This window comes from Rattus norvegicus, chromosome 1 (assembly GCF_021556685.1).
Source record: "Rattus norvegicus strain SHRSP/BbbUtx chromosome 1, alternate assembly SHRSP_T2T, whole genome shotgun sequence".
NCBI classification, from domain to species: Eukaryota; Metazoa; Chordata; class Mammalia; order Rodentia; family Muridae; genus Rattus; species Rattus norvegicus.
The window spans coordinates 82,523,320-82,667,498 of record NC_141534.1 but is presented as its reverse complement, the minus strand read 5'-3'; the positions used below and the strand labels follow the sequence as shown (position 1 = coordinate 82,667,498).

Below are 144,179 nucleotides of genomic sequence, written 5' to 3'. Positions count from 1 at the left end.
GGTATGTTGTACTTTCATTTTCAACAAATTCTAAAAAGTCTGTAATTTCTTCATTTATTTATTCCTTGACCAGGTTATCATTGAGTAGAGCATCGTTCAATTTTCACGTATATGTGGGCATTCTTCCTTTATTTTTATTGAAGGCCAGCTTTAGGCCGTGGTGGTCTGATAGCACACATGGGATTATTTCTATCTTTCTGTACCTGTTGAGGCCCGTTTTTTGATAAATTATATGGTCAATTTTGGAGAAAGTACCATGAGGAGCTGAGAAGAAGTTATATCCCTTTGCTTTAGGATAGAATGTTCTATAAACATCTCTTAAGTCCATTTGGCTCATGACTTCTCTTAATCTGTCTGCGTCTCTATTTAATTTCTGTTTCCATGATCTGTCCATTGATGAGAGTGGGGTGTTGAAATCTCCTACTATTATTGTGTGAGGTGCAATGTGTGTTTTGAGCTTTAGTAAGGTTTCTTTTACGTATGTAGGTGCCCTTGTATTTGGGGCATAGCTATTTAGGATTGAGAGTTCGTCTTGGTGGATTTTTCTTTTGATGAATATGAAGTGTCCTTCCTTATCTTTTTTGATGACTTTTGGTTGAAAATTGATTTTATATGATATTAGAATGACTACTCCAGCTTGCTTCTTCCGACCATTCGCTTGGAATTTGTTTTCCAGCCTTTCACTCTGAGGTAGGTCTGTCTTTGTCTCTGAGGTGTGTTTCCTGTAGGCAGCAGAATGCAGGGTCCTCGTTGTGTATCTAGTTTGTTAATCTATGTCTTTTTATTGGGGAGTTTAGGCCATTAATGTTGAGAGATATTAAGGAATACTGATTATTGCTTCCTGTTATATTCATATTTGGATATGAGGTTATGTTTGTGTGCTTTTCTTCTCTTTGTTTTATTGCCTAGATAATTAGTTTCTTGCTTCTTCTAGGGTATAGCTTGCCTCCTTATGTTGGTCTTTACCATATATTATCCTTTATAGTGCTGGATTTGTAGACAGATATTGTGTAAATTTGGTTTTGTCATGGAGTATCTTGGCTTCTCCATCTATGTTAATTGAGAGTTTTGCAGGATACAGCAACCTGGGCTGGCATTTGTGTTCTCTTAAGTTCTGTATGGCATCAATTCAGGATTTTCTGGCTTTCATAGTTTCTGGCGAAAAGTCTGGTGTGATTCTGATAGGTCTGCCTCTATATGTTACTTGATCTTTTGCCCTTACTGCTTTTCATATTCTATCTTTATTTTGTGCATTTGGTGTTTTGACTATTATGTGATGGGAGGTGTTTCTTTTCTGGTCCAATCATTTTGGAGTTCTGTAGGCTTCTTGTATGGCTATGTGTATCTCTTTTTTTAGGTTAGGGAAGTTTTCTTCTATGATTTTGTTGAAGATATTTACTGGTCCTTTGAGCTGAGAGTCTTCACTCTCTTCTATACCTATTATCCTTAGGTTTGATCTCCTCATTGAGTCCTGGAATTCCTGTATGTTTTGGACCATTAGCTTTTTCTGCTTTACAGTATCTTTGACAGTTGAGTCAATGATTTCCATGGAATCTTCTGCTCCTGAGATTCTCTCTTCTATCTCTTGTATTCTGTTGGTGAAGCTCGTATCTACAGCTCCTTGTCTCTTCTTTTGGTTTTCTATATCCAGGGTTGTTTCCATGTGTTCTTTCTTGATTGCTTCTATTTCCATTTTTAATTCCTTCAACTGTTTGATTGTGTTTTCCTGGAATTCTTTCAGGGATTTTTGCGATTCCTCTCTGTAGGCTTCTACTTGTTTATTTATATTTTCCTGTCTTTCTCTAAGGGAGTTCTTCATGTCTTTCTTGAAGTCCTCCAGCATCATGATCAAATATGATTTTGAAACTAGATTTTGCTTTTCTGGTGTGTTTGGATATTCCGTGTTTGCTTTGGTGGGAGACTTGGGCTCTGATGATGCCATGTAGTCTTGGTTTCTGTTGCTTGGGTTTCTGCGCATGCCTCTCGCCATCAGATTATCTCTAGTGTTACTTTGTTCTGCTATTTCTGACAGTGGCTAGACTGTCCTATAAGCCTGTGTGTCAGGAGAACTGTAGACCTGTTTTCCTCTTGTCTTTCAGCCAGTTATGGGGACAGAGTGTTCTGCTTTCGGGCGTGTAGTTTTTACTATCTACAGGTCTTTAGCTGTTCCTGTGGGCCTGTGTCTGGAGTTCACTAGGCAGGTCACTTGCAGCAGAAAAGTTGGTCTTACCCGTGGTCCTGTGGCTCAAGTTTGCTTGTGGGGTGTTACTTATGAGCTCTCCAAGGCGGCAGCAACCAGGAAGATCTGTGCCGCCCATTCTGGGAGCTTCCGTGCACCAGGGTTTCAGATGGCGATTGCTGTTTTCCTCTGGTGTCAGAGATGTGTGCAGAGTGCAGTCTCTTCTGGTTTCCCAGGCGTGTCTGCCTCTCTGATGGTTTAGCTCTCCCTCCCATGGGATTTGTGTGCAGAGAACTGTTTATCCGGTAGGTCCCTTCAGGTTCTGGAGGTGTCTCAGGCACAGTGGACCTGTTGCTTCTGGGCCCTCCTCTATGGGAACCCAGAGGCCGTATCGTTCTCTTTATTTCTATCTGATTGATTTATCCCTGAGTTTGACTATTTCCTGCCTTCAAATCCTCTTTGGTGAGTTTGCTTCTTTTTGGTCTAACTCTTACATTGCTAAGCATAACATCTCTCCAATTTCATTGCTAGAGCTCTTAGTGGTATGAATATTCCTCTTAGCAATGCTTTCATTGTGTCCCATCAACTGTGAAATCATGTGTCAATATTTCTATTCAATTCAAGGCAGTCTTTCATTTCTTTCTTTATTTCTTCCCTGTCCACGTTATCATTGAGTAGAACATTGTTGAACTTACATGTATATATTGGCTTTCTGTCATTTTTGTTGTTATTGAAGACAAGCCTTCGTTTCGTGGTGATCTAATAGGATGCATGGGAATATTTCAATATATTGTATGTATTGAGACCGGCTTTGTGACTGATTATATGGTCAATTTTGCAGTAGGTACCAGGAGGTTCTGCGAAGAAGATACTTTTTTTAAGGCAGAAATGTTCTGTAGATATCTGTTAAATCCATTTGTTTCACTATGTCTCTGTTTAGTTATTTTTTCCAATGACCTGTCCTTTGGTCAGAGTGGGGTGTTTATGTCTCTCACTATTATCAATGTGTGTTTTGAGCTTCTGTAAAGTTTCTTGGAATGTGGTTGTTTTTCCATTTTGGGAGTAGAGGTTCAGAATTGAGCCTTTCTCTCTGTGGGTTTTTCTTTGATGAATATGAAGTGTCCTTCTCCATCATGCTTGATACCTTTTGGTTGAAAGTCTATTTTATTGGACTTTAGGATTGCAACTACAGCCTTTGTCTTGCCAACATTTGCTTTTGGTTCCTGTTATATTTGTTTTTGTAGGTAGCTGTATTTGCTTATGGTACAACCCTTCTGTATTCTTTTTAAGATGATTAATATCTTGCCTTTTCTTTACAGTATGTATCTTCCTTTTTCTGGATCCTTCTAGGATCCTCTGTAGGGTTAGATTGGTAGATACATACTGTTTGATTTGGTTTTGTACCAGCATATTTTGATTCTCCATCAGTGTTAGTTGAAAGTTTTGCTGGTTATAGTAGCCTAGGTTGACATTTGTGTTCTTCTAGAGTCTGCATGTCCTCTGCCCATTTTGTTCTTTCTTTTTTAGTCTCTGTAGAGAATTCTTACGTAATTCTAATGCGTTTACACTTTTATGTAACCTGGTCCTTTTCTCTTGCTGCTTTTAATATTCTCTCTTTGTTTTGTCTGTTTATTGTATTGATTATTATATAACAAGAGAATTTTCTTTTCTGGTTCCATTTGTTAGGTGTTCTATAGGCTTCTTGTAACTTTTGGCCATCACTTTTTTAGGTTGGTTTTTATCTAAGATTTTGTTGAAGATGTTCTCAGGTGCTGTGAGCTAGGGATCTTCCTTCTCTACTATTTCAATTTTTCTTAGATTAGGGCATTTCATTGTATACTGAATTTTCTGGATATTTTGGGTTAGAAGATTTTAATGTTTTGAAATTTCTTTGACTGTTGTTACAATTTCTTCCAAGGTATTTTCTACACCTGAGACTCGCTCATCTAGTTTGTATTCTGTGGGTGATACATCTGTAATTCCTGACCTCTTTCCTAGACTTTCCATTTCCTAGTTTGTCACCATGGTATTTTTCATTGTTTCTACTTTCATATTTAAGTCTTATACCACTCTATGCTATTCCTTCACCTGTGTTATTATGTTTTACTATATTTCTTTAAGGGATATATTGTTTCTTCTTTAAGAGCTTCCACCTGTCTACCTGTGTTTTCATATGTTTCTTTCAGTGAGATATTTATATCCTCCTTAGAGGACTCTAATATTTTCATGACATAGGATTTTAGGTCAGCTTACTAATTTTCAGGTGCAACATTGTATTCAGGGTTTGCTATGGTGGTAGAGTTGGGTTCTCATGAAGATCAAATATATTGGCTTCTATTGCTTATGGCCTTGTGCTTGCCTCTTGCCATCTGGTTATACCTGATGTTTACTGATTTGTATAACTTTGTCTGGAATCTGCATCTTTGGTCCCTTGATTGATACAGGTATCCTGGTAGGGGTGCTACACTGGCTGTAGCAGATTTTCTGTTGTGCCTTCCAACTTGAGGGTTTTCAGAGGGCAAAGAGGAGGCTGATTTGTTGCCCTGGCGGCAGTAGTTCTCCATGGAGGCCTACAGACTGTTAGCTTTTCAGAGGAACAATCAAACTGTTGTCCTATGTGAAACTATACTCCAGGAGGGGCTATGGACTGTGGTTTCTCTTTCCCTGTTTGAAGCAGAACTCCAGTGATGCCTTCTAATCTGTCGGTCCAAACCATCCAATGGAAAAAAGCTAACATTTTCAACAGATGGTGCTCTTTCAACTGAAATTCAGCCTAAAGAAGAATGCTAATTGATCAATTCTTATCGCTCTATAGAAAGTGTAAGTCCAAGTGAATCAAAGACCTCCACATAAAGGCAGATACACTCAAATTATTAGAAGATCAAGTAGGGAAGAGCCTTAAATTCATGGGCACTGGAGAAAATTTCCTCATTAAAATACCTAATGGCTTATGCTCTAAGACCAATTATTGACAAATGGGACCTCATAAAACTTCAAAACTTCTGTAAGGCAAAGGACACTGTCATTAGGACAAAACAGCAACCAACAGCTGGGAAATGATCTTTAAAGATCCTACATCTGATAGAGGGTTTATATGAAATATATCCAAAAAAAGTGTTAGATTCAAAGGGCCAAGTTATACTATTAAAAATGGGGTACTGAGCTAAACAAAGAATTCTCAGCTGATTATAGCAAATGGCTGAGAAGTACATTAAGAAATGTTCAACATCCTTAGTCATGAGGGAAATGCAAATCAAAACAACCCTGAGGTTTAACCTCCTACCAGTCACAATGGCTAAGATAAAAATTTCAGGTGATACCAGATGCTGCAAGGCTATGGAGAAAGACCAATACTCCTCCATGGTTGTTGGGATTACAAGCTGGTAAAACCTCTCTGGAAATCAATATGGAGTTTCCTCAGGATATTGTACATTGTACAATTTGATGACTCAGCTATAACACTTCTGGGCATATACCCAAATGATTCTCTAAGATACAACCAAGAATCGTGCACCACTATGTTTGTAATAGACTTCTTTATAATAGCAAGAAGCTGGAAAAATTCCAGATGCCTTTCAAGAGGGGAATGTATCCAGAAAATGTGGTACATCTACACAATGGAACACTACTCAGCTATCAAAAACAATGACTTCCTAACATTTATAGGCAAATGGATGTAACAAGAAAATATAACAAAATAACACATATGGTTTGCACTAACTGATAAGTGGATTAGTCCCAAAGCTCTAATTACTCAAGATAAAATCAACAGACCACATATCATCCCCTTTTTCTATAAGAGTGTTTCCCTCCCCAAACACTCCCTTCCTGCCTCCCCACCCTGACATTCCCCTACAATAGAGAGTACAGCCTTGTTAAGACCAAGGGCTTCTCCTCCCATCAGTGTCCAACAAGGCTATCCTCTGATACATATGTAGCTGGAGCCCTGGGTCTGTCCATGTAGAGTCTTTGGGTTTAGACTCTGGGAGCTATGGTTGTTTGGTATTGTTGTTCTTATGGGTTTGCAAGTCCCTCAGCTACTTCAATCTTTCCTTCGATTCCTCCAATGGGGACTTTGTTCTCAGTGCAAAGATTTGCTGCAAGCATTCCGCTGATATTTGTTTTGCTCTGACTGAGCTTCTCAGCAGACAACTATATCAGGGTTGCATTGGTATGTATTTCTTGGCTTCATTAATATTGTCTAGTTTAGATGGATATATGTGTGTGTGTGTGTGTGTGTGTGTGTGTGCATGTGTGTGTGTGTGTGTGTGTGTGTGTTTGTGGTGTGTATGTGTGGTGTGTGTATGTATGTATATAGACTGGATCCCCAGGTCAAACAGGCTTTGAGTAACAATTCCTTCAGTTTCTCCTCCAAACTCTGTCTCCATATCCCCTCTTATGAATATTTTTGTCCCCCTTTTAAGAGAGACTGAACCATCCACACTTTGGTTATCCTTCCTGAGCTGCATGGGGTCTATGGACTGTATCTTGGGTAATTGAAGCTTTTGGGCTAATATCTACTTATCAAGAATTGCATACCATAGCAGTTATTTTTGTGATTAAGTTAACTCACAGAGGATGACATTTTCTAGTTCCATCCATTTGGCTATAAATTTCATGATTTCATTTATTTTTATACCTGAGCAGTAATCCACTGTTTAGGTATACCACATTTTCTGTACCAATTATTTATTGAAGGGCATCTGGGTTTTCTCCAGCTTCTGGCTATTATACACATGGCTGCTATGAACATAGTGGTTCATGTGTCTTTGTTGTATCTTAGAGCATCATTTGGCTATATATCAGGTAGTGTTATAGCTAGGTCTTCAGGTAGCATAATGTCCAATATTCTGGGAAATTTCCATATGGATTTCCAGAGTAGTTGTATCACTTTGTAATCCCACCAAAAATGGAGAAATGCTCCTCTTTCAATACATCATTGCCTGCATCTGTTGTCATCTGAATTTTTGATATTAGCCATTCTTACTGGTATGAGGGGAAATATGAGGAATGATTTGATTTGCATTTGTCTGATGATTAAGGATGCTGAACATTTCTTTAGGTACTTCTCAGACATTTGATATTCTTCAGGTAAGAATTCTTTGTTTAGCTCTGTACTCCATTTTCAATAGGGTTATTTGGCTCTGTGGAATCTAACTTCTTGATTTTTTTTGTATATATTTTATATTAGCCCTCTATCAAAAGTAGGATTGGTAAAAATCTTTTTTCCAATCTGTCATTTATAGTTTTCTCCTAATTACTGTGTCCTTTACCTTACTGAAGCTTTCCAATTTGATGAGGTCCTATTTGTTGATTCTTATTCTTAGAGCATAAACCACTGGCATTCTCTTCAGGAAACTTTTCCCAGTGCTCATGTGTTCAAGGCTCTTCCCCACTTTTTCTTCTATTAGTTTGAGTGCGTCTGGGTTTATGGGCAGTTCTTTGATACCCTTGAACTTCAGCTCTATACAGTGTGATTAAAATGGATTGATTTGCATTCTTCTACATTCTGACATGCAGTTGAACCAGCACCATTTGTTGAAAATTCCATCTTTTTTCCAGTGGGTGGTTTTTGCTCTTTTGTCAAAGATCAAGTAACCAAAGGTGTGTGAACTCATTTCTGCATCTTAAATTCTATTCCATCGGTCTACCTGCCCGTCTCTGTATCAATAACGTATAGGTTTTATCGCTATTGCTCTTTAATACTGCTTGAGGTCAGGGATGGTGATTCCCCAAGTTCTTTTACTGTTCTGGATGATTTTCACTCTCTTGGGTTTTTTGTTATTCCAAATGAATTTTCATATTGCTCTTTCTATCTCTATGAAGAATTGATTTGGAATTCTAATGTGGATTACATTGAATTTTTGAATCTGTAGGTTTCTATTTGCAAAATGTCCATGTTTTTGTATATTAATCTTTCTAATCCATGAGCATTGGAGGTCTTTCCATTTTCTAAGATCTTCAATTTCTTTCTTTAGAGCCTTGAAGTTTTGTCATATACTTCTTTAACTTGCTTGGTATGAGTCACACTAAGTTATTTTATATTATCTGTGACTGTTGTGAAGGGTGTTATTTCCTTATTTTTTTTTCAGAGCTGGGGACCAAACCCAGGGCCTTGCGCTCTACCCTGGGCTCTACCACTGAGCTAAATCCCCAACCCCACTTATTTTCTTTTTATCTATCGCTCATTATACTTAAAGTAGAGGAGGGCTACTGGTTTGCTTGAGTTAATTTTATACACATCCAGTTTACTCAATGTGTTAATCTTATAGCGATCTACCGCTGAATATTGTAGAATGAAAACTGACCATTGGGGAATTGACTGAAGATGGTACACTCATGAACCTCATTCAGTTGATTTGAACTGAAAGAAAGCAAAACTTATGTAAGCAGGTGGTGGGAGTGAGTGATGATATGCCCTATTTTGCATTTGAATGACACCACCAAGTTTACTTACTTATTTATTTATTTATTTATTTATTTACTTATTTATTTTGCACTGGAGCTTGATGTATATTTGAAGGCAATGTTTTCACATCTATGACTTCTGGTTCTCTGATAAGCTGTGAGAGAGTGCTGAGACCTTTATCTGGAGATATGTGAATGGAGAAGTCTTTTATAAGAATGCAGTGGAAAGTTGTCTGATCAGAGTTCAAATGAAGTATCTAATAGTCCAGATTTAGTAAACTAAGTTTTTGTAGTTAATTTTTATTCCTTGTTACATACTATACATTACCGTGGGTTTCATTATGACATAATCACACAAATGTAGCATCCTCTTTGCTGGTATCTTCCTCTAAATCACACATATCTATCGCCTATCTCACTACTGACTCATATCTCTTTTAAATCAAACTATTTCTCCCTTTTTTATTCTGGGTGCATGCTCAGTTTCCAATTGAAGAATGATATTTTCATCTATATTTTCTTACTTCTGACTTTACATGATAAAGAACTAATAATTCCTTCATGCCTTTTTTATTTTTAAAATAAGGCCTCTCCTACTTTTTTTGTGCAAAGATGTGCAAACCCACACACATGCACCCACCCACCCACCCACACACACACACACACAAAGACACACACACAGACACACACACAGACACACACACTAAGACACACACACACACACAAAGACACACACACAATTATTCATAAAATAATACACACTCAGAATTTCCTGAGTTAGTCTTTAGTTAAAAGTAATGACCTCCTGTTCTAGCCACAGTTTTTGTTAATAACATCTTATAGTTCTTGCAGGTTTTTAGAAAACTTTCATATATGTAGGTCAACCCTTCCTGACCTTCATCTAAGTTGCAAAGTGTCAGAGAATAGTAGACCCAGATGTTGTATTTATTTATTTTTATTTATTTGTTTCAATTATTTCTGTACTACATAATGTCTATATACTTAAACATTTATAAGACTGGTTTGTGAGTTTTATTCTTAATGTTCATATTTACACCTGAAAATTCATTGAATAAAATGTGATAATTCTAAGAATGCAGTGTAAATAGGAATAGAGAATATCCATATTTTGGCATACGAAATAAAATTTTATGTTATATGCTTTGTTTGTTTACATGTTTGCTGAAGTGCATAAAGATTCATACCTTTTTCCATAATGTAATTAATCATAAAACAAAAAAAAGTTTGACAGGAAATTTATGTGGTGTGCTCACTCATATTTACCTCCTGAAATATCGACCACAGATGTGGAAAAATGTCATCATGTCCCTGCATGTAATGTTTCTCACACTATAACCTTTTATGAGTGTTCACAAAAGTTTTACATGCTCAATATATAATTTTGTCCTTTTTATCTAGCCATTCTAAATGTGAGGTTAGATTCACATCCTATCTCTACTGTGATTGCATTTTTTATACCTAATGCATCAGTTATGTAATCTTTCATAATTGAAGTAAAAATTGAGGTCTATTTACTTGCTGTAAACTATAATTTTTATTTTTATGTAATGTAAAGATATCAATAATGGCACCCATCAACTTTTATGAAGGGGTTTTGAATATTGCCATATGTTTTTCCTCATCTCATCCATACTTATGGTGTATACAAGTATTGCATCTCAATATAAAGCAAAGTGTAAATAAAAGACTGAAAAAAATGGCAAAAAAGAACGTAAGCAGCAACCTTGTGGAGCCAAAATAGACTTAAATGAAACAAAAGAGATAAATAAGGATGGTACATATTCATCATGTTTTTTAATTTTTGTTTTTTGTGCCACAAAAATAAGGATACCCACATTTGAAAAGAAACAAAAGTAAAGCTTAAATCACACATTGACCATCACACATATTGATAATGGGAGACTTCAATACATTTCTCTAAGCAATAAAATGGTCATTCGCACAAAAAAAAAAAGAAAGGAAGGAAGAAAGAAAGAAAGAAAGAAAGAAAGAAAAAGAATGTAAATGGAAAAAAAAAACCTGCCAGTAGCAGATATTTTCAAATGAGGTGTCTGAATAAATATCTAAAGAAAATGACAAATAATTGTGAAATAATATAATTTCTTCTTGCCATGCATGGATTACTCTCTCAAATTGCAGTATACTTAGTCATGTAACCAGTCTCAATAACTACAGGAAGTTTGAAAAATTATTTTTTAGTCGGGTGTGCCTAAATATAGAATATCAACAATAATAGATTTTACAATACCCTTTATAGAACTTGTAAGCTAAACAATTTTTTTGGATAAAGACAAAAATACACAAAGAAATTAAATATTTCCTGTATTTCATTGAAAATGATGTAAAACAGAACCAAACATGTGGGACAAAATGTAAGCTGTGGTAAGAGGAAAATTCTATATACTATGCACCTACAACAATAATTGGATTTATGTTATATCAACAACTTAACACCACACCTGAAAGTGTTAGGAGAAAAGGACTCAAGAAATATAAAATGAGTAAATTATATGAATTATTCCTCACTAGGGGAAAACAAGTATAATAGAAAAAAAGAAAACAAAGAAACAAAGAATGAAAGAAAAAATTGACTTTAAATAAATTTAACACAGTCAAACACTAAGACATTATAAATAAATGGGCATGGGGCATTCAAGTGGAAGGTCCCCTGCGGTCCAGACACCACACAGATCTAAAGGGACCAAATCAAAAGCTCCCTGCACACAAATCCTGTGAGAGGGAGAGCTAAACCTTGAGAAGGGCAGACATGCCAGGGAAGCCAGAAAAGACTACACTCTGCCCACATTTCTGACTCCAGAGGAAAACACCTAACACCTTTCCTGGTGCACAGGGGTCCTAGGAAAATGTGGCACAGGCCCTCATGTTTGCCAGCCTCACAGAGTGCTCAAAAGCAGCCCCCCAGGAGTAACTTCAGCTGTGGGACCACAGGAAAGACCAACTTTTCTGCTCCAAGCTCCCTGCCTAGTGGACTCAGGACACAGGCCCACAGGAACAGCTGAAGACCAGTAGACAGGAAAGACTACACACCCGAAAGCAGAACACTCTCTTCCCATAACTGGCTGAGAGAAAACAGGAAAACAGGTCTACAGCACTCCTGACACACAGGCCTGTAGGACGGTCCAGCCACTGTCTGAAATAGCAGAACAAGGTAACACCAGAGACAACCTGATGGCGACAGGCAAGCGCAGGAACATAAGCAAGAGAAACCAAGACTACATGGCATCATCAGAGCACAATTCTCCCACCAAAGCAAACACTGAATATCCAAACACACCAGAAAAGCAAGATCTAGATTTAAAATCACATTTGAACATGATAATGGAGGACTTCAAGAAGGGATGAAGAATTCCATTAGAGAAATTCAGGACAACATAAATAAACAAGTAGAAGCCTATAGGAAGGAATAAAAAAAATCCCTGAAAGAATTCCTGGAAAACACAATTAAACAGGTGAAGGAATTCAAAATGGAAATAGAAGCAATAAAGAATGCACAAAGGGAGACAACCCCGGATATAGAAAACCAAAGGAAGAGACAAGGAGCCATAGATACAAGCATCACCAACAGAATACAAGAGATGGAAGAGAGTATCTCAGGAGCAGAAGATTCCACAGAAATCATCAACACATCTGTCAAAGATAATATAAAACGGAAAAAGGTACTGGTCCAAAACGTACAGGAAATCCATGTCTAAATGAGAAGATCAAAACTAAGGATAATAGGTGTAGAAGAGAGTGAAGACTCCCAGCTCAAAGCACCAGTAAGTATCTTCAACAAAATCATAGAAGAAAATTTGCCTAACCTAAAGAAAGAGAGGCCCATAAACATACAAGAAGCCTACAGAACTCCAAATAGATTGAACAAGAAAAGAAACTCCTCCCATCACATAATACTCAAAACACTAAATGCATAAAACAAAGAAAGAATTAAAAGCAGTAAGGGAAAAATGTCAAGTAACATATAAAGGTAGACCTATCAGAATCACACCAGATTTCTCACCAGAGACTATGAATGCCTGAAGATCTTGGACAGATGTCAAACAGATCCTAAGAGAACACAAATGCCAGCACAGGTTACTGTATCCAGCAAAACTGTCAATTTACATAGATGGAGAAGCCAAGATATCCCATGACAAAACCAAATTTACCCAATATCTTTCTACAAACCCAGCACTACAAAGGATAATAAATGGTAAAGCCCAACAAAAGGAGGCGAGCTACACCCTAGAAAAAGCAAGAAACTAATCGTCTTGGCAAAAAAACAAAGACAAGAAAAGCACAAAAACATAATATCACATCCAAATATGAATATAAAAGGAAGCAATAATCACTATTCCTTAATATCTCTCAATATCTATCGTCTCAACTCTCCAATAAAAAGACATAGATTAACAAACTGGATACAGAGTGAGGACCCTGCATTCTGCTGCCTACAGGAAACACTCAGAGACAAAGACAAACACTACCTCAGAGTGAAACGCTGGAAAACAACTTTCCAAGCAAATGGTCAGAAGAAGCAATATGGAGTACCCACTATAATATATAATAAAGTCGATTTTCAACTAAAATTCAACAAAAAAGATAAGGAAGGACACTTCATATTCATCCAAGGAAAAATCCACCAAAAATAACGCTCAATCCTAAGTATCTATGCTCCAAATACAAGGGCACCTACATACATAAAAGAAACCTTACTAAAGCTCAAAGCACACATTGTACCTCACACAATTATAGTAGGAGATTTCAACACCACACTCTCATCAATGGACAGATCATGGAAACAGAAATTAAACAGAGACATAGACAGACTAAGAGAAATCATGAACCAAGTGGACTTATCAGATATTTATAAAACATTCTAGCCGAAATCAAAAGGATATACCTTCTTCTCACCACTTCATGGTACTTTCTCCAAAATTGACTGAATATTTGGTCATAAAACATGCCTCAATAGATACAGAAAGATAGAAATAATCCCATGCATCCTATCAGACCACCATGCACTAAAGCTGGTCTTCAACAACAATAAGGGAAGAACACCCACATATAAATGGAAGTTGAACAATGCTCTCCTCAAAGATAACCTAGTCAAGTAAGAAAGAAAGAAATTAAAGAATTCTTAGAATTTAATGAAAATGAAGGTGCAACATACCCAAAATTATGGGACACAATGAAAGATGTGCTAAGAGGAAAACTCATAGTTCTGAATGCCTGCAGAAATAAACAGGGGAGGGCATATATCTACAGCATGACAGCACACCTAAAAGCTCTAGAAAAAAAACAAAGCAAAACACCCAGGAGGAGTAGAAGGCAGGAAATATTCAAACTCAGAGGAAAAATCAACCAAGTAGAAACAAAAAGGACCATACAAAATGAAAAGTTGGTTCTTTGAGAAAAATCAACATGATAGATAAACCCTTAGCCAGACTAACAAGAGGACACAGAGAATGTCTAAATTAATACAAATCAGAAATGAAAGAGGAGACATAACTACAGAATCAGAGGAAATACAAATAATCATCACTATGATCCTACTATGAAAGCCTATATTCAACAAAACTTGAAAATCTGCAGGAAATGGACAATTTCCTAGACAGATACCAGGTACTAAAGTTAAATCAGGAAAAGATAAAAGATTTAAAAAACCCCATAACTACTAAAGAAATGGAAGCAGTCATTAATTGTCTTCCAGCCAAAAGAGCCCAGGTTCAGATGGTTTCAGTGCAGAATTATATCAGACCTTTATAGAGGACCTCATACCAATAGTGTTTGAAATATTCCACAAAATTGAAACAGATAGAGCACTAATAAATTCCTTCAATGAAGCCACAATTACTCTTATCCCTAAACCACACAAAGACTCAACAAAGAAAGAGAACTTCAGACCAATTTCCCTAATGAATATCGACACAGAAATACTCAATAAAATTCTGGCAAACCGAATCCAGGAACACATCAAAACAATCATCCACCATGATCAAGTAGGCATCATCCCAGGCATGCAGGGATGGTTTAATATATGGAAAACCATTAACGTGATCCATTATATAAACAAACTGAAAGATAAAAACCACATGATCATTTCATTAGATGCTGAGAAAGCATTTGAAAAAATTCAACACCCCTTCATGATAAAAGTCCTGGGAAGAGTAGGAATTCAAGACCCATACCTAAATATAGTAAAAGTCATTTACAGCAAAGCAGTTGCTAACATTAAACTAAATGGAGAGATTCTTGAAGCAATCCCACTGAAATCAGGGACTAAACAAGGCTGCCCAGTTTCTCCCTTCTTATTCAATATAGTTCTTGAAGTTCTAGCCAGAGCAATAAGACAACAAAAGGAGATCAAAGGATACAAATTGAAATAGAAGTCAAAATATCACTATTTGCAACGATATGATAGTATATTTAAGTGACCCCAAAAGTCCCACTATAGAACTACTAAACCTGATAAACACCTTCAGCAAGTAGCTGGGAATAAAATTAACTCAAACAAATCAGTTTCATTCCTCTACACAAAAGAGAAACAAGCTGAGAAAGAAATTAGGGAAACAACACCTTTCATAATAGTCCCAAATAATATAAAATACCTCAGTGTGACTTTAACCAAGCAAGTGAAAGATCTGTACGATAGAAACTTTAAGCCTCTGAAGAAAGAAATTGAAGAAGATCTCAGAAGATGAAAAGATCATCCATGCTCACGGATTGGCAGGAATTATATAGTAAAAATGGCCATTTTACTCAGCTATCAAAAACAATGACTTAATGAATTTCATAGGCAAATGATGGAACTGGAAAATTTCATCCTTAGTGAGGTAACCCAATCACAGAAAAACACACATGGTATGCAGTCATTGATAAGTGGATATTAGCCCAAATGCTAGAATTACCCTGAACGCACAGAACACATGAAACTCAAGAAGGATGCACAAAATGTGAATGCTTCACTCCCTCTTTAAACGGGGAACAAGAATACCCTTGGAAGTGAATAGGGAGGCAATGTTTAGAACAGAGGAAGAAGGAACACCCATTCAGAGCCTGCCCCATATGTGGCCCATACATATACAGCCATCTTCATGAAACTTAACTTTGTTCCAGGTAGTATTTGTAAGGAAGGACTTCGAATACATGTATATTCAAATGTATATAACAAAATGTGCTGGATATTTATTTTGTTTTGATTTTAAGAGAAACTTGGATGAACAAAATTAATTCAGAAAGTTTTCTAAATTTTGGAGAAAAATCAAAGCCTATTGGAAACCCAGTAATTTCTTCAGAACTAGGGAGGTCATGGATCTTAAAGGAGAATTTTCTACTGCCACTTTATTAAACCAGCATAATTCCTAACTACATTCTAAATATTTATGCTTATATTCAAATAAAACCATAGGACTCATATCTCTTAGGAAAAATAAGCCTTGAAGAAGATGGGTAGCATTACTCTGTACCAAACAGAACAAAATTAAAGGAATAAGAGACCATGTGGTGCCTACCACCAATCTGATTCATCTACTGCAAACCACTGCACACAAAGCTTGTGGATGAAAGTTGAGGGCAGGTTGAAAATGTGGTAAAATAAAGAGGAGCAGGAAGATTACTCTGAGAATACTCTCCTACAAATGCGAGAGAGATGGCATTCATGATATCGCATAAATGAGGCTATCTGAAAAATATATGGAAAATGTAATAGTGGTAGACAAACAAACATGAAAGTGTTGAACTTCAGGAAAATTCAATCATATGCAGAGAACTGCAGACAACCATGGAATGCTGAAATTGGGAGAGTTAATCAATCCATCGGAAGATATTTCCAGTAGGTAATTAAAAGGCAAGAGTTCAGCTATGAAATATTATAAACACAAGTTGTGTTCAATGGACTAAGTCAGTTCTAATGATATTTTCAAATATTCATAAATGAACACTATGAATATGAGTGTTTGTGTTGTGTGCATGTGAAGGACTGAAGGGTCAAATGAAAAGGTGAAATGATGTAATTATATTTAAATCTTAAAAGTAAAAATATATATTTTAATTACAAAAATTACAAAAGGAAATATTTTCACAGAATATTTTTTATTATTATAAAAATATATTTATTAGATTATACCAAGTGTCCTAGTGATCGCCATTGCTTCATAAAATAGCAAGTTTTCCTTTTACTGCTAATGGAGTAGACTGTAGTTGGGGATCCTGGTGGTTTAATTAGGAAAAGACTGCAAGAAGTTGAGGAGGAGGGTGGCCACATAGGAAAACCAGCAGCCTCAACTAACCAGGACCCTAGAGATACCTCATTCCCTAAGTCACCATCCAGGCAACATACACTAGCTGTTATGTGACCACAGACACATATACAGCACAGGACTGCCTGGTTTTGTCACAGTGAGAGAAGTTATGCCTATCCCTTGAGACTTGAGACTACAAGAACTGGAGAGGCCTAGTGGAGACATGAAGAGTGGAGTTTATAGGGGAAAATGAGGAATGAAGCGAGGTTATATTAAGTGGTGTGGGGTGTGTGGGTGGAATAAGATGCATTAGACAGGATGGTGGGAACCTACTCTTGGACACAGGTGGGAGGAGAAATGTGTTGAGAAACTGATGGAGGGTGGACAAAGTGGTAAATAATGACTGGACTATAAGAAATGCTTACAGAAAAATATTTAAAACAAAAAACCTCTTTGGATATTTTATTTTCCTATGTAGACCAACACAACTGAATAACCATTAAGGAAATTTGTGTGTGTTCATGTATTCATTTTTATGTGTGTATGTATAAATTTTATTACGTCTGATATATACATATATGTGCATGCACTAACTTTGAAGACAGAAGTTGTCAGATACCCAGCGAGAGCAATACAATAGGAAATAAGGTCTTCTGTGTATGGAAACAGTAGGCAGTTCTTTGAGAAGAATACCCAATATTGTTAACCACTAAGCTATGTACTCAGAATGTTACTATATATGTATATATATATATATATATATATATATATATATATATATGTGAATAATGTTGTGAAATTTTATTAAAACCTAGGTAAAGATGTGGTTAAAATTCTGTAAATGATAGAAATCAGTGACAAAATGAAAATGTATCTACACTGTTTCCAATTGCCCTTAGACAATAGGTGTCAGAAAATGAGGCATATGTGGATTACATACACATAGTGGATTTGTATCCATATATGAATAAGGTATCTATATAAGAACAGGTGATATGCACATTGGAAATAAAAATGGAAGATGGCTCCTTGAAAAAAGGTGTCTACTCAGTGACATTTGGACTATAATAAGGAAGGTTACGAATCAATAACCAGCAAAACAGTACTATATGTATATGAAATTGCTATCATGAATCACATTACACAATATTCTACAGAGGAATGACATTATAATTGCATTATACAACTTAAATACTTTATTCCAATCACAATGTAGAGCGATGGAAATCATAACTTCAATCTTTAAATAAGAGTTTTCCTAGCTTTTTATGAATGATTACTCTGGTTACGTCCTATATATCTGTGAATTAGACAAAGAAGTACAATTAATCACACAATCAGTGATCATAAACATATTACATTTTAATTTTTCAATGATCAATAAGAATCAGAGATTAACACCAACCCAGTATCCCTCTTATCACATGTTAAAGAATATTTGTTACTCTCCATACACAAGAAAATGTCCTGGAGTTACCTTAAACTCTATGTAGGTCATCCCAAATAAGGAGAGTGCTATCCCCACACTTATCACTTTAATTTTTCACTGTAAAGACATATTCGAAACTGAATATAAGAGACTAACCACAGAACATTAAAGAAAGACAAGATATGATGTAAAGGGATGGAAATTCTTCACATTTTTGTTCTACCACACCAAATCATATAGGCTCTTTATGTGAAAATTTGCTAGAGCCTTTTGTGACACTTGAACCCAACAAAAATCTCCTCTGAAAACCAGAATTCTTCTACTCCTAACAATCTCCCTTTTTCTTTTCTTTATTTCTGCTCCTTCATATCACATGAAACATATCACATGAAACATCTTTTTACAAAAAGAAAGTGCTAGTGCTGAAGAAATAATGGGATAAATCCAAACTCTCAGATTTTCACCCATGGAAATAGCTGAAATTGACAAGTGGGTGATTTCCCTTAACTTTGTTCCTTTCAAAAGAAATTGAAAAAAAAATACTAATATGACAGGATTCCTTCCCACTAACTTAGAATAATTTCAGAAACCTAGTTTATCTCCACTCCTAAGTGTCACATTCCAATGCTTCAAAACTTAAATATACAGTATTCAAAACTATCAGGCCAATAGAAAATTTCTTATCAGGCATAGTACATTCATAAAGCTCTTCAAAAATCAAGGGGAAGAGCATAAAGAAATATAAAAGAGCATGAAGAAATATAAAACACATTCAACACAGAAGCAAAGAGATATCAGTAACTAGAATGGTAATCTTTGCAGTTCTTTATGTCTAGACACAAGCATTAAAACAAAATAAAAAATAGGAAAAATAAAATGTCCAGAAACAATAACACAATCATCCCCTTATATTCAGACTTAGATAACACTCAAGTAAATGATCTTAAAAGAGCATTGAAGAATAAAATAGATATTTTTAAAAATTAGTTTACATACTTACATTCTCAATATGCCTCCTCTTCCTGAGACTTCAACCCATCACACATACTTGTTTTTGGAAAGGAAGCTCCCCCAACCACCCACACACCTCACTCCCAAAAGTGGCCACCTTTGGTGCAACATCAAGTTTTTTCAGGATTAGGCAAATTCTCTCCTACTGAGCCCAGATGAGTCAGTCCTCTGATTCAAATGTGCCAGGGCCCATAGTTCATCCCAATTATACTCTTTTGTTGGTGGCTTGGTCTTTGTGACTTCCCATGGATACTGGTTAGTTGATACTGTAGGTTTGTCTCTGTGGAGGCAATCTCCTTCAACTCCTTTGGTCCTTCCCATAACTCTTCCATATGTATCCCTGACTGCAGTCTAATGCTAAGCTGTAAGAATCTGCATCTGTTCCAGTGAGATGCTGATATAGCCTCTCAAAGACAGCCTCAGTAGCCTCCTTTAAGCAAGCACCACTTGGAATAAATAACAGTCTCAGGTTTTGCTGGATCCCATGTTGGGCTGGTCACTAAATGATCTTTCCTTCAATGTTTGTTCCATTTTTGTCCCTGAATTCTCTTTAGACTGAACCATTTCTAGGTCAAAAATTTACAACATGATTGAGGAGCCCCATACGTCACCTGTTGGCCATGTCTCTCTACTGGAAATAGTTTCTTCAGATTCCATCTGCACACCATTGTATACTTCAGTTAAGGTCATCCTCACTGAGTCCTGGGGCTCTCTATCTACCAGAGGATCCCCCTACACTCCACCTAGCAGTGCTGCATATTTCCGTTAATTTTCTGTCTTTCTGAGCTTCTTTTCTTTTCAAACTTTATCATGCACCCTCCCCCCTCTCACCCAGGTACTTCCTTCCCTTTCCCTCACATGACTATTTGCTTTCTTATTGTAAGTATTATTGAAATATTCATACTTTAGTCTTCCTACTTGTTAAGCTTCAAAAAGCATAGTGTGGTATCATGCGTGTACTGTTCCTTTTCCTAATACCCACCTCTCAATGAGAAGACACCATGGATGTATATTTTGGCCTGCGTACAATCACTCATGCTGAATTTGCTAGTTCCATATATTTGTCTGAAATATTGATGATGTCATCATTTTTAAATGCTGAATATTGTTCATTTTATCAATGAACAACATTTTTTGTCCATTAATCTATTGAAGGATATTTGTGATGTTTCCAGCTTCTGAATTTTAAAAATAAGGCTGCTATGAACATAGAGGATATATACTTGTGCTATAGCGCAGCAATTTTTGGGAATATGTCCAGGATTGATATAGCCGGGTGTTATGGTAGAACTATTTCCACATTTCTGAAGAAGCAGCAGATTGATTTCCAGAGTACTGATACCATTTTGCTATCCCACAAGCAATGAAACAGTGTTCCCCTTTTTGTAGATCCTGCCCTGCATGTATTGTACCATGTGTTTTTTTGATATTAGCTATTCCTATTAATGAAACTTATAATCTTATGTCATTATTTTTATTTGTCTTTCCCAGATGAATAATGATTTGAACAATTTATTTGTATTGGATATTTTATTTATTTACATTTCAAATGGTATCCTTTTTCCCAGTTTCTCTTCTGGACACAATGTATATTATCCTTCCCCCTACTTTTATGAGGGTGTTCCCTTATGAACCTACACTCTCCCACCTCCATGATCTGCCATTCCCATACACTGGGATATCAAACTTTCACAGGACCAAGGGTCCCTCTTCTCATTGATTTCCAACAAGGCCATGCTGTGCTCCATATGCAGTAGAGCCACGGGTTTTCCATGTGTACTTTCTGGTTGGTGTTTTAGATTGTGGGAGTGCTGAGGAGTCTGGTTGTTTGATTGTTGTTCTTCCTATGCAGTGGCAAACCCCTTCAGCTCCCTCAGTCTTCTCTCTAAATGTTCTACTGGGGACCTCGTGCTCAGTCTAATGATTGGCTGAGAGAATCTGTCTCTGTACTTGGCATCCACTGTAGTCAACTTCTTCTAGGGCCTCAGAAGACCATCTATTGGAAATTATCTATTTTTAAATTGGATTATTTGATTGTTTGCAGTCTAACCTTTTGAGTTCTTTTCATATTTTGGACATTAAGCCTGTATCTCTGGGATAGAAAAGATCATTTTCCAATCTGAATGTTGCCATTCTGTCCTACTGTCAGTTTCTCTGCTTTATCAAAGATTTTCAGTTTCATGTTGTCCTTAAAGTCTCAGCCACTGGTGTTCTCTTCAGGAAAATTTCCCATATGTCCATGTGCTGAAGGTTCTTTCTCATATTCTCTTCTATTTGTTTCTATATAACTGGTTTCATCTTAAGGTCCATAATCTACTCCTTCTTTATGTTTCTACAAGGTGATAAACTTGTATTTATTTTCATCCTTTTACATGGATGTTACCAGTTAGAATGGCATCATATGGTGAAGTGGTTGTCTTCATTCCACTGTATAATTTTGAATTGTTTTTAAAAAATAAAATGTTCATAGATATGTATTTTTGTGTCCTGGTACTCAGTTTTTTTCATTGATTGACTTGTCTCTCTCTTAAAATACAAAGTTGTCTTATCTACAAAATATCTTAGAACAATGGTGGTAAAATATTTGCGGGAGAAATAAAATGATGTAAGTTTTGTCTCAATTACATTTCATCAACGAAAGTTTTGTTTGATTCTTCTTGAATGAATAGTAACCAGAAACTTGATAGACCAGAGACCTTGGATAAAAACAAATATTTCTGGACTTTAGCAAATATTCTGATGGTATAAATTAATCCTTATGACATTCTACTAAACTTATATGTCAGTGACTTATTCGACGATGATCAGTTAAGCTTCTCCTTCATTAGATAGGAACAGGTTCAGAAAGCAGACATTACAAAGAGACTTAGATCTTGAAACACACAACTCTAAATGTGAGGGTCTCAATTACTTTCCTTACCTGAGACCTGAATGTTCCTAACAGCACATGAAAGAGAAAAAAGGGTATGTGTCAGAGTGGAAGGAGGACATAAAGAAAACAAGAGCCTGTAAATCATCTTAGGAAATCTTAAGTGAAATCACAGAATCAGAAGAAGAAATCATAGTGCATAGTGCAGCATGGATGTTATGCATGTCAGGCTAATGCTATCACATTTATACTTGTGAATAGAACACACTGAGAATCTGCATGAGCTCTTTCTTGCGTACTTTCATTCACAGTCATAACTTCACTTCTAACAGTGGATATTCTGATACACTACTCACATAATTTCTAAAAGCTTTTACAAACCCACAGTTGTTGATTCTGACCTGGTAACAAATTGCCCAATGAAGCCTTCTTCCTAGGGGCCTCAATTTATAGGTTCATAAATGATGTCAAAGAAATAAAACTTATTTACGTTTCTTAAGATCTATTTTCCAAACTCCAAATTTTTACCTCTACCTTGGACTTTGAAGGCAGTTCACAAATATAGAAAATACCAGGCTTTCCTACAGAAAATATAGAAAAATGTAAAGAAAACCATAATATCACTCAAGTGAACTTCCTAATTCTAATGGGAGGCATAGTTAAAACAATTGTATATACAACTTTTTCCATTTTATATATTGATCTCCATGCACAATATATTCTCTAAGGATTTGGTTTTTGAACGCATGTGTAGAAGGCCACCATAATTTTTTAATCTTTCTCCTGAACATCCTGAACTTCAAGCTGAATTTCAACAAGAGATATTTTGGAGAAAGAAGCAAATTGAAGACTGGAAAAGATACATAGTGAAATGTGTGCCTTACAGCTCTTCAAAACGTATTTAAATCTATTGTAGACATGTCATAAGTACATTAGTAATTTCTTTGTTAATTTGATTGTGAAAAATGAACACAGTGACTGAAATGAGCAGCGAATGCTGAATGTTTTTCATGTTCCTTGTACCGCATGACCAAGAACCATACCAATGTATGTTTCATTTTAATGTTAACATTTATTCTACCTTCAAACTCTTCAGATAATTTTTTCCAATTTCTATACTTTTAAAAATATATTCATTTTTTCTTTAATATCATTATTTATCATTTTATTCTTACTTTAATCTTACAAGGAAGAAAGCTGAATGCCAAGAGCAATCTATACTTTGATTCACCATATATGAGTCTTCCCATCACATGTGTCATTTTGATTTCTAATGTCCTATAATGTAGGAAATCATATTACTATATTAGAGAGAATAGAGATGAGGGACATGTACAATTTTCTTCCAGGCATTCTGATGTTGCTTATATCATTATGCAACTTCTAGTTTATGGTTGAGTGAGAGAAATTTGTGAGAGGTGTATTCATTTGGCTATTTAGTTATGCTTTCAGTTATTCTACATGTTATTATTCCATACCCCTGAAGTCTCAATGAATTAGACATATAAATCTATCTTGTGTGAGCTATCATGGTCCAGTGTGTCTCTTCTTCTGAAGCATAGCCATATCACAGAAATCCTATAAATAACTTTTACTTAAATTCTAGACCATAGTTTACTTTTTAATTTGAAGAATTTTATTCCAAATATGTAAAAGCATGTTTTGCCAGGGTTATCCTGGGTTTGGTCATTTTCTTCAGTATCTCTCGGGAAACATGTATGGTGATATTTTTATTCATATTTTCTTAGATTTTGTAGTGTAATTTGTACTAATATTAATTTTGAGAATGTTTTGTTAGTACAAAGAATGACATTAAGTTTCTGTTTGAGTTAACACTTAGTCTCCATATTAATATCTTTAAAATAGCAAATTTCATCATTTTGTTCTTCAAAATATACCCACAGCATAGACTTGGGGGAATTTTTCTGACGAGAACACAAATTGCTTATACTTTATGATAAAAAAATTGACAAATGGAACATTATAAAACTGCAAATCTTCTGTAAGGCAAAGGACACTGTCAATAGAATAAAATAGCAACCAATAAATTGGGAAAAGATCCTCCATTGATAGAGGGCTAATATCTAACACAAATAAAGAACTCAAGATATTAGATAGCATAGAAACAAATAATCTGATTAAAAATTAGTTAAAAATCTTAAGAAATAACTCTCAACTGAGCAATATTGTAAGACTGAGAAGCACCTGAAGCAATGTTCAGCATCCATAGTCACCAGAGAAATGCAAAAAAAAAAAACAAAAACAAACAAAAAACCCTGAGATACCACCTCACACCAGTCAGAATATCTAAGATCAAAACCTCATGTGACAGTAGATACTGACAAGGAAGTGGAGAAACAATAAAACTCCTCCATTGTTGGGATGGCAACTGGTACAACACCTCTGGAGGTCAGTCTTTTTGTTCCTCAGAAAATTTGACATAGACCTACCTTAGTACTCAGTTATACCACTCCTGGGCATATACCCAAAGGATGCTCCAATATATAACAAGGAAACATGCTCCACTGTGTTCACAGCAGCCTTATTTATTAAAACCAGAAATTGGAAAGAACCCAGATGTCCTTAAATAGAGGAATGAATACAGAAAATTTGGTACTTTTATACAATGGAGTACTAATCAGCTATTAAAAACAATTACTTCGAGCTGCATAGCTTCCTGGTTGCTGCCGCCACAGAGAGCTCATAAGGAACACCATACAAGCAAACTTGAGCCTCAGGACCGCAGGAAAGACCAACTTTTCTGCTGCAAGCATTCTGACTGGTGGCCTTGGGACACACAGAGGCAAAATTCCTCTAGGACCGGACACTTCCGGGTTTTTAGCAGGAGTCCCAAACCCTCAGATCCCAGCCCACAGCAGCTCTCTGCTCCCAAACCCCGTGGGAGAGAGACCTCACTGCCTAGACAGGTGGGCACTCCTCAGATTGCAGAGCGGAAGAGACCACCAACCCTGCCCAACCCTGCCCACATCCCTGGCACAAGAGGAAACTGTATACGGCCTCTGGGTTCCCTTGGATAAGGGCACAGGAGCAGGAAATCCACTGCGTCTGAGACACCACCAGAACCTGAAGGGACCAACCTGATAAACAATTCTCTGCACCCAAATCCCGTGGGAGGGAGAGCTAAACATTCAGAGAGGCAGAAACGCCTGGAAAACCAGAAGAGACTACACTCTGCCCACATCACTGACTCCAGAGGAAAACACCAAATGCCATCTGGAACCCTGGTGAACGGAAGCTCCAGGAAAGGGCAGCACAGATATTCCTGGTTGCTGTCCCCACAGAAAACTCATAAGCAACACCTGATGAGCAAACTTGAGCTTTGGTACCACAGGTCAGACAAACCTTCCAGCTCCAAGCGATCTGCCTGGTGAACTCAAGACACAAGCCCACAAGAACAGCTGAAGACCTGTAGATAGTAAAAACTACACGCCCGAAAGCAGAACACTCTGTCAACATAACTGGCTGAAAGAAAACAGGAAAACAGGTCTACAGCACTCCTGACACACAGGCTTATAGGAAAGTCTAGCCACTGTCAGAAATAGCAGAACAAAGTAACACTAGAGATAATCTGATGGCAAGAGGCAAGCACAGGAACCGAAGCAACAGAAACCAAGACTACATGGCATCATCGGAGCCCAATTCTCCAACCAAAGCAAACATGGAATATCCAAACACACCAGAAAAGCAAGATCTAGTTTCAAAATCATATTTGATCATGATGCTGGAGGACTTCAAGAATGACATGAAGAACTCCCTTAGAGAAACACAGGAAAACATAAATAAACAAGTAGAAGCCTACAGAGAGGAATCACAAAAATCCCTGAAAGAATGCCAGGAAAACATAAATAAACAAGTAGAAGCCTATAGAGAGGAGTCACAAAAATCCCTGAAAGAATTCCAGGAAAACACAATCAAACAGTTGAAGGAATTAAAAATGGAAAAAGAAGCAATCAAGAAGAACACATGGAAACAACCCTGGATATAGAAAACCAAAGGAAGAGACAAGGAGCCATAGATACAAGCATCACCAACAGAATACAAGAGATAGAAGAGAGAATCTCAGGAGCAGAAGATTCCATAGAAATCATCGAATCAACAGTCAAAGATAATGTGAAGCAGAAAAAGCTACTGGTCCAAAACATACAGAAAATCCAGGACTCAATGAGAAGATCAAACCTAAGGATAATAGGTATAGAAGAGAGTGAAGACTCCCAGCTCAACAGACCAGTAAATATCTTCAACAAAATCATAGAAGAAAACTTCCCTAACCTAAAAAAAGAGATACCCATAGCCATACAAGAAGCCTATAGAACTCCAAATACATTGGACCAGAAAAGAAACACCTCCCAACACATAATTGTCAAAACACCAAATGCACAAAATAAAGAAAGAATATTAAAAGCAGTAAGGGAAAAAAGTCAAGTAACATATAAAGGCAGACCTATCAGAATCACACCAGACTTCTCGCCAGAGAATATGAAAGTCAGAAGATCCTGGCCATATGTCAGACAGACACTCAGTGAACACAAATGCCAGCCCAGATTACTGTATCCTGCAAAACTCTCAATTAACATAGATGTAGAAACCAAGATATTCCATGACAAAACCAAATTTACACAATATCTTTCTACAAATCCAGCACTACAAAGGATAATAAATGGTAAAGCCCAACATAAGGAGGTGAGCTACACCCTAGAAAGAGCAAGAAAGTAATCGTCTAGGCAATAAAACAAAGGGAAGAAAAGCACACAAATATAACCTCACATTCAAATATGAATATAACAGGAAGCAATAATCACTATTCCTTAATATCTCTCAACATCAAATTTCTCAACTCCCCAATAAAAAGACATAGATTAACAAACTGGATACGTAATGAGGACCCTGCACTCTGCTGCCCACAGGAAACACAACTTAGAGACAAAGACAGACACTACCTCAGAGTGAAAGGTTGGAAATCACCTTTCCAAGCAAATGGTCAGAAGAAGCAAGCTGGAATGCCATTCTAATATCAAATAAAATGAATTTTCAACTAAAATTCATTAAAAAAGTTAAGGAAGGACACTAGATATTCATCAAAGGAAAAAATCCACCAAGAAGAACTCTCAATCATAAATATCTATGCCCCAAATCCAAGGGCACCTACATACATAAAAGAAACCTTACTAAACCCCAAAACACACATTGCACCTCACACAAAAATAGTAGGAGATTTCAACACCCCACTCTCATCAATGGCAGATCATGGAAACAGAAATTAAACAGAGACGTAGACAGACTAAGAGAAGTCATGAACTAAATGGACTTAACAGATATTTATAGAACATTCTATCCTAAAGCAAAAGGATATACATTCTTCTCAGCTCCTCATGGTACTTTCTCCAAAATTGACCATATAATTGGTCAAAAAATGGGTCTCAACAGGTGTAGAGAAAGATAGAAATAATGCCATGCGTGCTATCAGACCACCACGGCCTAAAGCTGGTCTTCAATAACAATAAGGGAAGAATGCCCACGTATACGTGGAAGTAGAACAATGCTCTACTCAACGATAACCTGGTCAAAGAAGAAATAAAGAAAGAAAATAAGGACTTCTTAGAATTTAATGAAAATGAAGGTACAACATACCCAAACTTACAGGACACGGTGAAAGCTGTGCTAAGAGGAAAACTCATAGCTCTGAGTGCCTGCAGAAACAAACAGGAGAGAGCATATGTCACCAGCTTGACAGCACACCTAAAAGCTCTAGAACAAAAAGAAGCAAATAGACCCAGGAGGAGTAGAAGACAGGAAATGATCAAACTCAGAGCTGAAATCAACCAGATAGAAACAAAAAGGACCATAGAAAGAATCAACAGAACCAAAAGTTGGTTCTTTGAGAAAATCAACAAGATAGATAAACCCTTAGCCAGACTAACGAGAGGACACAGTGAGTGTGTCCAAATTAACTAAATCAGAAATGAAAAAGGAGACAACTACAGATTCAGAGGAAATTCAAAAAATCATCAGATCTTACTATAAAAGCCTACATTCAACAAAACTTGAAAATCTGCAGGAAATGGGCAATTTCCTAGACAGATACCAGGTAACGAAGTTAAATCAGGAACAGATAAACCAGTTAAACAACCCCAAAACTCCTAAGGAAATAGAAGCAGTCATAAAAGGTCTCCCAACCAAAAAGAGCCCAGATCCAGACGGGTGTAGTGCAGAATTCTATCAGACCTTCATAGAAGACCTCATACCAATACTATCCAAACTATTCCACAAAATTGAAACAGATGGAGCACTACCGAATTCCTTCTATGAAGCCACAATTACTCTTATACCTAAACCACACAAAGACCCAACAAAGAAAGAGAACTTCAGTCCAATTTCCTTATGAATATCGATGCAAAAATACTCAATAAAATTCTGGCAAACCAAATCCAAGAGCACAACAAAATAATCATCCACCATGATCAAGTAGGCTTCATCCCAGGCATGCAGGGATGGTTTAATATATGGAAAACCATCAACGTTATCCATTATATAAACAATTAGAAAGAACAAAACCACATGATCATTTCATTAGATGCTGAGAAAACATTTGACAAAATTCAACACCCCTTCATGATAAAAGTCCTGGAAAAAAAGGAATTCAAGGCCCATACCTAAAAATAGTAAAAGCCATATAGAGCATACAAGTTGGTAACATTAAACTAAATGGAGAGAAACTTGAAGCAATCCCACTATAATCAGGGACTAAACAAGGCTGCCCACTTTCTCCCTACTTATTCAATATAGTTCTTGAAGTTCTAGCCAGAGCAATCAGACAACAAAAGGAGGTCAATTGGATACAGATGAGAAAAGAAGAAGTCAAAATATCACTATTTGCAGATGACATGATAGTATGTTTAAGTGATCCCAAAAGTTCCACCAGAGAACTACTAAAGCTGATAAACAACTTCAGCAAAGTGGCTGGGTATAAAATTAACTCAAATAAATCAGTAGCCTTCCTCTACACAAAAGAGAAACAAGCCGAGAAAGAAATTAGGGAAACGACACCCTTCATAATAGACCCAAATAATATAACGTACCTCGGTGTGACTTTAACCAAGCAAGTAAAAGATTTGTACAATAAGAACTTCAATACTCTGAAGAAAGAAATTGAAGAAGTCCTCAGAAGATGGAAAGATCTCCCATGCTCATGGATTGGCAGGATTAATATAGTAAAAATGGCCATTTTACCAAAAGCCATCTACAGATTCAGTGCAATCCCCATCAAAATACCAATCCAATTCTTCAAAGAGTTAGACAGAACAATTTGCAAATTCATCTGGAATAACAAAAAACCCAGGATAGCTAATACTATCCTCAACAATAAAAGGACTTCAGGGGGAATCACTATCCCTGAACTCAAGAAGTATTACAGAGCAATAGTAATAAAAACTGCATGGTATTGGTACAGAGACAGAGAGATAAACCAATGGAACAGAATTGAAGACCCAGAAATGAACCCACACATGTATGGGCACTTGATTTTTGACAAAGGAGCCAAAACCATCAAATGGAAAAAAGATAGCATTTTCAGCAAATGGTGCTCGCTCCACTGGAGGTCAACACGTAGAAGAATGCAGATCGATCCATGCTTATCACCCTGTACAAAGCTTAAGTCCATGTGGATCAAGGACCTCCACATCAAACCAGATACACTCAACCAATAGAAGAAAAACTAGGGCAGCATCTCGAACACATGGGCACTGAAAAAAATTCCTGAACAAAACACCAATGGCTTATGCTCTAAGATCAAGAATCGACAAATGGGATCTCATAAAACTGCAAAGCTTCTGTAAGGTAAAGGACACTGTAGTTAGGACAAAACAGCAACCAACATATTGGGAAAAGATCTTTACCAATCCTACAACAGATAGAGGCCTTACATCCAAAATACACAAAGAACTCAAGAAGTTAGACCACAGGGAGACAAATAACCCTATTAAAAATGGGGTTCAGAGCTAAACAAAGAATTCACAGCTGAGGAATGCTGAATGTCTGAGAAACACCTAAAGAAATGTTCAACATCTTTAGTCATAAGGGAAATGCAAATCAAAACAACCCTGTGATTTCACCTCACACCAGTGGGAATGGCTGAGATCAAAAACTCAGTTGACAGCAGATGCTGGCGAGGATGTGGAGAAAGAGGAACACTCCTCCATTGTTGGTGTGATTGCAGACTGGTACAACCATTCTGGAAATCAGTCTGGAGGTTCCTCAGAAAATTGGACATTGAACTGCCTGAGGATCCATCTATACCTCTCTTGGGCATATACCCACAAGGTGCCCCAACATATTAAAAAGACATGTGCTCTACTATGATCATAGCAGCCTTATTTATACTAGCCAGAAGCTGGAAAGAAGCCAGATGCCCTTCAAGAAAGGAATGGATACAGAAAACGTGGTACATCTACACAATGGAATATTACTCAGCTATCAAATACCATGCCTTAATGAAATTCATAGACAAATGACTGTAACTGGGAAATATCATCCTGAATGAGGTAACCGAATCACAGAAAAACACACATGGTATACACTCATTGATAAGTGGCTATTAGCCCAAATGCTTGAATTACCCTAAATGCATAGAACACATGAAACTCAAGGTGGATGATCAAAATGTGAATGCTTCACTCCTTCTTTAAAAGGGGGAACAAGAATACCCTTGGCAGGGAATAGAGAGGCAAAGATTAAAACAGAGACAGAAGGAACACCCATTCAAAGCCTGCCCTCATGTGGCCCATACATATACAGCCACCCAATTAGACAAGATGGATGAAACAAAGAAGTGCAGGCCGACAGGAGCGGGATGTAGATTGCTCCTGAGAGACACAGCCAGAATACAGCAAATACAGAGGCGAATGCCAGCAGCAAACCACTGAACTGAGAATAGGAACCCCGTTGAAGGAATCAGAGAAAGAAATGGAAGAGCTTGAAGGGGCTCGAGACCCCTTAAGAACAACAATGCCAAGCAACTAGAGCTTCCAGGGACTACGCCACTACCTAAGGACTATACATGGACTGACCCTGGACTCTGTCTTCAAAGGTAGCAATGAATATCCTAGTAAGATCACCAGTGGAAGGGGAAGTCCTTGGTCTTGGTAAGACTGAACCCCCAGTCAACGTGATTGTTGGGGGGAGGGCGGCAATGTGGGGAGGATGGGGAAGGGAACACCCATAAAGAAGATGAGGGGGAGGGATTAGGGGGGTGTTTGCCCGCAAACCGGGAAAGGGAATAACATTCGAAATGTAAATAAGAAATACTCAAGTTAATAAAAAAATAGCTAATAAAGAAAACAAAAACAAACAAAAAAAACAATGACTTTATTAAACTATTAGGCAAAAGGATTAGACTAGAAAATTTCATCCTGAGTGCATTAATCCTCTCACAAAATAACATACATGGTATGCAATCACTAATAAGTGGCTATTGTCCCAAAAACTCGGACTGCCCAAGAAACAATTGACCAGCCATATTAGTCTTGGGAAGAAGGAAAACCAAAATGTGGATGCTACAGACCTTCTTTAAAAGGGTAACAAAATAATCATTGGAGGAAATACAGTAACACAGAGGGAGGCACACACTGAAAGATAGGACACTCAGTGACTTCCCCTCCTGGGAATCCATCCCATATGCTGCCACTACACCCAGTCACTATTGCTGATGCCAAAAAGTGCATACTGAGAGGAGCCTGATGTAGCTGTCTCCAGATAGGCTCATCCAGAGCCTGACAAATGCAGATGTGGATGCTCAAACCCAACCTTTAGACTGTGCATGGGGGTTCCAATGCAAGAGTTAGAGAGAAAACTGAATGAGCTGAAGGGTTTGGCAAACTGATAGGAAGAACAACAATATCAACTATCCATACAACCAGAGCTCTCAGGGACTAAACCACAAACTAAAGAAAACACATTGAAGGACCCATGGCTTCAGGCACATATGTAGTGGAGGATGACCCTGTATGGCCTCAATAAAAGAAGAAGTTTTTGGTCCTGTGATTGCAAATTTCTCTATTATAGGGGAAAGCCAGGGCGTTTATATGGGATTAGGTAAATGGTAGTGTGAGAATCTTCATAAAAGAACAGAGAAGGGACATGGAAGAGGAGGGTAATGAGGATAACATTTGAAATGTAAATACATAAAATATCTAATAAATATATTTAAAAATTCCAAACTCCCCACTTATTTAAATAATGTAAGCAGAAGTTCAAATATATTTTGGATGCATTGGGTTTTCCATTTTATAGTCCTTTATGTATTTTTACTGAGTCATAAATAATTGTATAGCATAACAGAGAATAAAATGAATGTACATCGAGTTGAGTTGATTTAATACTAGAACTTAGGAAAGATTTATTGAGAACTGAGAAGTTATGATGTCAGTGTGTTATATACCCTTTGAAACTGGGAAACCTGCTAGATTTTGAGCTGGTGCATTGACAGAATATTCATAATATTATAGTGTCTCGTATAAGAAGCTACTATGCTCCTTAACAAAAATCATGATTAAAATGGTATTTTGCTTACAAGGTAGTTAAGGCCTTTGTGGCACAAATTTTATAGGCCAGAGAAACAAACATATCTAATTTATGTGAGCAAACACTACATGGCACTAAACCCACAAGGCAGTATTTTGAATACCATGAGTCACAAATTAGATAGTGCCTGTACCTATAGAAGTAAATGCTGCTATTGTAAATATATATTATATATATATATATATATATATATATATATATATATAAAATACAGCAATACAATGACTTGTGGTATTCTTGTGTCATACTAATAAATCTATGTCTTCTTCAGTCATCACCAAAGAATGTTCCTTAATTAGCAGACAGAAGTAATTCTGAGAACAACAAACAGACTATATGTTCTGAGTCAGAATTTGAGATCTAAAGTGGATGTCAAATCCAAATATACCTCTCTTCAAACTAAAGGAAACACCATAGAAGAAGATATAGAAAAACTGTGAGAGCTAGAGATGATTGAGGACACGAAGAAAGCATGGTTTCTAAATAAATGGAAATATAACACACACACACACACACACACACACACACACACACACACACACACACACACGTGCGCGCGCGCGCAGAGATCAAGGCAACAGAAGTTTTTTACACTGGGTCCCAAGATCTGAGAGTAGAAGTAGACAGTTGGCCCATCCTTAATAGAGTGACAATTTCTTTGTTCTTAAATTTTCATTGTTTAACTTATTTACTTTAAATTCTACTAATTGCCCCCGCTTCTAAGCTATTGCCCCAAAGATCTAACCTGAACATTTCTGAAGAAAAATAAAATACCTTCAATCTATTTTTAACCTAAAGTTCTTTGAATATATATTGTTTCTTACAAGTTAAATTTTGTAATGATATTTGTAAGTGTTTGAACACATGAATCTCTGGATTTCATGGCTTCTTTTGGGCTCTGTACCTTATTATGTCTAATACCTATGTGTTAGTATTTGTTTAACCTTAGTCTAATTTACATTAACATACATTATTCAAAATATATCCCATGAAAGATAGCTTTCTAATGGGAGATAGGATTATACTCTTGAGGAGGGATGTGTTAAGGAGCTGGGAAATGAAGAGGTAGGAATAAAGTCTAATTAGCTTTTGGAATAAAAAAAACTCTTTTAACTGAAAAGAATATACAAAAAGAGAGGAAAAGAAAGAAATGAAAATCAGTTTTCTTTTCTGTGTCCTCATAAAACTCAATGGAAATATTTCTTTTAATTTCTTATATGTGTAATATTGATTTTAGAGTTTTGTACTATGTGCAATAATGAAGCAATCTCTTCATGAAGGCTAATATTGGCAATCTAATTTCACAATGCTTTTGTTGAAGGTGGGTGTGACAAAAATTGCCTTGGATATATTCTTTTAACTTTTCTTTTAAGATGCTTTTTCAGGTCTCAGTGGGAGAACAGGACCCTAGAATTTCAGAGACTTGAAGTGTTAGGGTAGGGAGATAGCCAATCACTAAAATAAGTATCAGGGAGGAAAAGCAGAAAGGATTGAGGGAGCAGCTAACAGGGAGAAGGTCAGTGAACAGGATTTAAATATATAAGCAAAACAAAATAAAAATAAATTTCTGTGACATTCATTAATGACACCTAAAAAAGAAATGTAACAGGAACTAACAAATATGTCTTTAATGTCTCACATATAAGAAGATATAAGCTAGACTAGATATCCAAATAGATTTAAACATTTTGATGCATACAAAAAACACCTAAATAATAGAGAGAGTCAGTATATCAGAGGAAAAGCCTGGATAAAGATCTTCCTAGGAAATGGTCCCAAGAAGCAACCTGGAAATGGCATCCTAATGTCCAATAAAATAGACTTTTTACCAAAAGTTATCAAGTGAAATGAGAAAGGACACTTCATCTTCACAAAAATTAAATAAATAAATAAATAAATAAATAAATAAATAAATCTACAAACAGAACAACTCAGTTCTGAACAGTTATGTCCCGAATGCAAAGGAACCCACATTCATAAAGCAACTTTACTAAAGCTCAAAACACAAATTGAATCCCAAATAAGAATGGTGGTAAACTTAAACACCCCATTCTCACTAATGGAATGGACGTTGAAAAAGAAACTAAACAGAGACAGGGTAAAACAAATAGAGGTTATGAACCGAATGTATTTAACAGATGTCTACAAAACAGAAGAGTATATATTCTTCTCACCAACTCATGGTACCATCTCTAAAATTGACCATATAATGTGCCACATGACAAGCTTCAATAAATAAAAGAAGATAGAAATAACTACACACACCCTAACAAATCAGCATGGCTGAAGGCTGGTCTTCAATAAGAACAAAAACAAGAGAAAGCTTACATACATTTGGAAAATAAAACATTCTCTACTAAATGATAAGTTAGTCAGAGAAGAAATACAAAAAAAAAAATTAAAGCCTTATGGGACTTCAAGGAAAATGATTGCAAAACATGTCCGATGGGGCACAGCGAAATCAGTGCTAAGAGAAAAAAAAATTCACAGCAGTGAGTTCTTTGATAAAGGATTGGAGGGATCTACCACTAGGAATTTAACAGCACACCTGAGAGCTTTAGAACAAAAAGAAGCAAACTCACCCTAAAGGAGTAAAACTTAGAGTCAAAAATCAACTAAATAGAAACAAAGAAAAAGATACACAAAATCAGTCACACCCAAAATTTGTTTTTGAGAAATAAAGAAAATAGATAAATAAACCCCTAGCCAAACTAAGGCCTAGAGACACTATCCAAATTAGAAAACATACAAACAAATAAATAAACAAAAACAAAATGAAACAAAACAAAAAAACAGAAGTGAAAAAGGAGACTAAAAAAAAAAGAAACAGAGGAAATTAAAAATATGAAATCATCACATCCTACTGCAAAAGCCTATACCAAAAAAATATAAATAAGTAAACAAAGCAAAACAAAACAAAACAAAAACCACCAAAAAACAAAAAACTGGAAAACCTATATGAAATGGATGGTTTTCTACCAGGAAACCTGTGATCATGCCATATTGCTTAAGGAAATAGAAGAAATCATTAAATCCTCACAGCCTCCCCCACCCCCAGAAAAAAAACAACCCTCAGGGTCAGATGGCTATAATGCAGAATTATATCAGACCTTCAAAGAAGATCTAACAGCAATATTCTTCAAATTTTTCCATAAAATATCAGCAGGATGAACAGTACCTAATTAATTATCTGAAGCTGTAGTATCCATGCAAAAATACTCAACATCCTTTCAAATTGAACCCAAGAACACATGAAAACCATCATCACCACTTTCAAGTAGGCTTCATCCAAAGGATGCAAAGTTGGTTCAATATACAAAAATCCATGAAATAAACCACTATATAATTAAACTCAAAAAATCACTTAATATTCTTCTTAGATACAGAAAATGCATTTGACAAAACACAGTACTCCTTCATGATAAAATAATTTAAGGCCAACAGTTAAATATGATAAAAGCATTTTACTGCAAATGGACAGCAAATATCAAATCAACTGAAGAGATTCTTGAAAAAAATACCACAAAACGCATTGACAGGACAAAAATGGCCACTCCCTTCATATCTATTTAATTCCCCCCCCCAAAAAAAAATCAAGGAGCTCTCTTAAGATCAAGTAAAGGTATCACTATTTGCAGATGATATGATAGTACACATAAACAACCGTAAATTCTCCCAGAGAACTTCTGCTGCTGATAAACATCTTCAGGAAGTAGCTGGATACAAAATTAACTCAAATAAATCAACAGTTTTCCTTTATTCAAATAAAAAAGAGAGGTTTAGAAAAAATAGGGCAACAACTCCCTTTAAAATAGCCACAAATAATATAAAGTATCTTGAGTAACTCTAAACAAACAAATGAAAGATCTGTAGGACATGTTCAAGATTCTCACCAAAAAATTGAGGAAGATCTCAGAAAATGGAGAGATCTCCCATGCTCATGCTTCACCTGAATTAACAGTAAAAATTGCCATCCTACCAAAAGCAATCTACAGATCATTGCAATATCCAATAAAATTCAAGCACAGTTCTTCAAGACATGGAAAAGAAATTCTCAAATTAATCTGGAAATGGAAAAATCCTAGAACAGTGAAAATTAATTTTTACAATAGAAGAACTGGTGGTGAAGTCACCATCCTTGGCCTCAAGCTATAATACAGAGCCATAATTATAAAAATTTCATAGTATTGGTAGAGAAATGAACAGAGAGAAATGTACAGATTGATCAATGGAATAGAATTGAAGATCCAGTCATGAAACTACATACTTAAAGGCAATAGACATTTGAATAAGAGGAAAAAATGGAAAAAAGAAAGCATCTTAAATAAATCATGTTGTCTAACTGGCAGTCACCATGTAGCTAAATGAAAATCGATCCATATTTGTAGCTTTGCATAAACCTCAATTCCAAGTGAATCAAGGACCTCAACATAAAACCACATAAACTGAAACTATTAGAAGAAAAAGTGGCAAAGTTCTTTGAACTTATTGGCTCAATGGGAAACTTCCTAAATGTCTTAAACAGAAATCCAATATATCAGGCTCCAACATCAAGAATTGCTAAACAGAACATCATGAAACCGGAAAAATCTCTAAGATAAAGGACATAATCAATAAAGCAAATCTTCAACCTACAGACTGGAAAAAAATCTTCAGTATCCCCAAATCAAATAGAGAGTTTATATACAAAATATGTATATGTGTATATGTATATGTGTGTGTGTGTGTGTGTGTGTGTGTGTGTGTGCTAAGAAGCTAACCACCAACAAATCAAACACCCAATCAAAAAATGTGGTATAGAACTAAACAAAGAATTCACATCAGAGCAATTGAGAATAGCTGAGAATCACTTGAAGAAATGTTCAAAGTACTAAGTGATCAGGGAAATGCAAATCAAAATGACCCTGAGATTCCACCTCACACAAATCAGAATGGTTAATATCAAATGGTTTTATGGGCCTGAGCATTTGGGTCAACTGTGCAGAGAATGTAAAGTCCATGGTGAATATCTGATTTCTTTTCCTATACCCATGTAACATTTTTCAGAGCTGTCTCTCTGTCAGAATCACTGTATGCCTTTCAGTTGGACCTGTTCTTGTATACACATGCAAGCACTTTGGTATGTACTCCATACACACCCATATAAGTAAAATAATAAAAAATAATTTTTGTGAATATTTATTCTATTTATTTTTCTAAATAATGTCGATTATTTGTATTATTAGAAATAATTTTATATCATTTTATGTAATAATTTTGAGTATGTATTTATTATGTAAGAATATATGGATTTCAGAATACACCTAGTAGAATTAGGCTTTCTCAATTTACTCAATAGACAAATATGGATGTTATTGCAAAATGTGTTTCTTATGGGGACATTGCTAATGATCATACATCTATGAAGGCTAACTTAGGGAAGTGATATTTTTGTTAATGTTGATGCATTTGACACCCATACCTTATCCCAATGTGGGAGGAGAATTGAACAATATGAAGATTTAGTGGATCTGCAAGCACTCAATTGTCTTTTTGGAAAATTTATTTTCTAGGAAGCAGCATAATCAAAGCATCTGTCTCCCAATCCATTCTTCCAGAATTTTGTGAGTTCAGGACCTCAATCAGAACTGCACACCAAGGGAAGTCTCAGAAAAATTAGGTACATATGAATATCAGAAGTTTTAACTATCCCTTCCATAACTACAGTATAATAGCATTTTAATATATTTGCAAACCTATTTAATTTTGTTTTAGTTTTCATGGTTTAATATTTTGACAGAATATTCATTATTCTTTTCCCAATTGGCTCCCAGATTCATCCTCATCCCATATCTCCTCCCCCAAGTCCAAGAGGATATCCCCACCTCTCTGACCACAACACCTTCCCAATACATTTTAGCCTTATGTCTTTCAGGGGTTAGGTGAGTTTTCTCTCAGTAAGGTCAGACCAGGAAGTCCTATGTTGCATATCTGCTGGGGGCCTCATATCAGCTCATGGTTTATTCTCCGAGAATACTCTTTCTGTTCTATCTTATGTTCTTTTGGTGTGTGTTTTAGTCAAGAATAACTCCATACATTCCCATCATATATTTTGTTATCTAATTTCATTTTCCCTCTCATTACACATTTAATATCTTCCTCCAAATTTATAAAGAAAAGTTCTCCTCTTGTATGTGAATGATTCTCCAGTTCTTCGGAAGGCACCAAGGAATACATATAAAATATAAAAATATAAAAATATAAAAAAGCTTTCTTGTTATTGATTACATTTAGATAGTATTACCAAAAATATTCAGCCATCGTTGAAGATTATTTTTTAATTTTGTTTCATTGTTGTTATTGCCCTATTTGATGTGTTTTCAGAGCCATTTCTTTGTCTGTAGAACTTGTCCTGTCTATATGTTCCTTTGAAATTTTGTACAACGTACTTAAAATATCAAGGTGCTCTTCAAGTTTCTTAAAAGTGATGTTAGTGTAAATATGAATTTCTGCAATTGCATTCATTAATGAGCTTTGTAAATGCCCTATTATATGGGAAAAGAATTTCTGAGTATAATAATAAATGTTAGCAATTATGGAAATTAATATTTCATAACTGTAACATTAGTATCACTTGAACCAACTTGGATTGCACAGGTTTAAGATAAGGAAGGAGATTACTGTGTAACAATAAAAAAGATATGAAAAGTATATTGTTAAATTTAAAGGAAAGAATATAAAATGGTGGTGAAGAACAGTTTTATATTCATTACATTTCAGATAATGGTTCTCATAGAAAAATGGTATATTTTATTCATCCATGAAATCTTTCAGTGAATTAGTAAATATATATTAAAAATGAACAAAAAACTAATACAGTAACCTAGAAATTGGTTCCTGATGTGACAAAATATTTCTTTTCAATATGTCGCAGTGTTTACTGCTGTGTTTAATAAGTTGATAAGTTATTACATATCCACATTTCTAATTCCTGTGGCCAACTCAATCATGTCTCTATATACATAAAATGTTCCACCATGTGGAAAATATAGGTTGAACTTTCCTATTTACATTTTAATCCCAAGGCATTGTAAGAAATTCTGAATATGAAAAAAGGCGGGGGTTGGGGATTTAGCTCAGTGGTAGAGTGCTTGCCTAGGAAGCGCAAGGCCCTGGGTTCGGTCCCCAGCTCCGAAAAAAAAGAACAAAAAAAAAAAAAAGGCAAGGTCTTCCTGTTCTCTCTCTCTCTCTCTCTCTCTCTCTCTCTCTCTCTCTCTCTCTCTCTCTCTTTTGATAATCATTCTGTCCCCAAGAGGTTTAGTCAAGTGGGTCTTTCTGAGAAACGAGTTTAGCTAAAAGATGAGCATTGTACAACAATATGCATACCATTCCTTCAAGTCATAAAATGTATTATAATTTCATAGTAAAGGAAACATCATTTAAAGAATGAAAGTGAGAAATACAAAAAAAGCAATTGGAGATATGAAATTATCAGGTTCTATGTGGAGGTCCTTTATCCACTTGGACTTGAGGTTTGTATATGGCAATAAGAAAAGATCATGTTCCATTCTTCTACAGGCTGACCTTCAGTTGAACCAGCACCATTTGTTGAAAATGCTGCCCTTCTTCCCCTGGAGAGGTTCAGTTCCTTGTCAAAGTTCAAGTGACCATAGGTGTGTGGGTTGATTTTTGGGTCCTCAATTCTATTCCATTGATCTAACTACCTGACTCTCTACTAATGCCTTGCAAATTGTACCACTATCTCCCTGTAATACAGCTGGAAGTTAGGGATGGTGATTCCCAGAAGTTTTTTAGTTGTTGAGAATAGTTTTCATTATGCTGGTTTTTCTTTTTTTCTTTTTTTTGTTATTTCTAAAGAACTTGCAATTTTCTACTTATAGCCCTGTGAAAAAATTGACTTTGTATTTTGATTTTTATTGCATTCAATCTGTATATAGCTTTCAGAAAGATGTCCATTTTTAATATTTTAATCTTGCCAGTCCATGACCATGAGAGATCTTTACACATTCTGATTTCTTCTTCAATTTATTTTCTCAGACACTGGAATTTCTTGTCATACAGATATTTCACTTGCTCAGTTAAAGTCTACCATGGTATATCATATTAACCGTGACTATCGCGAATGGTGTCATTTCCCTAATTTCTTTCTCAGCCTGTTTATTCTTTGAGAAGAGGAATGGTGCTGATTTGTTTGGGTTAACTTTATATCCATTCACTTTCCTGAAATTCTTTATTAATTGTAGGGGTTCTTTGGTTGAATTTTTGATGTCACTTATGTATACTGTCATATCATCTGCAAAGACTGATATTTTGACTTCTTTTTGTTGTCTAACTGCTCTGGCTAGGCTTTCAAGTACTACATTAAATTGATAGGGAGAGTGGGTCAAGCGGATCAAGAACCTCCACATGAAACCAGATGCAATGAAACTAAGAGAAAAGAAAGTGGGGAAGAGCCTCAAACACATTGGCAAAGGGGAAATTTTCCTGAAAAGAATACCAATGACTTATGATCAAGGATGAACAAATCGAACCTCATAAAATTGCAAAGTTTCTTTAGGGAAAAGGACACTGTCAATAGAACAAAACAGCAACTAACCAATTGGGAAAAGATCTTTACCAATCCTACATTCAACAGAGGGTTAATATCCAATATATAGAAAGAACTGAAGAAGTAAAGCTCTAGAGAATCAATTATCCACTTATAAAACAGTGGGCTACACAGTTAAACGAAGAATTCTCAACTGAGGAATATTGAGTAGCTGAAAAGCACCTAAAGAAATGATCAAAATCCTTAATCATCAGGTAAATGCAAAGCAAAACAACTCTGTGATTCTATATCACAGAGTAAAGAAGATCAAAATTTCAGGTGATAGCAGATATTGACGGGAATGTGCAGAAAGAGGAACACTCCTCCATTGTTGGTGGGATTGCCAACTGATACAACCACTCTGGAAATCACTCTGGTGGTTCCTCAGAAAACTGGACAAATTATTAACTGAGGATTCAGCTCTATCACTCCTGGACATATACCTAAACTGTGTTCCAACATATAAAAAGGATGCATGCTCCACTATGTTCAAAGCAGCCTCATTTATAATAATCAGAAGTAGGAAACAACCCGGATGTCTTTCAACAGAGGAGAGGATAAAGAAAATGTTGTACATTTACACAATTGAGTAATACTCAGCTATTAAAACCAATGTCTTCATGAAATACTTAGGTTAATGCATGGAACTAGAAAACATCCTGAGTGAGGTACTCAATAGCAAAAGAATATGCATGGCATGCACTCACTGATAAGTGGCTATTCGCTCAAAAGCTTGCTATATCCAAGGTGCAATTCACAGATGATTTGAAGCTCAAATAGGAGAAAGACCAAAATGTGGATGCTTTACACCTTCTTAGATGGAGGAACAAACATGCTCACAGGAGGAAATACTGTGACAAATTGAGTATCAGAGACCAAAGGAAGGCTAAACTACCATCCCAAGAGTGCACACGGATGGACCTATGGTTCCAGCTGCAAATGTAGCAGAGGATGGATTTGTCAGGCATAAAGGGAGGAGAGGCACTGACTCCTGTCAAGACGTGATGCCTCAGTGTAGGAGAATGTCAGAGTAGGTAGCTAGAAGGGAGTGGATATTTGGGTGAGAAAGAACCATCATAGTAGATGGGAGAGGTTGGATGGGATAGTAGGTTTCTGGAGGGAAAAAAAAGAATGGGGATAACACTTAAAATGTAAATTAAAAATATCCAATTGAAAATAAAATGTTTAAAACATGAAATTATCATAAAATTCCAAGAATTTCAGTTCTCTTAAACAAGACTACCCAACACAAACTGACAAAATTTCAGAACCTAACACAGATATGCAACACAAACACACATAGACACAAACACACATTAGCACATAGAGAGTCTCAATCTTTTCTGAATCACACATATAATACAGCTATATACTTATGTACACACTAATATACATACATGTTCACACACACACACACACACATATATATATAAATTCAGGCACAAAAATGACATACATATGCACAAATGTGAAATTACACAAAATATGTACATTGGCACACATACAAACACACACACACACACACACACAGGTTTCTGTACACTCACAAAGACAGACAGACTGACAGCAACACACAGGGAGAAACATGAATTATAAGCACCATTCCAGAATGATATTGACACACATAGAAATTCATATTCACACATAATGACAAAAAGGCAGGTAAAGGCTAATACATTCATAAAGGAATAGGCAGAAAACTACAGAGTAAAGTGGATCTAAATATGGATCGGCACATAGAAACACTCTCAGAATGCATACAATGGTACACAAGACACATACTCTGACTAACACTCAAAGAAATATACACACATATACAAACACACTTATAGAACAAAATCCATACATAGAAAAATGTTGCTCCCATCGACAGTCATACAAAGAGATACACATGTATGTACAAAACAAAAGAAATATAAACACAGGTACACAGAAAGCATAAAAATATACATATGCACAGTGAGAAAGATGCATTCAGACCTATAAACTTATTTTTATTGATGGAACTAAATAACAACACTTTTTCTTGTTTAATTGCTCTTAGAAACCAAATAAGTTACCCAGAGTCAACATGGCAGCCAGAATCTTTGGAGGACTCTAATAAAAACCATTCCTTAAAGTGATTTCCATATAATTGATGAATATAAATAAAAGCTCTTCTTCTCATCATATAGAAAATTCATGAAGAAGTTCTGTTTATAGTGAATATTGAAAGGGGTATGCTCATGCATATCCATGTGCTCTGTATGAAAAATGAATTATCAGAAGCCAATAATGTCTCTTTCTTAGAAAACTTCACTAATGAAATCCCACTCTTGTATTTTATGAGGAAGAAAAAAATGAAAAACAAGATAAGACATAGCAACACATTCCACAAAGATATGACTTAATCATCTTATTAAAGATAGTGATATATAATAACAATAGCAGTATGTTGATGAAATTTTTGACAGAGATTCTAATGACAATTGGTACTCTGACACTTAATGGTGGGTCAAACACTCACGGGTAGTAAAATGGTTAACTCCACAGACTGGATTTTACGTTTTATCCTTTCTAGTATCATTGAAATATCATGTACTGCCAGGCTAAAAGTGGATTGTCACCATGCCTTTGCAAATATGCTCCAGATAATTAAATGTTGAGTGATAGAGAAAATGTTTGCAAAATATAATTCTGTTCCATGACAGTTTACCACTGACAACTAAACTTGTAACATCACCATGATGGTAAATGATAAATCTGCCATTTAAATTTTAACAATGACAATGTAAACTTACGACCCAGATGAAGATAATACATATCAGGGAACAAAAATAATATTTTCCACATTTTGGAACATCATGAATCAATCTCTACTTCCTGAGATTTGTATCAGTAAACACTCTTACTGCCAGTCATTCAATACTGCAAGTTCTCTCTGTCAACATGCCAGAATCAATTCTTCATGACCTCCCCTATTCTTCCTTCCTGGAATCTGTCAATTGCTGGAGGTCACACATAGTAGAAGACCTATCATGTCTCTGATTGGTAAGTACTGTGGAACTACATAGATTGACATAAGTGTTAGTACAATCTCCTCCATTAATTTTCTTAATATCTTTTAAAGTCTCCCAAAGAGAAATGTTGTTACAAATTCTTTGCCTAGGATAACTCACACATGGAAATAAGATGTCTAAGCAAGTAAAAAAAAATATAAAGATGAAGGACACTTCATATTCATCAAAGGAAAAATCCACCAAGATGAACTCTCAATCCTAAATATCTATGCCCCAAATACAAAGGCACCTACATACGTAAAAGAAACCTTACTAAAGCTCAAAACACACATTGCACCTCACACAATAATAGTAGAAATAAAAAAAGAGAAACAACATTGCAATTGCACTGAATCTTGGAAGATTTGGAGAGAGTGATGATGTGCTTCCAGGGTTTTATTTATGTTTATCTGTAGCAATACATTTACAGAAATTAATTATTAGTCAATGTTTTTTTTGGGCCTGAGCATTTGTGTCAACTGTGAAGAGAATATACTGCCCATGCTGAATATCTGATTTCTTTTTTAAAAATAAATTTAGTTTATTTCACTACCATCATGATCCCAATATCACACTAAACTGTCTTCTCAAAGATTTCCAGCCAAGTTAAAATTGAAGTTGATCATCTCAACCTCCTTCTGCCTTACCAGCGTTCACCACAAGAGAATTCATTCCCTCCCATTCTCTTTGCCTTTCTCTATAGGTCTCTGCCACAACCATAATGAGATTTGGATATGCAATCTTTTGAATAATGATTGTTCTGTAGATGACAACAAAATATGAATAACTGTGGCTAACTGTGAAATAACATTTTCAAGCAATGCTTTGCAGCAAAATAAGCTGAGTGTGTATAAAATATTGAATATAACATATCTCACATTCTAAACATCATGGATCAAAAAGTATCCACAAATCAGTAGTTATCAAAACATGTGAATTTTCAAAATGGGGACATCTAGTTCATGAATAAACTCTCCAGGTTCTTCCTTAGCAGTTTTTTTAATTTACAATTATCATTTATTCTCTTCATTATTCTAACTGAGGTCTTGAATATTGATTTCCAGCATCCAACAGGTACAGGCAGATTCTCCTTTGTCATTTTCTCTTTTTCACTGACTCTTGCATTTACATGGTGACCAGATAATATATAGGGAAACATACTAAAAGCTCAAAAAGAATAAGTAAATAATATTAAAATTTAAGATGGGAATATAATATAAATGTAATTTTAGGGGAGATTAGTTATTATAATCAATTTGTGTAGAATTCCCTTATAACACAGTTTAAATATCAAATATTTCTTTGAAAAATCATATCTTCCATGAATTTTAAATGAGAAATTGTGGATGGCATTGCAGAATGTGTTCTTTATGGGGACATTGTTAATGATCATATGTCTATGAAGACTAACTTAGGGATGTGATATTTTGTTAATGCTGATACATTTGAGACCCAGTCAGTATCCCATTGTGGGAGGAGAATTGAAAACTAAGAAGATTTAGTGTAGCTGCAAGCACTCAATCTAGTTTTTGGAAAATTTATTTTCTAGGAAGCAGCGTAATCAAAGCATCTGCCTCCATATCCATAGTACTAGAATTTTGTGAGTCCAGGAATTCAATCACAACTGAATACAAAGGGCAAGCTCTAAGAAAAATTAGGTACAAACCACCATCAGGAGTTTTACCTATCCCTTCCAGAACTATAATATAATAGCATGTTAATATATTCACAAACCTATTTAATTAATTTTTTAGTATTTTATTCTTTAATACTTTTTACAGTGTACTCATTATCCCCTTCCCAATTTAATCTTTGACTACTTCCCCACCTCCAAGAGGAAATCCCCACTTCCCCAATCCACACACCTTCTGTCTTAGTTTGGGTCTTATTGCTATGTACAGACACTGTGATCAATGGAAGTTTTATAAAGGACAACATTTAATTGGAGCCAGCTTACATGTTCAGAGGTTCAGTCCATTATCATCAAGGTGGGAGCATGGCAGCATCACAGCATCCAGGTAGGCTTGGTTAAGGAGGATCTGAGTTCTATATCTTCACCTGAATGAAGCCAGAAACAGACTGAGCTACCCCAGGCAGCTATGAGGAGGATCTCCAAGCCCACCCCTACAGTGACACACTTCCTCCATCAAGTCAACACCTTCTAATAGTGCCACTTTCTGAGCCATGCATATGCAAACCATCACACCTTCCCAATCCCTTGTGACTCCTGTCTCTTGGGGTTTAAATGTGTCTTTTTCCACTGAGGCGAGACCAGGCAGCCCTATGTTGCATCTGTGCTGGGAGCCTCATATCAGCTTATGTATGCTGCCTGGTCAGCGGCTCAAATTCGTGGTTGTCCAGGTTAGTTGAGAATGCTGGTATTCTTATGGGTCACCCTCTTTTTCATGATATTCCAACTATCTCCAAATTTGAACAGGGTGCTCAATGGATTCTGTCCATTGTTGGATACAATATTTTTGTGTTTGTGACAAAAAAACTTCTACCTTAGACTGCTGACCAATACAATAGCTTGAAGAGGAACTATAAAAACAGACAGTATTCTGTCACATATGTGCTTCTACTGGAAATCAGATAATGTATTCTGATGTTATCTTTGTTGATTCTTTGTTTTTTAGTCTGATTGATTGTTTGATTCGATAGACGGTTTCTATGTGTTATCCTGTCTGTCCTGGATCTTACTGTATAAAAGATTATAGATTCAAATGCCTTATCAAATGTACTTGAAGTTATAAGGGAGAAAATGTCAATTAAAGCAAAATGTTTAGAAAAATTTTAATACTACATTGGGAATTATATTTCTCACAGAGTAGAATAAACAAGTGAGTGAGTGCAAGATTTTATGGATAATGTATGTAAGATTGGTAGATACAATATTTCTAGATATCATTAGAGGAACTAGTGAGAGTTCTAAAACTAGATTTATGCACTGTAACCAAATATTTGGTGGGTATATAACAACTGTACATTTGACAGAATTTCTAAAATATCTGTTCAGAAACGTGAATCTCCCTGATCTTTTGGATAGAATTTCTCTCTGGTTTCATTAAAATGATGTAAATTTTGGGTGCAAAGATGCATCCAAGCATCCCTGCACTGGATGTCAAAATGGAGAAAATTTCAACAGCAACCATGACTCTGCCCTTGGTGCTATGGTAGACAGGAAGGAACGTGATCCAGACACTGCAGAACACTAGCATGCTGAAGGTCAAGAACTTGGCTTCATTGAATGTGTCAGGCAGATTCTTTGCCAAGAAAGCCATCGTGAAACTTCCAAGGGCCAGGAAGGCCAAATATCCCAGGACACAGTAGAATGCCATAACAGATCCCTTGTTGCACACAATTATGATGTGACCATGCTCAGAATGTTCATCGATATCAACAAATGGTGGAGAAACTGCTAGCCAAATTGCACACAGAGTGCATTGCAACAGGGAACATATGGGAATAATGTAGTTGGGTGTCCCCGATACCAGGAAGTTTCTTAACTTTCTTCCTGTGTCTGTGACTTGAAAAGCCAGAAGCACAGTGATTGTTTTGGCCAGAACTGTGGAAACAGCCACAGTGAATACAATTCCAAATGTGATTTGCTGTAAGATACAGGTACCTCTGTTAGGATGGCCAATGAAGAAAAAGGAGCACAGAAAGCAGAACATGAGTGACATGATTAATATGTAGCTGAGGATTCTGTTATTGGCCTTCACAATAGGAGTGTCATGGTGCTTCACAAAGACCCAAAGTACCACAGCTGTGAATGAAGACAAACAGAAGGCTATTAAGGCAAGAGCCATCCCCAAGGGATCTTCATAGCTTAGAAAAATCATGTCTTTATGAATGCATCTGTTCTTTTCTGTGTTGGCATACTGGTATTCTGGACAATTCATACACAGATCCATATCTGATGTCCAAAGAAAAGTTTAGTTATTATTGATGAAGTTTTTCAAGTAAGGGTGTAGAAAGAAGCATGGCAGTGCTACTTTTGATGCTGACAATGTAATTTCAAGTACATTGCAGCATAGCATTACTTTCAGTTCATTATGTTCATAAATATGTAAGGGAAAAAATCAAGTAATTATTCCTTTGTCTATTTAACTTTGTTGATTATACCATTTTAATGTTATCAGAAGGCAAAGACTTCCAAAACCATTTTCTGTTCTATGTTGCTATCAATTTGATTATTGAACTGAGAGAATATTCCTTCAAAAACCACAATGTTGTTGTGTATATTCTATAAATAAAAACCCTATACTCACTGTTTCCTGAGATCATTAACTATTTTATGAATTCATTCCCTGTGACACATTATGACTCATTCTTTACTGTAACAATACTTATGATAGGTACTTGAGAATTCACTATCTCAAAGTATTGACATAAATATAACCTTAAATTGAAAAGATAGGCTGGGTATATTTGTACATATTTATTTGTATGTGTTCATGTAAAGTAAAATATGCATTATTGAATTAAGGTTATTCCTCTCATAAGTCATAAGAAGATGGTGAAGAATAATAGGAGATATAATATTAATGTTTGAAAAGTAGAAAGCATTAAAGGAATGACCTTCAGATGTACCTTCATATGGCAATAAGTAACCAAAAGTTGTGGTTATTTTTACTGAGATACATGAATATTAGCACTGAAGAAAAAAACAAGGAAAACAAACAAATAAAAATCTCTGTAGATACTTCCTACTAAGAAATATTTCACGTTGATCCCCTTCTTATTTTGAATGCTGAGCATTTTTATCGTTGTCTCATCTCCATTCCTATGTGTCTCAGTGTCTATGAATGTACTCAAGGGTGAAACCAGTATTGACAAAAAAAAAAAATCGACGTTATAATGGAGGAATCCTTGAGCAAGAGTTGCACCCTAGGTGGTTTATCTTAAGCAATAGGATCCAATTCCTAAGTTGTAATATCCATCATATCTACAATATGAACTGTGATTATAATTGAAATGAATTTTATGTCATTTCAGAGAATGTTGATGTGCTTCTTTGGTTTTCAGAATTCTTATCTTGAAAAATGCATTTGCAGAGAGCTTTTATTTGTTAAGTTGCCTAACAAAGAAATTGGTTTAACTATAGATAGAATATTTTGGTCTAGCAGAGAACCTGAGTTCAGATCCCAGCACCAATGTCAGGTGTCTCACAAGTGAACATAAATATAACTCTATGCGTATTGTTTCCTCTTATGTGTACCTGTAAATGCACTATCTATCCCACATACATAACTGTGAGGAGCTGTCCGAGGAGCTGTCCTCACAGAGATGTGAGGAGCTGTCCGAGGAGCTGTCCTCACATATGTGAGGAGCTGTCCTCACAAACTCCATTACAAGATGGCACTGGCATCCGGCAGAACGCACCTAGTAAAAAGGGCAATACGCAGGCGCCTGGTAATGTCCCTACTCAAAGGGACACGTATGTTTTGGTACGTCATCTGGCATAATTGGCAGCGACCAGTCAGAGAGTGACACGTCCTAGGCGAGGATAGTTTCCTATATAAGGGACGGTTATTCCTCACTCTCCGTCTCCGCATTGTAAGCTTATGCTCTCCCTCTCAAGACGCATTAAAGCTTTTCTGTAGTAGGATCCTGTGTGTGCCGCGTCGTTCCTGCTGGCGAGACGAAGCGCGGGACATCTGGTGCCGAAAACCCGGGAAAGACCTCACCATCGTCAGCACCTTTGGAGATCCCTTGGCGACAAGGAGGATTCAGAACTGCAGGTAGATACGTTCGGAGAGGCAGCCCTCTCTTCGACTTTGGTCTGGGGTTGTCGCCTTGGGAAGGATTTGTTGAGGCTATAGTATTTGTCCTGGGAGCCACACTATTCTTTATGTTCTGTTTTCACCGTTTTCGCTGTTAAAAGGACGATCACAGCAGCTGAAGGCGCGTCTCAGTCTCTCGTATATAAGTGAGCTTCGCGCAGCTCCCTTTTACCTTCGATTTTAACTGTTGAGGAACAAGGACGCGATAAGGCCGACGTAGATAAGCGGCACCGTCCGGGGAGTCGCGTGTAAGACTCCCGTACATAAGAGAGCAGCGTGTCCGTCTCTACCCTTTCACCTCACGCCTTGTCAGACGGACGTAGATAAGCCGCCGGCATTCCTGGCCCATCATGGGATCCTCACAGTCTGTGGTCACGGCCTTGGAAACGATTGCCTCATGGAACAAACTTGGAAAAGACCTTGACAGAAAATTGGTGGAAGATGATCTGCGCCTAGGGACCAAAGCTATATGGAAGCTGGTTAAGAATTGTTTAAAGGATGAAACGTGTAAGGCAGCAGTAGTAGAAGGACAGGCCACTCTCGAGGTAGTCCGGGAAAGTCTGTCAGATACCGAACGTAGTGAGAGGTTGGGCACGCGCAAGAAAAAAGACGTCCTAAGAAAGAAAAGGTGCCCTCCCGGTAAGTCCAAAGACAAGGGAGCGTTGAAATTTTCAGATTCCAGCACTTCCTCCTCTACACATAAACCAGGAGGGGGAGCCAGCCTATACCCTGTGAAAGAGCTAGAAGCGCTGAACCTCGACAGTTCTGAAAGCTCTGAAAATAAAACCTTAGACTCAGAGGAGGAGGCTGAGCTAGTGCTGTTAGTATAGCTGTGGCCCTGGCCTCTCCTTTAGAGGCCGCTAAAGCATTTCATGGCAATTTCCATGTCACCTCAGAAACTTTATGCCACCGCTTCTCTATAACTAGAAAAGAGGCACGTGATATAGTCACCCAATGCCAACAGTGCTGCCAGTTCCTCCCAGTTCCTCACATCGGGGTCAACCCGAGAGGAATACAGCCATTGCAAATCTGGCAAATGGATGTTACTCATAATTCTACTTTTGGAAAATTTCAGTATGTGCATGTATCTATAGACACATGTTCTGGCATTCTACATGCCACCCCACTTACAGGAGAAAAAACAACACATGTCATTCAGCACTGCCTTGAAGCATGGAGTGCTTGGGGAAAGCCAAGATGTGTAAAAACTGACAATGGCCCTGCCTATACATCTCAAAAATTCCGTCAGTTTTGTGCTCAGATGCAAGTTACCCATCTGACGGGCCTGCCCTACAACCCTCAAGGACAGGGAATCATAGAGCGTGCTCATCGGACGCTCAAATCATATTTAATAAAACAAAGAAGGGGAATTATGATAGAACTCCCCCCAACACCCCGAGTGGACACTGCTCTGGCCCTTTTTACCTTAAATTTTTTAAATCTTGATGAAGCTGGACAAACAGCGGCTGAGCGACATTGCTCAGAGCCCAAGAGGACAAAAGAATTAGTCAAATGGAAGGATGTATTAACAAATGAATGGAAAGGCCCGGATCCTGTTTTAATAAGATCCAGGGGAGCTGTCTGTGTTTTTCCACAGGACAATGAAAATCCCATATGGATCCCAGGATGACTTACTAGGAGCATCACAGCAAGTGATCAAGAAGGGACTGGGACTCCTGCACCTCCTCACTCTTCTTCCATGGATGTCAGCAACGGTGCAGGGCGAGCTACGATGGGGAATAATGTCAACCTTTCCACTCCCGATGCCGGTGATGTACCACTAACAGGGATTTAGGGTTGGCCTATTTACCTAAGGATCCACAGGTTGAACGACTAAAAGAAAATAGGACTATTCCCCTTAAGGGCAGCCTTTGTTTTGGCATATTCAACAAAACATCTTTTGATCTCCCTTGCATTATGTTATATAATCAATCTTCTGCTTGGTTAAGGGAGGCCACATGGGGAACTGGTGAGGAGGACATTGTGGCTAACGCCACAGTTCTCTATGGTGGTGGCCTTACATTGGGTTAATGGTAGCTGCACTGATCTTACGCCCATGGCGATGCTACTTGGAGGAAAGGGCGAAAAGGGACGGTTGTCATTTTCCTGGACGGGGAACATCAAACCTGCTGCCTCTGTCTGGACAGCTACTCATATAAAATATCGCAGTAGTTACCCGCATGCCTCGCTTTATCCCGATCCCTGTTGATGCCCCGGGGACCATGACCTTATTTAGAGGAAAAAGAGATTTTGGTACTTCTGCAATTATTGCTGGCATTATTGCTACGACAGCAGTCGCTCCCTCGGTTACTGCCTCTGCATTGGCCTTGTCAAATTCAGTACAGACAACCCAAACTATCAACGATTTATCGGCCACCATCTCTGTGGCTCGGGACAGACAGGTCTCAGCCAATACTCAGACATAGGGAGGCCTTATGCTTGTCAACCAACGTATAGATCTGGTCTGAGAGCAATTAGACATTCTATGGCAACTGGCCCAGCTTGGCTGTGAGCAAAAACTCCCATGCCTTTGTGTCACCTCCATATAATATGACAAATTTACCTGAGCTGCTAATCTGTCTAAGAGTCTTTCACAGCATCTGTTACAGAATTGGACCTCGGAGTTTGAACAGACACTTCTGGAGCTGAGAGCGACCATCATTCAAGTAAATTCTACCCGACTGGACCTGTCTTTGACGGAGGGATTGTCGTCCTGGATCACCTCAGCAGTCTCTTATTTCAAGGAATGGGTGGGAGTGGGACTTTTTGGAGTGATCCTCTGCTGTGGATTAGTGTTACTCCTCTGGTTGCTTTGCAAATTGAGATCTCAAACAAGAAAGGACAAAGTAGTGATCGCCCAGGTGCTTGTAGCCCTTGAACAAGGAGCGTCAGCCGATATCTGGTTGACCATGCTCAAGCAACAGGTCGCCGGCTGGACAGCTCTTGCACTCCTAGAACCTCGGTTCATTGCACAGGATTAGAGTGTCCGGCTTGAGCAGCCCATGAGGGGTGACGAGCTTAGCATCGCACAGGGAAGTTCTACCAAATATGCTCCCTGGAAGGCATGTCATATTACATGAGGGTTTCTGCCCCAGTTTTCCCTCCCTCGAAAAATGGCAGTGCGACGGGTCGGGAGTGCCCTGGGTCCCAACAACAGCCTAAGGGTATCTCTCTTGTACAGGTTCGCCAACTTCGTACGAGGATATGACCTCTGTCTTCACCCTCCTATATCTGGGTGTCCTGTTTGCTTAAAAAAAAAAAAAAAAAAACAGAAAGGGGGGAGATGTGAGGAGCTGTCCGAGGAGCTGTCCTCACATATGTGAGGAGCTGTCCTCACAAACTCCATTACAAGATGGCACCGGCATCCGGCAGAACGCACCTAGTAAAAAGGGCAATACGCAGGCGCCTGGTAACGTCCCTACTCAAAGGGACACGTACGTTTTGGTACGTCATCTGGCATAATTGGCAGCGACCAGTCAGAGAGTGACACGTCCTAGGCGAGGATAGTTTCCTATATAAGGGATGGTTATTCCTCACTCTCCGTCTCCGCATTGTAAGCTTATGCTCTCCCTCTCAAGACGCATTAAAGCTTTTCTGTAGTAGGATCCTGTGTGTGCCGCGTCGTTCCTGCTGGCGAGACGAAGCGCGGGACACATAACAATTAATATAATACATTATTTTATGTACTTTTTGCAGAATTCATTGAAATATATATTAATTCTTTTTTTCATCTATCACAATTTTAGTATACTTATTAAAATTATTTTGAAGCAATATGTAATGTTGGAATGTGTGACTTCAAAAGACAACTTCTGAGTAGGTGGCTTTAATAGACTTCAGGCATTAAAGAAATAAACTCAGATTGTTAGGCTTAGTAACAAATTATTTCACTGTTGAACCAATTCACAGGCATTATATGTGTTTTACAGACTTTAATTCGTTATATAAATTTAAGGACAAAGTAATAGAAAAGCTAACCATAAATCTTTTGCATTTTGCCAGCCATAAATAATTACTTTAATAATGGGTATGGTTTGTAATATACTGAATATGAGTCTCGTCATATATTCCACATCATAGGTTAAGTGTTTTGTCTTTTTTATTAGATGTTTTATTTATATACATTTCAAGTATTACCCCCTTTTCGAGTTTCCCACCCATAAATCCTCTATCCCTTCTTTGCTCCCACTTCTATGAAGGTGTTTCCCCACTCATTCATCAATTCCTTTCTGCCTCGCCAACCTGACATTCCCTAACACTGGGGTGTCAATCCTTGGCAGACCAAGGGCTTCTCCTGCCCTTGGTGCTCAGCAAGGCCATCCTATGTTACATATGTAGCTGGAGCCATGGGCCTGTCCATGTGTATTCTTTAGTTAGTGGTTTAGTATATGAGAGCTACGGTTAGGTTGTATCGCTGGTCTTACATGGTCACAAGCACTTTCAGCTTCTTGAATCCTTTCTCTAACTCCTCCATTGGGGACCCCATTCTCAGTTCAATGGTTGGCTGTGAGAATCCACTTCTGCATTTGTCATGTTTTGGCAGAGCCTCTCAGGACACAGCTATAACAGGCTTGGGTAAGCATGCACCTTTTAGAATATACAATAGTGACAAGGTTTGGTTACTATAGGTATATATGGTCTGGATCCCCAGGTGGTGCCGTACCTGAATGGCCATTCTTTCAATCTTTGTTCCAAATTTTCTCTCTACGTCTTCTCCTGTGAATATTTTTGTTGCCCCTTCTAAGAAGGATGGAAGCATCCACTCTTTGGCCATCCTTCTTCTTGAGCTTTATGTCTAATCAAATATATTATAAACCACCTTTATATAGATTCTCTCTTTGCACAGAGGTTCTTATATCATGATACCAAGGCATATAGTGATTCTAGACAACAAAGAGCCAAACAACCCTATTAAAAATGGGGTACAGTGCTAAGCAAAACATTCTCAGCTGAGGAATATTGAATAGCTGAAAAGCACCTAAAGAAATGTTCAACATCCTTAGTCATCAGGGAAACGCTAATCAAAACAACCCTGACAGTCCAACTAATACCAGTCAGATTGGCTAAGGTAAAAATCTCAGGTGACAGCAGATGCTGGCAAAGATGTGGAGAAAGAGGAATACTCCTCCATTGTTGGTGGAACTGCAAAGTGGTACAACCACACTGGAAATCACTCTGGAGGTTCCTCAGAAAATTGGATGGTCTATTACCTGAGGAACCAGCTATACCTCTCCTGGACATATACCCAAAAGATGCGCCAACATACAACAAAGACACATGCTCCAGTATGTTCAAAGCAGCCTTATTCATAATAGCCAGAAGGTGGAAAGAACGCAGATGCCCTTCAACAGAGGAATGGATTCAAAAAATGTGATAAATCTACACAGTGGAGTACTACTCAGCTGTAAAAAATAATGATTCCATGAAATTCATAGGCAAATGGATGGAACTAGAAAATATCATCCAGAGTAAAGTAGTGAAATCACAGGAAAAAACACACGTGGTATGCACTCATTGATAATGGATATTTGCCTTAAAGCTCGAATTAACCAAGTTGCAATCCACAGACCACAAGAAGCTCAAAAAGTAGATTCTCCTACTCCTTCTTAAATTGGGGGACAAAAATATCCATAGGAGGGTATTTGGAGGCAAACTTTAGAGCAGAGACTGAAGGAACCACCATTCAGAGCTTGCCCCACACGTGGCCCACATATATACAGCCACCAAGCCTTGATAAGATTGATAAATCAAATAAGGGAATGATGAAAGGGACTGGATATAGATCTGAGAGAGACATCCAGAGCATGTAAAGTACAGAGATTAGCAGCATACCACTGAACTGAGAACAGGACCTCCTTGGTGGGAAATTAGAGGAAGGATTTAAAGAGCTAAAGGGGCTTACAACCCTATAAGAACAACGTCAACCAACCGGTTCTTCCAGTGGCCAAACCACTACCCAAAGAATATACATGGACTGACCCAGGGCTCCAACTGCATATGTAGCAGAGAATAGCATTGTTGGGGAACCAGTGGAAGGGGAAACCTTTGGTCCTGCCAAGGTTGGACCACCAGTTGCAGGGAAGGTAGGGGGTTGTTAGGTGGGTGGATGGGTGGGGAATACCCGTACGTGGGAGCAGGAGGGGATGAGGCCTCATGGAGAGGAACCCTGGAAAGGGGAAAACATTTGAAAAGACATATATCTAATAATAAAAAGTACACTCCTGTACATGCTAAGTGTCTTTAGCTAAGCAGTATGCGTGAGTCAAGATACCACATTATCCCATGTACAAATATGTGCAAATGTATCAACTTGAAAGATAAAGGCTAAAAAACTTATGAAAGAAAATGGGTTAGCTCTTATCCCCTCATTTCGTGATTCATATCATATCTGGTGTTGAACACAGCCCTCAGAATTTTACAAATTTAGCAGTTTCTCATAAATTTTGAAATACTTTTGACTTCTATACTAATCTTACAGGGAATATTGATTTTGTACCTAGCAGACTCATAATCTAGTCCAGTAAATATTATATTACATTTGGTTTTCCATGGGATCCTATATGTCCATGATGTGCATAATCATATATAGGATGGATATAGTGATGAAATATGACTAATTTAATTTCTTTAAAAATTGTGACTAAAATCTAATGTACATGTTGTTTTACAATAAATTAATTATTGGGGAAAATCTTATAGAATATTCCCTCATAATGCTGTTTTATTTCCTAAAGAGGTTTTTTATTTGTTCATTTGTTTGTTTGTTTTTGGTTTTTGTGTTGTTTTTTTTTTAATTTAATCTGCCATGTACTTTCAATGTATCAACATGCGGGTCAATGAACAAGGTATATGTATTTGTGTATTTTTGGCACAGTTTTCTTAATTATTTTTATATCTACAACTAGTAAATTAGAAAACTGATATATTTTATATTTCCATTTGCCTTTTAGTAGACTTCATAAACCAAGTGGGGCAGAAAAGGAATATATATTTGCAGGATTTATCAGAGCAGCAAACACTCACTTGTTTCATTAGAAATTTCATTGTCTGGACAGGGACTGCAAACAAAACAGCAGGCTGCCATTCCCTCCTTCCAGAATCTTCTGTATCCAGGACGACAATCTGCACTACACATAGATGAAGGCATCTGAGAGAAAAAAATTAGACACATACTAATAATGACTTTTAGGTATTTTTATTATGTTTTATATAAGGATACTAAGAGGTCAATGACCTTGTTTTATTTACACAAACAGATTGACATTTCAGTGTCCATTTTTAATGACCAGTTATGAATTTTGGAAATACACTGAAGAAATGTTGGATAAATTCTGAATGTCTATTAATTCAAAAGTAAGAGCTGATGTTGAGCTGCGTATAAAAGTTAGATATTGCAACCTGATGTATTATAGTTATTTATTTAAAATTTTGCACTAATTATTTTTAACAGACAGAGGGAACATTAATTGGGATATTTTTCTCAGCAAAAACTAGCCTGTCCTCATACCTTTCAAGTATTTTCTTATTTTGTAATTGATATACGAGTACCCATCTTACTGTGGGTTCTATAGCCAGAAAATACTGGGCATTGGAGATCTATTTCTTAATCCCAGTCTCCAGATATTCACACTTGTCTTTCTTTGATTATAAGTCATACAGCATGTCATCCCATCCTCCTCACATTCCTACAATTAAAGTTTAATTAAAACAACAAACAAGTTAGTATTTGAAGACATTTGAAAGAGAAACAATATGCCTTTAAAACACTGATAACAAATATGACCTTGAACAAATTACCATTGGTAAAGCATGAGAGATTGTATGTAAGAAAACAGTGGAATATGCAGCACTGGTTTATTATGGTTGGAAATGATAAAATTCTGTGTAGTGATCTGAAATATGGAGTTTTTCATTAAGTCAAAATTCTGGAAAAGGCTGGATAAAACCAGTAACATGCATTCTTATTAAAATGTTCCCTACCATGATGGTCATGGATTGTAACTGTTCAAAACTATATGTCTCAAATAAATTCTTTCTTCTAAAAGAAAACAATTAAGTAGTCTGAAGTGTATTAAAGATTTGAAGACTTATTCCTATGATTTTCATATTGTTGAAACAGGGTCATAACATGAAGTATCCCTAGATTAATACTCACAAAAACGATGAGAGTATATTTTCTCTTTTTCTTCCATCATTTTCTTTAAGTTTATGTTAACCCTTTGTAAGGTTTAAAAGGCACTTTTGATTTAGGAAACGGAAAAGTGCATAGTTTTGTGATTCATGCTAATTTATTTTAAAGTAGTTTCTCTACATCACTCATAGAAGGTTTTGACTCATGGTATAGGGTAGACTGTCAAGAAACAGACAGTGATTTTCAGACCACTATCTCTAAAGTGCTTACATAAAAAATGAACCAACAAAACTACTTGTCATTATTTCTGACTTTCATTAATAATAATTTTCTCTCCTCGTATTATAGTATTGTTGGTATGTTTTTGAAATAAAATTTCATGTCAATATGTGTTCCTTCTGCGCTGTCACTTGTTTTTTTCTTTTTTTTTTTTCTTTAACTCTCAATGAATTTTGGGCTTGATTAACAGCCATTTCTGAATGTTTATGGAAAATAAGGTAATTCTATATTGTGTGGTGTATTACACTCAAAGAATCTGCATGTGTGGAACCAGGGTTGCATCTCTGGATTAAAATCTATCTGTTCTAAGAAAATGATCCTCTTTTTGTGTGTTATGTTCTTTTGGTGGGTGTTTTTGTCAAGAATTATACCATATAAATCCACCAAAGATATTGGTATATAATTTCCTTTTTCCCTCTTACCACACATTTTAATGTTTTCCTCCAATTTTATGAAAAAAGTTCTCATTTTGTATGTATATGTGTGTTCACACCTTCTGAAGGCACCGAAGAATATACTAAAATATAAAAAGCCTACTTGTCCCGCGGATCCCGGCCCGCATCAGCTCTCTGCTCCCAGACCCGGTGAGAGAGAGACCCAACCGCCTGGTCAGGTGGGCACTCCTGAGGCTGCAGAGCAGAAGAGACCACCAACACTGCTCACCCCTGCCCACATCCCTGGCCCAAGAGGAAACTGTATAAGGCCTCTGGGCTCCCGTGGGGGAGGGCCCAGGAGCGGCAGGACCCCTGCCAGAGACACCGCCGGACCCTGAAGGAAACAGACCGGATAAACAGTTCTCTGCACCCAAATCCCGTGGGAGGGAGAGCTAAACCTTCAGAGAGGCGGACAAGCCTGGGAAACCAGAAGAGACTGCTCCCTGCACACACATCTCAGACGCCAGGGGAAAAAGCCAAAGACCATCTGGAACCCTGGTGCACTGAAGCTCCCGGAAGGGGCGGCACAGGTCTTCCTGGTTGCTGCCGCTGCAGAGAGCCCCTGGGCAGCACCCCACGAGCGAACCTGAGCCTCGGGACCACAGGTAAGACCAAATTTTCTGCTGCAAGAAAGCTGCCTGGTGAGCTTGGGACACACGGAAGCAGAATTTCTCTAGGACCGGGCACATTCTGTGTTTACCGGAAGTCCCACACCCGCGGATCCCGGCACGCAGCAGCTCTCTGCTCCCAGACCCGGTGAGAGAGAGACCCAACCGCCTGGTCAGGTGGGCACTCCTGAGGCTGCAGAGCAGAAGAGACCACCAACACTGCTCACCCCTGCCCACATCCCTGGCCCAAGAGGAAACTGTATAAGGCCTCTGGGCTCCCGTGGGGGAGCGGCAGGACCCCTGCCAGAGACACCGCCGGACCCTGAAGGAAACAGACCGGATAAACAGTTCTCTGCACCCAAATCCCGTGGGAGGGAGAGCTAAACCTTCAGAGAGGCGGACAAGCCTGGGAAACCAGAAGAGACTGCTCCCTGCACACACATCTCAGACGCCAGGGGAAAAAGCCAAAGACCATCTGGAACCCTGGTGCACTGAAGCTCCCGGAAGGGGCAGCACAGGTCTTCCTGGTTGCTGCCGCTGCAGAGAGCCCCTGGGCAGCACCCCACGAGCGAACCTGAGCCTCGGGACCACAGGTAAGACCAAATTTTCTGCTGCAAGAAAGCTGCCTGGTGACCTCAAGACACAGGCCCACAGGAACAGCTGAAGACCTGTAGAGAGGAAAAACTACACGCCCGAAAGCAGAACACTCTGTCCCCATAACTGACTGAAAGAGAGGAAAACAGGTCTACAGCACTCCTGACACACAGGCTTATAGGACAGTTTAGCCACTGTCAGAAATAGCAGAACAAAGTAACACTAGAGATAATCTGATGGCGAGAGGCAAGCGCAGGAACCCAAGCAACAGAAACCAAGACTACATGCCATCATCGGAGCCCAATTCTCCCACCAAAACAAACATGGAATATCCAAACACACCAGAAAAGCAAGATCTAGTTTCAAAATCATATTTGATCATGATGCTGGAGGACTTCAAGAAAGACATGAACACACTTAGGGAAGCACAGGAAAACATTAATAAACAAGTGGAAGCCTACAGAGAGGAATCGCAAAAATCCCTGAAAGAATTCCAGGAAAACACAATCAAACAGTTGAAGGAATTAAAAATGGAAATAGAAGCAATCAAGAAAGAACACATGGAAACAACCCTGGATATAGAAAACCAAAAAAAGGGACAAGGAGCTGTAGATACAAGCTTCACCAACAGAATACAAGAGATGGAAGAGAGAATCTCAGGAGCAGAAGATTCCATAGAAATCATTGACTCAACTGTCAAAGATAATGTAAAGCGGAAAAAGCTACTGGTCCAAAACATATAGGAAATCCAGGACTCAATGAGAAGATCAAACCTAAGGATAATAGGTATAGAAGAGAGTGAAGACTCCTAGCTCAAAGGACCAGTAAATATCTTCAACAAAATCATAGAAGAAAACTACCCTAACCTAAAAAAAGAGATACCCATAGACATACAAGAAGCCTACAGAACTCCAAATAGATTGGACCAGAAAAGAAACACCTCCCGTCACATAATTGTCAAAACACCAAACGCACAAAATAAAGAAAGAATATTAAAAGCAGTAAGGGAAAAAGGTCAAGTAACATATAAAGGGAGACCTATCAGAATCACACCAGACTTCTCGCCAGAAACTATGAAGGCCAGAAGATCCTGGACTGATGTCATACAGACCCTAAGAGAACACAAATGCCAGCCCAGGTTACTGTATCCAGCAAAACTCTCAATTAACATTGATGGAGAAACCAAGATATTCCATGACAAAACCAAATTTACACAATATCTTTCTACAAATCCAGCACTACAAAGGATAATAAATGGTAAAGCCCAACATAAGGAGGCAAGCTATACCCTAGAAGAAGCAAGAAACTAATCGTCTTGGCAACAAAACAAAGAGAATGAAAGCACACAAACATAACCTCACATCCAAATATGAATATAACGGGAAGCAATAATCACTATTCCTTAATATCTCTCAATATCAATGGCCTCAACTCCCCAATAAAAAGACATAGATTAACAAACTGGATACGCAACGAGGACCCTGCATTCTGCTGCCTACAGGAAACACACCTCAGAGACAAAGACAGACACTACCTCAGAGTGAAAGGCTGGAAAACAACTTTCCAAGCAAATGGTCAGAAGAAGCAAGCTGGAGTAGCCATTCTAATATCAAATAAAATCAATTTCCAACTAAAAGTCATCAAAAAAGATAAGGAAGGAAACTTCATATTCATCAAAGGAAAAATCAACCAAGATGAACTCTCAATCCTAAATATCTATGCCCCAAATACAAGGGCACCTACATACGTAAAAGAAACCTTACTAAAGCTCAAAACACACATTGCACCTCACACAATAATAGTGGGAGATTTCAACACCCCACTCTCATCAATGGACAGATCATGGAAACAGAAATTAAACAGTGATGTAGACAGACTAAGAGAAGTCATGAGCCAAATGGACTTAACGGATATTTATAGAACATTCTATCCTAAAGCAAAAGGATATACCTTCTTCTCAGCTCCTCATGGTACTTTCTCCAAAATTGACCATATAATTGGTCAAAAAACGGGCCTCAACAGGTACAGAAAGATAGAAATAATCCCATGCGTGCTATCAGACCACCACGGCCTAAAACTGGTCTTCAATAACAATAAGGGAAGAATGCCCACATATACGTGGAAATTGAACAATGCTCAACTCAATGATAACCTGGTCAAGGAAGAAATAAAGAAAGAAATTAAAAACTTTTTAGAATTTAATGAAAATGAAGATACAACATACTCAAACTTATGGGACACAATGAAAGCTGTGCTAAGAGGAAAACTCATAGCGCTGAGTGCCTGAGAAAGAAACAGGAAAGAGCATATGTCAGCAGCTTGAAGCACACCTAAAAGCTCTAGAACAAAAAGAAGCAAATACACCCAGGAGGAGTAGAAGGCAGGAAATAATCAAACTCAGAGCTGAAATCAACCAAGTAGAAACAAAAAGGACCATAGAAAGAATCAACAGAACCAAAAGTTGGTTCCTTGAGAAAATCAACAAGATAGATAAACCCTTAGCCAGACTAACGAGAGGACACAGAGAGTGTGTCCAAATTAACAAAATCAGAAATGAAAAGGGAGACATAACTACAGATTCAGAGGAAATTCAAAAAATCATCAGATCTTACTATAAAAACCTATATTCAACAAAATTTGAAAATCTTCAGGAAATGGACAATTTCCTAGACAGATACCAGGTATCGAAGTTAAATCAGGAACAGATAAACCAGTTAAACAACCCCATAACTCCTAAGGAAATAGAAGCAGTCATTAAAGGTCTCCCAACCAAAAAGAGCCCAGGTCCAGACGGGTTTAGTGCAGAATTCTATCAAACCTTCATAGAAGACCTCATACCAATATTATCCAAACTATTCCACAAAATTGAAACAGATGGAGCCCTACCGAATTCCTTCTACGAAGCCACAATTACTCTTATACCTAAACCACACAAAGACACAACAAAGAAAGAGAACTTCAGACCAATTTCCCTTATGAATATCGACGCAAAAATACTCAATAAAATTCTGGCAAACCGAATTCAAGAGCACATCAAAACAATCATCCACCATGATCAAGTAGGCTTCATCCCAGGCATGCAGGGATGGTTTAATATACGGAAAACCATCAACGTGATCCATTATATAAACAAATTGAAAGAACAGAACCACATGATCATTTCATTAGATGCTGAGAAAGCATTTGACAAAATTCAACACCCCTTCATGATAAAAGTCCTGGAAAGAATAGGAATTCAAGGCCCATACCTAAACATAGTAAAAGCCATATACAGCAAACCAGTTGCTAACATTAAACTAAATGGAGAGAAACTTGAAGCAATCCCACTAACATCAGGGACTAGACAAGGCTGCCCACTCTCTCCCTACTAATTCAATATAGTTCTAGAAGTTCTAGCCAGAGCAATCAGACAACAAAAGGAGATCAAAGGGATACAGATCGGAAAAGAAGAGGTCAAAATATCACTATTTGCAGATGACATGATAGTATATTTAAGTGATCCCAAAAGTTCCACCAGAGAACTACTAAAGCTGATAAACAACTTCAGCAAAGTGGCTGGGTATAAAATTAACTCAAATAAATCAGTTGCCTTCCTCTATACAAAAGAGAAACAAGCCGAGAAAGAAATTAGTGAAACGACACCCTTCATAATAGACCCAAATAATATAAAGTACCTCGGTGTGACTTTAACCAAGCAAGTAAATGATCTGTACAATAAGAACTTCAAGACACTGAGGAAAGAATTTGAAGAAGACCTCAGAAGATGGAAAGATCTCCCATGCTCATGGATTGGCAGGATTAATATAGTAAAAATGGCCATTTTACCAAAAGCAATCTACAGATTCAATGCAATCCCCATCAAAATACCAATCCAATTCTTCAAAGAGTTAGACAGAACAATTTGCAAATTCATCTGGAATAACAAAAAACCCAGGATAACTAAAGCTATCCTCAACAATAAAAGGACTTCAGGGGGAATCACTATCCCTGAACTCAAGCAGTATTACAGAGCAATAGTGATAAAAACTGCATGGTATTGGTACAGAGACAGACAGATAGACCAATGGAATAGAATTGAAGACCCAGAAATGAAACCACACACCTATGGTCACTTGATTTTTGACAAAGGAGCCAAAACCATCCAATGGAAAAAAGATAGCATTTTCAGCAAATGGTGCTGGTTCAACTGGAGGGCAACATGTAGAAGAATGCAGATCGATCCATGCTTATCACCCTGTACAAAGCTTAAGTCCAAGTGGATCAAGGACCTCCACATCAAACCAGACACACTCAAACTAATAGAAGAAAAACTAGGGAAGCATCTGGAACACATGGGCACCGGAAAAAATTTCCTGAACAAAACACCAATGGCTTATGCTCTAAGATCAAGAATCGACAAATGGGATCTCATAAAACTGCAAAGCTTCTGTAAGGCAAAGGACACGGTGGTTAGGACAAAACGGCAACCAACAGATTGGGAAAAGATCTTTACCAATCCTACAACAGATAGAGGCCTTATATCCAAAATATACAAAGAACTCAAGAAGTTAGACCGCAGGGAAACAAATAACCCTATTAAAAAATGGGGTTCAGAGCTAAACAAAGAATTCACAGCTGAGGAATGCCGAATGGCTGAGAAACACCTAAAGAAATGTTCAACATCTTTAGTCATAAGGGAAATGCAAATCAAAACAACCCTGAGATTTCAGCTCACACCAGTGCGATTGGCTACGATCAAAAACTCAGGTGACAGCAGATGCTGGCGAGGATGTGGAGAAAGAGGAACACTCCTCCATTGTTGGTGGGATTGCAGACTGGTACAACCATTCTGGAAATCTGTCCGGAGGTTCCTCAGAAAATTGGACATTGAACTGCCTGAGGATCCAGCTATACCTCTCTTGGGCATATACCCAAAAGATGCCTCAACATATAAAAGAGACACGTGCTCCACTATGTTCATCGCAGCCTTATTTATAATAGCCAGAAAATGGAAAGAACCCAGATGCCCTTCAACAGAGGAATGGATACAGAAAATGTGGTACATCTACACAATGGAATATTACTCAGCTATCAAAAACAACGAGTTTATGAAATTCGTGGGCAAATGGTTGGAACTGGAAAATATCATCCTGAGTGAGCTAACCCAATCACAGAAAGACATACATTGTATGCACTCATTGATAAGTGGCTATTAGCCCAAATGCTTGAATTACCCTAGATCCCTAGAACAAACGAAACTCAAGACGGATGATCAAAATGTGAATGCTTCACTACTCCTTTAAATGAGGAAAAAGAATACCCTTGGCAGGGAAGGGAAAGGCAAAGATTAAAACAGAGACTTAAGGAACACCCATTCAGAGCCTGCCCCACATGTGGCCCATACATATACAGCCACCCAATTAGACAAGATGGATGAAGCAAAGAAGTGCAGACCGACAGGAGCCGGATGTAGATCGCTCCTGAGAGACACAGCCAGAATACAGCAAATATAGAGGCGAATGCCAGCAGCAAACCACTGAACTGAGAATAGGTCCCCTATTGAAGGAATCAGAGAAAGAACTGGAAGAGCTTGAAGGGGCTCGAGACCCCAAAAGTACAACAATGCCAAGCAACCAGAGCTTCCAGGGACTAAGCCACTACCTAAAGTCTATACATGGACTGACCCTGGACTCTGACCCCATAGGTAGCAATGAATATCCTAGTAAGAGCACCAGTGGAAGGGGAAGCCCTGGGTCCTGCTAAGACTGAACCCCCAGTGAACTAGTCTATGGGAAAAGGGCGGCAATGGGGGGAGGGTTGGGAGGGGAACACCCATAAGGAAGGGGAGGGGGGGAGGGGGATGTTTGCCCCGAAACCGGGAAAGGGAATAACACTCGAAATGTATATAAGAAATACTCAAGTTAATAAAAAAAAAAGCCTACTTGTCATTACTTACATTTAGCTAATATTACCAAAAATTTTCAGCTATCATTGAAAATTATTTTTTACTTTTGTCTGGTTGCTGTTATTACCATATTGATGTGCTTTATTAGCCATTTCCTTGTCTGTTTTACTTGTGCTGTCTATACGTTCCTTTGAAATTTTGATTATATTATTTAAAAATGTGAAGGTGTTTTTCAAGTTTATTAAAAGTCATGTTTCTGTGACTACGAATGTTTGTAATTGTATTAATTAATGAGCTTGGTAAATGTCCTATTACAAGGGAAAACATTTTGGAGTATAATGATAAATGTTTGCAACTATGAATCTTAGTATTTCATAACTGTGACATTAGTCTCACTCATATCAACATGGGTTCTAGAGGTTTAAGATAAAGGAGGAAATTACTCTGTAAAAACACAAAGACATGAAAATAATACTGTTAAATATACAGGAAAGAATATCAAATAGTGGTGAAGAACAGTTTTATATTTGTTAAATTTCAGATAATGTTTCTGATATGTAAAATGTATATTTTATGCATGCATGAAATCTGAGAAGAATTCGTAAAACTATGTTAAAAATGAAAAAAAGAAATATAATACAGGAGCCTAGAAATTGGTTCCTGATATGACAAATTTTTCATTTCAGTATGTTGCAGTGTTTACTGTTGTGCAGTATAAATCAATAAGTTAGTATACACCCACCTTTCTACTTCCTGTGGCCAAATCAATCATGTCTTCATATAAGTGAAATTGTCCACCATGTGGAAAATATGGGCTGAACTGCCCTATCTTCAACTTAATCCTAAGGTGTTGTGAGCAGTTCTGCAGGTGAACAATGTCATAGTCTTCCTGCACTCTTACTCTCTCTTTCATAATCACTCTCTCCCCAAAAGGATTGGTGAAGTGGATCTTTCTCAAAAATGAGTGTAACTAAAAGACAAGCATTGCACAACAATGTACATACCATTCCTTAAAGTCATAAAATATATGATAATTTCATAGTAAAGGCAAGAATGAAAGAGAGAAATCACAACAAAACAATTGGAAAAATGAAATTTTCAGGTTTAAGTGAGTGTTCCTGATCCACTTGGATTGGAGCTTTGTACATTGTGATAAGAATAGATCAATTTTTATTCTTCTACATACCGACCTCCAGTTGAACCAGCAACATTTGTTGAAAATGTTTTTTTCCCACTACATAGTTTTAGTTCAACAGTCAAAGATCAAGTGACCGTAGGTGTGTTGATTCATTTTTGGGTCTTCAATTCTATTCCATTGATCTACCTGCATGATTCTGTACTAATACCATGCAGTTTATATCAGTATTTCTCTGTAATAGAGCTTGGGGTAAGAAATGGTGTTTCTCCTGGAAGTGCTTTAATTTATGGGAATAGCTTTTGCTAACCTGGATTTTGTTATTCCTAAAATATTTGCAAATTTCTCTTTATAACTGTGAAAAATTGAGTCTGTATTTTGATGGGTATTGCATTTTATCAGTATATTGCTTTCAGTAAGATGTCAATTTTTACTATATTAATACTGCCAATCTATGAACATGAGAGATCTTTCCACCTTCTTAGGTCTTCTTCAATGTCTTTCTTCAGAAACTTGAATTTCTTGTCATACAGATCTCTTACTCACTTGGTTAGAATCACACCAAGGTATTTCATATTAATTATGACTATTTTGATGGGTGCTGCTTCTCTAATTTCTTTCTCAGTCTGTTTATTCTTTTAGTAGAGGAAGGTTAATGATTTGTTTGAGTTAATTTTATATCCACTCCCTTTGCTGAAGTTGTTTATGAGCTGTAGGAATTTGGGGGATTGCTAAGTATACTATCATATCATCTGCAAATAGTGATGCTTTTACTTCTTTTCCAATTATTATCCCATTCTCCTTTCTTTGTTGTCTAATTGCTCTAGCTAGGATTTCAAGTACTACATTGAATAGATAGGGAGAGAGAGTTGTATAAGTGGATCAAGAACCTCTACATAAAACCAGATACTCAGAAACAAATAGAAAAGAATGTGGGGTGGTGCCTTGAACACATGGGCACAGGGGAAAATTTCCTGAACAGAACATCAAAGACTTACACTCTAAGATTATTAAGGAAAACATTTTACCTTATAAAATTGCAAAGCTTCCGGGAAAGGGAATAACACTCGAAATGTAAATAAGAAATACTCAAGTTAATAAAAAAAATTGCAAAGCTTCTGTATGACAAAGGACATTGTCAATAAAAAAAATCAAGCAACGTATTTGGAAAAGATCTTTATCAATCTTACATCAGATGGAGGGCTAATATTCAATATACACAAAGAACTCAAGAAGTTAGGCAACAGAGAATCAAATAACCCCTGTAAAAATGGGCTGCCGAACTAAAAAAGAATTTTTAGCTGAGGAATATTGAATAGCATAGAAGTATGTATAGAAAAGTTTTACATCCTTAGTCATCTGGTAAAGGAAATGCAAAGCAACACTGAAATTCCTCCTCACACCAGTCAGAATGGAGAAGATCAAAAATTCATGTGATAGTAGATGTTTTCCGGGATGTGGAAAAAAAATCCTCCATTGTTGGTATGATTGCAGGCTGGTACAACCACTTTGAAAATCACTCTTGTTGTTCCTCAGAAAATTCGACATTAGTATTACCTGAAGACCCAGTTATATCACTTCTGGGCATATATTTGACATATAACGTATAACAAGGACACATTCTCCATTATGTTCAAAGCATCCTTATTTATAATAGACAGAAGCTAGAAACAATCCAGATGTCCTTCATCAGAGGAATGGTTACAGAAAAAGTGGTAATTTACACAATGGAATATTACTCAGCTACTAAAAACTATGACTTCATGAAATTCTTAGGTTAATGGATGGATATTAAAAAAAAGTCATCTGGAGTAAGGTAACCCAATCACAAAAGAGCACATTGCATGCACTCACTGATAAGTGGATTTTAGCTCAAAAGCTATGAATACCCAAGATACAATTCACAGACAACCTGAAACTCAAGAAGAATGAAGACCAAAGTATGAATGCTTTAGATCTTCTTAGATGGGGGAACATAAATGTTCACAGGAGAAAATATGGTGACAAACTGTGTAACAAAGACCAAAGGAAATGTTAGGCAGATACTGCCATACCTGGAGATCCATCCCATATACAAACACATAGCCCAGACAATATTGTGGATGCCAGGAAGTACTTGTTGACAGGAGCCTGCTATATCTGTCTCTTGAGAGGCTTTGGAAAAAACTTACATGTATAGAGGCAGGGTGCTCACAGTCAACCATTAAACTGAGAATAGGGTCCCCAGTAGAGGAGTTAGAGAAAGGACTGAAGAAGCTGAAGGAGGTTGCAGCCACATAAGAAGAACAACAATATCAAGAAACAAGGATCCCCAGAACTGCCTGGGTGCCAGGGACTGAATCAAGAGTACACAGGGATGGACCTATGGCTCCAGTGGCAAATGATGCAGAGGATAGTTTTGACAGGCATCAATGGGAGGAGAGGCCTTAGTTCCTGTCATGTCTTGGTGCCCCAGTGTAGGGGAATGTCAGGGCAGGGAGCTGGGAGGGAGTCAGTGTTTGTGTGAAAGAGAGCCCATATAGTAACTGGGGGAGGACAGATGGGATATTGGGTTTCTGGAGAGGAAACTGGGGATGGGAATAATATTTAAAATGTACATTTAAAAATATCCAATAAAAGAAGAATATAAAATATTTTAAAAAATGAAATTATCGTAAAATTCCCAGAATTTCAGTTTTATCAGACAAGACTACAAAATTCAAACTGACAAAAATGCAAAACCAAACACAGATTGCACACACACACACACACACACACACACACACATTAACGCAAAGAAAGGCTCACTTCTTTTCCAAGTCACACATATAATAGAGCTATACATATCTTTATACATATTAAACACAAATATACATACATACATGTTAACAAACATATGTAAATATTTGGGCACAAAATCAGATACATATGCACAGATATGAAATACAGATATGAAAATACACAAAATATATTCACTGGCACACATACAAACACAGTCACTCAAACACACACATAGGCTTGCGCGCACACACACACACACACACACACACATACAGTAAAGGAAAATGGTCAAGTAACATACAAAGGCAGACCTATGAAAATTGTATCAGACTTCTCAACAGAGAGATGAAAGCTAGAAGATCCTAGCCAGATGCCATAGAGACCCTTAGAGCACAGAAATACCAGCACATGATATTTTGCCCATCAAAAATATCAATTAACAAAGATGGAGAAACAAAGATATTCCATAACAAGACCAAATGTACACAGTATCTTTTCACAAATCCAGGCCTACAAAGAAAATAAATGGAAAACACCAAAACAATTTGGGAAAACACACCCTAGGAAAAGCAAAAAGTAATCTTTCAACAAGCTCAAAATAAACCAGCCACTCAAACATAATTCCACTTCTAACAACAAAAATTACTGGAAATAGCAACCATTGTACCTTAATATCTCTTAACTTCAATGTACCTAATTCCCCCCAAAAGACATAGATTAATAGAGTGGGTACATGAACATGATTCAACATTGCGCTTCATACAACAAACACACTCCAGTAACAAAGAAAAACAGCACCTCAGAGCGAAAGTCTGGAAAAAAATTCAAAGCAAATGCTCCCAAAAAACAAGCTGGAGCAGTCATTCTAATACTGAATAATATCTCCTTTCAAACCAAAGTTAACAAAAAAGTTATGTCAGTATATTTTGTATGTATCAAAGGAAAAAATCTACCAAAATGAACTCTCAATTCTGAACATATATGCTCCAAATGCAAGGGAACTTACAATTATGAAAGAAATTTACTAGTGAGCAAATAATGCATTGTATTACACACAGTAATAGTTGGAGACTTTAACACCTCACTCTCATCAATGGACAGATGATGGAAACAGAAACTAAACAGAGACACATTAAAACTAACTGAAGTTATGAACGAAATGGAATAAACAGTTATCTGTAAAACATTTCATCCTAAAACAAAACAGTGCACCTTCTTTTCAGTTTTTTTGAAAGAATGAAATCTCATCAATTACCATCATGTTCACAAATGCAAAGCATATTTCCTTGTTTTGGCTCTCATTTTTCAACTCTGAGAGAAATTGATTGCCTTCATCATTATCTGAGATGAAAAGTCCAACTCAGTTCCAGTTGAAGTTTATAAAAGAGACCATTGCCAATACTAGTCATGTATTCTTTGGAGTCATCAGATAGATATAGGGAAATTGTTCCAAAACTGGCCATATAATCATTCAACAAATAGGCCTCATCAGATATAAGAAGATGGAAATATTCACATGCATCATATCAGATCACCATGGATGGAGCATGCATACACTAGCAAGTTAACAACACACTTGCAAGCTCTAGAACAAAAGAAGAAAATGCACTCAAGAGGAGTAGACAGAAGGAACTAATCAAACTCATGGCTGAAATCAACAAAGCAGAAACAATGAATAAAGAAAACGAGGAGCTAGTTTTTTGAGAAAATCAAGATATGTCTAAACCCTTAACCAGACTAACTAGCAAGCACAGAGATAGTATCCACATTAACAAAATCAGAAGTGAAAACCAAGACTTAACAGAAACTGAAGAAATTAAGAAATCATCAGCTCCTACTATAAAAGCCTATACTCAACAAAACTAGAAATTCTGGATGAGATGGAAAATGTAGCACAATGACAGGGTGTTGTTGCTAGAGTCGGTAGTGATGAGTGAGAGCATTTTCATAGAAGTAGGGGGTGGGGTTGGAGGTGAAGGAAAGGGTATAACATTTGCAATGATAATATATAAAATATACAAAATAAATGGAAAAAAGCTTTAATAATCTACCTTCAAGCAGTGAGTACTTGCTCCTTTGCCATAGCTGATTTCCTGATTATCAATTTGTTTCAGATTCTTTTCATGGAGAGCATGGGCCATGGCATACACAGCATTGTATATACTATGACTATTGTCATTAAAGGCTATGTCAAACTTCTGTTCCATTAGCCATTCCAATGAGACATTGGATGAATTACTCATCAGTATTTTACAGTAAGATGCTGAGGTTTCATATTCAAAGAAACTCCACTCTGGCTTTAATAAATATAAATCCATGCTTTTGAGATGGTACCATGTCTGTACAAAATTTTTAAATCCAGAAATCACATCATGGTGTTGTTGAAATGCTAGAGTTCCATAGAATGTTCCATGACTTAAGTCTCTCTTACTTGTTGGGAAATACAACTCTGATTTGGTAACCCATATCCTCTGTATGACTGGAGATGTCCATGTTCTGAAACACAGTTCAATAATACTGGGTCGTTCCCCATAAATGATAATAACATTTGCGGTTGACATCACAATTTGGTTGTAGTACATGTCAGTTTTTTCATGGAATGAATTCTCATTGATTGCCATCATGTTCACAAAGACAAAGCATATTTCCGTGTTGTGGGTCTCTTTTTTCAACTCTGTGAGAAATTGATTGCCTTCATCATTATCTGAGATGACAAGACCAACCCAGTTCCAGTTGAAGTAAAGTATGAAAGAGACCATTGCAAATGCTAGTGATGTATATTTGGGGTCATCTGATAGATATAAGGAAATTGTTCATTATCACTGAAAATGGAATGGAAAGGTCCGAAGGAAATCTGAAGGAACTACAATACAAAGAACAGCAAGAGTTGAAGTCAATTTAAAAAAAAACTTATAATTATACTTACTTACAACAAGTGATTACCTACAACTTTTCCTCTCATTCCTGATTTAAATGGTCAATGTTAGAACTCCTGTACCTCCCCTTCTAATGGGAGCAGCCCGCATAGCTCTTTGACAAAAATAATAATTTCCATTCTGTCATTCAGTTTCTGTCTTAATATCTGTGTTTCCAATGTTTAGAGAGATTTTAATATGTTTACAACTTTGGGATATTTGGCTATTATTTTTTTTTTAAAAAATATGCCTTAATCCAGAAATACTTCCACTATTTAAGAGGGAAGTCTGATGCATAATACTGCTTTAGTTTGTAGGAACAAATATTCTTATCTTTCCCTACTTGAAGTTATTTTGTGTATACTAGAGTTTGTGACTCACATAAAAATGCTAGAGATCTCCATTTCAGGACAAGGCTCAAAAATACTCTGTGAATGTCTGCCTATCTCCTCCTTAGGAAACGGATAAATAGAACAAAGTAAATTCAAAAATATAAACACAATCTGGCTGCGTAAAAGTGTTAGCAGCAAATCATATTCAAAGACTCATCCTACTAAATACACAAACAATTTTTCTGCGAAATGTATCAGATGCAATCCAAATACCACCTGAAGATTAAGAAGGATGACAAAAGTGCAGATGTTTCACTCCTTCTCAAAAGTGGGAACAAAAAATATTCAAAGGAGGCGATATGGAGGCAAAGTTTGGATCAGAGACTGAAGGACTGAAGGACGGGTCATTCAGAGCCTGTCCCACATTATATATATATATATATCTCCACCAAAACTAGATAAGATTGATGAAACTAAGAATTGCATGCTGGAAGTGAAGCCTGACAGGAGCTGGATGTAGATGTCTCCTGAGAGACACAACCAGAATAAGGCAAATACATAGGCAAATGCCAGCAACACACCACTGAACTGAGAGCAGGACCCCTGTAGTAGGAACCAGAGAAAGGGCTGAAAGAGCTGAAGAGGCTTGAGACCCCATAGGAACAACAATGCCAAACAACCAGAGCTTCTAGGGACTAAGCCACGACCCAAAGACTATACATGTACTGGGCTCCAAATCAGACGTAGCACTGAATAGCCTAGTAGAGGCAACAGTGGAAGGGGAAGTCCTTGGTCCTGCCAAGCCTGGATCTCCAGTGAATGGGATTTTTGGGGAGAGGGCAGTAGTGGGGGGTGGATGTAAAGGGGAACACCTATATAGAAGGAGAGTGGGAGGGGCGAAGGGGCTGTTGGCCAAGAAACTGGGAAAGGGAATGACATTTGAAACGTAAATAAGAAATACCCAATTTAATAAAGATGGAAAAGTAAATATATATATATATATACATATATAATTTTAATATGTATACATTAACAAAAGAGCACTGACTGCTATTTTAAGGATGCTGAGTGTTTCCAACAACCACATGGTGGCTCACACCCATCTGTATTGGTATTCAATGCCCTCTTTTCTTGTGTCTGAAGAGAGCAACAGTGTATTCACATACATAAAATAGGTAAGTAAATATTTCTTTAAAAAAAACAAAACAAAACAAAGAAAAAAAACAAAAAGAGAAGTGCATGTTGATGAGAGTCAGATATAGATGTCTCCTGAGAGACACAACCAGAGTGTCTCTAATACAGAGGCAAATGCTTGCAACAAAACACTGAACTGAGAACAGCACCCCTTTTGGAGGAATTGAAGAAAGGACTAAAAGAACTGAAGGTGCTTGAAACACCATAAGAAGAACAATGCCAACCAATCAGAACTCCCATGAACTGAACCACTACCCAAAGATTATACATGGACTGACCCATGACTCCAGCTGCATATGTTAGCAGAGGATGGCATTACCGAGCTCAAAAGGAAAGAGAAGCCCTTGTCAAGTTTGGAAGCCTGGTGTAAGGGAATGTCGAGAGGAGGAAGGGGATTTGTGGGGAGGGGAACACACTTATAGAAAAAAGGAAGGGAGTGGGTATAGGGTGCTAATGGACAAGAAACTGAGAAAGGGACTAACATTTAAAATGTAAATAAAAATATGTAATAAAAAAGATATTACGAGACATGTCTGAGAAGCCAGAGGAGACTATTCTCTGTCCACATTTCTGACTCTAGAGGAAAACGACTAGCACCATCTGGGTTCCCTGTGCACAGGTTACCGAGCGAAGGTGGGGCAGCCCTTCTGGTTGCTGCGCTCACAGAGAGCTGAAACCTGGCTCTGACAAGTGACTCCAGACTCCAAGAATAAAGTGACCTGCCTGGTGGACTCAGGATACACTCCCACAGGAACACTAAAGATCAGGAAACAGGAACAACTACACGCCTGAAAGCAGAACACTCTGTTCCCATAACTGGCTGAAAGAGAACAGGAAAACAGGTCTATAGCACTCCTGACACACAAGCCTATAGGACGATCTAACCACTGTCAGAAATAGCAAAACATGGTTAACACCAGAGACAACTTGATGGCAAGAGCAAGCACAGGAACCCAGTAACAGAAACCAAAACTACATGGCATCACTATAACCCAAATCTGCCATCAAAGCAAACACTGAATATCCAAACACACCAAAAAAGCAAGATCTAGATTTTAAATCTCATTTAATCATGATGATGGAGGATTTCAAGAAAGAAATATAGAACTCCCTTAGAGAAATGCAGGAAAACACTAATAAACAAGCAGAACTGTATAGAGAGGAAATGCAAAAATCCCTGAAAGAATAACAAGAAATCACAATCAAACAGGTGAAGGAATTAAAAATGTAAATAAAAGCAGTAAAAAACCACAAAGAGAGACAACCCTGGATATAGAAAACCAAAGGAAGAGACAAGGAGCCATAGATACAAGCATCACCAACAAAATGCAAGAGATAGAACAGAGAATCTCAGGGGCAGAAGGTTCCAAGGAAATCATTGACACAACTGTCAAAGATAATGGAAAAATGGAAAAAGCTACAGGCTCAAAACATACAGGAAATCCAGGACACAATAAGAAGATCAAACCAAAGGATAATAGGTAGAAAAGAGAGAGGAGACTCCCAACTCAAAGGACCAGTAAATATATTCAACAAAATCATAGATGAAAACTTCCCTAACCGAAAGTGATGCCCATAAACATACAAGAAATCTACAGAACTCCAAATAGATTGGAGCAGAAAAGAAACTCCTCCCATCACATAATAGTCAAAACACCAAGTGCATAAAACAAAGAAAGAATATTAAAAGCAGTAAGGGAAAATAGTCAAGTAACATATAAAGGCGGACCGAACAGAATTACACCAGACTTCAAAAAAGAGGCTATGAAAGCCAGAAGTTCCTGGACAGATGTCATACAGATCCTAAGAGAACAAATGTGCCGGCACAAGTTACTGTATCCAACAAAACTCTCAATTAACAAAGATGGAGAAACCAAGATATTCCATGACAAAACCAACTTTACACAATATATTTCTACAAATCCAGCCCTACAATCTATAATAAAGGGTAAAGCCCAACACAAAGAGGCAAGCTACACCCTAGAAAAAGCAAGAAACTAATTGTTTTGCAACAAAACAGAGAGATGACCAGAACAAACAGAATCTCACATCCAAATAAGAATATAACAGGAAGCAAAAGCCACTATTCCTTAACAATTCTCAAAATCAATGGACTCAATTTCCCAATAAAAAACCACAGATTCATAAATTGGATATGCAATGAAGACCCAACATTTTGCTGCCTACAGACAACACACCTCAGAGAAAGACAGACACAACCTCAAAGTAAAAGGCTGGAAAACAATTTTCCAAGGAAATGGTCTAAAGAGGAAGCTGGAGTAGTCATTCTAATATCGAATAAAATCAATTTTCAACCCAAAGCCATCAAAAAAGTTAAGGAAGGGCATGTCATATTCATCAAGGAAAAATCCACCAAAATGAACTCTATCCTGAAAATCTATGCTCCAAATAAAAGTGCAACTACATACATGAAAGAAACCTTACTAAAGTTCAAAGCACACATTGCACCTCACAAAATAATAGTGGGAGATTTCAACAGCCCACTCTCATCAATGGACAGATCATGGAAGCAGAAATTAAACAGAGACATAGACAGACTAAGAAAAGTAATGAACCAAATGGATTTAACAGATATTTATAGAACATTCTATCCTAAAACAAAAGGAAATAACTTCTTCTCACCACCTCATAGGACTTTCTCCAAAAATTGACCATGTAGTCGATCATAAAACAGGCCTCAACAGATATAGAAAGATACAAATAATCCCACGCATCCTATCAGACCACCACGGGCTATAGCTGGTCTTCAGTAACAATAAGGAAAAATGCCCACATATACATGGAAGTTGAATAATGCTCTACTCAATGATAACCTGGTCAAGAAAGAAAAAAGAAAGAAATTAAAGACTTCTTAGAATTTAATGAAAAGGAAGGTGCAACATACCCAAACTTATGGGACACAATGAAAGCTGTGTTCAGAGGAAAACTCACAGCTCTGAATGCCTAAAAAAAGAAACAGGAGAGATCATATATCAGGAGCTTGACAGCACACCTGAAACCTCTAGAACAAAATGAAGTAAACACATGCAGGAGGAGTAGAAGGCAGGAAATAATTAAACTCAGAACTGAAACCAACCAAGTAGAAACAAAAAGTATTATACAAAGAACGAACAGAACCAAGGCTGGTTCTTTGAGAAAATCAACAAGATAGATAAACACTTAGCCAGACTAACCAGAAGAAACAAAGAGTGTGTCCAAATTTAAAAAAAATAAGAAATGAAAGCAGAGACATAACACAGAGCCATAGGAAATTCAAAAAATCATCAGGTCCTACTACAAAAGCCTATATTAAACAAAACTTGAAAATCTGGAGGAAACACATACTTTCCTAGACAGATACCAGGGACCGAAGTTAAATCAGGGACAAATAAACCTTTTGAACAACCCCATATCTCCTAAAGAAATAGGAGTAGTCATGAAATTCTCCCAGTGAAAAGAACTCATGTGTGGATGGATTCAGTGCAGAATTCTATCATACCTTCATAGAAGACCCATAACAATACTGTCCAAACTACTCCACAAAATTCAAACAGAGAGAGCGCTAATGAATTCCTTCTATGAAGCCACAATTACTCATAGACCTAAACCACACAAAGGCCCAAGAAAGAGAACTTCAAACCAGTTTCTTTTATGAATATTGACGCAAAAATATTCAATAAAATTCTTGCAAACTGAATCCAAGAACACATGAATACAATGATCCATTATGAGCAAGTAGGCTTCATCCCAGGTATGTAGGCATGGTTTAATATATGGAAATCCTTCAAAGTAATCCACTATATAAACACTGAAAGATAAAAACCACATGATCTTTTCATTAGATGCTGAGAAGCATTTGACAAATTTCTACACCCCTTCACGATAAAAGTCCTGGAAAGAACTGGAATTTAAGGCCCATATCTAAACATATTTAAAGACATATACAGCAAACCAGTAGCTAATATTAAACTAAATGGAGAGAAACTTGAACCAATCCCAATAAAATCAGGGACTAGACAAGACTGCCCACTCTCTCCCTACTTATTCAATACAGTTCTTGAAATACTAGCCAGAGCAAACAGACAACAAAAGGAGATCAAAGGGATACAGACTGGAAAGGAAGAAGTCAAAATATCACTATTCGCAGACAATATGATTGTATACTTAAGTGACCCCAATAGTTCCACCAAAGAACTACTAAACCTGAAAAACACCTTTCGTAAAGTGGCTGGGCATAAAATTAACTCAAATAAATCAGTAGCCTTTCTCTACACAAAATACAAACTTGGCGAGAACGAAATTAGGGAAATGACACAATTCAGAATACTCCCAAATGATGTAAAATAACTTGGTGTGACTCTAACCAAGCAAGTGAAAGATCTGTATGATAAGAACTTCAAGCCTCTGAAGAACGAAGATCTTCTATGCTCATGGATTGGCAGGATTAATATAGTAAAAATGGCCATTTTACCAAAAGCAATCCACAGATTCAAAGCAATCCCCGTCAAAATATCAATCCAACTCTTCAGAGAGTTAGACAGAACAATTTGCAAATTCATTTGAAATAACACAGAACCCAAGATAGCTAAAACTATCCTCAACAATAAAAGGACTTCTGGGGGAATCACTATCCCTGAACTCAAGTAGTATTAAAGAGCAATAGTGATAAAAACTGCAAGGTATTGGTACAGAGACAGACAGATAGACTGATGGAATAGAGCTACCAGTCTAAGAATGGTTTGTTATCATGCCGTTCAAAAAAAAAATACTTCAGATGATATGATCCAATTACAGGGAAATTTTGTAAAATGTAATTCTGTTCCAACACAGTTTAATCACTCATAAGTAAACTTACAATATCACCATGATGGTAAATGATAGTTTTACTATTTGAAATTTTAAGAATGATAATCTGAATTTTGATCAATATAAAGATAACTTATATCTGGAGACAGAAATAATATTCCCTATGTTTTGGAACAACATGAATCAAGCTCTGCCGATAGAGATTTGTATAAATAAAGAAACACTCTGACTGGTAATCAGTCAAGGCTGCAAGTTTCTCTCTGCCATCATGCCAGACTCAATTCGTCATGGTTTCCTAACTTCTTCCTTTCTGGAAACTGTCAATATCTGGAACTCACTCCTGGTAGAAAATCTGTCATGTGTCTGATGAGTAAGTACTGTAGACCTACATAGGATGATATAAGTATAAATCCAATCTCATCCATTAATTTTCTTAATATCTTTAAAAAATCTCCCAAAGAGAAATGACATTAAAAATGCCTGGCCTATGATAACTCACATGAGGAAATAAGATGTTCAAGTGAATGAAAAAATCTACAGATGGCCACAATTTCGGTCCCATAAGCATAAATGAACACACAGTCTCTTCATTACAGACATAATTAGGAAAAGGCATATAAAATATTTGATTACGTAAGCGGAGTGGGATATTTCCATCACAATGGCCCAATGTATGTTTTATAATCAAAGACATGTTTGGTAAAAGATGAGGATTCCTGTTTATTTCATCCATTGTAAAGACTAATGCCAATGCATATCTGTTGTATTTGGTTGTTTTTCTGTAAAAAGAGCACAGTTTTATTATGAACAGATGAATATACATGATCAATTGTACTCAACAGAAGCACTATTCTGTACTGTAAGCTTTTGCATCTGATCTCTAAACATGGAAACAGCTGTCTTTTGTTCTGAGATTGGGTTGATATGATAACCTAGAAAATAGCAAACACTTTAAAAGTTCATGTCACTTTGTCTCCTATAAAAAAGATATGTTATTGACCTCTTTTACAGAGAGGATTTCCATCTCTGTTTTTGAATGCTTGGTCAGAAAGTAAATAGAAAGTCACAGATATAAACAAAACAATAATTTTGACCATGTCTTGATTTTGAAATTAATAATCAATATAAACATGTGTGCTATGAGAATCATTGAGTTCATGATATTTTCTTGTGAAGTTAATTGAATTGGTTAAGGAAGTGAAAACATGATTTATTTTTCAATGCATAATAATCTTTCTGCAACAACTTTGGTTCCTGTACTTACAATCACTTACAATGAGTCGCCAATATTCTTAAAATGTCCCATCATATCTACCTGCCTCTTGATAATTTTTCTTTCAATTATCTGTGGAAAGAAAACCTTTTCTAAATATATTAATTCAAATATCAAACATGCATTTGGTAAATCATACATATTTATGCATATATTTGTGTGTATTGAGCAAGGATTATTTAAGTCATAAGAGGAAATATTTCCCAGTATTTGATAAAATACTTTGCTGCAGATTATCCTCGCTTCAAATGTGCAGGTATACACTTGTGCTAGGTACTTAGTGCAGAAATTATGAGCTTACCCCACCACCCAAGTATTACTCACCTACTTACTATTTACAAAGGAATGTGGTATATTCACTATGGGTATTTCTCATCTTTATAACTTAATTTCTAGGAAACATCTTTCATGACATTTCCAATTAAAATAAAATAATGCTGGCATCCTACTGAAAACTAGGAAAATAAATAAATTGCAGTGATATTTGTATTTGCCAGTATTATATGTTTAAAATATAGAAGAAATTTTGATGTACTATGTTCATTTTCTTTGTAATAAATGTGGGCCACAAGACAGTGGGGATGAAATAATACCATATTGTGTTTATGTTTATGTAAAGACTAATATTTCAAGGCTCATCCTTGTTATTTAATAAAATCTAAACAATAAATACTAAGCATTACCTATATATCTAATGATTCAATTTATGTAAAAACAATGAGTTTCTAACCAAAAAATTGTGTCCATTTGTGCTTTCAATCTATACACTATAAAACTGGCGATTTTAGGATATTCTCTATTACCACACACAAAATGTTCAATTAAAAACTTACTTATATACGAAAGTAATTGGAGAATAAACCTTGTGCATTGCTCGAAATACTTCCTTAAGTGAAACGTTAGGAAACATCTGTTACTTAAGCTGTCTGTGTAACCTAGGAGTATGAAGGACTGTGTTTTAAAACAACTATCAACAACTCACTAAAATAAGTATTGTTACCTCATTTATCATGTGCACCTATATTTTCTAAATTACTGCAAAACGTCTCATAAGATATCAATATCATAACGGGTTCAGAGATTAACAAACTTAGACATGAAAAGAGTAGCCACGTTTCTAAAACAATGACAAACATCTAATAGAAAATTGCTGTATCTCAGTATGCAAATGTGGTCCAACTGTCCCGCACCAGAACTGTAACCTATGCCTGTGACAAGGGACTAAAGGAGGCAACACTGTTATTGATAGCCTCACTATTCTAAGAATGTAAACATGCCATTTATTTCCATATTTTTCAAATATATTTTATTCTAAAGAGAGAGTGCCAAACTGAACTTTATAAAAGACAAAAGCCAGTGATTGTACATGAACAGTGTGAAGCACACAGTCACAGGTCTTTTGGATTTTATCTTTTAAAACATGTGGATGTCTTGCCTGCTAATGACCTAAATATTCCTTGTTCATTACATACAAACATATACATCCAGACAGTCATACAAAATATAAATTTCAGAGCATAAAAGTCTTTCCTTTTCATACTTGTGGAAACACTTGAAGGCAAGAAGTGACCATGTGCAATGAATTTGAGAGGGTGTTTGCAAGTATGTAACATTTTTTGATAAATATAAGAACCATGGATATTAATAGAACTAGCATAGGCTATAGGAGCAACACATTGATGAAAGAATTGTCAGCAGAGTTTATGAAAGTTATTTGTAAGTGCTTAGGATAAAACTCAATAAAATATTATGAGATCAAATTCAAAAGTCACCATTGTCTAGTTTGCAACATAAATATTTATTAGGAGGGGTTTATGTGAAAGATCAATGTAGATATTCCTTTCTTCTTCAGCTTCAAGGCTTTAAGTCTTTGACCTAAAAGAAAAACAAAACCTTCACTGGATTAATTAAAGGGAGAAAATAGGATACAATCTGTAAATAATTAAGCTTGTTTAATGGGATTCAGATTTAGCAATATGACAGAAGACTCAAGGATTTGCCTAATCTTCAACCTCAGAGCACTCAATAAATATGGAAGATGTCATTTACATGAATAGTACAAATGCACTTACAGGACATTCAGAGTCTTGTTGAAATAATATTTCTCCATAGGCAACTGAACTGCCTCAAGGATGAAGTAACAACTTGTGTCCAAATCTATATCCTTGACTTCATTCAAATTTATTTTCCAAAAGCACCTGGATCAATGGAATTTGCCATGAGAAGTGGAATGTTGAGGAGAAAGAATACTATCATTAAAATGAACATATTTTTTCCAGCCTTAAACCTGGGCAGTGTGGCTTGTGATGTGCCATGCATATCAGCACATCAAATTTCTACCATATTTTATTACTCTGGGTAAAGAAGTAGTTGCATATACATGATTCTTTTTTTTCCAAATTGCTTCTGAGCCCTGGAGGAATCTTAAACACTTTCTCTCCTGGGGCTCTGCAACTGGTGTCCACTGCTCATGAAATCATAAACACTGATTGATAAATACTTTGGAGGGTAATTAATTCTCAGTATCCATGATATCACTCGTGTTTGTTAATGCCTGGAAGGAAGCCTTTTGTTCTCATTTGGTCTTAGAAGACTTTAAAAAGTTTATTATATTGACACAAATAGAAATGATGTCAGTGGATTGTATCAGATATTCACAGTGAGAAATGCAGAAATGGTACAATCAGAACTACTAGAGACACAAAGGACATAGTATCAGAGCGAGGCACGCTCATGATTATAGTCACTGAGTTCCACAAAACATGTACAGTATTGACAAACTCACACTGGTGGCATGAACAGAATATATGAACAATGTCTCTGCTTCCATTTTCTTTAGACTCAATAAACAGACCAAGCCATTAATATATTTATTATAGCTCTATCAAAAATCATACACTTTTCACTGATGCACAGTTAATTTACATGATAAAGATTGAATATTAAAGGTTCAAGAGGATGAACAAAGAATTCATTCTCTGTGCTTTCTTTCTTTTTATTTTCCTTGTCTAGGTCATTACAATTATTTATATTTCAAATTTTATATCAGTATCCAATTTCTCCTCTACCAATTTTCTATTCCCTCTGCCTTCCCTTCCTCTATCAGGGTACTTACCTATTTACCCTGTCCAATCATGACTCACCTCCTTAGCATTCCCCTCCTCTTTTATCATGGAGCCTCCATAGGATCAAGGGATAGCCCCTCTACTGATGCTAGATAAAGCACTCCTCTACTAAAATACCATCTGGAACCATGGGACTACCATTTGTCCATTTTGAATGGTGGTTTAGTCCCTGCAACTCTACCTTTTATACATTGAATACTAGTGAAAAATCAGTGTAATCTTAATATTTGAATTCAAAATCATGATCTCCCTCCATGATTTCATGTTTTGTTTTTCAATTTAATAACGTGTGCTGGCCAATCTATTCTATATTACCTTTGCTTTTATACATTGTTTTTGCCCATTTTACATTGCAGTAGTGACTGTGAGGAAGGGTTCTTTCATAATATCTTCTTAGTACCTTCGAAACAGCTAGTGACTATGAAGCAAGACTGTCTTCTAATGTGTAAACTTTTCTCATAAAATCTTTCTACCCATCTATTCTTACTTGAAATCTAATATCAACAATGGCAATCATGAGTTTACTAAAAATTGTACACTCATTAACCTTTTTCAGTCGGTTTGGATTGAAAGAAACCAGAGCACATGTAGTCAACTCACTGGTTTGTGTGATGATAAGTCCTGTTTTGTGTTTTAATGACACAAGAAATACAGTGTTTTGCACTGGATATTGCTGTACACTTAAAAGTCAATGTTTTTTGTACATATGGATTCTGCTTCTGTTATAACCTGTCCAAGGGTACTGAGACTTGTATCTAGAGGAATGTGAATGGAGAAGTATTCATAAGAATACAGAGGAAAATTTCAAGAGTGAGGGTAGGGGCCAAATACTCTTCTCAAAAATTTTGATTCAGAATTATTATTTTTTAAAGGAAATACAGATAAAATGAGTGAAGTAGAGACTGAAGAAAATGTCATCTAAAGTCTTCTCATTGTGGGAAATTATCTCATATGCACCAATCAAAACCAGACAGTATTGCTGATTCCAAGAAGTCCTTGCAGAGAGGAGCCTACTATAGCTGTCCTCTGAATGGCTCTGCTACAGCTTGACCAATGCAGATTGGAATTCTTGTAGGAATTCATCAACCTGACTATGCAGACTCTAGTGGAGGAGGTAGAGGAAGTGCCAAAAGAACTTAAAGGGTTGGGAACTCCATAGGAAGAACAACAGTATCAACCAACCAGACACCATAGTGTTCACATGGACTAAACCACCAACCAAAAAAATACACATAGGGCCAATGTATCCAACTGCATATATAATAGAGTATTGTTTAATCTGTCATCAGTGGGAGGGTAGTTCCTTTGACCTGTGAAGCTGCATAAAGGACTGCTAGTGCAGAGAGGCAGGAATGAGTAAGTGGTTGTGGAAGCACCCTCATACAGTCAGGGATCAGTTTGCATGGCCTAGAAGTTTGGTAAGGAGTATCTGGGAAGGGAGATAACCTTTGAAAAGTAAGTAAATAGAATAATCAAAAAGAAAAAAGAAAAAAAGAGTTCAAATGGGTTTTGCTGTAGTCCAGGTTTACTCTTCCTGTTTTTGTGTTTGATATCGAAAACTATACTCAAAATAAAAGAACTTCTGGGGTAATCAACATCCTTGACCTCATGCAGTATTACAGAACGATAGCGATAAAAATTGTACAACATTGATACAGAGATAGGAAGATAGATCAGTGGGATAGAATTGAAGACCCCGAAATGAATCCACACACCAGTGGTCACTTGATCTTTGACAAAGGAAACAATAAAAATATTATTATTGAAAATATCATGATTTATATTGGTTTTCATTATGTCATACTGACAAAAACGTAGCATATATTTTGCTAGTATGTGCACTTCCATCAAAAATAGCAGTTGCTCATGTTGATTCTGAATCATTCCTCAGTTCAGTCAACCTCTTTCTCCATTCATGACACTGTGTGCATGCTTAATTTTCCATCCAAGAATGATATTTTCATTGACATTTTCTTACAACCAGCTTCACATGACACACTCATCTCAAAATCCTTCATGCCTATTCATTTTTCAAAAAAATATTTTAAAACTTTCTCTGTGCACAGTTGTCAAAACGTGCATGTGCACGTTTGCATGTGTACACACACATATTCAGATCCAGAAAACTCTGAATTTACTCAGTCAGAATTAAGTTTAAAATAATATCCTGTTATATCCTTAATTCTTTTTAACCAGGTGACATAATTCTTGAAGGTTTAAGAAAAATTTTGTATTTGTATGTAAACCCTTCTTGTCTGTCATCTAAATTGTGATATGACTACAAGAACAGTGGACACAGAAATCTTAAAGCTTAACTTCATCAATTTATTTCAATCATTTCTGTATTAAATAAATTATATTTTCTTAAACATGGGTTTGTGAGTTTTTGTCTAAAAAGTTATATTTAAGAATCGATATCCATTGAAATGCACTGTTAAAATTCTAACAATGGAGCTTAGAGCCCTTAGACAGGGACATCTTCTTGTGCAATGGCATCCTAGCCCTGTAGACAAGATGACAAAGTTGCAGTGAACAGATTTGACCATATTGGGTTCCTGGTTACCAGGTCTGCTTTTTTTGCATCAGCCAAAATGATGATTGTTGACATCAACAGCCCCTTTATTGACCTCTACTTCATGATCTGCATGTTCCAGTATGACTAAACCCATAGTAAATATAATGGTGCAGACAAGGCTGAGAATGGGAAGCTTGTCATCAACAGGAAGCCCGACACCATCTTCAAGGTGTGAGATTCTGATATCAACAAATAGGGTGATGCTGGTGCTAAGTATGTCATGGAGTCTACTGGCACCTTTACCACCATGGAGAAGGCCTGGGTCCACATGAAGGGTGGGGTCAAAACATAATCTCTCCACCTTTTCAGCTGAGGCCACCATGTTTGTAATGGCTGTGAACCATGGCAATTATGACAACTCACTTAAGATGGTCAGCAATCTATCCTGGACCACAAACTGAGTAGCCCCTCTGGCCAACATCATTCATGCCAACTTTGGCATGGTGGAAGTGCTCAGGACCACAGTCCATACTATCACTGCCACTCAGAAGACAATGGATGGCCCCTTTGGAAAGCTGTTGTGTGATGGCCATGGGGTAACCCAGAATATCATCACTGGTACTGCCATGGCTGTGGGCAAGGTCACCAGGATGAACTTTTATATTCATACCCCAATAAATCCCTTCTGGATCTGAAATGCCATCTAGTGAAACCTGCTAAGTATGATGATATCAAGAAGGTGGTAAAACAAACATCTGAGAGACCACTAAAGGGCATTATGGGCTTCTCTGAGGTTAAGTTTTCTGCTGTGGCTTCAACAGCAACTCTCACTCTGTTGTGACTGGCATTGCACTTGAAGACAACTTAGTAAAGCTCATTACCTGGTATGACAATGAATATGGCTACATCAGCAAGTGGTTGACCTCATGGATTACATGCCCTCCAAGGAGTAAGAAACACTGAACCACCCACCCCACCCTAGCCAAAATGAAGAGAGCAAGAGAGTGGCCCAGAGGTGCTGAGGAGCCGCTGTCACAAGTTTGTCCCCAAAATGGTGCATCTCCCTCAAAATTTCCATCCCATGCCCGCCTATTAACAAGGGAGTCAACAGAGCCTTTTCTACTCTCTTGTATATCATCAATAAAATTTTCTGCACCTACAAAAATGTGGTATATATCACAATAATAAATATCCATTTTTTGAACGTAAAACAACTGTCTTATAAGATAGGTTTTCTCTATTTACTCATTTGTTGAAATCATCAATACTCATGCAATCTTGCATATTATGAACAGTCACAAAACAAAACAAAAAATTGACAGGAAATTATTTATTTGGTATGCTCACTCATGTTTGCTTTCAGAAAAATTCACCAGAGCTGTGGAGAAACTACAACATATTGCTCCATGTACTGCCGTACATACTGCAATCTTTTGTGAGTTTTTGCACAAAAAATGTCTTGTTCAATAAATTGTTTGGTCCCTGTATACCAAATCTTTCCCAAAGTCAGGTTAGATTCACATCCTATCACAATTATCATTTTATTTCTCATCCTAAATGCACAAGTCATACTCATGTAATTCTCCACATTTGAAAATTTGATGTAAAATTAAGTGCCATTTTAAAGTATGTCAATATTATTATTGTTGGCTATGTATGTGTTGTAAACTAAAATCATCATGTTTGGGTAATTCACAGATATCTATAAAGGCTGCTATCATTTTATTATGAAGTATTGTTGGATATTATCAAGTGCTTTCCTTCATCTAATTATCTTCTGCTGCATACAAATAATATACCTAAACTTAAATGAAATACATTATCTCAGAATAAAAAGTAGGAAAAATTTGCACAAATGGACATAAGGAGAAATCTTCTGGAGCCATTCCAGTAGGTAATAAAATAGACTTCAATCCAAAATCATAAGAGATAAAAGATACTACATATTTATCCGATTGCTTCAAATTTAATTTTGTTTGCCACAAACAGGAGACCCACTTTTGAAAAAGAAATTCAGATAAAGCTTTAATCACCCATTGACAATCATTAAGATCTCACAATGTGACTTCAACTTTCCCACAGATCTAGAGTGATGAAAATGCACAGTGTTGGTATAGGATTAGACAAGTTGATGAGTGGATTAAAATTAAAGCCCCAGAAATAATACTGCACAGTTATAGATAATTGCCTTTTACAAAGCAAACAAAATAATTCCAGGAAGAAAGCAATGTATCTTCAACAACTGATGGTGGACTAACTGGATGGGGGCATGTGGAAGAATGGAAATAGACCCATATTTATCACCCTGCAGAAACCTCAAGTTCATGCGGATCAACTTCCTTAATTTTATATTTGAAATACCTCAGCCTAATGCCGCTAGAAAAATGACAAAATCATGTCATGGTGTGTCTGCTGGTAGAGATAAATTATTTCTTGGAAACACTTGTTCACAAAATTAAGCCAGAAAAAATGCTTTAACTGAGCAGTGAGCATCTGTGTGGGATAGGTTAGAAGTGTGATAGTGACACTTCAATCTAGTAATGTTAGGTGCTGACCAATTGCTTGGAAGCGATCAGACAAAACTTATTCTAGAGACTGTATTCTAGAGACTGTATTCTAGAGACTGTCTAGGGACAAGTATGAGGTTACAACTAGACTCTGCACTCCTTCACTCTAGCTTTCCAAATATTTATAGCAATTGTATAGATGCCTTAAAAATGCAGTTGGGGGATTGAATTTACTCTCAGTGGATGAATGTTCGCTATATTATCAGAAAGAACTGAATTGTGACCACCTAACGCTATATGACATGCCGTCAGTACACAATCCAAGAAATGTCAGTACTGGAACACACTCTTATAAACTATGCTGACGTTGTGCACATAATCTGAATCCTTGTCTTCTTAGTTTTCAGGTTAATAATGCATACTACCACTTCAGGCTAGAAACTCCTTTTTTTTTTTTTGGTTCTTTTTTTCGGAGCTGGGGATTGAACCCAGAGCCTTGCGCTTCCTAGGCAAGCGCTCTACCACTGAGCTAAATCCCCAACCCCGAAACTCCTTTTTGCAACACTAGATATAGTTGTTTAATAAAATTCTCTCTTGGTATTCATTTTTCCTTCATGGAAAATAACTTTGTCCTATATAGTATTTTTAAATCATGTCCTAGTATACATGTATGCATTAAATTTTGTTGCTTATTTACTTGTTTGATTTTAGATTCCAAGTGGCTGAACAAAATGATTTAGCAATATTTTCTGCTTTGTTGAGGAAAAGAAAGCTTTGTTGGAAATCTAGGCCACTTTCCAGAAGTAGAGAATTCTTGGATATAAAAAGGGAATCTGTAATTGACATTTTACTAAATTGACATGAATCCTAACAACACTGTAAATATTTATCCTTATATTCACAAAACAGTACAGCTCTAACACCTAAGAGAAATATTGATTTATACAAATGGGAATCATTACCAAGGATCAAACAGAAACATATTCAGAGAGTAAGAGATCTTCTGGTGCTTATCCCTATCTGGTTCATCTACAACACAATTGCAAATAAGGTTAAGGGATCAAAGTGGAAGATAATATTCCAAGTGAAAAGGTTGTAAGAGTGAGTGGTACAGGAAGTTTGCTGTGACAATATTCTCCTACGCATGGCTTCCTAAACAAAAATGGAAAAAGGGTGATAGTGATAGACATACTAACAGAGATGTGTTATATTTAATGAGGACAAAACCATATGCAGAAAACTATAGACAACCAAGGAATAGAAAATTGGGGAAATAATCTACCCAAGGGCAGAGATTTCTATTAAGTAATCTAACACCAAGAGTTCAGCCCTAAAATATTGTATGTACAAGTTATGTTGTATGATACAGTTTTTATTTATATATAATTCATAAATGGACGTTATAAATATGAGAGTTTGGTAGGAGTATATATGGGAAAAAGGGAAGAGTTCAATGAAAAAGGGAAATGATGTATTTATATTCAATTTTTTTCTCCAACTTTATTAAATTGGGTGTTTCTTATTTACATTTCAATTGTCAGTAACTTTTCCGGTTTCCAGGTAAACATACACATAGCCCCTCCTCCTCCCCTTCTATATGGGTGTTACCCTACCCGTCCTCCCCTCATTACCTCCATCCCCCCAAAAATCACGTTTACTGAGGGTTAAGCCTTGGCAGGACCAAGGGCTTCCCCTTCCACTGGTGCCCTTACTAGGCTATTCATAGCTACCTATGCAGATGGAGCCCAGGGTCAGTCCATGTATAGTCTTTGGGTAGTGACTTAGTCCCTGGAAGCTCTGGATGGTTGACATTGTTGTTCATATGGGGTCTCAAGCCCCTTCAAGCTCTTTCAGACCTTTCTCGGATTACTTCAATAGGGGTCCCGTTCTCAGTTCAGTGGTTTGTTGCTGCCATTCGCCGATGGATTTGCCACATTCTGGCTGTATCTCTCAGGAGATATTTACATCCAGTTCCTGTCAGACTGAACTTCGTTGCTTCATCCATCTTATCTGGTTTGGTGCCTGTATATGTATGGACCACATGTGGGGCAGGCTCTGAATGGGCGTTCCCTCAGTCTTTGTTCTAAACTTTGCCTCCCTATTCCTTCCCAAGTCTATTCTTTTCCCCCTTTAAAAAAGAGAGTGAAGCATTTGCATTTTGGTAAGCCTTCTTGAGATTCATGTGTTCTGTGCACCTAGAGTAATTCAAGCATTTGTGCTAATATCCATTTATCAATGTGTGCATACCATGTGTGTTTTTCTGTGGTTGGGTTACCTCAGTCAGGATGATATTTTCCAGTTCCATCCATTTGCCTATGAATTTCATGAAGTCAGTGTTTTTGATAGTAGAGTAGTATTCCATTGTATAGATGTATGACACTTTCTGTATCCATTCGTCTGTTGAAGTGCATCTGGGTTCTTTCCAGCCTCTGTCTATTATAAATAAGGTTGCTATGAACATAGTGGAACATGTGTCTTTGTTGTATGTTGGAGCATCTTTTGAGTATATGCCAACAAGTGGTATAGCTGGGTCCTCAGGTAATTCAATGTCCATTTTCTGAGGAACCTCCAGACTGACTTCCAGAATGGTTGTATCAGTCTGCAATCTCACCAACAATGGAGGAGTGTTCCTCTTTCTCCACATTCTCGATACCATCTGCTGTCGCTGGAATTTTTGATCTTAGCCAATCTGTCTGGTGTGAGGTGGAATCTCAGTGTTGTTTTGATTTGCATTTACCTTATGACTAAAGATGCTCAACATTTCTTTAGGTGCTTCTCAGCCATTCAGCATTCCTTAGGTGTGAATTTTGTTTAGTTCTGAACCACACTTTTTAATAGGGTTATTTTTCTACCTGCAGTCTAACATCATGAGTTCTTTGTATATTTTGAATATGGGCCCTCTATAAGTTGTAGGATTTGTAAGGATCTTTTCTCAATCTGTTGGTTGCTGTTTTGTCCTAACAACAGTGTCCTTTAACTTACAGAAGCTTTGCCGTTTAATGAGATCCCATTGGTTGATTCTTGATCTTAGAGCATAAGCCATTGGAAATTTTCTCCAATGGCCATTTGTTCAAGATTCTTCCCCACTTTTCCTCTATTTGTTTGAGTGTATATGGTTCGATGTGGATGTCCTGGATCAACGTGGACTTTAGCTTTGTACAGGGTAATAAGAATGTATCGCTATGCACTCTTCTACATGCTGATCTCCAGTTGAACCAGCACCATTTGCTGAAAATACTATTTTTTCCATTGGATTGTTTTGGCAACTGTGTCAAAAATTAAGTGCCAATAGGTGGATCATTTTTGTATCTTCAATTCTATTCCACTGGTCTATCTGCCTGTCTCTCTACCAATACCATACAGTTTTTATAACTATTGCTCTGCTCTGTAATACTGTTTGAGTTCAGGGATAGTGATTCCCCCGGAAGTCCTTTTATTTTTGATTATTATTTTAACTATTCTGGGTTTAATGTTATTCCAGTGAATTTCCAAATTGTTTTGTCTCATTCTCTGAAGAATTGGATTGGAATTTTGATGGGCATTCCATTGAATCTGTAGATCGCTTTTGGTAAAATGACCATTTTTACTCTATTAATCCTGCCAATCCATGAGCATGAGGTATCTTTCCAGCTTCTGAGATCTTCAATTTCTTTTATCAGAGGCCTGACGTTCTTATCATACATATCTTTCACTTGCTTGGTTAAAGTCACATCGAGGTATTTTATATTATTTGGGAATATTATGAAGGATGATGTTTCCTTAATTTCTTTCTGGGCTTGTATGTTTTTTGTGTAGAGGAAGGCTCCTGATTTATTTGAGTTAATTTCATACCCAGTCACTTTGCTGACGGTGTGTATCAGGTTTAGAAGTTCTCTGGTGGAAGATTTGGGATCACTTAAAGATACCATCATATCATCTGCAAGTACTGATATTTGGACTTCTTCCTTTCCAATCTGTATCCCTTTGATCTCCTTTTTTTTTGGATTACTCTGGCTAGGATTTTGAGAACTGTTATGAAAAAGTAGGGAGAGAGTAGGCAGCCTTGTCTAGTCCCTGATTTAAGTGGGATTGCTTCAAGTTTCTCTCCACTTAGTATAATATTAGCTACTGGTTTGCTGTATTTGACTTTTACTATGTTAAGGTACCTAATATCTGTATAGGAAATAGTTCATTTCCTCTAGGTTTTCAAGTTTTGTTGAATATAGGCTTTGGAGTAGGATCAAAGATTTTTTTGAATTTCCTTTGTTATGTCTACCTTTCCATTTGTGATATTGTTGTATTGGACACATTCTCTGTGTCCTCTGTTTAGTCTGGCTTAGGGTTTATCTATCTTTTTGATTTTCTGCAAGAACCAGCTTTTGGTTCTGTTGATTCTTTGTATATAACTTTTTGTTTCTGCTTGGATGATTTCAGCTCTGAGTTTGATTATTTCCTCCCTTCTACTCCTCCTGGGTGTGTTTGCTTCTTTTTGTTCTAGAGTTTTGAGGTGTGCTGTCACGCTGCTGATATATGCTCTCTCCTGTTCTTTCTTCAGACACTCAGAGCTATGAGTTTTCCGTTTAGCACATTTTCATTATGTCCCATAAGTTTGGGTATGTTGTACCTTCATTTTCACTAAATTCTAATAAGTCTTTACTTTCTGTTTTTGTTTCTTCCTTGATCATTGAGTAGATCATTGTCCAACTTCCATGTATATCTGGGTGACCTTTCCTTATTGTTATTAAAGTCCACCTTTAGCCCATGCTTGTCTGATAGGAACATGGTATTACTTCTATCTTTTCTATCAGTTGAGGCTTGTTTTATGACCAATTATATGGTCAATTATAGAAAAAGTACCATGAGGTGGTGAGAAGAAGGTATATCCTTTTGTTTTAGGATAGAATGTTCTATGAATATCTGTTAAATCCATTTGGTTCATGATGTCTCTTAGTCTGCCTACTTCTCTGTTTAATTTCTGTTTCCATGATCTGTCCATTAATGAGATTGGGGTGTTGAAATCTCCTACTATTATTGTGTGAGATGCAATGTGTGCTTTGAGCTTTAGTAAGGATTCTTTTATTTATGTAGGTGCCCTTGTATTTGGGACATAGATATTTAGGATTGAAAGTTCATCTTGGTGGATTTTTCCTTTGAATAATATGAGGTGTCCTTCCTTATCCTTTTTGATGACTTTTGGTTGAAAATTGATTTTATTCGATAATAGAATGGTTACTCCTGCTTGCTTCTTCAGACCATTTGCTTGGAAATTGTTTTCCTCCCTTTTACTCTGAGGTAGTGTCTGTCTTTCTCTCTGAGGTTTGTTTCCTGTATGCAGCAAAATGTTGGATCTTCATTGCATATCCAATTTGCTAATCTGTGTCTTTTTATTGGGGAATTGAATCCATTCATGTTGAGAGATATTAAGGAATAATGATTGTTGTTTCCTGTTATATTAGAATTTGGATGTGAGGTTATGTTTGTGTGCTTGTCTTCTCTTTGTTTTGTTGCAAAAAGATTAGTTTCTTGCTTTTTCTAGGGAGTCGCTAGTCTCCTTGTTTTGGGGCATTGACATTTATTATCTTTTTTAGGGCTGGATTTGTAGAAAGATATTGTGTAAATTTGGTTTTGTTATGGAGTATCTTGGCTTCTCCATGTATGTTAATCCAGTTTTTCTGGATACAGTAACCTGGGCTGGCATTTGTGTTCTCTTATGCTCTATATGACATCTGTACAGGATCTTTTGGCTTTCCTAGGAACTGGTAAGAATTCAGGTGTAAATCTCATAGGTCTGCCTTTACATGTTACTTGACCTTTTTTCCTTACTGCTTTTAATATTTTTTTTGTGCATTTGGTTTTTTGACTATAATGTGATGGGAGGAGTTTCTTTTCTAGTCCAATCTATTTGGAGTTCTGTAGTCTTCTTGTATGTTTATGGGCATCTCTTTCCTTAGGTTAGGGAAGTTTTCTTCTATGATTTTGTTGAAGATATTTACTGGTCCTTTGAGCAGTTATTCTTCACTCTCCTCTATTCCTATTATCCTCAGGTTTGATATTCTCATTGTGTCCTGGATTTCCTATATGTTTGGGGCCAGTTTCTTTTTCTGTTTAACATTATCTTTGACAGTTGTTTCAATGATTTCAATGGAATCTTCGGCTCCTGAGATTCTCTCTTCCATCTCTTGTATTCTGTTTGTGATGCTCGTATCTACAGCTCCTTGTCTCTTTCTTTGGTTTTCTACTCCCAGGGTTGTTTCCATGTGTCCTTTCTTTATTGCTTCTATTTACACTTTTAATTCCTTCACATGTTTGATTGTGTTTTCCTGTAATTCTTTCAGGGCTTTTTGTGCCTCTCTATAGGCTTCAACTTGTTTATTTGTGCTTTCCTTCATTTCTCTAAGGGAGCTCTTTATATCTTTCTTGAAGTCCTCCATCATCATGATCAAATGTGATTTAAAATCTAGATCTTGCTTTTCTGGTGTGTTTGGATATTCACTATTTGATTTGGTGGGAGAATTGGGCTCCAATGATGCCATGTAGTCTTGGTTTCTGTTGCTTGGGTTCCTGGGCTTGCCTCTCACCATCAGGTTGTCTCTGGTGTTATCTTATTCTGCTATTTCTGACAGTGGCTAGACTGCCCTATAGGCCTTTGTGTCAGGAGTGCTATAGATCTCTTTTACCTGTTTTATTTTAGCCTGTTATGGGAACAGAGTGTTCTGCTTTCAGTCGTGTAGTCTTTCTTGTCTACTGGTCTTCAGCTGTTCCTGTGAGCATGTGTCCTGAGTCCACCAGGCAGGACAATTGGAGCAGAAATGTTGTTCTTACCTCTGTTCTCAGGCCTGAGTTCGCTCCTTCATGCTGGGTTTCAGCTCTCCGTGAGAGCAGCAGCCAGAAGGGCCTGCCCCACTTTCTCTAGGGTCTCTGTGCACAGGGCATTTTCCTCTCTGGTCTTGGTTCTTAAGTTGCTCCTTGTGTGTGCATTTCAGCTCTCTGTGAGGTCAGCAACCAGAAGGGCCTGCCCTGCTTTTTCTTGAGTCACTGTGCACAGAGATCCCAGATGGCGCTAGGCATTCTCCTGTAGAGTCAGAAATGTCTATATTTAAATTTTTAAGTAAAAATATTTCTTAATATTCAAAAAGTTCCAAAGGGACAATATTTCAGAGAATATCTTCATGTCTTGATTATATAAACTATTTATTAATGTATACTAAATATTCTAATGATTTCCAATACTCCATGTAACAGCAAATTTTTGCTTTAACTCTTAATTCTTTATAAATGTGTGTTGATATTATGTGCTATATTCCTTTGGTGAGTATGCTAAAATGGGTCAAGTTAGATATTTTAAAGTTAAGAAATAAATTGAGGACAACCTAAAATGATGCTTATGACCTGTAATGTTTAGCAGTATTGGTATTCATAAGGTAAGTGCACGTTACTGAAGATACCCAATGTTTGAGTGAAAGAATATGATGAAAGCTAGGTGGGAGCTTCAACTATACTGGATATTTGTATAGTCCTAGTAGCAATCATAAATATTTCCCAATTGTGGCCCCTGAGATATATAATAACATTATGCCTATTGAAACAATGTTATGACCATCATAGGAGTAAATAATGGCTGCATATTTGAATTGAAGGGTCACTTCAAAAGAGAGTACCTATGCCTGGCACCATTATCAGAAAGGATAGTATGTCAATACAGAGTTACATAAAATATGGAGAAGAATCAGCCTAACGGAGTATTGACAATATTTATGTAGCACCTTCTTTTAATATTTCGGATAACTCTATGCCCCAATTAAGGGGATTTTATTTTCAAAATTTATGGTAATTAACTTATGGGTCCACGATCATTCAAAATGGTGAAAGTAATGGTAGTTTGTGTGACCAGCTGAAATTAAATATCTTTATCATCCAGTCTTAGTCAGTGTTTCTATTCCTTCACAAACATCATGGCCAAGTAGCAAATTGGAAAGGAAAGCTCGTTCAGCTTACTTCCACATTGCTGTTTATCACCAAAGGAATTCAGGACGTTAACACAAGCACAACAAAAAGCAGGAGATGATGCAGAGGCCATGGATGCATGTTACTTACAGACTTGCTTCCACTAACTTGCTCAGCTTGCTCTCTTATAGAATCCAAGAGTACCAGCCCATGGATAGCACCACCCACTGTGGGCCCTCCCACTTTGATCAATAGTTGAGAAAATGCCTTACAGCTGGACCCCGTGAAGGCATTTCCAACACTGAGGCTCATTTTTCTGTGACAATTCCAACTTGTGTCAAGTTGACAAACAAAACTAGCCAGAACACCTTTCATTTCAAGAAGAAGGAATCATCCTGAAAAGCAATTCAAAGGGTACATAAAATCAGAGCTAATATATGACTCCAAGTAAGGTTTTGTTCAAACAGAATAGAGTATGTCCCATAATAATTTGTTTTACCAATACTTATAAAACCTTTCCAAAATCAATCTAGAAAAAACTGAGTGTACTGGAGGATATCAGGACATTCCTCAACTATCTGAACATCTACTGGACAAAATGGCCAATTTATGTCTCCACTCGTGTCATATTTCATTTCAGTTCACTAAGCAGCACAAGTGTTTCTTCTTCTTCTTCTTCTTCTTCTTCTTCTTCTTCTTCTTCTTCTTCTTCTTCTTCTTCTTCTTCTTCTTCTTCTTTGTCTTCTTCTTCTTCTCCTCCTCCTCCTCCTCCTCCTCCTCCTCCTTCTTCTTCTTCTTCTTCTTCTTCTTCTTGTTCTCCCCCTCCTCTTCCTCCTCCTCCTTATTCTTCATAAATATGATGTTTGGAGGAAATATTGTTAGGGAATAAGAAAGATTGGAATATTGATAATTATTCTAAATAAAATTCGTATCCAAATATAAAATATTCTAAGAAATATTTAAGTATTAAGTGTTTTTTTAAGTGATTTTTGTTGGAAATAGCCATTAAAACTTGGTACCAGCGAGACACTGAGGCTTCTTTCATTTTCTTACAAATCTGCCTCAAAGATTTTAGCATCTTCAGAGGACACCTGTTCAGCATTAAGAGATAAAAAAGCAAATAATGCCTTCTCAAAACCTCTTGTGTTTCTGTACATATTCACAAAAACTTTCTATGTACTTTCATTATTTATCAACTGGAAAACATTCATAAGTAATCTGGAACCTCAAAACTAACTGTCATTTGGCATTGTGGATGAGATTACAGCTGTATAGTGAAAAACAAATTTGTCATATCTCTGTGTGCTACAAAGAGAGTAACACCCAGATATTTATGCTTACTAAAAATTGCCAGAACATAAAGATGAATTGGGTCCAAAACTCCTAAAAAGTTTCCATAACTTACAATTTTGGTATTCTATAAAAAAAAAGTTTATCTGAATGAGCATTCCAGTTTGTGTGTGCTGTGCAGTCTGTAAGTCTGTATAATTTCTCAGTTGTAAAGCTAGATTATATGTAACAGAGAAAATGTCCTGACATGAAAGATGTAATGCAAAGGAGTGAATGACCTGTTGGTAGAACATCATAATCTCTTACTAAGTTTTAACGTTAAGCCCACAGATAAATGTAGCAAGCCAGCATCCTTCGTCAGAGAAGCTACTCTTCATCAGAAATGGGGAACACCACAGAAACCTCATAACAGTATACAGTGTAGAGATTAAAAAATTTTGCTGAGCCAAACTCCAATCTACATCCAAATTTCTTCATCAATTGTCAGGGAGTATTGCAGAAGTCAAACACAAAAGATTGAAAGTCAGAATAACAGAAAATCTCCCATGAGGATTGCTCTCCCAAAATGACTGAATAAAGAATATCTGATCAACGGAAATATTAATGGGTATGCTAATGTTTAGTTGAAAACTTTTTCTGGGGTCACATTTCTGGACAAAGAACTACAAGCTATTTGATAAATGGAGAGATAGGGACAGTTAGCTCGATCTGCCAAATGGATTGTATAAAAGCAAGTAGTCAGTATGGTAAAATACATTGACAAAAATCACAAAAAGAGACTCAACAGAGTAAATATATATTCTTGTCCATATAAATACAAATTTATTTGCAATTTTGGATCTGTGTTATAGTTCAAAGATTTGAACATTTATTGTCATGGCAGAAAGAATGATGTTGATATATATATATATATATATATATATATATATATATATATATATATGTGTGTGTGTGTGTGTGTGTGTGTGTGTGTGTGTGTGTGTGTGTGTGTGTGTATTCATGAATAAATTCCTAGACCAAAAACTTTTCTTCTTCCCCAACTAGCTCAAAATTTTATCATCCATTTATTGCCATTTAAGTCACGACATATTGATGTTAACCTGTGCCTTAGTGTCATGCTATGCTCATCATCTGTGTTTGGGTTAATTACTTGCACTTGACTATCTCACAGAATCTTCACCCTCTGCCATATATCCAAAGTTCTATTCTTGCTTCAACACATTGATCCTAGGCCTTTTTTATTCATGATTGAAACATCTACACATTGCAAAAGAGATTCCCTTCATATCTTCCTCTTTTAGTCCAGTAAGTCGCATTTTTTCTAAAATGTATAAATTATACACAATAAAAATAATTACAAAACTATGTTTCAATTCAAAAGCACTAGAAAAGTTTATTATCAAAATTGCCAAAATATTTATATAACTTGAAATCTCATTTGATATCAAACTTGTCTTTGTTTTTTGTCTATTGCACAGAAATAATGAGTATCATGAAATTAGAGACAAACTAAGTAGATTTAAGAATTGATACTAATGACATATTTGACATCCATTTGAATAATTACATATGTAACAGAACAAAATTTAAAAAACAAATGATTTATACTTCCATATTGTGTTAGAATAAAATGTAAATAAGGAGGATTAGATGTCCTCTAATTTGTCCCTAAGTTTGTTCTTCCATAAGTCATGCTTTAGATATATTTCAGGAACAGAATATATAGGGAAGGTTGTTCTGCATATAAGTTTTTATGTGAACAATTATACATCATAGGAACTGTACATGTACCATGAAATATTCATTAAAAACTAATGCATTATGAATATTGCAAGCAAATAAATGAATATTGAGGATAACACCCTGAATAATGTGACCCAGTCCCCAAAGAGAATCCATGGTATTTATGCATCTATAATGGCATATTAGCCATAAAATAGAGGATACCTATGCCACACTCCACAGACTCAAGGTGACTGGACATGAAGGAGTGCATAAGTATAAAAAGCTTAAACCTCACTTAAAAAGAGGAATGGAAAATTCCTGGAAAGCAGGTGGATGGGTGGAACTAGGTGGGAGAATATAATGTGTGAAGAGTCAGATATTGTGTGGAGTTTGAAGGTGAATAGTTTGATGTACATTTCAATGAATGGTAATCTGCACCTAATGGGCAGGGGCAGGTATGGAGCATCTCCAGGAATAGATAAAGTCTAAAGATATGTGAGGAACCTAGGAATCAATGGAGACATATGATCTCTGACTAACAGCATCAAAGATTTGAAGCTAGGGTAAACTGCCTCCTGTGGACAGTTAGAAACTTCAGTGGCATTGTAGGAATACCAGACTGTCGACAAAACTTTCTACCCAAAATTACCCTCTCTACAAGAAATGCTGGAGTTGTGGATGGAATATGATGGAGCAGAGATTGAGGAAACTAGACCAACATAAGATGTCTTCCATAGGCAACTACCAATCCCTGACACTATAGTAATGCTTTCTTATGCTTGTAGACAGCAGTTAAAGTGGCTGCCCTCTGAAAAGCTCCAGGGAGCATCAGACAAAATACAACATTCCCAGCCAAACAGTGCATGGAGCTTAGGGATTCTGATGAATACATATGAGGAAAGATTACAGTCCCTAAAAAGATAGGAACTCCACAGAAATATGAACAGAATCAAGTAAGCTGGACTTTTCAGGATCACATATACTGAACCACTAACCAAATAGCATACACTACCTGGACTTAGGCCTCTCTGCATAAGTGTAACAGATGTGCAGATGGGTGCCAAACACTGGAGCAAGGACTGTCCCTAAGAACAGTCTAAGAAGAGGGTTATGTTTTATAGCTGGGCTGCCTTCTAGGACCTAAGTTGGAGAAGCACCTATCTTTGCAGAGATTTGTAATACACAGTTGGGCAGATACACAGGTTGTCCCTACCTGTTAAAAGCTGAAGAAGATTGGTAATGATGGAAGGATAGTGGTTTGGCATTACAACAAGCTGTGCAGTGTGCAGAATGTAAAGTGAATCAGGAAAAAAAAGAAGAACAGAAAGAAAGAAACAAACAAAGAAAAAATAAAGAAGCAAAGGAAGAAGCAAGGAAAGAAGGAAAGAAAAAGATAAAAGAAAGAAAGAATGAAACAAAGGAAAGAAAGGAGAGGAAAGAAAGAGAAAGAAGAAAGGAAGAGGAAAAAGGAAGAGGAGGATGTGGAAGAAGAAGAAAAGAATCTAATTTGCCGTTTGCTTCTTGTGTCAAACTTGTGGTCAAATGGTATGTGAGTGTGTGTGCGTGTGCATGGGTGTGTGCACACATGTATAGATCTTGTTACATCTTATATATCAATATATTTTTATACATTAACTTTGGATGTCAGAAAAACTTGTCAGATATTTGGGGATAATGATATAATATTATGTAAGCTGTACTGTTTGTCCTGCGAACAGTATCCTAGTCTTCTAGAAGAACACACAATGTTGCTAACCACTAACCTACCTGCTCAGGACAGTACAGAAAATCTTTAACTAAACAATGAACTGAAAATTATTTTTATTATTATATTTAATCTTTTTTGATGGGGGCCTTTTGCCTCTCCAATTCTGCATTCCAACATTTCCTCATCCCATTCTTTTTCCCCCATCTCCAAGAGAATATCTTCATCTGCCCTCCCCCTCCAACACACACACACACACACACACACACACACACACACACACACCCCTTTACTGCTCTTCCTATTTTATGAGATGTCAAATCTCTCAAGAGTGAGGTGCATCTTCTCTCACTGAAGCCAGAACAGGCAGTCCTCTGCAGTATATGGTTCTATGGTTTCAGACCAGCTGGCACATGAATCCACATTGGCAGCTCTGTCTGAGAAATCTTGGGGTTCCATGGTTTTTGGGTCTGGATATGAGGTTACCCTCGACATCAACTTCTTCCAGCTTTTCCCTATTTCAACTACAGTGGTCCCTGACTTCTGTCCTTTGCTTGGGCATAAGTATGTGTGTCTGACTCATTCAGATGATTCTTGAGCCTCTTGTAAGGCAGCCATGCTAGGTTTCAATCTGTAAATATACCTTACTATCATTTATAGTATCAGACCTTGGAGCCTTCTCTTAAGATCAGACCCATTATGAGCTGGTCACTGGATCTAATTTCCCTCAATCCTTTTCAATCTTGTCTCTGTAGTACTTTTGGACAGGAAAAATCCTGGGTCAGAGAAGTTGACTTGATGTCATTGTCTTTCTACTGGGAGTATATTCTTCAAGTTCCCTCTCCCCACTTTACATTGTTTCATCAATTGCTCCTCTCTTTGAATCCTAAAATTCTCTCCACTTCCAGGTCTCTGATACAATCTAGAGGGTCCCCCTACGTCCCAGATCTCAAGGCTACCTATTTTCTTTCTTTCTGTTGGCCTTCAGGGCTTGACACAATGAACTAGAATTTTAAACAATTGAGGTTTTAAAAATTCATAAATGATAGAAGTTAGTGATAAAATTAAACATGTTCTAGATTTCTAAAAGTGAGGCACATATGATTTACATATACATAGAGGATTAGTACCCAGAGAACAATAAGGACATGGCCTACAAACGTAAAGAGATGATGGTTATTGGAATAGAGAGCCGTACTCAGTAACTTTGGGGCTATAGAAGATGGTGAGGAAGACACAAGAACCAGTAAAATACATTGCAACATGTGCATGAAATTTCTATAATGAATTTTACTGCACTATATTCTACAGAAGAATGCTGTAATAACCTTGATAAATAAATTTTAATGCTATGTTCCATGTACAACAAAGAACACAGGAAATCTAAAATTTGATCATTAAAAGGGCTTCCTATAGTCTGTGAATAATTACTCTTGTCCTATATATCTAAAAATTAGAAAAAGAAGTATAGTTCATCGCAGAATTGGTGATAATAAAAATGTTAAATTTTTATTTTAAAGAATCAACAATAATCAAAGAAAAATACCAAATCTGTTTGGCTCAAATCTAATAATAAACAGCATCTATTAGCCTCCACACAAAAGCATTGGACTCTACTTACCTTAAATTTTATGTAGGCAATAGCAATCCAGGAGATTCCTATGCCTTACCTCATCAGTAAAATTACCAATCTAAAGGCATATTCTAAAATGAACATAAGATATAATTACAGAAAATTCCTGCAAATGCATAAAGTAATGTGATAGCAAGTTTTCAATGCATTTTTTCCCTACCACAGCAAACAACCTAGGATCTGCAAGTTCGTTTGTGCTGCAGCTTTTTCTCACACTTGACCAGGACACATTTCCTGAAAAACTACAAATTCTTCTCATCCTAACCAGTTTCCCTTTCTCTTTCAATTTTTTCATCTCTCATATGCCAGTTGTTAAATTTTGTTCCAAAAAGCCACTGCAGTGAAAATGATAGGATGAATGCAGATTTTTTCATCTTTATTAACTTGGGTATTTCTTATCTACATGTCGATTGTTACACCACACATTTTTCTTCAGTTTTCTTTATGACATACTGACTAAAATACATGTATCATGTATTTTGCTAATGTCTGCATCTCCATCAATATTATCAACTGCACGTCTTGTTACTGAATCATTCCAAAGTTCAATCAACCTCTTTCTCTCTTCAGGATATTGTGTGCATTCTCAATTTTTAATTCAAGATTGATATTTTCATCTATATTTTCTTATTACCAGCTTCACATGATACATTAATTCCCAATTACTTCACATCTATTCAAATTTCAAATGATACTCCCACTACTTTTTCGTGCAAAGGTGTGCAAACAGGTGTGCGAACACACACACATGAACACATACACACACACACACACACAGTGCTTAAAAGACACACACTGTTATATCCAGACTCAGAAAAGTCTGATATCCCTCAAATATTAGTTCAAAATGATAACATCCTGAGGGGGCAGCCTATGGTAGCATCAAAAACCCTTAGCTGGCGAGGAGCGGCAGGATCTCTGCACCTGAGACACCGCCGGGACCTGAAGGGACAGACCTGATAAACAGTTCTCTGCACCCAAATCCCGTGGGAGGGAGAGCTAAACCTTCAGAGAGGCAGACACGCCTGGGAAACCAGAAGAGACTGCACTTTGCACACGTCTCTGACGCCAGAGGAAAACACCAAATGTCATCTGGAACCCTGGTGCACGGAGGCTCCTGGAAAGGGCCGCGCAGATCTTCCTGGTTGCTGCCGCCACGGAGAGCTCATAGGCAGCACCCTACGAGCAAACATGAGCCTTGGGACCACAGGTAAGACCAACGTTTCTGCTGCAAGTGACCTGCCTGGTGTACACCAGACACAGGCCCACAGGAACAGCTGAAGACCTGTAGATAGGAAAACCTACACGCCCGAAAGCAGAATACTCTGTCCCCATAACTGGCTGAAAGAAAACAGTAAAACAGGTCTACAGCACTCCTGACACACAGGCTTATAGGACAGTCTAGCCACTGTCAGAAATAGCAGAACAAAATAACACTAGAGATAATCTGATGGCGAGAGGCAAGCGCAGGAAACCAAGCAACATAAACCAAGACTACATGGCATCATCGGAGGCCAATTCTCCCAACAAAGCAAACACAGAATATCCAAACACACCAGAAATGAAAGATCTAGTTTCAAAAATATTTTTGATCATGATGCTGGAGGACTTCAAGAAAGATGTGAAGAACTCCCTTAGAGAACAAGTAGAAGACTACAGAGAGGAATCGCAAAAATTCCTGAAAGAATTCCAGGAAACCATAAATAAACAAGTAGAAGCCCATAGAGAGTAGTCACAAAAATCCCAGAAAGAATTCCAAGAAAACACAATCAAACATTTGAAGGAATTAAAAATGGAAATAGAAACAATCAAGAAAGAACACATGGAAACAACCCTGGATATAGAAAACCAAAAGAAGAGACAAGGAGCTGTAGATACGAGCTTCACCAACAGAATACAAGAGATGGAAGAGAGAATCTCAGGAGCAGCAGATTCCATAGAAATCATTGACTCAACTGTCAAAGATAATGTAAAGCAGAAAAAGCTACTGGTCCAAAACATAGAGGAAATGCAGGACTCAATGAGAAGATCAAACCTAAGGATAATAGGTATAGAAGAGAGTGAAGACTCCCAGCTCAAAGGACCAGTAAATATCTTCAACAAAATCATAGAAGAAAACTTTCCTAACCTAAAAAAAGAGATACCCATAGCCATACAAGAAGCCTACAGAACTCCAAATAGATTGGACCAGAAAAGAAACACTTCCCGTCACATAATAGTCAAAACACCAAATGCACAAAATAAAGAAAGAATATTAAAAGCAGTAAGGGAAAAAGGTCAAGTAACATATAAAGGCAGACCTATCAGAATTACACGAGACTTTTCGCGAGAAACTATGAAAGCCAGAAGATCCTGGACAGATGTCATACAGACCCTAAGAGAACACAAATGCCAGCACAGGTTACTGTATCCTGCAAAACTCTCAATTAACATAGATGGAGAAGCCAGGATATTCCATGACAAAACCAAATTTACAATATATCTTTCTACAAATCCAGCACTAGAAAGGATAATAAATGTTAAAGCCCAACATAAGGAGGCAAGCTATACCCTAGAAGAAGCAAGGAACTAATTGTCTTGGCAAAAAAACAAAGAGAAGAAAAGCACACAAACATAACCTCACATCCAAATATGAATATAACAGGAAGCAATAATCACTATTCCTTAATATCTCTCAACATCAATGGCCTCAACTCCCCAATAAAAAGACATAGATTAACAAACTGGATACGCAACGAGGACCGTGCATTTTGCTCTCTATAGAAAACACACCTCAGAGACAAAGACAGACACTACCTCAGAGTGAAAGGCTGGAAAACAACTTTCCAAGCAAATGGTCAGAAGAAGCAAGCTGGAGTAGCCATTCTAATATCAGATAAAATCAATTTTCAACTAAAATTCATCAAAAAAGATAAGGAAGGACACTTCATATTCATCAAATGAAAAATCCACCAAGATGAACACTCAATCCTAAATATCTATGCCCCAAATACAAGGGCACCTACATACGTAAAAGAAACCTTACTAAAGCTCAAAACACACATTGCACCTCACACAATAATAGTAGGAGATTTCAAAATTCCACTCTCATCAAAGGACAGATAATGGAAACAGAAATTAAACAGAGACGTTGACAGACTAAGAGAAGTCATGAATCAAAGGGACTTAACAGATATTTATAGAACATTCTATCCTAAAGCAAAAGGATATAACTTCTTCTCAGCTCCTCATGGTACTTTCTCCAAAACTGACCATATAATTGGTCAAAAAACGGGCCTCAACAGGTACAGAAAGATAGAAATAATCCCATGCGTGCTATCGAACCACCATGGCCTAAAGCTGGCCTTCAATAACAATAAGGGAAGAATGCCCACATATATGTGGAAATTGAACAAAGCTCTACTCAACGATAACCTGGTCAAGGAAGAAATAAAGAAAGAAATTAAAGACTTTTTCGAATTTAATGAAAATGAAGGTACAACATACCCAAATTTATGGGACACAATGAAAGCTGTGCTAAGAGGAAAACTCATAGCTCTGAGTGCCTGCAGAAAGAAACTGGAAAGAGCATATGTCAGCAGCTTAACATCACAGCTAAAAGCTCTAGAACAAAAAGAAGCAAATACACCCAGGAGGAGTAGAAGGCAGGAAATAATCAAACTCAGAGCGGAAATCAACCAAGTAGAAACAAAAAGGACTATAGAAAGAATCAACAGAACCAAAAGTTGGTTCTTTGAGAAAATCAACAAGATAGATAAACCCTTAGCAAGACTAATGAGAGGACAGAGAGAGTGTATCCAAAATTAAAAAATCAGAAATGAAAAGGGAGACATAAGTACAGATTCAGAGGATATTGAAAAAATCATCAGATCTTACTATAAAAGCCTATATACAACCAAACTTGAAAATCTTCAGGAAATGGACAATTTCCTAGACAGATACCAGGTACCGAAGTTAAATCAGGAAGAGATAAACCAGTTAAACAACCCCATAACTCCTAAGGAAATAGAAGCAGTCATTAAAGGTCTCCCAACCAAAAAGAGCCCAGGACCAGACGGGTTTAGTGCAGAATTCTATCAGACCTTCATAGAAGACCTCGTACCAATATTATCCAAACTATTCCACAAAATTGAAACAGATGGACCACTACCAAATTCCTTCTATGACGCCACAATTACTCTTATACCTAAACCACACAAAGACCCAACAAGAAAGAGAACTTCAGAACAATTTCCCTTATGAATATCGACGAAAAATACTCAATAAAATTCTTGCAAACCGAATCCAAGAGCGCATCAAAACAATCATCCACCATGATCAAGTAGGTTTCATCCCAGCCATTCAGGGATGGTTCAATATACGGAAAAACATCAACGTGATCCATTATATAAACAAACTGAAAGAACAAAACCACATGATCATTTCATTAGATGCTGAGAAAGCATTTGACAAAATTCAACACCCCTTCATGATAAAATTCCTGGAAAGAATAGGAATTCAAGGCCCATACCTAAACATAGTAAAAGCCATATACAGCAAACCAGTTGCTAACATTAAACTAAATGGAGAGAAACTTGAAGCAATCCCACTAAAATCAGGGACTAGACAAAGCTGCCCACTCTTTCCGAACTTATTCAATATAGTTCTTGAAGTTCTAGCCAGAGCAATCAGACAACAAAAGGAGGTCAAGTTGATACAGATCGGAAAAGAAGAAGTCAAAATCTCACTATTTGCAGATGATATGATAGTATATTTAAGTGATCCCAAAAGTTCCACCAGAGAACTACTAAAGCTGATAAACAAGTTCAGCAAAGTGGCTGGGTATAAAATTAACTCAAATAAATCAGTTGCCTTCCTCTACACAAAAGAGAAACAAGCCGAGAAAGAAATTAGGGAAACGACACCCTTCATAATAGACCCAAATAATATAAAGTACCTCAGTGTGACTTTAACCAAGCAAGTAAAAGATTTGTACAATAAGAACTTCAAGACGCTGAAGAAAGAAATTGAGGAAGACCTCAGAAGATGGAAAGATCTCCCATTCTCATGGATTGGCAGGATTAGTGTAGTAAAAATGGCCATTTTACCAAAAGTGATCTACAGATTCAATGCAATCCCCATCAAAATACCAATCCAATTCTTCAACGAGTTAGACAGAACAATTTGAAAATTCATCTGGAATAATAAAAACCCAGGATAGCTAAAACTATCCTCAACAATAAAAGGACTTCAGGGGGAATCACTATCCCTGAATTCAAGCAGTATTACAGAGCAATAGTGATAACTATATAATAGTGATACTGCATGGTATTGGTACAGGGACAGACAGATAGACCAATGGAACAGAATTGAAGATCCAAAAATGAACCCACACACCTATGGGCACTTGATTTTTGACAGAGGAACCAAAACCAACAAATGGAAAAAAGATAGCATTTTCTGCAAATGGTGCTGGTTCAACTGGAGGTCAACACTTAGAAGAATGGAGATCGATCCATGCTTATCACCCTATACAAAGCCTAAGTCCAAGTGGATCAAGGACCTCCACATCAAACCAGATACACTCAAACTAATAGAAGAAAAACTAGGGAAGCATCTGGAACACATGGTCACTGGAAAAAATTTCCTGAGGAAAACAACAATGGCTTATGCTCTAAGATGAAGAATCGACAAATGGTATGTCCTAAAACTGCAAAGCTTCTGTAAGGCGAAGGACACTGTGGTTAGGACAAAACGGCAACCAACAGATTGGGAAAAGATCTTTACCAATCCTACAACAGATAGAGGCCTTATATCCAAAATATACAAAGAACTCAAGAAGTTAGACCGCAGGGAGACAAATAACCCTATTAATAAATGGGGTTCAGAGCTAAACAAAGAATTCACAGCTGAGGAATGCCGAATGGCCGAGAAACACCTAAAGAAATGTTCAACATCTTTAGTCATAAGGAAAATGCAAATCAAAACAACCCTGAGATTTCACCTCACACCAGTGAGAATGGCTAAGATCAAAAACACAGGTGAGAGCAGATGTTGGCGAGGATGCTGGGAAAGAGGAACACTCCTCCATTGTTGGTGGGATTGCAGACTGATACAACCATTTTGCAAATCAGTCTGGAGGTTCCTCAGAAAATTGGACATTGAACTGCCTGAGGATCCAGATATACCTCTCTTGGCCATGTACCCAAAAGATGCCCCAACCTTTAAAAATGACACGTGCTCCACTATGTTCATCGCAGCCTTATTTTTAATAGCCAGAAGCTGGAAAGAACCCAGATGCCCTTCAACAGAGAAATGGACACAGAAAATGTGGTACATCTACACAATGGAATATTACTCAGCTATCAAAAACAATGACTTTATGAAATTCGGAGGCAAATTTTCGGAACTGGAAAATATAATCCTGAGTGAGGTAACCCAATCACAGAAAAACACACATGGTATGCACACATTGATAAGTGGCTATTAGCCCAAATGCTTGAATTACCCTTGATACCTAGAACAAATGAAACTCATGACCGATGAACAAATGTGAATGCTTCACTCCTTCTTTAAAAGGGGAGCAAGAATACCCTTGGCAGGGAATAGAGAGGCAAAGATTCAAACAGAAACAGAAGGAACACCCACTCAGAGCCTGCCCCACATGTGGCCCATGCATATACAGCCATCCAATTAGACAAGATGGATGAAGCAAAGAAGTGCAGGCCGACAGGAGCCGGATGTAGATCTTTCCCAAGAGACACAGCCAGAATACAGCAAACACAGAGGCGTATGCCAGCAGCAAACTACTGAATTGAGAATAGGACCCCTGTTGAAGGAATCAGAGAAAGAACTGGAAGAGCTTGAACGAGCTCGAGACCCCATATGTACAACAATGTCAAGCAACCAGAGCTACCAGGGACTAAGCCACTACCTAAAAACTATACATGGACTGACCCTGGACTCTGACCTCATAGGTAGCAATGAATATCCTAGTAAGAGCACCATTGGAAGGGGAAGCCCTGGGTCCTGCTAAGACTGAACACCCAGTGAACTATATTGTTGGGGGGAGGGCGGCAAGGGGGGGTAGGATGGGAAGGGAACACCCATAATGAAGGGGAGGGGGAAGGGGGATGTTTGCCCGGAAACCGGCAATGGGAATAATACTCGAAATGTGTATAAGTAATACTCAAGTTAATAAAAAAAAAGCCTTAAAAAATGATAACATCCTGTTATAACCTCAATTCTCATTAACAAGATCATATAATTCTAGAAAGTTTATGCAAAGTTTCATATTTGTATGTAACCCCTTAATGTTTGCCATATAAATTGTGATAAGACCATGAGAACAGTGGACCCAGAAATCATATGTGTTTAACTTCATCCACTTTTACAATCATTTCTGCATTGCATAAAGTCCATTTCCTTAAACATTTATCAGATTGCTTGTGAGTTTTAGTCTAAATAGTTACGTTTAAGAATTGATACATAGCTCACTGTAAAAATTCTAAGAATGCAGTTTACAGCACTCTGTTCCTCCCTGTTCCAGAGTCAGTCACATCTTCTTAAGCAATGCCAGCCTATTCCTGTAGACACGATGGCAAGGTCGATGTGGGTAGATTTGGCTGAATCGGGTGCCCGGTTCACAGGGTTGCCTTCTCTGCTTCTGGCAAAATGGAGATTGGTGCCATCAACAACCCATTCATTGATCTCAACTTCATGGTCTTCATGTTCCAGTATGACTCTACCCATATCAAATTCAATGGTGCAATAAAGGGTGAGAAGAGGAAGCTTGTCATCAACAGGAAGCCCCTCACCAGTTTCAAGCTGTGAGATCCCTCTTACATCACATATGGTGATGCTGGCACTGAGCATGTTATGGAGTCTATTTGAATCTGCACCTCAATGAAGAAGGTCAGCGTTCACTTGAAGGGTGGTGCCAAGAAGATCATCTCTGTCCCTTTGGCCAATGCCCCCATGTTTGTGATGAGTATGCACCACCAGAAATATGACAAAATACTCAAGATCATCAGCAATGTATCCTGCACCAGGAGCTGTTCATCCCCTCTGGCAAAGGTCATCTATGAAAACTTTGGCATCATGGAAGTGGTCATGTCCATAGTCCATGCCATCACTGACACTAAGAAGACTGTGGAGCTGAGGGCTGAGAAGCTACTATGAAAATCTGGTGTGCGTTGGCTGTGGGGTAGCCCAGAAGATCATCCCTTCATCTACTGGTACTGCGAAGTATGTGTGCAAGGTCATCCCATAGCTGAATAAAAGCTCACCAGGATGACCTTCCCTGTTCCTATCTCCAGTGTACCTGTTGTGGATCTGACATGCCACCCGGAGAACCCTGCCATGTATTATGACATCAAGAAAGTGGTAAGGCAGAACTAGTAAAGAGCATTATGGGCTACACTGTGGACCAAGTTGTCTCCAGTAACTTCAACTGCAACTCCTACTCTTTCACCTTTGATGCTAGAGCTGGCATTGCTCTCAATGACAACTTTGTAAAGTTTATTACCTGGTATGACAGTGAATATGGCTACAGTAGCAGGTGATAGACCTCATGGACTACATGTTTTCCAAGGAGTAAGAAACACTGGACCACCCACCCCACCCCAGTAAGGATACTAAGAGCAAGAGAAAGGCCCTCAGTTGCTTAGGAGTACCCATCCCAACTTTAAAGTCAAGACTGAACATCTTCCTCAAAATTTCTATCCTAGGCAACCCCCCAAATGAGGTGCCTATAAAGCCCTCCTTACTCCCTTGAATACCATCAATAAAGTTTGATGTACACACAAAATATGCAGAATACATGGCAGTAATGGGTATCCATTTTTTGAAAGTAAAATAACTGTCTTGTATGATATGCTTTCTTTATTTACTTGCTTGTTGAAATCATCAAGATTCATACCATTTGCATATTATGAACAATCATAAAACAACAAAAAAAGACAGAAAATTACATATTTGTTATGCTCACGCATGTTTTCTTTTGGAAAATTCCACCAGAACTTTGGATAAATTGTAACATATTCATATATCTACTGCCATACATACTGGAATCTTTTGTGATACTTCACACAAAATTGTAATACTCAATAAATCATTTGGTTTCTGTTTACCAACACTTTCTCAATGTCAGGTTAGATACACATCCTATCTCAATTATGAATTTATTTGTCATGTTAAATGCACCAGTCATACTCTTGTAAGTCTCCACAAATGGAAAAATTGATGAAAATGTTTAAGTGTTATTTTAAAAATTATCAAAATTATTAATGTTGGTTGTGTACATGTTGTAAACTATTCTCATCATGTTTCAGTAACTCACACGTATCTCTAATGGCTGCCATCGTTTTATTATGAAGTGGTATGGGATATTTTCAAATGCTTTTCCTCATCTAATCAATCATTTTGCTGCATACAAGTAATATAATTCAACATCAAAGATATACATTATCTCAGAATAAACAGCAGAAAAAAATGACACAAATGGACCTAAGGAGCAAGCTGCTGAAGCCATTCCAGTAGGTAACAAAATACACGATAATCCTAAACAAATCATAAGAGATAAAGGATAATACATATTAAATCCAATTGCTTCAATTCTCAATTTTTTGCCAAAAATACTAGGATTCCCACTTAAAAGAAATCAGCCAAAGCTTAAATTACCCACTAACTTTCACATATTTATAGAGAGAGACTTCAATGTATTATTATAAACAATGTATTGGTTGTTCAGAAAAAAATCTAAATGGTAATTAACTGCAGGTAACATATATTTGCATGCAAAATATGCTAATAAAAATGTAAAGAACATTACAAATAATCAAAAATGGATAAAATTTTTTCTTTTCACAAGTGGATTATTCTCTCAAATTGCTGAATACTCTGTTATAAAGCCAATCTCTACAGATCCCAGAAATCCGTTTATATTATCAGTCTGGCATGTATAACTACAGAGTATCAAGACTAAGAGAATACCCAAAACCCTTTCAAACTCATGTAAGCTGAACAATTGTTATAACTATTGAAACCAGACAAAAATGAACAAAGAAATTAAAGACATCCTATAATTCATTGAAAATAATTTAAAACATACTCAAATCTATGCAACAAAATGAAAGTTAAGATAAGTTTTCATTACATTAAGGGCATATAACATGTTAACAACACACTTGAAAGCTTAAGAATAAAACAACTTAGAAAACATATGAGGAGTAATTGTAAGAAATAAACAAAATTAGGGGGAATAAGATAGCAACAGAGAAAAGAACACAAAGAATAAAAGACAACAAAGAGTTTTATATTAAAAAAAACTTAATACAGACATACACTTTGCCAATTTAAGTAAAATATCATGAGATAAATTCCAAATTAAAGAAATCAGGACAGAGGATGTGTTCATCCCAAGAAAAAAACAAATAACCCTAAGAATTATAATGACACTTTTAAAATTCTTTACTCAATTATATCTGAAAATTCAAGAAAATTTTTTATTATTCTCAACAAATTTTATTCAGAAAACTTTGATTAAGTTCAAATTCACCTTTTAAAATAAACCTATAATCGTGACAGAAACAGACACAATCATTAAGAACTCACAACCTGACTTCAACCTGTCCTACATATCTAGAGTAACAAAAATGTACAATATTGGTATAGGAACAGACAAATTCATCAGTAGGTTAAAATTAAAGTCCCAGAAATAATACTGCACAGTTGCAGACAATTGATGTTTACAATGAAGCTAACATTATTTCAGGAAGAAAGCAGTGTATCTTCAGGAACTGATGCTGGTCTAACTGGATGTCTGCATATGGAAGAAGGCAAATAGACTGATATTTCTCACCCTGCAGACAATGCAAGTCCAAGCGGAACAAAGTCCTCAATTTTACATTTAAAATACCTCAGCCCTCCTGCCCCTAGATGATGAAAGAATCATGTCACAGTGTGCTTCCTGATGGAGATGAATCACTTCTTCGAAACACTTGTGCACACCATTAAGTGATAAAATGCTTTAAGTGAGCAGTGAGCATCTTTGGGAGCCAGTTAGAAGTGTGGTAGTGAACCTTCACTCTAGTGTTGTTGGGTGCTGAGCAAGTCCTAGAGACCAGAGACTGAGGAACAAGAATGAGGTTATAACTAGACTCTCTTCTTCTGAATCCTCATTTTCCAAACATTTATAGCAATTCCTCAACAGATGCCTTGTAAATGCAGTTGTTGGAATGGATGTATTGTAAGTATGTGAATGTTTGCTACATTATCAGAAAGACCTCAGTTGTGGCCCTCCAACATTATATGACATGACATCATTACACATTCCTTGAAATGCCAGTACTGGAACATACTTTGTAAAGCAGGCTAGCCTTGGGCATATAATCTGTGTCCTTGTCTTCTTATTTCTGTGCTTAATGATGTGTGCCACCACTTCAGACTGTTTTTTGTATGACTGGCCTTAACTACCTAATACAATTCTCTCTTGGTATTCATTTTTCCTTCATAGAAATTAACTTTGTCCTAGGTAGTATTTGTAAACAGAGGCCTTGAATTCATATATGTATTAATTTTTTGGGATGTTCTTCCTGTTTTGATTTTAGATTATTAGTGGACAGATAAAATGATTTAGGAATAGTTTATGCTTTGTGGAGGAAATGAAAACTTTGTTGGAACCTTTCCCAACATTCCATGAGTAGAGAATTCTTGGATCTAAAAAGAGAATCTTCTATTGCAAATGTACTAAACCAATATGAATCCTAACAGCATTGTAAATATTTATCCTTATACTCACAAAACACTACAATCTGACACTTAAGAGAAATATGGATTGAAATAGATGGGTATCATTACTCAGAATCATACAGAAACAAATTCAGAGAATAAGAGATCTTGTGATGTCCATCCCTTATTCATCTACAACACAATTGCACATAAAACTTTGAGTTCAAAGTGGAGGAAAATGTTGCAAGTTAAAATGTTGCAAGATCTAGAGGAACTGGAAGTTTTCTGTGAGATTACTCTTTTACAAATGGTGGAGAGATGGCATCCATAATGTGTCAAATTTGGCTCCCTAAATAAAAATGAGAAAGGGGTGATATTGATAGGCATAGTAACAAGAATGTGTTGAAGTTCCTGAGTACTCAAACATATGCAGAGAATTACAGACAATCAAGGAATGCTGAAATTGGGAGAAATAATCTTCCCAAGGGCAGAAATTTTCAGAAGGTAATCTAACACCAAGATTTCAGCCCTGCAATATTAAATGTATTTTTTATGCTCTATTGTTCTATAAATAGAACAATGCAGGTTCTATTTATATACAATTCATTAATGGATATTATAAATACAATAGTTTTGAGGAGTATACATGAAAAGGATTGAAACATTGAATGAAAAGGGTAAATGATGTGATTAAGTTTAAAAATTTAAAGTAAAAATATTAACCTTTAAAAAGAAGCAAGAGGACAATATTTATCAGAGTATCTTCGTGTCTTTTATTAGATTATTTTAAATGTTCTAATGATTCCTATTGCTTTATGTGACAGCAAATTTTGCTTTAACTCCTAATCCTTTAGAAATGTTTTGGGACATCAGGTACTATCTTCCTTTGGTGAGTATTCTAAAATGGGCAGGTTAGATATTTCTAAGATAAGAAATAAATTGAGGACAATCTAGGATGATGCTTATGATCTGTAAAGTTTAGCAGTAATGGTATACATAAGGTAAGTACCCATTACTGAATATAGCCAACATTTGAGTCAGAGAACATTAAGAAATCTAGGTGGAAGAATCAACTAGTCTATTAATATAGTCATAGAAATAATAAAAAATATTACCCAGTTGTGGTCCCTGAAAGGTACAACAACATTATCCCTGTTGTAAGAGTGTCATAACCATCTAAGGAATAACTAATGTCTTCCTAATCGAAATAAAGGTCCACTTCACAAGATGGTACCCATGCCTGGCACCATTATCAGGGTGGAGGATATGTAGTTACCAAGCTACCTAAATTCTGGAGAAGGATCTAGCAGTAATATTCAGCTTAATGAAAAATTAATAATATTTCTGTGAATCTTATTTTTATATTGATGATGAGTCTATGCCTCAATCCTCATTGAGGGATTTTATTTTCAAAATTTATGATAATTAACTTATGTGTCCACCATCATTCAAATTGGTGAGAGTAATAGAAGGTGGTAGGTCCAGCTAACATCAAATATCTGTATCACACCTTTCATTTCAAGAGTCAATAATCATCCTTGAAGACAAATCAGAAGGTATGTAAAACCAGAGGTAGCGTATGATGCAAGTAAGGTTTTGTTCAGACAGGATAGTGTACTTCCCCTCAATAATTCATTTGTTTTACCAATATGCTCATAACCTTCCAAAACCAATCTAGAAAAATTGAGTAGAGTGCAGGATGTCAGGACATTCCACAAATATCTGAACATATACTCATCAAGATGGCCAATTTATGTCTATACTCTAGTTATATTTCATTTCACTTGACTAAGTAGCAGAATTGTTTTTCTTTCTTCTTTGAAAACATGAAGTTTGGAAGAAATAGTGGTAGGGGATCTGAAAGAGATTGGAAAATTAATAATTTTAGACTAACACATAAAACAAATTTGCAAATACAAAATATTCTAAGAAATATTTAAGTGTTAAGTGTTCTAGGTGCCTTTTGTTGGAAATAATCATTAAAACATGGTAGCACTTTGACACTGAGTCTTCTCTCACTTTCTTAAAAATCTGCCTCAAAGGTTTTATCATCGTCCGCATAACACCTGGTCAGCTTTAAGAGACAATGAAAACTAATGCCTTCTCGAAACCTCTAGTGTTTCTGTAAATGTTCACAAAAACTTTTTATGTACTTTTCTTCTTCTTATCATATTATATTCATAAGTAATCTTGAACCCCAAAGCGAACTCTCATTTGCCACTGGGGCTGAAATGAAAATTGCAATCAGGTAGAGAAACACAAGTTTGTCATATCTTTGTCTACTACAGAGAGATTAGCACCAGATATTTACTCTTACTAAAATTTTGCAGAACATAAAGAAGAAAAGTGGTGAATTGGGACCAAAACTCCTAAAAGATTTCCTAAATTTAAAATTTTGGTTTTCTACAGGTACTGTTTATATCAATATTCATTCCAGTGTGTGCACATGTCCTGTGTAGTTTATAAGTCTTTCTTATCTCTCAGTATTAAAAAGTTAAATTGTACTTAACAGAGGAAATCTCTTTACATATAGGAAACAATGTGTGGAGAGAATATAAAGTAATAGAAATAGGATATGTGGAACAAAAATTCTGAATTTAAGATGATTATAGATGACTGGCTCAGCAGAAGAATTTGAATTTTCTGTTTTTTATAAACTAATTCAAGACCAGAAACCTGGGGACTTGAAGTTGGGGAATTTATTTATTCTGCTTATAATTGACTGCAGGTATTCATAGGATAAATGACTTAGAATTTCGCCTCATTATGGAAATCTGTGGATCAAATCTGTTGAGTGATCGGTGTCATGGACCTCAAAGAGCAATTTTAACATACTCACACAGTAGAAACTTCCAGCTAGTTTTGAGAAAACCAAGAACTTGTCATGGAATACCACATTTGAAGAATTCAGCATTGTTAATTGGATTGTGGAAGACCTTTCAAGTGAGGATTCTTGAGACAATTTGTGAAAAACAGAAACAAAGAAAGGAATGGTTACATGATAGGGAAACTTGGAGTAGTGGTTAGAATTATGTGTGTGGAAATATAAATATAAGTGGATCAGATTGTGACTCAATCTGATAGGAGAATGAAGATGAATATTGGAGGAGGAGCAGTTGAATGAATGAATGAGTGAATGATTGAATGAATGAATAAATGATTGAAAACTGTTCTCAAACAGGTTCTGCAACTCATATCTGGGAAGATATGGTGGATCATGCATCAAATAGATTTGGATATTGATCCTGTTAGGAAATAACAAACACTGTTGAAAACATAATGCCATTAAAAATCCAGCATACAGGCTTCTGAATTCTAGGCACAATATAGCATCTATAATAGCAGAAACCTTTACTAAGTTTTAAATTTAGGCTCACAGATAAAGGATGCTAGCTAACAGCCTTCATCAGTGAAGCTATTCCTCATCAGAAATGGGGAACACCACAAAAATCCATAATTGTATACAATGTAGTGATGAACAACTTTTGGTGAGCCTAATTCCAGTGGATTCATCTATATCACAAGTTCTTCCATCAATGGTCAAGGAACAAAGAGGAAATATTGAACGTCAGAATACCAGAAAAATTGCCGTGAATATTGCTCTCTCAAAATGACTTAATAAACAAGATGTGAGCAATGAAAATATTAATAGACATGGTAAAGTTTAATTGAAAACATACACTCAGGCCACGTTTCTGGACAAAGAACTACAGGCTAACTTGATAAACACAGAGCTAGGGATAGTTAGCTTTCACAAGGTTGATCTGCCTAATGGATTGTTTAAAAGCAAAGTAGTCAGCATGGTAAAATGCATACACAACAAATTAAAAAAAGGTTTAGCAGGCTATATTTATATGCTCATCCATATAAATATGTGGATATTTGCATTTTTGGAGCTTTATTACAGTTCAGAGGTTTAAACATTTATTGTCATGGCAGAAAGAATGATGAAATGTATATTACACACACATACACAAAAACACACACATACATAAATACACACACAAATACACACACATACACATACTGTATGTATATATACAGTAGTGAAAGTGATTTGGGAAAGATATTGTTCAATTTAGCTTTATCATGGAATATTTGTGAAGAAGTAGCTAACAGTTTGAGAGGATCACAGAAGAAAGTGCGGGGGCAGGGGTTTGGAAATAATCAGGCAAAGACAGGAAGTGTAGAAATGATAAAGTTTAACATACATAATATTTTATGAATAAATGCATAGGCCAAAAGATTTTCTTCTTCCCCAACTAGTTCATAATTTTATCACCAATACTGATAACCTGATTCTTATTTTTATGTGACCCTCATTTTCTGTTTTTGGGTTAATCCCCTGCACTCGACTATCTAAAAGAATCTTCTCCCTCTGCCAGATAACTCAACTATCATTTTTGCCTCAAAACATTGATCCTTGTTTTTAGTTTTATTTTTTGACAGGTGAAACATCAATACACTTCAGAAGACATTCCTTTCATATCACCCCACTTTTAGTTCAATAAAAGGCATAATCTCTTATTTTTATAAATTATATACAATAAGAATAAATGGGAACTTACATTTTACTTCAAATGTATTAAAATTTATTATCAAAATTGTCAAAATATTTATTTAAGATAAAATCTCATTTGATATCTAACTTGTCTTCTATTTGGGTATATTTTACAGAAATAAATAATGATAATGATTAATATGGATACAAAATAATTATAGTGGCTTAAAGGAACTGATACTATTGACATATTTGACCTCCTTTTGAATATTTGAGTATATGTAACAGAACAAAATTTAGACATAAAATAATGAAATATAACTCCATATTGTGTTAGAATAAAATGCAAATAAGGAGGATTAGATGTCCTCTAATTTTTCCCTATATTCTTTCCTACATAAGCCATGCTTTAGATATTTCAGGAATAAAATGTATAGAGAGGATTGTTCTGTATATAAGTTGTTATGTAAAAAAAATTGCATAGTAGGAACTGTATATCTACCATGAAATTTTCATGAAAATCAAAGCCACTGTAAATATTGCAGGCAAATAGAAGTATATTGAGAATTCTTCCTGAATGTGATAACACAGATCCCAAAAAGTATGTACTCACCTGTAAGTGGATTTTAGCCATAAAAGAGAAGATACACATGCCACACTTCATAGACACAAGGAGACTGGACATGAAGGAGGGCAGAAGGGCAGATGTTTAAGCTTCACTTGGAAAGAAGAATGGAAAGTTTATGGAAGGCAGAGTGAGGGGTCGAACTGGGTGGGAGAGGATATAGTGTGGGGAGTCAGATATTGGGATCAGGTGTGTGGAATTTCAAGATGAATGATTTGATGTCCATTAGAATGAATGGAAATCTACAGCCAATTGGCAGGCGTCGATAGGGAGCATCTCCATGAAAAGATAGAGTCCTGGAAAATGTGAGGTGCCTAGAAATCAATGGAGAAAACTTAGCTGTGATTAACAGCATCAAGGGTATGAAGTCAGGGGTAGACTGCCTCCAGTGGCCATTCAGGAACTCCAGTAGTGTTACAGGGATACCAGACCACCCACAAAACTTTCTACCAAAAATTACCCTGTCTACAAGAAATGCTGGAGTTGTGGATCTATCAGGATGGAGAAGAGACTGAGGGAACTAGACCAACATGAGACAGTTTCCATGCGCAAGTGCCAATTCCTGACACTAAAGGAAATACTTTGTTACACTTATAGAAAGGAATCAAAGGCAGCTGCACTCTGATAAGCTCCATGGAGCAACTGATGCAGATGCAAGCATTCACAGCCAAACAGTGCAGTGATCCTGAGGATTCTTATGTAGTTATATGAGGAAAGATTACATGCCCCAAAAATGTAGGAAGTCCACAGAAATAACAACAGAATCAACTAATCTGGAATTCTCAGGCTCTCAGATACTGAACTACTAAACAAGTAGCATATACTGGCTGGACCTAGGCTTCTCTATATATATGTAACATATGTGCAGCTTGGGTGCTGCACATGGGAGCAGGGTCTGTTCCAGGAATGGTTGCCTATATGAAGGTTTTGTTCTTTGGCTAGACTACCTTGTATGACCTAAGTTGGAAAAGGAGCACATATTGCTCCAAAGATTTGTAGTGCACGGATGGGCAGATACCCAAGGTGTCCCGAAGATGGATAATGATGGAAGAATAGTGGTTTGAGTTATGATAACTCATCCAGTGAGCAAGATGTAGAGCACACAGGAAAGAAAGAAGAAAGAAAGAATGAAAGAAAGAAAGAGAGAGAGAGAGAGAGAGAGAGAGAGAGAGAAAGAAAGAAAGAAAGAAAGAGAGAGAAAGAACAAAGAAGAAAAGAAAAGGAAAAGGAAGAGGACGTGGAAGAGGAGGAAGAGGATCTAATTGGCCATTTGTTTCTAATTTTAAAAAATTATGCTCATGGGAAAGAGAGCTAGACTCTCAAAATTTGGGTCAATCCTGAAAGCTCAGGGACAGCAAAACAAGCTAAGACCAGAGATAACCTGAAGGTGAGAGACAAGCACAGGAAACAAAGCAACAGAAACCAAGGCTACTGGGAATCATCACTACCCATGTCTCCCACCAAAGCAAATACTGGATATTCAAACACTCTGGGAAAATGATATTTCTACTTTAAGTCACATCTTATGATGATGATAGAGCAGTTTAAGAAAGACATAAATAACTTCCTTTAAAATACAGGAACATAACAGTAAACAATTAGAAGCCAATGAAGAGGAAACACAAAAATCCCTTAAAGAATTGTAAGAAAATACAACAAAACAGGTGAAGAAATGAACAAAACCATCCAGAATTTAAAAATGGAAATAGAAATAAAGAAAGTACAAAGTGAGACAACCATGGTGATAGAAAACCTAGGGAAGGGAAGAGAAATCATAGGTGCCAGCATCACCAACAGAATAAACAAGATTGAGGAAAGAATCTCAGGGACAGGAGATACCACAGAAAACATTAACACAACCATCAAAGATAATGTAAAACTGAAAAAGCTCCTAGCCCAAAACATAGACAAAATTCATTAAACAATGAGAAGATTAAGCCTAAGGTTAATAAATATAGAAGAGGGTGAAGACTCCAAAGTTAAAGGGCCAGTACATATCTTCAACAATTTTTTAGAAGAAATTGTCCCTAACTTAAAGAAAGCAATGTCTATATTCGTAAAGAAGCCAACAGAAATCAAAATAGATTGGACCAGTAAAGAAATTCCTCCTGTCAGAGTAGGAGGCAGGAAATAATCAAACTCAGAGCTGAAATCAACCAAGTAGAAACAAAAAGGACCATACAAAGAATAAACAGAACCAAAAGTTGGTTCTTTGAGAAAATCAACAAGATAGATAGCCCCTTAGCCAGACTAATGAGAGGACAAAGAGAGTGTGTCCGAATTAACAAAATCAGGAATGAAATGGGAGACAGAACAACAGAATCTGAAGAAATTTAAAAAAAAATTAGATCCTACTACAAAAGGCTAAATTCATCAAAACTTGAAAGTATGTAGGAAATATACAATTTCCTAGACAGATACCAGGTACCGAAGTAAAATCAGGAACAGATAAACCATTTAGACAACCCCATAACTCCTAATGAAATAGAAGCAGTCATTAAAGTTCTCCCAACCAAAAAGAGCCCAGGTCCAGATGGGTTCAGTACAGAATTCTGGCAAACCAAATCCAATAGCACATCAAAACAATCATCCACCATGATCAAGTAGGCTTCATCCCAGGCATGCAGGGATGGTTTAATATACAGAAAACCATCAATGTAATCCATTGTATAAACAAACTGCAAGAACAAAACCACATGATCATTTCATTAGATGCTGAGAAAGCATTTGACAAAATTCAACACCCCTTCATGATAAAATTCCTGGAAAGAATAGGAATTCAAGGCCCATACCAAACATAGTAAAAGCCATATACAGCAAACCAGTTGCTAACATTAAACTAAATGGAGAGAAACTTGAAGCAATCCCACTAAAATCAGGGACTAGACAAGGCCTTCCACTCTCTCCCTACTTATTCAATATAATCCTTGAAGTTCTAGCCAGAGCAATCAGACAACAAAAGGAGATCAAGTGGATACAGATTGGAAAAGAAGAAGTCAAAATATCACTATTTGCAGATGATATGATAGTATATTAAGTGATCCCAAAGGTTCCGCCAGAGAACTACTGAAGCTGATAAACAACTTCAGCAAAGTGGCTGGGTATAAAATTAACTCAAATAAATCAGTAGCCTTCCTCTATACAAAAGAAAAACAGACCGAGAAAGAAATTAGTGAAATGGCACCATTCATAATAGTCCAAAATAATATAATATACCTCGGTGTGACTTTAACCAAGCAAGTAAAATATCTGTACAATAAGAACTTCAAGCCTCTGGAGAAAGAAATTGAAGAAGACCTTAGAAGATGGAAAGACCTCTGATGCTCATGGATGGGCAGGATTAATATAGTAAAAATGGCCATTTTACCAAAAGTGATCTACAGGTTCAATGCAATCCCCATCAAAATACCAATCCAATTCTTAAGAGAGTGTAGAGGGCCGCTTTAACATTTGCCACCACAAGATGGCGCTGGCTTCCACTGCGCCCCATGTGGAAGTCCAGGATAGCTCCCACCATTACCAGATGGCGCTGGCCTCCAATGCCCCATCCGACTTCCTTTCAGGAAGTTAACTGTGTGCGCATGTGCAAGAGTGCCTTCGTGCCAGGTCGTTGCCCACTCCGGGGCGTGCCTAATGAGATCATGGGTAAGCGACCAATCTGGTGTGGATGAGCCGCGCTAGGGTGTATATAAGACATGCCATGCGGGTGCGTGGGGCTCCCTTTAAGATTTAATAAAAGGTTTTGGCTGCCACAAGGATTCATATGTCCTCGCATGTTTTCTTGCTGGAGAGGTCACGCGTGGGACATTTGGTGCCGAAACCCGGAATAAAAAACGCCACACCATCGCCAGGCGCCGCGAGGGAGTCCTCTTTCCGCGGAGAGAATCCAGAAGCGGCAGGAATAGAGGTAAACTCCGAGAGACACGATAATTTCCGAATTCTTTGGTCTTGACCTATCGTATCTTTCTCCTTCTGCTGAGGGTGCTGTTGAGGCCTCTATTTCTTGGTAGTCTGAGGCCAGGAACTATTAGGAATTTGACAGATGGTTAAGGATTGTTTAGGTAAAGACATTTTTCGTCCTACAATAGCGGCAGGCCAAGAGGCCCTGGACGAAATTCAGGAAAGCATGTCAGAAATGGAGCGTAGTGAAAGGTTGCAACGAAAAAATGATACTGATCAATCTCAAGCACCAGGCCCCTCTGCGGTCTTACCACCGTCAGAGGTGATAGTATGGGGAAAGGATGCCCCAGGGACAGTGGCCACCTCGGCTACTGAGGGAGGGACCCCTTCAAAAACTGTGAAGAAACCAAAAGTTATGGATCCTTTGTGGACAAGGCTGGTAATTTTCTTTGTGTGGGAAGCCATTACAGCCGTTAGGACAGGTCAGAGGGTCCTTACAGAGCAACAAGAAAGTATGTCGGAGGGAGAATAGGTCTCTAAAGAAAAAACGAAAAGAAAAGGAGATAAAAGGAACACAATATTTTGGGAGACAAATTTTGTCGTTGTGCTGGTAAAAGGTGTGATCAGGCTCTATAAGATTTGCAGAGTCATACTGATTAGGCTTGATAGAGGCAGACCGCCTGAAAATTTATTCAGAAGAATCAAACAAAAGGACATCTCAATGCCCATGCACAGCTTGATGGAGTTAATGTAATTGGGTTGTGAGTGGAAATACTCAGGACTGTGTTTCACTTCCATACCATTGGCAAATGTCAGTTGTGCTGCTCAGATAATATAACTCAGAATTGGGTTTCAACACATTGATGGACTAGTCCAGGAATTGAGACAATCCATCGTCCATATCGACTCCACTCGAGTGGATAGTCACCGTGAACACCATCTGTTTTTTTCCCTCTTTGTCTATTGTCTGTCCCTGCTGCACCAGGATGTCCCGATGTCTGTCAGTTTATGTCTGTGGTTCTTGCTTCTCGTTGTTTAAATGTTTTATGTTTCATGTGCAAAAGAAAAAAAATGGTAAAAGCATTATCTGCTGGTCATTCACACCTTGATTTGGTTTTAACTCGTTTCAAAAAGGAACAAATGAATAAAAACCAGTTTCAATCAGGCCTTTAGAGCCCTGCACCTGTAGCTAGGAACATGGGTCAGCTGGAGAAGCTGCCCAGAAGCTAAGCATCTGCACGAGCTGATCTTAAAGGCACCAGCAGCTTCTCAGCTTCTTTGGTACAAGAGTTGAGAGCTGTTTCTCTTAGAGAAATCCCTGACTTATTATTTGACTCAACAGGTGACAAGGTGCTTCTCTTAAAAATCATAGCTAAAAAGGTAAAAGTGGTGTTTGGTCTAAATATTAAAGATATGTGTAGCCACTTCAATTTTGTTTCTCATTGGTTTTAAATGTATAAATATGCTCTATTTGCCTTGGTCATAGATTGTTGGCTTTTTGGTTATTGGATATGGTTAAAAAGGTATAATATTGGTAACAGAAAGTTGACATAAAGCTGGTAATTTAGACGGAGTCATTTCTAGACAACATGTAACATGAGCCAACCCAGGGAAACAGGTCTAAATTGAGATAATATTTTTATAGAATTCTTATCCTAGAAACCAGGCTTCTAAAAGAATTTAGGACAATGTCTCTTTGTTGAGGTACTAGAGACTACGCCATCGTGCGTTCATATATAGGAATTGGCAGTCAAACTTTGTACTAGTTTGTTGGAGGTTGAGTTTTGCTTTCCTAGTTGTGGTTTGCCCTGAGGCTATCTGTATTTTAATGCCTATTCCACTGCCCCAAGGACAGCTGCCTAGTCATGTACTCAGAGCTCAGGTGACCTTGTGGTTGTGCTCTGGTGTTACAAAGAGAACTTACAGATTGTGATTAGGATTGCCAATGTTACATTGACTAACTCAAACTTATTTTTAATTAAGAAAAAATCAAACAGGTAGAGATTGTTACAAGATTTATGAAAGATTGATGAGGTTTTAGAACTTGTGAGAACATTACAGCCAGTTTACTTACTCCAACTGCCATTTCAAGATAGATTTAGAGGATTGATTTTGGGTTTTCATTTCGTGAGCCTGCTTATAATTTTAGAGAGCCCATAGAGTGATATCATTAAGAATGGCTAATAGCCTTATATTATGTAATTTTGTTGCTTCTTCAATATAAAAAGCTAGAACTTTAAATCTTTCAGTGTATATGGAAATTTTTACTACAAACCTTTGCTCTCAAAATGAGCTTTAATATTTGGGGAGTAGCTGTTAGACTACTCCAGAAAAGAATATTTGAAACTAATTTTAAGCTTCTAAGGATATGTTAATTGGCTAAGTACCTCACCCTACCAGAGGACTTAGGTCTTTTTTATACACATTGGAGATAAAGCTTCAGCTGCGTTAATACAGAATTATAGACTAGAGTCATGGAAGTATTTTAAAAAGAAACCTTGTGAAACATATCTTATTCCAAACAACAGTTAATTGGTTATTACAAAATACTGATATTTGGCCTATTACATATAAAAATTTTTCAGGCAAAATTGATAATTTTACTCTTTACATGCTTTTGTACTTCCTATATATTTGTGCATACAACCCATAAGAAATGCGCTTAGTGTATTTATAGGTGATTCATCTAATGAAAAGGCTACATATATGATTGGATCACTTGTTTATTCTCTTGAGTTTCTATTGCTTCAACACAGATTATTAAATTCTGTAGTTTAGCCACTGTTTTTAAATCAAACTTTCAATTCACATACTGATAGCCAATGTGTGGCTTGTGGTTTACAATTGATTTCAATTACTTAATGCTTTATTAGAACAGGTTTTCTACTTAAAATCAATGAGTGATTTCAGTGTGAATGTCTGACAACTCACTGACCTTTCAGTACTCTCGCTCAGACAACTAATTTAAACCTTAGGCACTTCCCTAACTTTGAAAATGGTAATAGAGTTGATATGAAAAAAAAGAAGAATCCATTTGCTTACTTTAAATTCTCAGCCCCTCCCTGCCAGCTCAGGAATTTCTAGTACGACTAAATCTAGACAATATTTACAAGAATTGACATTTCTAATTAATGCTTATGTTTAGGTAAATAAAGTTTGTGAGGTGCTACAGTAATGGCTTAGTGGTTAAGAGCACTAAGTACTGTTCCTTTATAGGACATTTAAGAACTCAAACTAGATTGCCTGGGCTCTTTAACAAGGGAGGACAATGATACCAGACAGATTATAGGCCTTACATAGGAACAATTAGTCAAAAAATCTCATTCTTTATATATCCAAAACAATAATGCTGGAGACAATAATTTGATATACAAGTCAATTTATAAATACAAGTGCTCAGTGTCCTCAATTTAATCCTCGAGGACATACCTTAATAAATAATATCTTTACTATATCTTCATAAATAAAAAGGGGGAGTTATCCCTGTATACTAAATAATGTTCCTTTTATTTCAATTTTAAAATTTGGATGCCAAAGTTTATGACACCCTACAACTAGGTATACTTCTGCCTAGGTGAAATAGAAAGATCCACATATTGACATGATCCTGTCCAGATATTTTATATGGGGAAGAGGGAATGTTTGTGTTTTTTCTACAGGATGCTACAAGAGTGTGCCAGCTGCCTGAGTGGTTGCTGAGACTTGCTGATCCTGGTTACATGAAGATTCAGCTCTCGTGGTTCAGGTCCCTGGAGTCATCCCTCTGCCCTGAGAGGAAAATGAAAAATTCCCCTTCATCCTTTGTCATCACTGAGATTTTGCCGTTGCTGCAGTCCGTATTACCGCTGCGTGTGTCCCGTCCCACTATGGCCGGCTCTCTGACCCTCTGTGCACTGCTGCTTGCTGGAGAAGACTGGACTCCAGCCGTTGCTGCCCCCTTCATTCCCTGGTGACTCTTGCTGCCTTAACTGGTCATTTTACAGACTGTAGGTTCACAGGAATGCCACCTGCGTAAAGCTGCTGTGGACTGGGGAACTCTGCCCTGGTTGTACAGATCTCAGAAATGGTTCCATTGTCTGCTGGTTGTTCCAGAGAAAAATGACTGATCCTGAACTGTCCTAGAAAAGACCTTGACACTTTCGCTGCTATTGTAGCAGCCATTACTGCTGCAGACATTGTGTCTGCAGTGTCTGGAGTTATCCTCCCCCAATCTATAGTTAGACAAGCACAGTGGGTAAACTTTCTGGAGTAGTTATTAACAATTGGGAATTCTAAATTCTATTATAGGAGCGGCTTGACTACGGCCCTTGGTGGTAACAGCTGAGGTGAACCAGATAAGGTGCCTGCTACTTATCGGGAGTGGCTCTGTTTGGTGCAGCCCTATGCTGTGGATTAGTGTTCATGCTATGGTTGGTTTGCAAACTCAAATCTCAACAGAAACGCGACAAGGCCGTTATCACTCAAGCACTTGTGGCCATTGTACAAGGGGCCTCCCCTGGAATTTGGTTATCTATGCTCAGGAATTAGTCAGTATCTGAGTTCTCTGCTCTTGCACCCCATGGATCTGTGGATCCATTACACTGGGATGAGAGAGACTCAATGTTCCTTTGATCAGCCCTTCCACATTGCTGAGGTTTCTTCATTGCACGCGATAGGGTGATCATGATTTGTTATAAAATAAATGATTTGTTATAAAATAAATGATTTGTTATAAAATAATTGATTTGTTATAAAATATAAATAAATAAGGGGAGATGTAGAGGGCCGCTTTAACATTCGCCACCACAAGATGGCGCTGGCTTCCACTGCGACCCACGTGAAAGGCCAGGATAGCTCCAGCCATTACCAGATGGCGCTGGCCTCCGCCGCGCCAGCCGACTTCCTTTCAGGAAGTTAACTGTGTGCGCATGTGCAAGAGTGCCTTCGTGCCAGGTCTTTGCCCACTCCAGGGCGTGCCTAATGAGATCATGGGTAAGCGACCAATCAGGTGTGGATGCGCCACGCTAGGGTGTATATAATCCACGCCATGAGGTTGCGCAGGGCTCTCTTTAAGATTTAATAAAAGCTTTTGGCTTCCACAAGGATTCGTATGTCCCCGCGTGTTTTCTTGCTGGTGAGGTCACGTGTGGGACAAGAGAGATAGACAGAACAATTTGCAAATTCATTTGGATTAACCAAAAGCCCAGTATAGCTAAAACTATCCTCAACAATAAAAGGACTTCTGGGGAAATCACTATCTCTGAACTCAAGCAGTATTACAGAGCAAGAGTGATAAAAAAAAAAAAAACACAAACAAACAAAAAAAAAAAACAACTGCATGATATTGGTACAGAGACAGATAGATAGACCAATGGAATAGAATTGAAGAACCAGAAATGAACACACACACCTATGGTAACTTGATTTTGACCAAGGAGCCGAAACCAAGCAATGGAAAAAAGCATTTTCAGCAAATGGTGCTGGTTCAGCTGGAGGTCAAGATGTAGAAGAATGCAGATCGATCTCTGCTTATCACCCTGTACAAAGCTTAAGTTCAAGTGGATCAAGGACATCCACATCACACCAGATACACTCAAACTAATAGAAGAAAAACTAGGGCAGCATCTCGAACACATGGGCACTGGAGAAAATTTCCTGAACAAAACACCAAAGGCCTATGCTCTAAGATCAAGAATCGACAAATGGGATCTCATAAAACTGCAAAGCTTCTGTAAGGCAAAGGACACTGAAGTTAGGACAAAACGGCAGCTAACAGATTGGGAAAAGATCTTTACCAATGCTACAACAGATAGAGGCCATGTATCCAAAATATACAAAGAACTCAAGAAGTTAGACCACAGGGAGACAAATAACCCTATTAAAAAATGGGGTTTAGAAGTAAACAAAGAATTCACAGCTGAGGAATGCCGAATGGCTGAGAAACACCTAAAGAAACGTTCAACATCTTTAGTCATAAGGGAAATGCAAATCAAAACAACCCTGAGATTTCACCTCCCACCAGTGAGAATGGCTAAGAACAAAAACTCAGATGACAACAAATTCTGGCAGGGATATGGAGAAAGAGGAACACTCCTCCACTGTTGATGGGGTTGCAGACTGATACAACCATTCTGGAAATCGGTCTCGAGGTTCCTCAGAAAAATGGACATTGAACTACCTGAGGACCCAGCTATACCACTCTTGGTCATATACCCAAAAGATGCCCCAACATATCACAAAGACACATGCTCCACTCTGTTCATAGCAGCCTTATTTATAATAGCCAGAAGCTGGAAAGAACCCAGATGCCCTTCAACAGAGGAATGGATACAGAAAATGTGGTCCATCTACACAATGGAATAGCACTCAGCTATCAAAAACAATGACTTTATGAAATTCATAGGCAAATTGATGAAACTGGAAAATATCATCCCAAGCATGGTAACTCAAATGCAGAAAAACAAACATGGTATGCGCTCATTGATAAGTGGATATTAACCCAAATGTTCGAATTACCCTAGATGCACAGAACACATGAAACTCAAGAAAGATCACCAAGATGTGGATGCTTCACTCCTTCTTTAAAAGGCGTACAAGAATACCCTTAAGATGGAACAGGGAGGCAAAATTTAGAGAAGAGAGTGAAGGAACGCCCTTTCAGAGTCTGCCCCACATGTGGCCCATGCATATACAGCCACCAAACTAGATAAGATAAATGAAGTTAAGAAGTGTAGGCTGACAGGAAACAGATGTTAAACACAGCCAGAATATGGCAAATACATAGCCAAATGCCAGCAGCAAACCACTGAACTGAGAACGGGATCCCCGTTGAAGGGATACGAGAAAGGACTGAAAGAGCTGAACGTACTTGGGACCCCATATGAACAACAATGCCAGTCAACCAGAGCTTCCAGGGACTAAGCCACTACCCAAAGACTATACATGGTCTGACCCTGGGCTCCAACTGCATAGGTAGTAATGAATAGACTAGTAATGGTACGAGTGGAAGGGGAAGCCCTTGGTACTGTCAAAGCTGGACCTCCAGTGAACAGGATTCTTGGGGGGAGGGCGGTATTGGTGGGAGGATGGGGAAGGGAACACCCATACAGAAGGGGAGGGGAGGAGTTAGGGTTTTGTTGGTCTGGTAACCAGGAAAGGGAATAACCTTTGAAATGTAATTTTAATAAAGATGGAAGGAAAAAAAGAACACAGATTTTCCAAAATGAAGGCAAACAAACAACCAAAACAGTTCCAATGTTCAACATGCTTAGTCATACTTCACATGAACTAGAATAGCTAAGATCAAAAACTCAGGTGGCAACCTCCAGTTGAACCAGTACCACTTCTTGAAAATGCTAACTTTTTTCTACTAGATAGTTTTAGCTCCTTTGTAAAAGATCAAATGATCATAGGTGGGTAGATTCATTTCTGGGTCTACCTCTCTCTCTCTCTCTCTCTCTCTCTCTCTCTCTCTCTCTCTCTATATATATATATATATATATATATATATATATATATATATATATATATATATATATATATATATCATACAGTTTTTAATCACTATTACCCTGTAATACAGCTTGAGGTTAGGGATGGTGATTCCCCTAGAAGTTATGTTATGGTTGGTTGAGGATAATTTTCACTATCCTGCGTATTTTGTTATTTTGAATGTATTTGCAAATTTCTCTTTCTCTATGAAGATTTGGGTTGGAATTTTGACGGGGATTGAATTAAAACAGTAGATTAATGTTTTAAAAATGGACTTTTTAAATGTATTAATCCTGCCAATACAGGAGCAGGGAAGATTTTTGCCTTTTCTGAGATCTTCTTCAATTTCTTTCTACAGACACTTGAAGTTCTTGTAATATAAATCTTTTACCTCATAGTTGCCATCACACTGTTGGCTTTTATGTTATTTGTGACTATTTTGAGTAGTGTCATTTCCCTATTTTCTATCTCAGCCTGTTTATCCTTTGAATAGAGAAATGATACTGATTTGAGTTAATTTTATACTCAGCCACTTTGCTGAAGTTGTTTATCAGGCTTAGTCGTTCTCCAGTGGAACATTTGGGGTCACTTAAATATACTATCATATCATCTGAAAATAGTGATATTTTGAATTCTGCCTTTCTAATTTGTGTCCCTTTGATCTCCTTTTTTGTCTGATTACTCTGGCCAGGACTTTGTGTACTAAGCAGGACTTTGTGAGTAAGTAGGGAAAGTGTGGGCAGCCTTCTTTAGTCCCTGATTTTAGAGGGATTGCTTCAGGTTCCTCTTCATTTAATTTGATGTTGACTACTGATTTGATGTATATTGCTTTTACTACACTCAGGTATGGGCCTTGAATTTATGATCTTTCCAAAACTTTTAACTTGAAAGCGTGTTGAATTTTGTCAAATGGTTTCTCAGCATCTAATGAGATTTTTATGTGGGTTTTTTTTCTTTGAGTTTGTGTATAGAGTATATTACTTTGATGGATTTCCATATATGGAACTATCCTTGCATCCTTGCGATGAAGCTTACTTGACCATGATGGCTGATTGGTTTGAGGTATTCTTCTATGTAGTCTGCAAGAATTTTATTGTGTATTTTTTTCTTCATATTCATGAGGGAAATTGTTCTGAAGATCTCGTTCGTTGTTGGGTCTCTGTAGTGTTTAGTTTTAAATGTACTTGTGGCTTCATAAAACAAATTAGTAGTTTTCCTTGTGTTTCTATTTTGTGGAATAGTTTGTGTTGTATTGGTGTTAGGTCTTCTATGACTTTCTCATAGAATTCAACACAAATTCCATGTGGTCCTGCACATTTTTTGGTTAGAAAACTTTTAAAAACTGCTTCTATTTCTTTAAGAGTAATGGGACAGTTTAGATTTTTTATCCAGTCCTGATTTAACTTAGGTCCGTTATCTGTCTATAAAATTGGCTATTTCAACCATATTTTCCAGTTTTGTTAAGGATATAAGGTTTTGTAGTAAGAACTGATCTTTTTTTTTTAATTTCCTCAGTTTCTATTGTTATGCTTCTCTTTTCATTTCTGATTTTGTTTATTTGGATATATTCTCTGTTTGCTGTTGCTAGTCTGGCTATGACTTTACCTAGCTCCTGGTTTTGTTGATTTTTTTGGTTAGTTGTTTTTGTTTCTATTCGGTTGATTTCAGCCCTGAGTTTGATTATTACCTGTGATCTACTCCTCTTATGTGTATATACTTCTATATGTTATAGAGCTTTTAAGTATGCTGTCAAGCTCTTAGTGGAATCGCTCTCCAGATTTTTGTTTTTGTTTTTGTTTTTGTTTTTTGAGGCACTTGAGTTTTGAGTTTTGGGTATGTTTTGCCTTCATTTTCATGTTGAAGTCTCCCAGTTTTATGGTGTGAGGTACAATGTGTGGTTTGAGTTTTAGTAAGATTTATTTTATGAATTTAGGGGTCCTTATATTTGAAGCACAGATATTATAAATTCCAAGTTCATCTTGGTGGATTTTTCCTTTTATGCTTATGAACTATCCATTATTTTTGATAACTTTTCATTGAAAGTCGATTTTATTCAATATCAGAATGGCTACACCACCTTGTTTCTTAGGATCATTTGCTTGGAAAATTGTTTTCCAATCTTTTACTTTGGAGTAGTATCGGTCTTTGTCACTAAGGTCTGTTTCCTACATTCAGCAAACTATTTGGTCCTCTCTCTGTATCCAGTCTATTAGTATTTGTCTTCTTTTAGGTTTGTTGGAAGATTACTTTCTTCCTTTTTCTAGGATATAGTTTCCCTGCTTGTGTTGGAAATTTCCATCTATTATCCTTTGTAGAGCAGGATTTGTGGAAAGATATCGTGTAAATAAGTTTTTTTCATGGAACATCTTGGGTTCTCCACTGGGTATAATAGTCTGGACTGGCATATGTATTCTCTTATTATTTCTATGATGTCTGCATGTACTTCTGCTTCTCATAGTCTCTCGTGAGAAGTCGGGTATAATTCATTTTTTGTTTTGTTTTGTTTTGTTCTGATGTAATTCTGATTGGTGGAATTTTCTTTTGATTAATATGAAGTTTCCTTCCTTATTTTATGATAACTCGTGATTGAAAGTCGATTTTATTAATTATTATAATGGCTATTCAATTTTGTTTCTTAGGACCATTTGCTTGGAAAATTGATTTCCAGTCTAGCTCCGAGATATTGGCTGTCTTTCTCACTGAGATATGTTTCATGTATTGAGCACTAGGGTTATCACTATTGATCTAGTATCTTTTTTTTTTATTAACTTGAGTATTTCTTATATACAATTCGAGTGTTATTCCCATTCCCGGTATCCGGGCAAACATCCTCCTCCCCCCTCCCTTTCCTTATGGGTGTTCCCCTCCCAACCCTCCCCCCATTGCCGCCCTCCCCCCACCAGTCTAGTTCACTGGGGGTTCAGTCTTAGCAGGACCCAGGGCTTCCCCTTCCACTGGTGCTCTTACTAGGATATTCATTGCTACCTATGAGGTCATAGTCCAGGGTCAGTCCATGTATAGTCTTTAGGTAGTGGCTTAGTCCCTGGAAGCTCTGGTTGCTTGGCATTGTTGTACATATGGGGTCTCAAGCCCCTTCAAGCTCTTCCAGTTCTTTCTCTGATTCCTTCGACGGGGGTCCTACTCTCAGTTCAGTGGTTTGCTGCTGGCATTCCCCTCTGTATTTGCTGTATTCTGGCTGTGTCTCTCAGGAGCGATCTACATCGGGCTCCTGTCGGTCTGCACTTCTTTGCTTCATCCATCTTGTCTAAATGGGTGGCTGTATATGTATGGGCCACATGTGGGGCAGGCTCTGAATAGGTGTTCCTTCAGTCTCTGTTTTAATCTTTGTCTCTCTCTTCCCTGCCAAGGGTATTCTTGTTCCCCTTTTAAAGAAGGATTGAAGCATTCACATTTTGATCATCCGTCTTGAGTTTCATTTGTTCTAGGCATCTAGTGTAATTCAAGCATTTGGGCTAATAGCCACTTATCAATGAGTGCATACCATGTATGTCTTTCTGTGATTGGGTTAGCTCACTCAGGATGATATTTTCCAGTTCCAACCATTTGCCTACGAATTTCATAAACTCGTTGTTTTTGATAGCTGAGTAATATTCCATTGTGTAGATGTACCACATTTTCTGTATCCATTCCTCTGTTGAAGGGCATCTGGGTTCTTTCCAGCTTCTGGCTATTATAAATAAGGCTGCAATGAACATAGTGGAGCATGTGTCTTTTTTATATGTTGGGGCATCTTTTGGGTATATGCCCAAGAGAGGTATAGCTGGATCCTCAGGCAGACAATTTTCCAAGCAATTGATCTAGTATCTTGATCTATGTGTTTTTAGTGGGTATTTGAATCCTTTGATGTTAAGACATACTAAGGGACAGTGATTGCTGTTTCCTGTTATTTTTGTTTTTAGAGGTAGAATTATGTTTGTGTAGCTCTCCTGTTTTTGGTTTGTTGCAGAAGATTACTTTCTTGATTTTTCCTATCGTGTAGTTTGCCTCTGTGTGTTGGAATTTTGCTCTCCTTGATTCTGTTATCTTTATCGCATGTGTATATTCAATCCTGTCTTTAAAGTCTCAAAAGTAACTGAGATGAGGAAAAAGTATTTGAGCATTATCTTCTCCCTGATAAACCTGCTCAGCAATACTTTCACTAGCTGATTCTCCATGCAATTGTCACACACTTCTGACTCCTCTTTGGTGAAACCCCATTCCATCTATTCTAGGATGTTAATGATAAATAAGTGTCTGTGTTCAGCCTGTACACAGGAGTAGAGTTCACAACCAGAAGCAAGAATATCTGGAAGGTACATAATAAATATACACATACTACTTTTGGAGAACAAACTGACAGACAATTTTTCAAGGCTTAAAGTTTCTCCTTCCTCTCACTCTCTGCTTTCTCTCCTACTCACTTACAGCTTGAGGTCACATGCACTCTGCATTATCTTGTCCACTATGCTTTTCTTCTGCATGCTGTCCTTTTCTCGAAATCTGACATGCCAACACATCTCTATTGATTCCCCTTTTACTCCCATGCCCACTCTTCATAAACATATCACACACATATCACACATACTACATACATCACCTTTGACTCTCCCAGACACTTCTCCACACACACCTCAGTTTCTCTCTACTTTCACTCACACATACCTCTTCTAACACCTAACATTTTTTCTACACTCACCCTTCTCATACTCTCCCACCTTTTTTCTTTCCCCAATCCAAATGCAGGTTTGACAAAGACATTGTATAATCATAGCGAAATGCAATTCAAGAGAATTAAAATATCCCACAAAAAAATCAAGAATTACAGCTGTTCCCCAAAGGTTCAAGCTTCCCCTATTTCTTGGTCTGTGGCCAAAATAATAATTGCTAACTTAATATTATTTAAACTTTAACTTTTAACTTATTATATTTTAAATAACAGAGTTCTGAGGTCAACAACTTGTGTTTCCTGTAACTGTTTAATGATAAATGACATGAGCAAAGCTGCCAGTCTATGGCCAGAAAGATACAATTTAGCTGTTATCTCAATAGTTCTACTAGTTTTCTCCTGCTCATTGCACACAATGATGTCCTCAGAGTCCTACTGTTTTGACTTAGTTTTACTAGTATAAGATTTTATGTATTCTATAGTAGCTTATTCAGTAACCACTCTCATATGTTGTACAAAATTTAATTAATAACTTCAATAGTTTTTATTTTCCCTTTCTTGGGGAACCAACATTAGTTCAAACTCTTTTTCTAATAATTTTTTCAAAATTTCCTTGCAAGGCTAGCATTAATCTGGAACTGGCATTGTGCAGTTATTACATTATTTCTAAGATAGAACACACAGTATACACATGTTCCTTTCAGACTGTGCTGTGCTGTTCTGTGCTGCTTTGCCTCAGTTTTTAATTGTTTAACATTCATTACATGAAGGAATATCTAGGTTCACAGAAGTCATCAGAGCAGAAGTAAAAAGAACAGGAAAGTCATATATAATAGAAAAATTTTGCTCACCAAGGGCAAGTGAAAGGCAGCCTTGCACAAATGAAATTGATACAGCCATTGTCTGGGTCTAAGGTTACAAGAAATGGGACCAACTGCTCTTTTACAAAGAGCCACTATGAACTACTGATTTGCCTCCATGCTGCCTATTTCAGGCAGTCCCTTATTTCCAGTTCAGAGTCCCATGGAGGGACAAGTCTACTGATACTCAGGGTCCCAGACATCATCCTATCTTTTTTTTTTAATAAGGAGCAGTCACGGGCTTCTGAGATGTCTCCATTCCAGCCTACTGCTGGGAGTCCGTCTCATGGTATGCTGTGCTCAGAAAATATGTGTTTATCAGGTTGAGATAGGATCTCCTCCATGAGTGCTAAAGTACTGGGTCACTCTCTGGAGATTAGATCAGCCAGTCTTATTGTTCAATTGTTTGACATTTTGAAAGCAGAATTAGAAGATATAGGAGTATTTGTTGAAACACCAGGAAAGACTTCTATCCAGACACGCATTAAATTTTTCAACAGAACCATCTGTCCAATTCTTGCTACACCTTTTAGGAACACCTTTTGAGGCTTCTTTTACATTGTTTATTACAAAATTTCATCAAAATGATCATATTCATCTTAGAAGAAACTCTGAATAAAGCTGTTGAAATTTCTAGAACAATCTTGGCTCAGCTTCTTCTTTATATGAACTCAACATATTGTTGGTTGCTGTAAGTCAGAAAGACGGAAAAAGCCACAATATATCAATATTAAGTTAAACATTTACTCCTATATAGTCTGAATTCATTATTTTAATTTAAAGAATGTTCCATTATTTTTCATATTTAATTATGTGTTTGTGTGTTCCTATGCAGTTCAGAGGTATTCAATATACACAGAGCTGGGTTAGATCTTTCCATGAGCAGCTCCACATTGGTGGTGCAAATGGAAACCAAGTTCTATAGAAGAGAGAGATATGCTCCTAGCCACTGAGTCATTTCTTTACTCTTCTTAAAATTTATATTTTTAGAAATCTGTGGGACTATAACAAATGCATGTTGATGTGAGAAGATTTTCACTGGCACTGGAGCAGTGGCATTTCTCTGTAGAACATGAATGTAAACAGTTAACCTTCACGTGCTGTTTCAGAATCTGGCACTTAAAATGAGGCACTTTTCCCCATTTCAGACACATGCATGTCTAAGATGAGTACCCTCTTGTGTTCTTGTCTAGGAATGAGCTGAGTCATAAATCTACAACAATAAGGGAAGATAATAAAACAGCTCAAGCATAAAAGTTTCATGCCTTTGAGATCAGACAAATCATGAACCATTTCAAGGAGATTTTATGACTGTTCACCCCATGATACAAACACAGCTGCAATGGGGAAAGAGGAGGTACTAGAACAATGGGAAAATCAGCAATGGAGATATAGTTCAATTGGGAACTCCAAGTAACTCCATGTTTCCGATATGGTTTCAGCTAGATGCTATGAGAGACTAATTTGTCAATATAATCTTCCTACCATTTTTTTTTACCATTTGGCAATATCACTTGAAAGTATACTCTCTGCTCTTCATGGGAAGCACAGTTAGTTGCCCTGAAGCGACTTCCCCTGTCAATTTCTACCAGAAGTTTTGAAACCAAATTTGATGATGTTTTCCTTTGTATCTATGAAGCTATTTATGGATTTTTCTAGGTATCTATCTATCTATCTATCTATCTATCATCTATCATCTATTTATTTATCCTACATTTTCTATAATTTGCTAGTTATTATTTTACTTTGATTAGCTATGTCTTTAATGAACATATTCATTCAAAACCAAAAGCATGAAATTTATAGATAATACCCTTAAACATATAGTAGTACCTGGAATGTACTGCTACTTTATCAGGACAGCAAAAATTCAAATCGTGTATGGCAGAATGCATGACTCTCCAAACTCAGTGTCTGCTAACTCTAGCCACATAGTCAGACATGCACAGCTAACAGAGTGTAATAATGTGTGGTTGCCATATAGCAGAAGACTGAAAAAAAAAGGGTATTTTAACATAAGTTTGTCTGCATAATACTGAAAACAGGTACTGTCACACTGGCATTAAAAGTATAGAATAATGGGACTCAAGAGCTAGATAAATCAATAATAAAAAGCACTGGCTAATCTGGAAGAGGTACTGAGATGTTTTCCAGCACACTAATCAGTTAGATTAAAATGTCTATCCATAGGACCCATATCCAGAGGACCAGGCATCTGCAGGCACTGCATACAAAGCATAATTCCATACATATTCACGCATATGTAATTTTTGAAATAAAAACCCCTTAACATTTTTCAACATATACAAAATCCCATATACATGGCATAAAAACGGAAAAAAAAGACTCACAGATAGAGTGTAGGGAGCAAAGAGAAGTAGAGGAAGGAAAAGGAGGGAAGGAAAATCACAGTGCAGAAATACTATAAGCAAATCATAGTGGAACACACACAGACACACACACACAGACACACACACACACTGAAGCATTATTAATTATTTATTTTTCATAAGCTTTTCTTTTTATGTCTTTTTTTTTTATTTTTACACTCCAGGTTTTTTTATTCTCCTCCCAGTCTATCCTCCTACCTTTGCCCATCCCATACCTCCTCTCAGTCCCCCTGTCTCTAGGAGTATGACCCACTCACAACCTTCTCAACAACCAGACCTCTAAACTCATCCAGTCGCTTCAGCATTAGTTTCATATTCTCCAACTGAACCAAGACCCGGGAGTCCTCTGTTGTATATGTTTTCAGGGTCTCATATCAACTGCTGTATGCTGCATGGTTGGTGGTCCAATGTCTGTGATATCTGAGGTTCCAAGCTAAATTGAGACTGTGGTCCTCCTATAGGGTCATCCATCTCCTCAGCTTCATCCACCCTTTCCCTAATTCAACCAGAGGGATCAGTAGCTTCTGTTCATTACTTGGGTTCAAATATATGCATCTGATTCTTTCAGCTACTTTTTGGGTCTTTCAGAGAGCAGTAATGATAATCCCTTTTTGTGAGTACTCCACAATCTCAGTAATAGTTTCAGGTCTTGGAGATGCTCGTTGATTGAGGTCCCACTTCAGGCTTGTAGTTGGACCTACTTTTCCTTGGGATCTTTTCCATTTCTGTCGATGAAGTTCTTTTAGACAGGAACAATTATGGGTCAGAGTTATGACTGTGGGATGATCACCCCATCCCACAGTTGATATACTTCTTTCTCCTGTACATGGACTCTATAAATTATTGCTCCCTACTCTAAGGCATTTCATTTAGTGTCCTACCTGTTGATTCCTGTGATACTCTCACCTCTCAGGTGTCTGGTACAAACTGGAGGGTCCTTTCAATTTCCTACCTCAAAAGGTTGCCTGTTTCCATTCTTTCTGCTGGCCCTCAGGGTTTCAGTACTTTCCCCAGACCCAATACCAGATCATTTCCCCTTCTTCCTCAGCCCCATCTCATTTCTTTCCAAGGTCCCTTCTTCCTTCTTCTCTTGTGTATGCTCTTTTCTCCCTCCCAAGTGGGACTGAGGTGTCCTCACTTGAGCCCTGCAGCTTCTTGAAGTTTATGAGTTCTGCGAACCGAATCGTGGGTATTCTGTACTGATTGTCTTGGGCGGGGGGTAATATCTACTTATTAGTGAGTATATACCATGTACCTCCTTTGGTGTCTGAATTACCTCAGTCAGAATGGTATTTTCTAGTTCAATCCATTTGCCTGTAGTACTCAGGTTATCCTTGTTCTTGATAGCTGCGTAACATTCCATTTTGTAAATGAACCACATGTTCTGTATCCATTCTTCTGTTGTGGGATATCTGGGTTGGTTCCAGCTTCTGGCTATCATAAATAAGTCTACTTGGTACATAGACGAACACTTGCCCTTGTGGCATGGTAGGGCATCTTTTAGGTATATTCCCAAGAGTTTTATTTCTGGTTCTAGTGGTAGGTCTATTTCCAGTTTTCTGAGGAACTTCCAAATTGATTTCAATTGTGGTTCTAACAGTTTGCAATCCCACCAGCAGTGGAACAGTGTTCCTCTTACTCCACATCCTTGTCAGCATGTGTTGTCACCTGTGGTTTTGCTCTTAGCAATTCTCAATATATTAAGACGGAATTTCACGATCATTTTTGATTCGCATTTCTCTGATCACTAAGGACATTGATCATTTCTTTAGGTGTTTCTAACTATTCAAGATTTTTCTACTGTGAAATTTCATTTTAGTTCTATACACCATTTTTATTGGTATGTTGGGTTTTTTGGTGGTTAGCTTCTTGAGTTCTTTTTATATTTTGTATATTAGCACTCTATCAGGTGTAGGGCTAGTGAAGTTTTTACACAATCTGCAGGTTACAGATTTGTCTTTCTGATTATGTCCTTTGTATTACAAACGCTTTTCAGTTTCGTGAGGTCCAATTTATCAATTATTGGTCTGAAAGCATGAGCCATTGGAGGTCTTTTTAGAAAATTTCCCCCTGTACCAATGAGTTCAAGGCTCTTTCCCACTATCTCTTCTATTATATCAGTGTTATTTGGTTTTATTTTGAGATCCTTGATACACTTACACTTGAGCTTTGTGCAAAGTGTCAATTATGGGTATATTATCATTTTCTACATAGTGCCAGACAGTTTGACCTACACCATTTATTGAAGATGCTTTTTTATTTTACATTTTTGGCTTCTTTATAAAAGGTCAAGTGTGTGTAAGTGTGTTTTTTTTATTTCTGAGTCTTAAATTCTATTCTGTTGATCAACATGTCTTTCTCTGTACTGATACCACACCGTTTTTACAACTATTACTCTGTATTAGACCTTGAGACCAGGGATGGTAGTTATGCTATTCTGGGACTTTTTTGCCTTTCCAGATGTATTTTATATTTGCTTTTTGCATGTTATTTATGAATTGTCTTAGGATTTTCATGGGGATTGTATTGAATCTGTAGATTGCCTTTGTTAGGATGGACAGTTTCAACTATGTTAATTCTGCCAATCCATGAGCATACGAGATCTCTCAATTTTCTAATATATATATATATATATAAATATATATATATATATATATAATTTTGGGGGTTGCTACTTATACTATAATATCATCTGCAAACAGGAATACTGTTATTTATTCTTTGCCAATTTATATCTTCTTGAACTCTTCTTATTGTTTTATTTTTCTACCTAGCATGTTGAGTACTATATAGACCCACTATGGGGAGAATTAGCATCCTTTTCTTGTCCCCAATTGCAGTGGGGTTGCTTCAATTTTCTCTCTATTTAGTTTGATTTTGGCTACTGGATTGCTGTATATTGCTTTTATTATGTTTAGCTATAGGTCTTGAATTCCTGACCTGTCCAATAATTTAACAAGGTATGTAGTATTTTTTCAAATGCTTTGTTTTATCTAACGAAATGATAATGAGATTTAATTCTTTGAGTTTGTTTACACAGTGGATTACATTAATGAATCTTTGTATATTGAACCAACCTTGCATTTCTAGGATAAAGCTTACTTAATCGTGGGGAGTGATCATTTTGATGTTTTCTTGCATTTCATTTGTGATAAATTTATTGAGTATTTTTGCATTGACATTCAGAAGTGAGATTGGTTTGATGTTCTCTCTTTTGGTTGTGTCCTTGTTTAGTTTAGTTATCAAAACCTTGTGTAGCTTCATGGAATAAATTAGGTAGTATTCCTTCTGCTTCTATTTTATGGAATAATTTGAAAAATAATGGTATCAAGTCCTCTTTGAAAGTATGGTAGAATTGTGCACTAAATCCATCCGGCTCTGGGCTTTTTTGTTTGAGACATTTTTATGACTTCTGTTTTCTTATGGGATGTGGGTCAGTTTACATAGTTTACCTGCTCTTGATTTAACTTTGATATATGTTATCTGTTTAGAAAACCATCAGTTTTATCTATATTTCCCAGTTTTGTTGAGTATAGGCTTTTTAGTAGGATCTAATGATGTTTTGAATTTCCTCTCTTTCTGTTGTTATGTCTACCATTTCATTTCTGATTTTGTTAATTTGGATTCTGCCTCTGACTCTATAGTCAGTTTGCCTAGGGTTTTATGTCTCTCGTTGATCCTCTCAAAGAAGCAGCTATTATATTGATGGTTATGCTTGTTTCCATTTAATTGATTTATCCCTGAGTTTGCCTATTTCCTGCCTTAAACTCATCTTTGGTGAGTTTGCATTTTTCTTGTTCTAGAGGTTTGCTAGTAAGTTGCTAGTGTAAGATATCTCCAGTTACTTAGTAAGAGCTCTTAGTGTAATGAATAGTGCTCTTAGCAATGCTTTCATTGTGTCCCAACTATTTTAAACTTTGTGTCAATATTTTAAATAATTTCCAGACAATCTTTAGTTCCTTGATTTCCTCCCTAACCATATTATCATTGAATATTGTTGCTCAACTTCCACGTGTATATTGGATTTCTGTCATTTTTGTTTTTATTGAAGACCAGCCTTAGTTCTGTGGTGATCTAATAGGATGCAAAGGATTATTTTAATCTTTTTGCATCTGTTGAGACCTGTTTTGTCACTGATTATATCGTACCAAGAAGTGCTGATTCCCATTTGATTGGTGTTCTCTAGGCTTTTAGCAACTTTTGGCTCTCTTCTCTCTTCTCTCTTCTCTCTTCTCCCTTATCCTCTCTCTCTCTCTCTCTTTCTCACTCTCTCTCTCTCTGTCTCTCTGTCTCTCTGTCTCTCTGTCTTCCTGCCTCTTTTAGGTTGGTGAAGTTTTTATCTACGATTTTGTTGAAAATAATCTCATCTCCTGTGAGCTGGTAATCTTCATTCTCTTCTATACCAATGTTTCTTAGATTTGGTCTTTCGACTGTGTCCTCAATTTCCTGGAATTTTTAGGTTTGAGATTTTTTTTTGTTATTGTTGTTGTTTATTTTGAATTTTCTTTGACACTTGGTTCAATTTCTTCTAAGGTATTTTCTACACATGAGACTCTGTCTTCTATCTCTTGTATAACGTTGGTGATATTTGCATCTATGTTTACTGACATATTTCATAGGCTTCCCATTTCCTTGTTTCCCTCCATTGGTGTTTTCTTTATTGTTTCTACTTCTACTTGTAGGTCTTGGAATACTCTATGATATTCCTTCACATGTGCAATTTTGTTTTCCTGTATTTCTTTCTTTTTTTCCTTGTATTTCTTTAAGGTATATATTTGTTTCCCCTTTAAGATCTTCTATCTGTTTACATGTGTTTTCCTGTTTTTCTTTCAGAGAGTTATTTATATCCTCCTTAAAGGAGTGTATTATCTTCATAAGAGAGGATTTTCTACTTCATGGCTTTCAGATGTATCAATATATTCTGGGTTTTCTGTGTTGGTAGAGTTGGGCCTCAAGAAGTACAAACATATTGGCTTACGTTGCTTATTGCCTTGTGCTTTTCTCTTGCCATCTTGTTATACCTGGTGTTTACTGGTCTGGGTGACTCGGTCTTTAGTCTCTCTCTTTTGTCCTTGGGTTGCTACAGGTCTTCTGATAGGCCTGCTAAACTGGCTGTAGTTGATTTC

General features: G+C 37.1%; 3 pseudogenes; 2 read left to right on the top strand and 1 right to left on the bottom strand.

Moving 5' to 3' along the window:
• Nucleotides 1–47,377: 47,377 nt before the first annotated feature.
• Vmn2r116l-ps14 (vomeronasal 2, receptor 116 like, pseudogene 14) lies at nucleotides 47,378–82,777 on the bottom strand (annotated as a pseudogene).
• A 45-nt stretch (nucleotides 82,778–82,822) lies between these two features.
• Gapdh-ps50 (Glyceraldehyde-3-phosphate dehydrogenase, pseudogene 50) lies at nucleotides 82,823–87,102 on the top strand (annotated as a pseudogene).
• A 15,345-nt stretch (nucleotides 87,103–102,447) lies between these two features.
• Nucleotides 102,448–111,510, top strand: LOC148007230 (glyceraldehyde-3-phosphate dehydrogenase pseudogene; annotated as a pseudogene).
• Nucleotides 111,511–144,179: the final 32,669 nt, after the last annotated feature.